This window comes from Oncorhynchus mykiss, chromosome 2 (assembly GCF_013265735.2).
Source record: "Oncorhynchus mykiss isolate Arlee chromosome 2, USDA_OmykA_1.1, whole genome shotgun sequence".
In the NCBI taxonomy this organism is placed as follows: domain Eukaryota; kingdom Metazoa; phylum Chordata; class Actinopteri; order Salmoniformes; family Salmonidae; genus Oncorhynchus; species Oncorhynchus mykiss.
In genome coordinates this window covers 62,509,496-62,638,774 of record NC_048566.1, presented here as the reverse complement: position 1 = coordinate 62,638,774, position 129,279 = coordinate 62,509,496, and the positions used below count along the sequence as shown (strand labels likewise).

The 129,279-nt window shown below is 42.2% G+C and overlaps 2 long non-coding RNA genes across 6 annotated transcripts; both read right to left on the bottom strand.

Annotated features, from left to right (window-relative positions):
- Positions 1-19,937: 19,937 nt before the first annotated feature.
- Positions 19,938-76,592, bottom strand: LOC110493430. Of its 5 annotated transcripts, XR_005037458.1 has the most exons (8): positions 69,709-71,421; positions 69,432-69,487; positions 68,998-69,184; positions 50,285-50,305; positions 41,020-41,122; positions 29,285-29,375; positions 29,032-29,121; positions 19,938-22,330 (listed from the first exon to the last, which is right to left on the bottom strand). It is a non-coding gene; the product is annotated as an uncharacterized LOC110493430 (long non-coding RNA). The 5 variants fall into 5 exon arrangements; XR_005037456.1 differs by lacking the exons at positions 29,285-29,375; positions 69,709-71,421 and adding an exon at positions 76,134-76,592; XR_005037453.1 differs by lacking the exon at positions 29,285-29,375 and having other exon boundaries at positions 69,709-70,564.
- A 31,196-nt stretch (positions 76,593-107,788) lies between these two features.
- Positions 107,789-118,243, bottom strand: LOC118941151. Its single transcript, XR_005037452.1, has 2 exons — positions 118,160-118,243; positions 107,789-109,187 (listed from the first exon to the last, which is right to left on the bottom strand). It is a non-coding gene; the product is annotated as an uncharacterized LOC118941151 (long non-coding RNA).
- Positions 118,244-129,279: the final 11,036 nt, after the last annotated feature.

Below are 129,279 nucleotides of genomic sequence, written 5' to 3'. Positions count from 1 at the left end.
GTCAAATAGTTATTTTTGGCCACCTGTGAGAGTACATGTAATTCTGGTTAATCTATTCTGTTGTATTGTCAACACATGTTAAGGGTGAGCACTGACACTTTGGTAGCTTAATGAGGCATAAGTTGAGTTCCTCAAATGCCTATGCGTATCCCAACGTTGGAGTAGTTACAACTTTATATTATTTAAACAATGTTATTAATTGTATATTAAAAAGGTCATTCTTATTCCCATGTAAAATATATTTTTGAGTGACTAAAATATTACCCTTAATATTTGTTTTAGATAAAAATGCTACATTGTGTAGAAAAATTACTTTATCACTCATGTCTGACTACTAGGAAGTTTGAACAGACAGGCTGAGTGGGCATGGGAGCCTATATTCATGAGCTCCCCCTAACTGACAGCTCTTTGAAACACCTATGTCAAACAACTTGAATGTAGTGAGCAGCATTATTCTCTTATACTACTTTGGTGATACACAAAGCAACTCAAACATTGAAATTGCATCAATTATACATCTCCCATTTGCACATCGCTTGTAATGTAGTACACAACAGCACACATGCATGTGTTGACTTGGCAACTATATCAGAGTCTTGAAAGACCCCCCCCCCCCCCCCCCCCCTTTTGTTCCAAGACCCCCCCTTTTGCACCAGACACATATTAATAGTGAAACATATAAGTATATTTGCCATAGATTAAAATGGTAAACTTTGTAATTATATTTACTGACAGTTTACAGTCAAATGTTGGCACCAGTAGAGTAGCTATCTTGCTATATAAATCACGCCCTTCTGCAAACACGCCTTCTCCGATGTTGGTTACAAGGCATAATTTAGTTAAATTGGGTAGAAGAATATCACGTTACCCTCGGCGTATTAAAATGAGAAAGTTAGGGTGATGTTACCATGTGCCCTCCTGCTTCCTAAATCCAAATGGTTTGACACAGGGCAGGGGACCAGTAACTTCATGATCAAACATCTCTTTTCATTCTTTGAACTGGTTTAATCCAAGTATCATCAAAATTCAAGAAAACTATTATTTTGACTGTTCATGACCATTAAAATTTTGAAAGAGGAAAATATTGAAGAAAACTTAACATTTACCGTGTACAAAAATGACATGATGAACAGGAATGACATGTTCGCTCACGGGTGGTCAAAAATACCTATTTCAAAGAAACACCCCCAACACACCTCCTGAAAATAATCTATGGATCACATTAAAAAAAGACATCCAGTATGAAAGTGAATAAAAACTGATGGCTAAATTAACCCATGTTTGATTAATCCAAAGGTGTGACCTATTTGGGGCTTTGGCAACCCATGAGGATAAATGTCATTAATGTCCATCATTTTAAGTTTGTGCACCATAAGTTTGTATTTTTATTCAATTGTTTTGCACATCACACCTTCTGATCTAAATTGCAAACATAACATGATATGGTGGATGGTCTCCTCTCAGCTGATGGAGCTATCTCCATCCCTCTGGAAGGTGACCCCAAGCATCCTGGTGGTCTCTGTTTTTCTGTTCTACCTGATAATTCATTGCACACACCTAACTCAGTCCCTAATTAGAGGGAAAAAATAAAAACATTTAGCGGAATTTGGTTCAAGGTCCAAAGTTGAGTTTGTGGGCGTTTGGTATATGACGTACAGCAGCCACGTGGGAGTACTATCACTGACCTCCGGGTCTTGTGCTTCCAGGTGTGTCTGCTCGCTGCTCAGGTTGTCCTTCCTCTCCTCTGCAGATCCAACACCTGTCCCGGTTCCAGGTTTCCTCCAGATGTGACGCTTGGCATTCAGGTCAAAGAGTTCAATCTCAGTTTCATCAGACCAGAGAATATTGTTTCTCAAGGTCTGAGAGTCTTGAGGTACCTTTTGGCAAACACCAAGTGGGCTGTCAAGTGGCTTTAACTGAGGAGCGGCTTCAGTCTGAACAATCTACCCTAAAGGCCTGATTGGTGGAGTACTGCAGAGATGGTTGTCCTTCTGGAAGGTTCACGCATCTCCACAGAGGAACTCTGTCAGAGTGACCATCGGGTTCTTGGTATCCTCCCTGACCAATGCCCTTCTCCCCCGATTGCTTAGTTTGGCCGGGTGGCCAGGTATGGGAAGAGTCTTGGTGGTTTCAAACTTCTTCCATTTAAGAATGATGGAGGCCACTGCGTTCTTGGGGACCTTCAATGCTGCAGAAATGTTTTGGTACCCTTCCCCAGATTTGTGCCTCAACACAATCCTGTCTTGGAGCTCTACGGACAATTCCTTCGACCTCATGGTTTGGTTTTTGCTCTGACATGCACTGTCAAGTGAGGGACCTTATATAGACAGGCGTGTGCCTTTCCAAATCGAAAGAATTTACTACAGGTGGACTCCAATTAAGTTGTAGAAACAAGTCAAGAATGATCAATGGAGAAAGGATGCACCTGAGCTCAATTTCGAGTCTCATAGCAAAGAGCCTGAATAGTTATGTAAATAAGGTTGTCCTGTTTTTTATCTTTAATAAATGTGTAGAAAATGCATAAAAACCTGTTTTCGCTTTGTCATTATGGGGTGTTGTGTTTAGATTGTTTAGGGATTTCAAAAAATATCAATTTTAGAATAAGTCTGTAATGTAACAAAATGTGGAAAAGGGCAAGGGGTCTGAATACTTTTCTGAGGGTACTGTACATAGGCACTTAGGATACATTTACTTCAAAATGAATTACATTTTAAAGTTCAAATTAAATCCATAATTAATTTAAAATTCCAAAAAATAAACCATTCAAACAATACATAATCAATTTACATTAGATACATAAACAAAGGGTCATCCAATCAAACAAAAACAAAACAAAAGCAATACATATATATTTTTTAAAGTCAGCCAATCAGTCACTCCGTCCACAATGTGTCTGTGTCCTTGTGTTGTGGTAGGGGAAGGGATGTGGTCTGGGCTGGCAGTTGCTGAAAGGAATTGGCAGGTGTGGTTGGTCGGTGCTGTTTCCAGGGTTGGTGCTGGTGTTGTGGCTTGGACTGGGAAAACCTGGGTTGGTACTTCTCTTGGGACTGGGACTGGAGGCCAAGGGTTGGTGCTGGGGACCGGGAAGAAAAAAAACAGGAACCAGTAACTGGGTCTGCTCCAGGTGCTAGGTCAAGATTTGGGTCTGTAGAGAAGGGGAAGGACAACCTGAGCAGCGAGCAGACACACCTGGAAGCACAAGACCCATAGGTCAGTGATGGTACCCCCCTATCGCCTGCTCGCTCTGGGCATAGGTCTAGAGCTTTGGTCCTTCTTCCACGCCTCTTCTAGTGTGCCGATGAATGGTTCCTAGTCCTGGTCTGATTCTATGAGAGGAATAAATGCAGAGGGAGAAATGGATGGAGAGGGAGCAGGGGATGGGGGGGGGGGGGGGGGGGGGGGTGAAGGCAGTTCAGAGCGTCCAAGGGGTCTGGACTGAGGCTGGCTGGTTTGCTGTTGTGCGGGATCAGGGACAGGAGGGGCTAAAGGATGTGGCTCTGGGTCATTAAGCTTCAATGCCATACAACTCTCCTTCCGTGGCCTCCAATTGCTCTTAAATACAAGTAAAACTAAATGCATGCTCTTCAACCGATCGCTACCTGCACCTACCCGCCTGTCCAACATCACTACTCTGGACGGCTCTGACTTAGAATACGTGGACAACTACAAATACTTAGGTGTCTGGTTAGACTGTAAACTCTCCTTCCAGACCCATATCAAACATCTCCAATCCAAAGTTAAATCTAGAATTGGCTTCCTATTTCGCAACAAAGCATCCTTCACTCATGCTGCCAAACATACCCTTGTAAAACTGACCATCCTACCAATCCTCGACTTTGGCGATGTAATTTACAAAATAGCCTCCAATACCCTACTCAACAAATTGGATGCAGTCTATCACAGTGCAATCCATTTTGTCACCAAAGCCCCATATACTACCCACCATTGCGACCTGTACGCTCTCGTTGGCTGGCCCTCGCTTCATACTCGTCGCCAAACCCACTGGCTCCATGTCATCTACAAGATCCTGCTAGGTAAAGTCCCCCCTTATCTCAGCTCGCTGGTCACCATAGCATCTCCCACCTGTAGCACACGCTCCAGCAGGTATATCTCTCTAGTCACCCCCAAAACCAATTCTTTCTTTGGCCGCCTCTCTTTCCAGTTCTCTGCTGCCAATGACTGGAACGAACTACAAAAATCTCTGAAACTGGAAACACTTATCTCCCTCACTAGCTTTAAGCACCAACTGTCAGAGCAGCTCACAGATTACTGCACCTGTACATAGCCCACCTATAATTTAGCCCTATCAACTACCTCTTTCCCAACTGTATTTAATTAATTTATTTATTTTGCTCCTTTGCACCCCATTATTTTTATTTCTACTTTGCACATTCTTCCATTGCAAAACTACCATTCCAGTGTTTTACTTGCTATATTGTATTTACCTTGCCACCAAGGCCTTTTTTGCCTTTACCTCCCTTCTCACCTCATTTGCTCACATTGTATATAGACTTGTTTATACTTTATTATTGACTGTATGTTTGTTTTACTCCATGTGTAACTCTGTGTTGTTGTATCTGTCGAACTGCTTTGCTTTATCTTGGCCAGGTCGCAATTGTAAATGAGAACTTGTTCTCAACTTGCCTACCTGGTTAAATAAAGGTAAAATAAAATAAATAAATAAATAAATAAATACAATTAAGGAGCGGGGAGGAGTTAGGGGCAATAGGGCGCATAATAGGGAGGTCTGGGTCCGTTGGTGGTATGATGAGGGGTCTAGGAGGGGGAAGACGGTTCATCAAAGGGAACAAGGGGTTTGGCGGGTCGTGTTTGCTGGCGTCAAGGTTTGGGTTCTGGTGTGGTCTTCTGGTCTGGTCTCTTGTTGGTCTGTTGTTTGTCTGGTCTTTTCGATTTGGTCATTTTTGTCCAGTTTGGGTAGTTGTCATCTACGAACTGGAATTGTGTGGTGAGGGGGTCTTCCGGTTGTATGACCTCTCTCTGAGTTAAATGGGGCTGAATCTACGCACTTTCTGAATTTTGACCAAAAGTATTCTAGTAACTGGGGGGTCCTGAAACTGCCTTCAAATGATTTCTGTGGCGCTGGGGGTTTCACGGGGCAGTTCACGTCAGACGGCACAAAGCCCATTCCTCTCTGGAGAACTACCCTGCTGAATTCCAGGCGGGTCATGGTTTCTGGTCTGGTGGTTGTTGTTGCTGGTCCTGCTGTTCCCTGGCGTTTGACGGCTCCATCCTTGGCAGGCTCCTCGTTGGAGATTAGTGTCTGCCTCACTGCGTCGTAGTGGCTTATCAAAGTATGTATTTCAATACTTCTGAGTATTTTGTAATTTGTATTACACTGGGCTGAACTATAGTCCAATGTATTTGGTAACAATATATTTCCGGGAGCTGTAATTTGTATTTTCAAAATACAAAATACTTTCTATTCATTTTTTCATAGCAGATCACTATGGTCCCCTTTCACCTTGCATTGGTGTCAGAAGTCTGATAGCACTATGGTGTGATAAGAGCATTTGCTAAATTAACTAAACATAAATGTGTTTGTGAAAATGGACAATTGTAAAGCACGCTGAGTATTATTCCAGTAAGCTCCGCCCAAAACAAGGTTTAGTCTAGAAGGAATACATATTTTGTCAAAATTGACATTTCATAGCAGGTTTAGGATAATTAACGTAGCAGGTTAGGAGAATTAGGTTAAGTTGTATCCCATCTAGCCATGACCCCGAAACAAGGCCAATAACATAATGAATAAAAATGTAAATGCAACATGCAACAATTTCAAAGATTTTACTGAGATACAATTCATATAAGGAAATCATTCATTGTAAATAAATTCATCAGGCCCTAATCTATGGATTTCACATGACTTGGAATACAGATATGCATCTGTTGGTCACAGATACCTAAAACAAAAAAGGTAGGGGCGTGGATCATAAAACCAGTCAGTATCTGATGTGACCACCATTTGTCTCATGCAGCGCAACACACTCCTTCGCATAGAGTTGACCAGGCTGTTGATTGTGGCCTGTGGAATGTTGTCCAACTCCTCTTCAATGGCTGTGCGAAGTTGCTGCATATTGGCGGGAACTGGAGCATGCTGTTGTAGACGTTGATCCAGAGCATTCCAAACTTGCTTATTGGGTGACATATCTGGTGATTACGCAGCACATGCAAGAACTGGGACATTTTCAGCTTCCAGGAATTGTGTACAGATCTTTGTGACGTGGGGCTGTGCATTGTCATGCTGAAGCATGAGGAGATGGAGGCGGATGAATGTCACGACAACGGGCCTCAGGATCTCGTCATGGTATCTCTGTACAGTCAAATTGCCATAGATAAAATGAAATTGTGTTCCTTGTCTGTAGCTTATGCCTGCCCATACCATAACCCCACCACCACAGTGGGGCACTATGTTCACAACGTTGACATCAGCAAACCACTTGCCCACAAGACACACGTGGTCTGCGGTTGTGAGGTCGGTTGGACGTACTGACACATTTTATAAAATGACTTTGGAGACGGTTTACAATAAATTAACATTCAATTCTCTGGCAACAGCTCTGGTGGACATTCCTGCAGTCAGCATACCAATTGCGCGTTCCCTCAAAACTTTAGACATCTGTGGCATTGTGTTGTGTGACAAAATTGCACATTTTAAATTGACCTTTTATTGTCCCCAGCACAAGCTGCATCTGTGTAACGATAGTGTGGTTTAATCAGCTGCTTGATGTGCCACACCTGTAAGGTGGCTGGAGTAGCTTGGAAAATGAAAAATGCTCACTAACAGGAATGTAAACAAATTTGTGCACAACTTTTTAGAGAAGTACATTTTCTGTGCATATGGAACATTTTTGGCATATTTTATTTCAGCTCATGAAACATGGGACCAACACTACAAGTTGCGTTTATATTTTTGTCCAGTGTAATACCCTGTGTGCTTTGCAGTTCATTTTGGTATGTCCATTTTCACATAAACATTTACATATTGGTCATTTGGCAAACACGCTCATCCAGAGTGACTTACAGTCAGTGCATTCAACTAAAGCAGATTAACAACACTTATCACAGCCATAGCAAATAAAACGGTTCTGTAATCGTTACTGAGAATGTTGTTGCTGTTTGTGTCGTCTACTTGAAAATGTCCTTCAGTATTTTAAAATATTAAATACGTATTTAAATTAAATCAATTTCAAAGTACAATTATTTTCTAGATTATTTTGATACGTTGCTCTTTATTGTGTTTTGTAATTGTAATTTGGTAGTTTTGCCCATATCCTGATGAAAAGGTCATATCATTCTGTCCAAACAAAACAGGCATACCAGGGCAGGAGGACCTTGTCAATGAGAAGCTTGTATAAAATGTCAAAAACACTTAATTCTAAATCATTGTTTTCATGCAGCTTAAATTCTTCGGCCACGCTAATGTGAAAAATACGAAAACCAGTCCATATCATTGTGAGGAATGCCGAACGCATCATAGCGTGGAGTATTAAGTTACCCACAGTTCATATGATTTAGCAGAACATGCATTAAAACCTTGAGGAGAATGCAATAACATATGGATATTGCAATAATTGTTGCACTAAGTTCAACATTAGTGGACCATTTTTGTTTGTACAGGCCTGGCCAGGTGCTGAGTGTGCAACAACCCGTCCACTGATTACATTTCTCCTGCAGCCTGTTTCTTCATGTTCTGTCCCCAGTCTGGACTCCATCACACTGTGCCATTGGCAGAGTGCTGTGTGTTGCTCCATCAGACCCTGGCTGCTGGCCCAGATACCTTCCTCTTCTTCCCGTACCCTGGGGCCAGTTTGTACCCTCCAGACCCCTGTGCTCCAAATACTGTGCTCCACACTCGCGCATGCACACACACACACATACACGGCCCTGTGGCAAGCGGTAATCGACAGCTCTCTGCATTCCCTGGAGCGGCTCCAAGGCCCCAGCCATGGCACTGGAGGTTTTTCCCTGTGAAGAAAGGATCATTAAGAAGATAGGGCTCATTTCAACACTTTTTGAACATGTCTCAGAGGGGTTGTCAAAAAAAAAGAGTGTCCAGCCATCGGATTTACAGTCTCTCTGTCTGCACCTCTTTGTTTGGTTTCACAATCTGAATCTGGGAATGGACACAAAATGTTTCCCCACAGCTCCTTCATGGGGGATCAACCCATTGACTCCCATTTGAGACAAAATGGCATAACCATACAGATATACAATATAAACTCAGCAAAAAAAGAAACGTCCCTTTTTCAGGACCCCCGTTTTTCAAAGATAATTCGTAAAAGATCCAAATAACTTCACAGATCTTCATTGTAAAAGGTTTAAACTATCATTGTCTGAAAAATATAACTGCCTATCATTGTCTATCATTGTCTTCAAATATCATTGTCTGAACTACTGAACTACTACACTGAACAAAAATATAAATGCAACATGTACAGTGTTGGTCCCATGTTTCATTAGCTGAAATATATGCATTTTGAAATGGTTCATATGCACAAAAAATGTTAGTGAGCATTTCTCCTTTGCCGAGATAATTCATCCACCTGGAAGGTGTGGCATATCAAGAAGGGGGGGGGGGGGGGGGGGGGTGCTGAGGAGTATTTCTGTATGTAATTAAACCCTACTCGTTATGATTGGCTGGGCCTGCTTGTGCCTTCCAAGGCCCACCCATGGCTGCAACCCTACCCAGTCATGTGAAATCCATAGGTTAGGGCCTAACACAATTATTTAAATTGACTGATTGCCTCACATGAACTGTAACTCAGTAAAATCATAGAAATTGACATTTTTGTTCAGTATATAAAAACTATAAAAAAACAACAGCTTTGGTGCTATTTTAACATGGATGTTGTGAATTTTCAAATCTCTTAATACAAAACTCCAAATTGGTAACATTTGTAATGCAGCAAGTCTTACATTCAAAACCTTCTCTTGTGCATTCATTTTGTTTGGAAACATCTTTCATCACACGACCATTGATCCAAAATATTATGAAATGCCTTGAACAGCAAATGACACCTTTACAGGAAAGTATTCAGACCACTAGAAATCCTCACCAATCTACACACAATACCCCATAACGACAAAAGAAAACAGGTTTGAGACATTTTTGCAAGTTTATTAGAAATAAAATACTAAAATATCACATTTACATAAACATTCAGACCCTTTACTCAGTACTTTGTCGAAGCACCTTTGGCAGCGATTACAGCCTCTTCTTAGGTCTTAAGTCTTCTTAGGTATAACGCTACAAGCTTGGCACACCTGTATATGGGGAGTTTCTCCCATTCTCCTCTGCAGATCCTCTCAAGCTCTCTCAGGTTGGATGGGGAGTGTCGCTACACAGCTATTTTCAGGTCTCTCCAGATATGTTTGATCGGGTTCAAGTCCGGGCTCTGGCTGGGCCACTCCAGGACATTCAGAGACTTGTCCTGAAGCCTCTCTGGCATTTTCTTGGCTCTGTGCGTTAGGGTTGATGTCCTGTTGGAAGGTGAACCTTTGCCGCAATCTGAGGTCCTGAGCGCTCTGGAGCAGGTTTTCAGGAAGGATCTCTCTGTACTTTGCTCCGTTCATCTTTCCCTTGATCCTGAATTGTTTCCCAGGCCCTGCCGCTGAAAAACATCCTCACAGCATGATGCTGCCACCACCCTGCTTCACCATAGAGATGGTGTCCGGTTTCCTCCAGACATGAAGCTTAACATTCAGACCAAAGAGTTCTTGGTTTCATCAAACCAGAGAATCTTGTTTCTTATGGTGTGAGAGTCCTTTAGGTTCCTTTTGGCAAACTCCAAGTGGGCTGTCATGTGCCTTTTACTGAGGAGTGGCTTCTGTCTGGCCACTCTACCATAAACTCCTGAAGTGCTGCAGAGATAGGTGGTCCTTCTGGAAGGTTCTCCCATTTCCAAAGAGGAACTCTGGAGGTCTGTCAAAGTGACCATTGGGTTCTTGGTAACCTCCATGACCAAGGACCTTCTCACCCGATTCCTCAGTTTGGCCGGGCAGCCAGCTCGAAAATCAAATCAAATCAAATTTGATTTGTCACATGCGCCTTACCGTGAACTTTATTTGTAGACCTTATCGTGAACTTTATTTGTAGACCTTATCGTGAACTTCATTTGTAGACCTTATCGTGAACTTTATTTGTAGACCTTACCGTGAACTTTATTTGTAGACCTTACCGTGAACTTTATTTGTAGACCTTACCGTGAACTTTATTTGTAGACCTTACCGTGAAATACCAACTTACAAGTCCTTCTTGAACAGTGCAGTTCAAGAAGAGTTAAGAAAATATTCACAATTTTTTTTTATTTTTTTTTTTACACAATAACATAATTATAACGAGTCTATATACAGGGGGTATCGGTACCGAGTCAGTGTGCGAGGGTACAGGTTAGTTGAGGTCATTTGTACATGTAGGTACTGGTGAAGTGACAATGCATAGATAATAAACAGCGAGTAGCAGCAGTGTACAAAGAAATGGGGAGGGGGTCAATGTAATAGTCCGGTGGCCATTTGAGTAATTGTTCAGCAGTCTTATGGCTTGGGGGTAGAAGCTGTTAAGGAGCCTTTTGGTCCTAGACTTGGTACTCCTGTACCGCTTGCCGTGCGTTAGCTGAGAAAACAGTCTGACTTGGGTGACTGGAGTCTCTGACAATTTTATGGGCTTTCCTCTGACACAGCCTATTATATAGGTCCTGGATGGCAGGAAGCTTGGCCCCAGTGATGTACTGGGCCTTACGCACTACTCTCTGTAGCGCCTTACGGTCAGTTGCCCAGCAGTTGCCATACCAGGCGGTGATGCAACTGGTATGGATGCTCTCGGTGGTGCAGCTGTAGAACTTTTTGAGGATCCGGGGACCCATGCCAAATCATTTCAGTCTCCTGAGGGGGAAAAGTTTTGTTATGCCCTATTCACGACTGTCTTGGTGTGTTTGGACAATGATAGTTCGTTGGTGATGTGGACACCAAGGAACTTGGAACTCTCAACCTGCTCCACTACAGCCCCGTTGATGTTAATGGGGGGCCTGTTCAGTCCACCTTTTCCTGTAGTCCACAATCAGCTCCTTTGTCTTGCTCACATTGAGGTAGAGGTTGTTGTCCTGGCACCACACTGCCAGTTCTCTGACCTCCTCCCTATAGGGTGTCCCATCGTTGTCGGTGATCAGGCCTACCACTGTACCACAGCAAACCTAATGGTGGTGTTGGAGTCGTGTTTGGACATGCAGTCGTGGGTGAACAGGGAGTACAGGAAGGGACTAAGTACACACCCCTGAGGGGCCCCAGTATTGAGGATCAGCGTGGCAGACGTGTTGTTGCCTTACCACCTGGGGGTGGCCCGTCAGGAAGTCCAGGACTCTAGTAAGAGTCTTGGTGGTTTCAAACTTCTTCCATTTAAGAATGACGGAGGCCACTGTGTTCTTGGAGTCCTTCAATGCTGCAGACATTTTATGCTACCCTTCCCCAAATCTGTGCCTCGACACAATTCTGTCTCGGCTCTCTATGGACAATTCCTTCACCCTCATGTCTAGGTTTTGCTCTGACATGCACTGTCAACTGTGAGACCTTAAATAGACAGGTGTGCCTTTTAAATCATGTCCAATCAATTGAATGTACCACAGGTGGACTCCAATCAAGTTGTGAACCGGCTCAAGGATGATCAATGGAAACAGGATGCACCTGAGCAAATTTTCACATCTCATAGCAAAGGGTCTGAATAGTTATGTAAAAAAGGTATTTCTGTTTTTGTAATTTTGCAAACATTTCTAGAAAACAGTTTTTGCTTTGTCATTATGGGGTGTTGTATCTAGATTAATGAGGAACGTTTTTTGTTTAATCAATTTTAGAAAAAGGCTGTAACGTAAGAAAATATGGATAGTCAAGGGGTCTAAATACTTTCCGAATGCGCTGTAAACATGGCCGCACAGGTTCATGGCTCCTAAGAAACTTTGCAATGTAAAAGCATTTCGCTACATCCGCAATAACATCTGCTAAATATGTTTATACGACCAATACAATTTGATTTGACGATTTGAATTGATTGATTTATCACCAAAACACAACAAAATGATATCTTCTCAATTTAGTTGTTTTAACAACCAAATAGCAAAAATTGCAAGATACACGTTTCAAAATTGTCCTTTTGTCACGCCCTGACCTTAGTTATCTTTGTTTTCTTTATTATTTTGGTTAGGTCAGGGTGTGACGAGGGTGGTTTGTTTAGTTTTTGTATTGTCTAGGGGTCTTAGTATGTCTAGGGGTTGTTACATATCTAGGTGTTTATATGTCTATGGTTGCCTAGATTGGTTCCCAATCAGAGGCAGCTGTTTATCGTTGTCTCTGATTGGGGACCATATTTAGGTAGCCATATTCCTTGGGTATTTCAAGGGTTATTGTCTATGTGTAGTTGCATGTCAGCACTCATTATATATAGCTTCACGGTCGTTTTGTTAGTGTGTTTAGTGTTCTTCGTTTAATAAAGAAGAATGTATTCATATCACGCTGCGCCTTGGTCTCCTCGTTATGACGAACGTGACACCTTTGAATGTAATATGCTACAGTACTGCGAATTATAGTACATTACACTGTTCTGACATTAGGCAATATATACTTGCACTATCCATCAAAATGTACCCATAAAAAAAACATAATTTCTATCCCATGTGTGATCAAAGGTGTGATTGAAACATCTTTCACAATCATTGATGAAAAAATATATTGTTCAGATATAATTACTATACAAAGTCAAAAGTTATGACACACCTACTCATTCAAGGATTTTTCTTTATTTGTACTATTTTCTACATTGCAGAATAATAGTGAAGACATCAACACTATGAAATAACACATATGGAATCATGTAGTAACCAGAAAAGTGTTAAACAAATCAAAATCTATTTTATATTTGAAATTCTTCAAAGTAGTGGAATTTCTTTCCTTCTTAATGCGTTTGAGCCAATCAGTTGTGTTGTGACAAGGTAGGGGTGGTATACAGAAGATAGCCCTATTTGGTAAAAGACCAAGTCCATATTATGGCAAGAACAGCTCAAATAAGCAAAGAGCAATGACAGTACACTATTACATGAAGGTCAGTCAATCCGGAAAACTTTCGGAAACTTTCTTTTGAAGTTTCTTCAAGTGCAGTCTCAAAAACCATCAAGTGCTATGATAAAACTGGCTCTCATGAGTACGGCCACAGGAAACTAAGTCCTAGAGTTATCTCTGCTGCAGAGGATAAGTTTATTCGAGTTTGCAGCCCACGTAAATACTTCACAGACTTCAAGTAACAGACACATCTCAACATCAACTGTTCAGAGGAGACTGGTTGAATCAGGCCTTCATGGTCAAATTTCTGCAAAGAAACCACTACTAAAGGACACCTATAATAAGAAGAGACTTGCTTGGCCCAGGCAAGTCGTGGTTTCCATGGAAATTAGACCGGTGGAAATCTGCCCTTTGGTCTGATGAGTCCAAATTCGATTTTTGGTTCCAACCGCCGTGTCTTTGTGAGACGCAGAGTAGGTGAACGGATGATCTCTGCATGTGTTGTTCCCACCATGAAGCATTGAGGAGGTGTGGGGGTGCTTTGCTGGTGACACTGTTAGTGATTCATTTACAATTGAAGACACACTTAACCAGCATGGCTACCATGGTTTGCGCTTAGTGGGACTATCATTTGTTTTTCAACAGGACAATGACCCAACACACCTCCAGGTTGTGTAAGGGCTATTTAACCAAGAAGGAGAGTGATGTACAGTGATGCAGTGCTGCATCAGAATACCTGGCCTCCACAATCACCTGACCTCAACCCAATTAAGATAGTTTGGGATGACTTGGACTGCAGAGTGAAGGGTAAGCAGCCAACAAGTGCTCAGCATATGTGGGAACTCCTTGAAGAGTGTTGGAAAAGCTTTCCAGGTGTATTGTAATCAAATAAAATAAATTAATAAAATAAACAACTTTTAGTAGGCACAAGTTTACATCAAGCCTGTCTTGTGCATTTGGCCATAGGTTCTCATCGACACAGTAAATTACTTCATTGTTCATGCACCTGGGGAAAAACCTTTTGGCATGGCAAATCCATGCCTGAAGGAGGTTGGCATGCTCAAGGGGATGACAATCATACACCTTCCACCTGTATTGTAATAAAGTCTTTTACAGTATTGTATTGTATTTATGTACTTTAGTGGTCCTTTAGTGGCTCAGTTACTAAGCAGTTACTAAGCAGTTACTCAGTTACTAAGCACATGGCACTAACAACACTAGTGGTGGGTGCTATTGAAAATGGTATCCACGAGTTCATCTGACTCGGAGGAAGTAGCGAAGGGGCTTCATTGACAAAATTCTATAGTAGCCCTTTAAAAGATTCCTGTCATTTCACAGTACACTACAGGGTACTAGTTGCAGTGAAAGTAAAGTGACACAGGTGGGTTAAGGCGTTCTTTTTTCACAGGTGGGTTAAGGTGTTATTGCTGTAGAAGGACAGTGTATACTGCTGATTACTTGAGACTATACCTCCAGTGGGATTTGAACTCACAACCTCTTGACCTGAATTTCCTGCACTGCTGCCAGGTCTGGGTGAGTGGCAGAGATTGACCACAGATTTAATGGCAAGAATACAGTTCTGCACTTTGCTAAATGTTGCCCAGAATCAAGCCAATAATTATCTGATAACACCAATGTAATAATAGACACTTGATGTAAAGTGCGCATAAATGCTTTGAGGATTTGAATATTTTGGGCAGAAGTGCATTAATGTTTCAGACATGCCACCAGGTATATCTTTATTACTAAAGAGCATATATCCACATAATTTCAATATTAGGGTACCGTTAAGGTACAGTGTTTTTTTGGGGGTATTAAAAGGTCAAAGGTACACACGTAAGGCACCTTCAGAGGTACACATAGGACCCGCATGGTACTGGTCAGTTCTTTTTCGGGTACATATGCAGATAATCTAGCATAATGGTACATTTGTTGAGGTACAATCATCACTGGGCTTTGAAATGTAGGTTGGGCAATATACTGGTGGGGCTCATTACCATATTTGGGTGCATGGTCTAATATATGTGTGTTTGTGCAAAGCTTTATCATAAAGTTACTGGTCCCCTCCCCCATGTCAAACACTTGCTTAAGAGATGGGATTATTAAGGGGACAGGGTGACATCACCCTAACTCTAATTTTAATACACCAATGGTAACATGATAGTCTCTTACCTAATTTGAATAAGTACCGCCTTGTAACCAACATCAGAAGGAAATGTCTACAGAGAGCTAGCTACTCTCCTGGTGCCAAAATGTGACTGTTGCGTGTCAGCAAATGTATATTTAAAGTTTACACTATTCATCTATGGCAAAGATACTTATATGTTTCCCCTTTCATCTGTGTCTGGTGTTAGCTAGTTACTGGCTAGCTAGGTCTTCATCTGTGTCTGGTGTTAGCTAGTTACTGGCTAGCTAGGTCTTCATCTGTGTCTGGTGTTAGCTAGTTACTGACTAGCTAGGTCTTCATCTGTGTCTGGTGTTAGCTAGTTACTGGCTAGCTAGGTCTTCATCTGTGTCTGGTGTTAGCTAGTTACTGACTAGCTAGGTCTTCATCTGTGTCTGGTGTTAGCTAGTTACTGGCTAGTTAGGTCTTCATCTGTGTCTGGTGTTAGCTAGTTACTGACTAGCTAGGTCTTCATCTGTGTCTGGTGTTAGCTAGTTACTGGCTAGCTAGGTCTTCATCTGTGTCTGGTGTTAGCTAGTTACTGGCTAGCTAGGTCTTCATCTGTGTCTGGTGTTCGCTAGTTACTGGTTAGCTAGGTCTTCATCTGTGTCTGGTGTTAGCTAGTTACTGGCTAGCTAGGTCTTCAGCCAGCGTGAAACAAAAGGTGGAGGAGGGTACTTCAAAACTCTGACACAGTTGTCAGTGCTGCTGTGAACCGCATCATAAGAGGCTTGCCAAACGGGAAATGTATATAATTAATGCCATTTCAATGTTGCTTTGTGCATCACCAAATTTGCTTGAGATGATTTTACTGCAACACTGCTCACTGCATCCAAGTTTCTTTTCATAGGTGTTTCAAAGAGCTGTCAGTCAAGGCCAGCTCATGAATATAAACTCCCCGCCCACTCACCCTGTCTTTTCGAACTTCCTGGTAGTTAACGGTGAGAGAAAAATAGAAGTACATTTTCTCACATTTTGAGCCTTTCTTTATTCTATATATACACAAATATTATGGGTGATATTTTAGTAATTCAGAAGGCTATTTAACATGGGAATCAGGATTTCTGTTCAGAACCTTCAAGCATTCTTTGTGGTGAGCACACTTGGGACCCAGCCTCAACTGGACTCAACCTTGAGGTTCGCAGTAAACTGACCTTCTTGCCACACCATCAAGTCAGTGGGCGTGACATATCAGCTACAGTAAGTCACTGTGAATGTCACAATAACTACTTGCAGCAAGCTGATTATTGAAAAGTAAACTTCCCAGTGACCAACTGCCACTAGGTCGTTGAGAAATTCACAGTAAACTCATATCAGCAGAACTTTTGATTGCCACAAACTCAAGCTGTTGATAACTGAGGTGCTCAACCTTAATTAACTAACGGTTGCCACAAATACAACATATTTTAGACTATACCCCTAAATATGGCAATGAGCCCCTCCCCAATACATTGCCCCCACATACATTTTAAAGCGCAGTGAAAGTGAGGTAAACAATAAAAAGTCATTTTACAACAATAACGCCTTTATTCAACTGTAAACAAACTGTATTTTTACTGCAACTCAGTAGCAGGTAAATCACAGGTTTAAAAAAAAAAAAAAAATTACAGTGTGTGCCATAAGCACATCTAAAGCATCCTATAACTGTAGAACCTGTCATTGGTTCTACCTAGAACCAGAGGGTTCTTCAAACAGCAGCATGCTTATTTGTTCTAATCTTTTAACAACCTTTATCACACCCACAGATCCATTGGCATAGCCAGAAATACAGGTTGTTGGCACCGGAGAGGTTTAGTGTTCAAATCCCAAATGAGGTTGACTACCAAGTAATCAAAATTGGGCTGGTCTGCGAAACTTGACCCAACATTATCATATTTCCCAGCATACTGTATTGCAGTTAAATTCTCTTGAATTGTTTGTTTCAATATCTGTGTTTTTTTGCATGTACACTGATTTATTAATGAATGAATGTATCTTATGCTACACTAACACAAATAACTTACATTTTTCTAAACAAATCCAATCTGTTAGTTGACTTATTGCACCCATTACTGAAAGGATCTTTCTTGTTTAGATGGTTTAGTTACTCTCATCCAGTTCCTTTTCTAACCCTGGCAGTCATTCTGAATGCAGATTGCAGGAATCCACGCTGGCTGAATTTTTATAGGAATAACACGTCACTTTGCAAACTAGCGTAATGTTACTTTATATTGGTTTTGCTTTAGATTGTACTTTTCACCAATGTTCAAAACACAACGAAGGCTGGTCACCAGCGTAAACACAACGAAGGCTGGTCACCAGCGTAAACACAACGAAGGCTGGTCACCAGCGTAAACACAACGAAGGCTGGTCACCGCCGTAAACACAACGAAGGCTGGTCACCAGCGTAAACACAACGAAGGCTGGTCACCAGCGTAAACACAACGAAGGCTGGTCACCAGCGTAAACACAACGAAGGCTGGTCACCAGCGTAAACACAACGAAGGCTGGTCACCAGCGTAAACACAACGAAGGCTGGTCACCAGCGTAAACACAACGAAGGCTGGTCACCAGCGTAAACACAACGAAGGCTGGTCACCAGCGTAAACACAACGAAGGCTGGTCACCAGCGTAAACACAACGAAGGCTGGTCACCAGCGTAAACACAACGAAGGCTGGTATGCCAGCATAACCAACTAGACCAGGGATGGGCAACTACAGCCTTTGAGGGCTTGATCGGTGTCACACTTTTGCCCCAGCCACAGCTAACACACCTGACTCCAATAATCAGTTAATCATGATCTTCAGTTTAGAATGCAATTTGTTTAATCAGCTGTGTTTGCCATGGATGGAGAAAAAGTGTGACACCAATCTGTCCCCCAAGGACTGGAGTTGCCCATCCCTGAGCTAGACCATGCTGGTCAGAACAGTTTTTACCAGCACTGACATGAATAGACCAGCATAGGCCAGTTTGAAATTTATGCTGGTCTATGCTGTTTTTGTTTTAGCAGGGACCGTACATCTCTGATGTCAATATCCAATTATTTTTTTTTACCTACTGTGAAGTAAAATCGCAATAGTCCTAATAGTATAGTATATACCATACTTTATATGTTTATACTTTACAAACATACATTGTTATTATGTAGTTCTCAAAATCTGTACTAGAAAAAAAAACAGTAAAGATCTATAGGTTTATCAAACGGTTAAGTGATTATAAATTGAGAGCAGTAGGATTAAGTAAAACGCATTTTATCAAATGAAAATAAAATGATATCAAAAAGTAATGCGAGCATTGCACTGTGAAAGGAAATGACTTGATATGAACGTGTACTGCAATGTGAAACACGTATTTCGAAATGATTACGCTTGGAGAAAAAGCGACTGTGATTTTGTGTGTCCTACTTAGTCAATTGAAAAGGTGCTTAGAGTTTTAAAACAACTGCCTTTTTGATGATCTGTTCAGAGTTTTGTTGTACAAAAAAATGTACCACATATCTGTGAAAATTGCACCAACGGGATTTTTTTAAGGCTCTGCAGAGTGAAATGGCCCTCTACCCCCACCTGCTGCTGAAATGCACACAGTGCATCAACATTCAATCAACTGAAATGTGTCAAACGTGTCGTATTTAACTGCAAAATAGAGAGTTCTGAGAACATCGCTTCTTAGCAGCTAGGGACAGCAGCAGTGTAGATATGTTTTTGCTTGATTGTTAAGTGGCTCTGGTCTTGTGCACAAGCAGGCACTAGATGGCGATCTAATCACCTTTATGAATTCGAAGCAGTCATTTCACTAAAGTGGAGTAGATCTTCAAACCAGTAAATTGTGTTTCAAGTATTAAAGTGGAATACAACTCATCCACATCATGCACATTATGTGACTACCTAATAGTGTGTTCATAATAGGGGATGGTAATATTTCAGATGGAGGTGTCTAGAGGACACTCATTTAAGTGAATGCCTTGAAAAGGACGCAAATGAAGACACAGTCACTGTAGGATTGATATGACCTCACCCCACAGGCAGTCACCACTTGAAATTAAAAATGTAGTCTAGATGCTAGGTGGAACAAGCTGGTGAGTGTCTCCCTGAGACAGAGTGAACAGAGCCATTGTGTCATGTGTCTTAGTATTCAGCTCACTCTCCTTTGTCACCAGGGCCAAGACTCACATCAATTCAATATGGTGGCCGGTCAGAGGACTGGTAAGAGGCGCAGGATCCATACTAATATAAGCTGCACTGAGGGTCTGAGAAACTACACATGCATACCAGTTGAAGACGGAGTACTGTATGCACGGGTATTTATAATCAATATAAATGGAAAATGTGGCTGATGTACATGTACCCAGGGCCAAATTCTTGGCGTGAGAGATTTAAAAAATCTGTATGGAGTGCAGTTGCATTGTCCTATTTGTTGAGGTAAATTATACTTAACTCGTATGCTTTTTTCCAGATACTGTATCAAGGAGCTGTGATGAGCTTTGCTGAAGCGGGCACCCAGTTCAATTTTTTTTACTGCACTGGGCTAAATCAGGGTCACAGTGATTCTTAGTAGTCTTAAACAAATCTACTTTGAAACACCAGACACACGTGGTTATGAGCTTAGTAAACGAAGGCACCTATACCATGTCAGACATAGACTTGATATTTATTTCATTTTGAGTTCACATCCCTATATATATATCACACAAGACTGAAATGGAACAAAACTGTTTGACATAGAAACACCACATTTGAGATGTTTAAAAAAGGTATAATCTTTATTAATCATGAAATAGATTAATAACATTCCACCCATGAGACCAAAGAAAGAGTTACAGCTATCTGCCTGTGAACTGCTCAAGGCCAGGCACCAAGGTAAAGGTCCCGGTGTGAACCTGAACCAGGCCTGGACCAGCCAGGGCAATAAATCTATCTGTCCTTGCTATGAGATACAGCAGACAGACTGCAGTCCTAGACAGTAAGGCACGTCTGAAACCCATATTGGCCCGATACTGACTGGCAAACACACTCCGTCTTCTCTCTATCTCTCTGCGTTGTTGGCTAGGACTAGGGAGCTAGAGTACTGTCTATCATCTGCTGAGGAGTTTCATATGATTCTTAAATCTAAACAGAGCAAAATGAAAGACCAAGTACAGACAGTTGACATTTATCAAAGAATACTTTTTTATTGCTTATTTGAATAAATACTATTTCAAAGTGATCAAATAACATGGTAGCTACATCGTAATACTAGATTGTCAGTAGACTTTACCTGAGACGCTGCAGTCACCTCTGTAGCTGATCAAAAGCTAGATGACCTCGTTCCAATGCTTGATTATCACGTGGTGCCAACAGCGCCCTCTGCAGTTGTCTGGTGTGGTGTTGCTGCCCTTCAGGGAAGGCAGTAAGTTGTATAGTTATCTCCTGATGGGGCAAAATCACTACCCTGAAACCACACAACCTACTACCTCACCCCGTGCGGACATCAGAGAGGCAGATCCCTTTCATGGGGCAAAATCACTACCCTGAAACCACACAACCTACTACCTCACCCCGTGCGGACATCAGAGAGGCAGATCCCTTTCATGGGGCAAAATCACTACCCTGAAACCACACAACCTACTACCTCACCCCGTGCGGACATCAGAGAGGCAGATCCCTTTCATGGGGCAAAATCACTACCCTGAAACCACACAACCTACTACCTCTCCCCGTGCGGACATCAGAGAGGCAGATCCCTTTCATGGGGCAAAATCACTACCCTGAAACCACACAACCTACTACCTCACCCTGTGCGAACATCAGAGAGGCAGATCCCTTTCATGGGGCAAAATCACTACCCTGAAACCACACAACCTACTACCTCACCCTGTGCGAACATCAGAGAGGCAGATCCCTTTCATGGGGCAAAATCACTACCCTGAAACCACACAACCTACTACCTCACCCTGTGAAGAACATCAGAGAGGCAGATCCCTTTCATGGGGCAAAATCACTACCCTGAAACCACACAACCTACTACCTCACCCTGTGCGAACATCAGAGAGGCAGATCACTTTCATGGGGCAAAATCACTACCCTGAAACCACACAACCTACTACCTCACCCTGTGCGAACATCAGAGAGGCAGATCACTTTCATGGGGCAAAATCACTACCCTGAAACCACACAACCTACTACCTCACCCTGTGCGAACATCAGAGAGGCAGATCACTTTCATGGGGCAAAATCACTACCCTGAAACCACACAACCTACTACCTCACCCTGTGCGAACATCAGAGAGGCAGATCACTTTCATGGGGCAAAATAATAAATACATCATACAAACAAAAGTATTGAAATGAACAAAGAGCCATACCAAAACAGAACCAAATGATGCATATGAATGACATTACAAGCATGTTATCATCTTGAATTGGTTCATAGTACATATTCCCATCGAGGTCCGGGTGGCGGGCGCGCTGCAGAGATGATGGATGATATTACAGCCACTTCAGGAAAGACAGTAAGTTGTATAGTTATCTGACAGGAAGGGTATGACCCTAAAACTATACAACCTACTACCTCACCCCAAAGGACCATCACAGACCCGGCGGCCTACACTGGTACTCCAGTACCTTAGTCCCAGTCAACCAGGTCAGGAAGACAACTTGTTTTCATTTTTTTGAAAAGGAGATGAGAGTTTGGATCCACTATTGTAATTTCTCGATTTATTTTTGGACAGGACAGATGTTAAGTCCAAATCAAATCAAATCAAATGTATTTATAAAGCCCTTCGTACATCAGCTGATATCTCAAAGTGCTGCACAGAAACCCAGCCTAAAACCCCAAACAGCAAGCAATGCAGGTGTAGAAGCACGGTGGGCTAGGAAAAACTCCCTAGAAAGGCCAAAACCTAGGAAGAAACCTAGAGAGGAACCAGGCTATGAGGGGTGGCCAGTCCTCTTCTGGCTGTGCCGGGTGGAGATTATAACAGAACATGGCCAAGATGTTCAAATGTTCATAAATGACCAGCATGGTCAAATAATAATAATCACAGGCAGAACAGTTGAAACTGGAGCAGCAGCACGGCCAGGTGGACTGCGGACAGCAAGGAGTCATCATGCCAGGTAGTCCTGAGGCATGGTCCTAGGGCTCAGGTCCTCCGAGAAAGAGAAAGAAATAGAGAATCAAGGAGAGAATTAGAGAGAGCACACTTAAATTCACACAGGACACCGGATAAGACAGGAGAAGTACTCCAGATTTAACAAACTGACACATAAACTACTGCAGTATAAATACTGGAGGCGGAGACAGGAGGGGTCAGGAGACACTGTGGAGAGACAGACAGAGATGGTTACTGAAAGTAGTTCGGGGCAAAGGCAGTCGGTCACCAAGGGGGCATGTGTGGTCCTGTACCAGAAGAAGACAGCTTCAACATACCTTAGAAGACACAGAACAATGGTTAGGATTGAAGCATAAACACACAATCACAGAGAGAGAGAGGGAGAGAGACAGAGAGACAGAGATAGAGAGAGAGACAGAGAGAGAGGGGGAGAGAGAGAGAGGGGGAGAGAGAGACAGAGATAGAGAGAGAGACAGAGCGAGAGAGAGTAGGAGAGAGAGAGAGACAGAGAGACAGAGTAGGAGTGAGAGAGAGAGAGAGAGAGAGAGAGAGAGAGTAGGAGAGAGAGAGACAGAGACAGAGAGTAGGAGTGAGAGAGAGAGACAGAGATAGAGAGAGAGTAGGAGAGAGAGAGACAGAGAGTAGGAGTGAGAGAGAGAGACAGAGAGAGACAGAGAGAGAGAGAGAGATTGAGAGAGAGGTAGAGAGAGAGCCAGAGCGAGAGAGAGAGAGAGAGGGGGGGGGGGGGACACTGGCCTATCGCTCCCTCCCTCCTCCTCCTCTCTCCATCAGTCTCTAAGCAGCTTGTCAGGTAGCAGCATCTGAAAGGACCTAAGAAGAAAAATCTATTACTTGTAGAAAGGGGAAAACTTAAACTTGATATTTGGCTTCTTACAAAATGTAAGAACAAGGTCATTGTAAATGAGTTTTTCCCTCAATCAAGTGCCCGGTGAAATGAAAATAAAATGAAATTGGTGTGTTGATGCAGAAGTATGCACCCAAGTACGCACATACATTCTCTGATTCACTTCACAGGGCCTGCTGTCAAGTCATTCAATCACATTGGATAGTGCTCCTCTGCTACTATATCCCCTAGGAGCAGGAGAGGACAGTGCAGAGAGTCTTGAGAGGCCCATTGTCGGCTCAGTAGTAAGGAGGATTCTGTTGCCTGCATTATTAAACATAGCTTTGCTTACTGTTCTGGTAAGTGGATCACTGGAGGCTTGGCTTCTAGGTACAAACACACACATGGACACACACACTTTAATACATGTTTACTGGAAAGGAGCGGTTTGGGTTCACAAGGTAAAAACACTTGACCTTAGCTTGCTGATTGGACACTATCTAATATGGCAGACGGCTGTAGAGTTATGATCCATAGTTGACACTATGCTGGTAAAGGAATTCCTTTGAACATGAACCAGCTGAGAACATCCAGTGAGACGCAAACACACACATATCCACACACACGCCCGCACTAGGGTTCAGATTTTCATACCATCATACCGTTTCTGTACCATACTGGTACAGAATATATATACCATATATACATATATACCATATATATAAGGTATTACCTAATGTGCAAACAAGGGGCGCTATTTTGTAAAAAAAAGAAACCTGCACAAAACTATTAAGGCAACAGGGCTCTTGATCCAGGAGAGGATTGAATGTCTCTGCTGTAACCAAGAAGCTTGATCCGGACATCTAACCACTTAGCAAGTTAGCAAACCAAATGCATAGCTAGAGGCCTGAGCTGGATATCATTTATTTGACACATCTTAGATTTCTTATAGTTATATAGTTAACCTTAACCAAACCAACCTTCCTGCCCTCCATACTGTACACAGTACCTCCCTACACACATGCACACACACACACACACCCTCTCCTCAAACGTACACCCCTCTCTGCATTCCCCCTGTCAGAGCTTCTGTAGACCGGTGTGTGTGTGTGTGTGTGTGTGTGTGTGTGTGTGTGTGTGTGTGTGTGTGTGTGTAGCCCAGAGAGGTAGCCAGGTGCAGACAGGAGGAATCCAGACAGACACGTCAGAGCGTTTAAAAAGGGAAGCATGGCTTCTTAGCCCCCTGGGTTAACGGAGGGAGCAGGCATGGACATCTATTCATACCAGGTTTAGAGAGGGAGACGCATAGCGCAGGGAGCAGGTTGGCAGACCAGGTCCAGTTACACATGGGGGTTTCTGGTCAAAGTCAGACAAGCTGACCTCCCTATAACCTCTGGTACTGATATGGGCCTCGAGAGGTGTCCTGGTGTGTACGCTGTGCATGAAGACTGTCTATGGAGTGATATTAAGCTGTGCATGTTGACTGTCTGTGGAGTGATATTCAGCTGTGCATGTTGACTGTCTATGGAGTGATATTCAGCTGTGCATGTTGACTGTCTATGGAGTGATATTCAGCTGTGCATGTTGACTGTCTATGGAGTGATATTCAGCTGTGCATGTTGACTGTCTATGGAGTGATATTCACCTGTGCATGTTGACTGTCTATGGAGTGATATTCACCTGTGCATGTTGACTGTCTATGGAGTGATATTCAGCTGTGCATGTTGACTGTCTATGGAGTGATATTCAGCTGTGCATGTTGACTGTCTATGGAGTGATATTCACCTGTGCATGTTGACTGTCTATGGAGTGATATTCACCTGTGCATGTTGACTGTCTATGGAGTGATATTCAGCTGTGCATGTTGACTGTCTATGGAGTGATATTCAGCTGTGCATGTTGACTGTCTATGGAGTGATATTCAGCTGTGCATGTTGACTGTCTATGGAGTGATATTCAGCTGTGCATGTTGACTGTCTATGGAGTGATATTCAGCTGTGCATGTTGACTGTCTATGGAGTGGTATTCAGCTGTGCATGTTGACTGTCTATGGAGTGATATTCAGCTGTGCATGTTGACTGTCTATGGAGTGATATTCAGCTGTGCATGTTGACTGTCTATGGAGTGATATTCAGCTGTGCATGTTGACTGTCTATGGAGTGATATTCAGCTGTGCATGTTGACTGTCTATGGAGTGATATTCAGCTGTGCATGTTGACTGTCTATGGAGTGATATTCAGCTGTGCATGTTGACTGTCTATGGAGTGATATTCACCTGTGCATGTTGACTGTCTATGGAGTGATATTCAGCTGTGCATGTTGACTGTCTATGGAGTGATATTCACCTGTGCATGTTGACTGTCTATGGAGTGATATTCACCTGTGCATGTGTGTCTGTCTGATTAGAAAATATCTTGTGATAATCTAGCACATAGCAAATCCTCGTTAACATGGCCTGTATGGAAGCAGCATTAATCAACATTAGCTGACCTAGCACCAACCTCATCTTTAGAGAAGAAAAATGGCCTCAGTCATCGCAGTGACAAGGCATGCAGCATTGGTCACCCGGAGCAGGGAGCTTTACCCACCAGCTGTTTCTCATCAGACAGACAGACAGACAGACAGACAGACAGACAGACAGACAGACAGACAGACAGACAGACAGACAGACAGACAGACAGACAGACAGACACACACACACACACACACACACACACACACACACACACACACACACACACACACACACACTCAACCCTAACCCTTATCCCAACCCTAAACCTAATGCCTAACCATAAACCTAACACCTAAAATAGCTTTTTTTACAAGTGGGGACAGGCTAAATGTCCCCACTTCTCTGAATTTTATAGTAAAACACACACACACACACACACACACACACACACACACACACACACACACACACACACACACACACACACACACACACACACACACACACACACACACACACACACACACACACACACACACACACACACACACACACGTGATAGAAATGTGATTTTCCCAATTCTATAGCACAGAGAAACATGGCATTTGGTCCTCTTTCAAAAATAATCCAGAAAGGCCAGCCATAACTGTAGCCTCCAGGCTCACTATTGTACAGGGACTGTGTGATCAGCAATATGACCCAAAATACTCTTCTGCCCACCTGCTTTATGGCTCCTGTTCTATTCACTCCTCAGGTCTTATCGCCCCTTTGTCCTTCGTCTCAGTAATGACCATAGTCCCACTAATACCCACGAGCCACCATGCTAACAGAAGCACTGATGGAGCCATACATCTTCCTGGTGACCCGGAGGGTCCATTAAGACAAATCAACAGTTCTGACACGTCCAACCCTCCACTCTGGCTGTCCCCCCTGCACCCCTCGATCTGACGGTACCCCAGCGCCTGGCCATCTGACGAGACTTGCGCCTGCCGCGTAGTGCCCTGCCTACACAGAGCTCCATCTGTCGTAGGGTCTATTAATAGAGGGTGGGACACATACCTCTCCTCTCCTCTGAACTGGCTGAGAGAGTGGGAGGACAGGGGGCTACAGTATAAACAGTAACTTTGATGAACAGGTTAGCAGCTAGGATGGTTAGCTACTGTACATTTAGCTAGGATACAGCTAGCTACTACTGTACAGTTAGTTATCTATTGTACTGTTAGCTACAAATAGCTAATGTTAACTATAGCCGACATACAGTTAGCTTACATACAGTTAGCTACAGTTAGCTGCTGTATTTTACCATTTGAGCCCTTGGCAGGATCAGGTCTGCCATGTAAACCACTGTTGTCAATGCTAGCTAGCTACTCAGGTTAAGTATCCTCATGAGTCACATGGGACAATCATAAAACCCATTGATAACGGGAGAATAGAAAGAGAGATCAGAGATCAAATAAATAGCTCACGAGTCCAACTCGATTGTTCCTCAGGCGTGTGAGTGTGCGAGAGTGTGAGTGTGTGCGTGGGTGAGTGTGTGTGTGCTTGTGGCAGTGTCAGTGAGTGTTAGTGTGAGATATGCGGCCATCTGCTTTGTGTGTAACCATAAACAAACGCAGGCCCACCAGAGGCCAGGCAACTTCACAGTATCATTTCCACAAGGTCCGGTCTAGACTGCAAGCACGGGGAAATGTATCCATGCTTGCATGTCTCTGGGTAGATGATTCACAGATAAGGTTATAACGGGAACGGTTATGCAATATCATTTATAATTCATCACCACAAATGCAATATGTAGGCTGTTCTGTGCCATACTGGAGCACATGGGCAGATTAGAGGAAGGATATTAAAGAGCGAGAGAGAGAGAGAGAGAGGGGGGGGGGAGAGAGAGAGAGAGAGAGAGAGAGAGAGAGAGAGAGAGAGAGAGAGAGAGAGAGAGAGAGAGAGAGAGAGAGAGAGAGAGAGAGAGGGGGGGGGGGGGGGGGGGGGGGAGAGAGAGAGAGAGAGAGAGAGGATGAAAGAACTGAGCTATGGGGGTGTTGACTGTCAGAACAGTGTTCTACAGCCTAACGTAGGCTTCTGTTGAGTCTATGTGGGTCTACTGGTAGCCTATAGGCTATAGGCTAAAAGGGGGCAATATTTGAGTTTGCTAACATTGCTAATAAAGGAATGATGCACAGTTAGCTTAGCATAGCTAAACACCATGGGTCTTTGAAGCCTTGTCCCTTGTCCATATAGCCGTGGTAGTATGGCCAGGCAGCATGGGATCTATACCCTATTATGTCTGTCTAATCGAATGCCTGGCATGCGCAGAATTCCAGAGCCGCGGGCAGTACTGGCTAAGGATTGGAGGCTTGGGGCTTAGCGTGGGTCTGAGGTTGGGGTCAGGGTTGGAGCTGGGGCTGGGGGCTTGGCTGAGGATGGGGCATGGGGCTGGAACTGGGGATGAGGTTGGAGCTAGGGCTGGGGAAATGGTAGGGGCATTGGATAGAGCTCGGGCGGCCCCGGCTCTTCTGCACCATAAGCAGGCCAGGCAGGTTGTGTTACGGGTCAGGCCAGGCACAGACTTGCTGGGGGAGTCGAGCCAGGGCGGGGCACGGAGGGGGCTGGGGTGGGGGGACGGGGTTTGTGCAGCTGCAGGCCTTGCCAGCATCACATTTTGGGCCAATGGAAAAACACAGTTTATGGCGTCTGCCCAAGGTCAGCTCTTTGAGAAGAGGAGCTGGGAAGGGTCCAGCGGTGCTGTCTTCAAGGCTGCTTTTGTATGTCAGTCAGTCAGTCAGTCAGTCAGTCAGTCAGTCAGTCAGTCGGCAACAATTAAACCTCCAAATAAGAAAAGAGCAGATTATGTATTCCTTCCTGTCACTGTACATTAACATACCTCTCTCCCCCCAATATCCTCTGGATACCTCCATCTAGCCTACCCCATCCCTTCACTTTTACTCTCTCTCTGGACAACTCCTCTCTCTCTCTCTCTCTCTCTCTCTCTCTCTCTCTCTCTCTCTCTCTCTCTCTCTTTCTCTCCTCTCATCCTGCTACCTGACTACTTTGGCAGAGACACACAAAATGGATGGGAGAGCTGCAGGGGGCTGGAGGGAGCTGAAGGCAGAGAGCGGACACCATTTTGTAACGGTTTCAGGCACAGAAGAGAGATAGCGGTGGTTGGCTAGACATAGAACTTTTTATGCCCCAATGGATTCTGAAGATTAGGTACGGTGTGGTGTGGTGTGTGTGTGTGTGTGTGTGTGTGTGTGTGTGTGTGTGTGTGTGTGTGTGTGTGTGTGTGTGTGTGTGTGTGTGTGTGTGTGTTTTAGCCACCTGCACTTGGTAATTGCTATTTCAAATTAAGATGAGGCAGTCATAAATACAAAACAAATCCAAATCTATACAATATGATATATTACAAATTGTATTATAAAATAGCTTACAATAAGTTACTTACTGCTAGGGCTGTCCGTCTGTCTGACCATGGGGTTCTCTGATTGGCCAAAAGTCCCGTGCCATCGGCCAAGGTCTGAGTCAGTCATGCAGCCTAGAGAGAGAGAGAGAGAGAGAGAGAGAGAGAGAGAGAGAGAGAGAGAGAGAGAGAGAGAGAGAGAGAGAGCAAGAGGGAGAGGGAGAGAAACAGCGAGAGTGAGGAAGAAGAGAGAGATAGATAGATCCAGTCTCTGTAGTCTGCTGACTAATGAGCTCACCCCATATTCTCCCCACAGTCTGACTTGGGCAAGGAAACTCATTAGTGGAGGATGTACCACACCACAATCTCTCTGCTCCCTCTGCTGAACACTGAACACACACACCAAAACATTAATCGGCACCAACAAAAATCCTAGCAACCACAACACCAACAACACAACAACCTTTTGCTCAACAAATGACCTATATCAAATGCCTTATAAGGCCTGGTGAAATAGCTCAGAGTGTAAGGTGGCTGCAAGGGTTGGAATCACAGATTATATATATTTTTTGTTTGAAATGTAGAAGTTACACTGATTGTGGTAGTGTATTAAGAAGGGAAGGGCAGCCAACATCGTTTAAATAAAGATTCAATAATGAGGAAGTGCTTCTTTCTTTACCTAGACACAGCGCTAATAATATTCCATATTACATAGACATGTACATTTAAATACTCGGACCAACACGGTATACAAAAGTTTCCAGGCTTGCCGCCGTAATGGAGACCGTTCTAACCATGAAGGTAAATTACCTGACAAAATCATGGGCCTCTTTTATTTTGCAGAGCGAAAGAAGAATTTAAACGTAAATGTACATTTTGTATTATCATGCTACATCTTTTCCCGTAAAAGTACAAGGATGTTGAACGTTGTCAAGAATGCAAAAAAAACGTGCCATTTGAATTTTGTCAAGTCAAGGACGCATGAAAATATATTGTCCTTTGGTCTAAGACCTTGTGGAACAGCTAGACTTTGAACAAGGAGGATTTGCTATCTCTCTCTGTAGCACAAGTTGACCTATGAACTCCTTAAAGGGAGTTTATGGAATGTTATGGAAAAACTGTTGACTTGTCTTAATGGATGGGGGGGGGGGGGGGGGCTTGTGTGTGTGTGTGTGTGTGTGTGTGCGTGTGTGCGTGTGTGTGTGTGTGTGTGTGTGTGTGTGCGTGCGTGCGTGCGTGTGTGTGTGTGTGTGTGTGTGTGTGTGCCTACAGATCTCCCATGTGATGGCGAGTGTGTGGAGGTGAAAAGGACGGAAGACGGGGGTAGTTAGTTATCGTCATTAGTCAATGCTCAACAAAGCACAGAGAGAAGGAGAGAAGTAAAGGGCTGTTCCTATTGGACTGGAGGAGAGGACCACCAATTACCAGCCTCCACTTAGCCGTGCTGCTGAAGGGTGATAATTCTGCACAAGGACATTAATTGCAGCTGCAGTATGTAGCCTTGCAGAGGCAGCCAGGGGTCTTTTATATATTGTTTCTAATGTTTGTAATTACAGTAGGGCAAGATGGCCCTATGCCCGTGCATGTTTATGGCCCTGCTGTGAGTAACCCGACTCCTGTGACGACGGAGCAGAGGCAGTGGAACTGTACTGTGTTGACAAGTCAAAAGGCTTGAAGAAGAAGGTGCAGACTGCAGAGGGCAGGGGACATACAGTCTCTGTGATGTGTGGGTGAACCAAGACACACTGTAGGATGGCATAGTAAAATGCAACCATTTGAGCTATAAAGGCTTTGCAAAGATGCCCAACTGTTAACAGCCAGCAACAAACTACTTTAATTGTATTCTCCAAGCTCCAAGTAAGAGTACTGTAGGTCCAAATATTCATTTTCTTGGCCTTGACAGTGTGAGGGTATTCACTTGTTCTACGACTACATGCATTTCCACAATAACCTTCACTTTAAATGTTTTGTTGTTGTTGCAATTAATGACGTAAATGTAACAATATCACCATCCAAGAAATGGTTACAACCATGTAATCAAGATATAACATGTTCAGATACATTCACTGACTAACAGTACTACATCTAACACACCACATGTGCAGATACATTCACTGACTAACAGTACTAAATCTAACACACCACATGTGCAGATACATTCACTGACTAACAGTACTAAATCTAACACACCACATGTGCAGATACATTCACTGACTAACAGTACTAAATCTAACACACCACATGTTCAGATACATTCACTGACTAACAGTACTAAATCTAACACACCACATTTTCAGATACATTCACTGACTAAAAGTACTAAATCTAACACACAACTAAAAGCTTAACAATCTCCTCCTACTGGCAGTCTTTAGTTTGAGAAAATGGTGGCGAGGAAAGGAGGGATTGGAGTGGATAAAATAGCAAGTGGGAGATTTCTGGATAAACCCTCTGACACTCTGCTCCAGTAGCCTACCTCTAACTTTACACTTCTGCAGTCTGCAATTTTTCTAGGACAAAATCGCCATGGCGACGACTGAGGCCAAAAAAGGGAGGGAATATATGAGTGCTGGAAGAAAAACTAGTAGAGGCTCTCAGCCCAAATGCTATCTGGAATATCACTCAGCCTGGCAGGTACATAAAACAAGTATCCTTCCAAATGATGCATACTCTACTAAGGGGCCCTTTGGACGTGGTACACTACCCATTACAAACTATCTAAAACTTGACTAACTAGTGCCTGGAACTAGCCCAAATGCAAGTTTATTTAGCTGGTGATTTGAGTCGCTCATTTGGTCTGCTGAGGTAAACTGATTGAGTGCAGGTCAAAGTTGAGACAAAAGGGCCTACATTGGGGAATCTAGCGTTAGAGGAGGAAAATCATCATCATCCCCCAAACTCTCCCCAGTCCAATATTATGTCATTATTACTATGCTCAGCGTCTCGGCGGAGCTCGTGTGGTTTCATGGATAAATCTCATGTGACGTGCCTGATGACATCCCGATAAACGCAGAGAGAATAAAATGGCCCCCAATCCTCAGTGGTCAGCGGCGTAATGGGCTAATGGCTTCCATGTGTGAGGAGAGGAGAGGAGAGGAGAGGAGAGGAGAGGAGAGGAGAGGAGAGGAGAGGAGAGGAGAGGAGAGGAGAGGAGAGGAGAGGAGAGGAGAGGAGAGGAGAGGAGAGGAGAGGAGAGGAGAGGAAGGCATGACTAGGGGGTCTGAGGGGAAACCTACACAGTATTTCTGCTTCTGCCCTCTCTGGCCCCATTGTATTGCATATAATCCTGCTTTACACAGAGACTAGAGGACCTGTAGTGTCCACTGTTACCCACTCTAGTCTTCTTTAGCCTCAGTGCTGTGAACCTGGAAAGCTAGACAACACAATCTATAACTGAGGCCAGCCTTAAACATGCCAAATTTAAGTTTATTCATTTACATGTGAGAGTATAATTGAACTCTAGAATTGTATGACAAATAAAATATAAAGGGTTCTGTAAACAAAAAAACAAACAAACAGCATTAGTTGTTTTTACATCTACACATACATTTATGAGCTCTAGGGCTGTCCCCGAAAAAAAAAATATTGGTAGACCGAATGTCGTCTGTTTTTTAACATGCATTTCTCCATATATAGACACACCCTATGTGTTTTAATAAAATCAACTAATTCCAGTTTGTCTGATGCTTTAAGCTTACGGTTTGATGCCTGAAGAGGGCGCCAGAGATCTAGATAACCAGAAGGGGGAAAAAAACACTTAACCTGACCCATCTTTTCTCCTCCCATTCCTGCTGACTTTCCCATATTCTGCCATTACTCTCCAGAAGTTGCCAGTAATAGGCTACAGTAGGAGTCAGCAACCTTTCTCATGTGGAATTCCAATTGATCTGACTATTTCTACTGATCTGTGTGCCAGTTATGGTTTTCGTATGCAAATGTTCATTTTAAAACATGTTTTATAATAAAGTCTTCATATCTCAAAATCAACATCATGTGGTTAATCATAATTATATCTAAATAAAAATGATACAAACCTAAAAAGTAACTTCTATTACCATTGCCAATATGTAAAAAATAGCCTAAATAAAGCCAACAAATAAAAACATTGCAGCCTGCAGGTAGAAAATATCCTGATAAAAATAAATATCCTATGAATCACATTGGCTACACATGGCCAGTCTGCAAGGAACTTGAAACATTGTGTCAACTATTAACTAAATGGGTCCGGTTTGAATCTTGCGCCCGCGAACTTGCAACATTGTATAAAATATTCTGGGCCCTCAGAGTTTCCCGCATCGGGACATTCACAGCTGTAGGCTACTTGCGCTTGGATAACAAGCAGTGGTTGACTTGGGCAGGAGCTCCCCGGAGCTGAGTACAGGCACCTCAAATGATCCACTGCTCGAGCTCCTGTTCCCCTTATAGAATATTAGCTCAGAAGTATTGTGGAGCTCCTGCACCTAAATATAAACAGTACCAGCGCCCAAAATTAGTACCGGAACCTTTTTCAGTTCAAGTCAAGCACTGATAAGAAGCCTATTTTATGACATTTCAGAGCATGACATTTTACCCTTTCACTCTGAGTAGTTATCGAAACAGAGAGAGCTGGAAAGATGTTTTAAATACACTGAGAAACTATTGTAATTCTCAATGCATGTGAAAACAGACTTTGTTTGTTTGCTGTTTGAGGTGAAGAAAACGTTACTTTGAGAAGCTCCACAGGTCATTAGTGGTGGTGCGTTAAGCCAACCAGAAGTACTACTAGCTCCCCAAATGGGCACATTTCTATCCCTACATTTGCTCGTAGCCCAGGTAGCCTATAGGAATATTTCTATGCGTGCGTGTCCTTACTCAACATTGCGTGTCCTTACTCAACATTGACAAACGCAAACAGTTCACACAATTAAGTTATGAAACGATGAATGTGCACATATTGGGAAAGAGCGCATTCTGGAGAGAGAAGTGCATTGTGCATCTGGGCGCGTGGTCAATCAGACTCCTGCATTGGCCATGCAGCATTTACGGTGATACGGCCTCAGCAGAAGTCAGGGCATTCATACTTCTTGCGCTTTGCTAAGCAGTGCAGAGCAGTTGTCAAGGAAGTGAGTTTGTGTTTATACAGGATGTACTGCCCCCCACCTACCGTTTTTTTTATCCATCTACACACAATACCCAATAATGAAAACACACCTGAGTCAATACTTTGTAGAAGCACCTTTGGCAGCGATTACAGCTATGAGTCTTTCTAGGCAAGTCTCTATGAGTTTTCCACACCTGGATTGTGCAATATTTACCAATTATTATTTTCAAAATTCTTCAAGCTCATTGCTAAAAAAAAATATTTTCAGGTCTTGCCATAGATTTCCAAGTAGATATAAGTCAAAACTGTAACTCAGCCACTCAGGAACATTCACTGTCTTCTTGGTAAGCAACTTCAGTGTAGATTTGGCCTTGTGTTTTAGGTTATTTTCCTGATGAAAGGTGAATTCCCAGATTCTGGTGGAAAGCAGACTGAACCAGGTTTTCCTCTAGGATTTTGCTTGTGCTTCGCTCCATTCTGTATCTTTTTATCCTTAATGGTGACAAGCATACGCATAACATGATGCAGCCACCACTATGCTTGAAAATATGGAGAGTAGTTCTCAGTGATGTGTTGTATTCGATTTGCCCCAAAACGTAACACTTTGAATTCAGGACATAAAGTTTATTTCTTTAGCAGTATTACTTTAGTGCCTCGTTGCAAACAGGATACGTGTTTTGGAATATTTTCATTCTGTACAGGCTTCCTTCTTTTCACTCTGTCAATTAGGTTAGTATTGTGGAGTAACTACAACTGTTTTAAAATAACCATTGGCCTCATGGTGAAATCCCTGAGCGGTTTCCTTCCTCTCCGGCAACTGAATTAGGAAGTACGCCTGTATCTTTGTAGTGACTGGGTGTATTGACACACCATCCAAAGTGTAATTAATAACTTCAAAGGGATATTCAATGTCTGTTTTTTTTTATTTTTATTATTATTTTTATTTTTTTACCCATATACCAATAGGTGCCCTTCTTTGTGAGGCATTGGAAAACAATTCCTGGTCTTTGTGGTTGAATCTGTGTTTGAAATTCACTGCATCGAATACCTTACAGATAATTGTATGTGTGGAGTACAGCGATGAGGTAGTCTTTCAAAAATAATTTGAAACCCTATTATTGCACACAGTCCATGCAACTAATTATGTGACTTGTTAAGATCATGTTTACTCCTGAACTTATTTAGGCTTGCCATAACAAAGGGGCTGAATACTTATTGACTCAGGACATTTCAGCTTTTCATTTGTAATTAATTCGTTTTAAAAAATGGTATTAACATATTTAGACTTTGACATTATGGGGTATTGTGTTTAGGCCAGTGACAAAACAATATCTCAATTGAATATATTTTAAATTCAGGCTGTAACACAACACAATGTGGAAAAAAGTCAGTGGGTGTGAATACCTTCTGAAGGCCCTGTACATATAGTTAAATACTGTCCTTCCCTTGTGACTTACGGGTCAGTACATGCAGGTCTAAGTACCAAGGTTGGTGCTCCTACCAACTAACTGTCATAATAGTAAGAGTTGAAAATTGGAATCCATTTAGCTAGTTGGGGCTTGTTGGAGCTGATCATGAACGAACAACAGTGTTGACTTATGCAATCTGTCAGCAATATAGAATCTGGCTAGCTGAAACTACAAGCTCAACATATTCCTATGCGGATGGGCATATAGGCTTGTATGTACAGTATAGGACTATCTCTTCTCAAAATAAATACAGTCTTAATACCTAGGCCTAAGTATCGTCACAAAACCTGCAAAGTAAAATACTGTAAACCTGCATCTTAAATTCAGTTGAGCAACTAGTCACATGGATGCAAAGGACTTTGACAAAGTTTTAAAATGCTTACAACAGCTAGCCAAAACCTAAATAGGGCTCTATCCAGCTCGGCATGTCTAACTTTTTATTTGATTTTACTAGCTCTGACTTTGCTAATAGGAAGAATGTACATTGAGGGAGAATGTACTTTCTATGACTGTGATATGTGGTTGTCCCCCCTAGCTATCTTAAGATAAACAAGATAAGAGAGTATGCTAAATGACTAAAATAAATCAAATGTAATGGTCAATATAATACATTGTTTCATATACGTAACTCAGAATGGGATGTCATTTTTTTTGGGGGGGGGGGTGGGGGGCTAACCTAATAGATACAGTGGATTACATAAGATAATATCATAGAAATAATTCAAGGCAAGATTGAAAATGCCTGACCTGTATTTAGGCCTACCGATCCGCTGATCAACCAGATGCAGGAAAACATGATTTAAAAAAACACACCGTGCACTAAATGTCATTAGGGATAACGGCTGGCCGAACCAGTTAAATCATTTCTAGCTTCCTAACTGGAGAAATTGAATTTCCGGTGGGCATTTTGGTTGTGATGATGTGCCACCATCCTCAGATCTGTGAGATCAGAGCAGAAAAATATTGGACGCAAATCACAATAATACTACATCTCTAATGAATAGAAATCGAATTATTCTACATGACAATTTCTCCATTTAACAAATGAAACAAAGCACCGGTTGTTCATGGTTATGTGGTGCTGGTGGGTGATTCATTTTCAGTATGAGTGGTGGTAAGAGGACATTGTGCCACATGAGTCAAACCACACAGAGCCTCAAAAGACCATTTGGGTAAAAATACACATCATATGCTGAAACCTAGTTACTGTAGAGAAAATGTAGGCCTATTGTAAGAACAGGGTTAAATCTATTTTCACTTTTTTTTCTCCCTTCGGCAACCATGGATCATCAATCCAATTCGTTCACGACAAACCTACTTTTCCGATAATACATGTTTCTCAATCATCAAAAAAGTGATGTGCTGAAATGAATTATGTTTCCCTTCGTCGTATGACATATGGATCACAATTGTACAGTAGGCCTATTCATTACATGAAGTATCGATGTACACATTGCACTACGCTTGCAATGCCAAACAAGATGCCAATCTCATTCCTCCACTAAAATCTATTGAATGAACTGAGAATGAATGGTTTTATGCTGACAACTAAATTGAGTATGAATTACAGACTATAGGCAACAAGGAACGATTACTGGCTGAAATGTGCGAGCCAATATGCAGTAGGCTCTCTTCCAAGCCCTGAGTTACTGCTAGAAATCTTTTTTTAAACAGATAAATATACACATTTGATGATAGACAAGATGAATTGTGATGACTATTAAGTATGAACATTATATTTGTCTAGAATTTACCGTGCGATGTGAATTGGGCTGATCACACTCGTTCTAACTATTCAGAAGAGAAACTCTGCCCAGATTAGTTTCATTCCAGTCCAAACTCATGAGATGAGCTAATATAGTATAACTAAGTCTCTAAACTGATAACACACTGTAATTATCAAAGATATTTATTACTGTAATAACCATGAATAAAGTAATATCACACACACACACACTCGCGCGCGCACACACACACACACACACACACACACACACACACACACACACACACACACACACACACACACACACACACACACACACACACACAATGACTCTATGGAACCTAGGACTCCCTGGAAAACAGTGGCAAGTGTTACTGAGTGGACTATCCTGGTTAAATAAATACAATTAAATGAATGACACACACACACACACACACACACACACACACACACACACACACACACACACACACACACACACACACACACAGACACACACACACACACACACCTAATTTATATCTCAAAATTCTGCGAAACAGCATTGACCAATTTAATTCCTCCAAATGTATAAAAATTATACACACAACATATTAACAAAAAGGGATAAGAATATACTGTACGTTTTACGGGATCAAATAGTCTTTGATGGTCATTGCACTCAGTACAGTCATTCATAAAAAATATATATATGTGTGTGCATTGTGTCATTATTAAGGTCGTTAACCACATTTTTTTTTTAAAAACAAGTTAATGCAGGATTTGGTGCAATTATTTGAAAATTCAGAATTTCTTCAGAAATCATTACAAGAATATTGACATCTTGATTTTGTCCAAAGTAACGGTAAGCAAAATCAGTTTAATTGATAAACACACGTTCTTTAACCTTAGAGTCAACTTGTTTGGACATCGCATTGTTGTTTTTCGCTGTATAGATATCATGTTCAGTGTATTCTGAACGCTTACAGACAATGCAATTAACCGTGATAAAGAAAATAGTGCACTGAAATGACAAAAAGTTTTTTCAATTACATACACACATTGACAAAATGTTGCATTTCCAATGAGGATCACGTCTACCGCCATTGTCTGTTTAAGTCAATTAGTTATTACATTTAAGCACCGCCGTACAGAGGAGCTCTCACTTTGCATTCGAGCAGCATACGTTTCTGCTGCATTGGACGGGCCAATGTGTTTGAATGACGGTAGACGACATGTTGCAGCATCAAATTGAACTTTACAGGACAGCGCATAAGACGCAACTCTTCTTTCAGAAAAAAAGAAGGAAATGGCTGCCCGCCACTACACTTTCAAAGCACCTTGCAACCAACCGTCAATCAGTAATCCCATTTATATACAAGTTTGAGAAAATAACTGTTTGCAAAGAAAATATAACACAGTGAGACCTATTACCTGTGTGATAATAATCGAAACCAACTATCGAAGTTGGGGCCTTTGAAAATAATTTGTCATATAGAAACCCGCAAACTACATCTACGCTTGGTTTCACTGCCAATACAGATATTATGTTGAAATGCTATGTCATCTATAGGACCAACCTCAATGGACAGGAAATGTCACTCACAAAGGGAACCCAGAGTAAATGCAAGGTCAAGTTCAAGTACAAATTGACGTTTGAGTTCAAACGCTCAAGTTCAAATTCACAGACTTGTCTATTTTAAGTTTCCTATTTGCAACACAATGAGTGGTCTGCTTACACACAGTTCACAGCTTACACACACAGTAATGAAATAAGGAACGATACAGTAATTGAACAACATTTATTCAATGACTAATTATTAGAAATGGACAGAAAATAATCATTTTGACATTTTCACTCATAGTATTGCGGCTTTCCACATTTTAACGATCTGTGTGTGTATATGTGTCTGCATGAGCGTTTGTGCGTGTGTGTGTGTGTGTGTTTGTTGTGTACAAGGGCACATTCGTATGCTGAGTCCACCGAAATATTTGTCTGTATTTGTGTGTACCTACTGTACAGTATAATGGACTTCAATTCACAGTACGTGAAGGGCTGTCCAGGAGCTATGCTTGGGCAGGTATAATGTTACAGAGAGAGAGAGAGAGAGAGAGAGAGAGAGAGAGAGAGAGAGAGAGAGAGAGAGAGAGAGAAAATACTGCAATTGCTTATGACCCTGCCATCTGCCCCTCCACATGCAACGGAGCTAACTACCCCTGGTAGACAGCCACCCCCGCCAAAAAGGCCTTAGGGGTGAGGTGGCGCACTCAACTGCCAGGCGAATTCATGTACTTTTGAAGATAAGCAAGTGGGCACATACAGTATATCCATGGGTAAATTAGGCCTACCTTTGTGACCATGAATTCCCCATGTATGTAATGGACTGAATGCAAACTACTAACACGCAGCCTCTCAGTAAAGGCCTCCCCGCCCATCCTTTGAAAAAGCGTGACAAATTGCTCAGAACCTCACAGATAGGCATTTCACATAATTGAGTGAAAAGCTTGTATACTCAGACTGATTGTCCATGAGACAATTAAGTGAAATATTCAATAGCATTTATAGTGATACAATTTAAGGGTATTGGGGAAAAGATGGTGATTGAGTGGTGATCTGCTGAAATAACATTTTGTGCCAGCAACACATAATATCTAGTCTGAATTATTATTACAGCTAGATAATTAGATTCTAATTTATTTTGTAGCAGCCAAATGCATAACAAAATCATAGCAGCCATATTATAATGAGAAGACACACTGAATATATTTGTATAAGTGTGAGTGTGTAAATTAGAAGTCTGATTTACTCATTTGCTTCAATATGAGTTTTTGTTAAGAAAAATGAGCAGAGTATAATTTATCAGACGGAAATATATGTGCATTGCAGGGACTTGACTTTTTACTAATTGTATTAAAATTGCATTCATATACTGAAAATGTAGGTACGTATAAAAAATGCTGTACGATGCTGCTGTATATATAAGGGGTATAATAGAGGAACAGGAGCTACGCGCACACACACACACACACACACACACACACACACACACACACACACACACACACACGCGCGCCTTCTCCTGTTGTTCCAAATAACCCATGCAAAATGTTAAAGAATCGTTTCAATATAAATCAAGACTTTGACAAACAACAAATACACCTGTAAATAGATCATAATTCCAACCCAGCCTTAATTGGCAGATGAGTCATTGGGAAAGATATCACTCCACACACATTGTCACCTAACCCAAAACCGCATCACTCACATGAAATATCTCTTCAAACGTGACCCCGCGATTACCACAAAATCAGATTAACTTGGCAGTAATCAATGGACCAAAACACCTCTGGTATTAAGAAAAACATATTTGCAATCTTATTAAATAACGGTGTTGTGTAGAGGTCACAGTATAATACTTTTTGAGTTTGAGTACTAATACATGGTAATTTGCCATGAAAAAAACGCTTTCATAACCGACATAAAGTAGTACCTTTGTGCAATGCACGACTATATGCAATGGATTCCGATTGCGGTTTTTGGTTCAGCACTTGCATCAAAATAAAAAATGTACTAAAGTGTATGAAGTACAATGAGTTTTATAAGCAAAGATGATACTAGACACAATTTAACACATGTACGCAATGAATACACTCGCTCGCACGCACGCACGCATGCACGCACACACACACACACACACACACACTTACACACACACACACACACACACACACACACACACACACACACACACACACATAAAGAAACAGGTATTACTTACAAATATTCTGCAGTAGAGGCGATTCCGAAACGTTCTGAATCCGGGGGTGAAATTCTGAGCAGCTTCTCTCTTCCTCTCTTTTTCCCCCGCTGGATCCACATCTCTGTTGAGGAGAACAGAAATCCATCAGCCTCTGTGTCCCATGCAGCTCTGGCAGGCAGAGAGGCACGCAGGCCCCCGTGACTCCCCAGGCAGTCCCCCTCGTAGCCCAGCCCAGCCTCAGCCCAGAGCCCCAGCCTGGGCTGCTGCTACCTCGCCTGGCTGCCGTAGGCTTGGCCCAGGCCTGGCGGGCCCTTCAACAAAAGGAGGCCATGAGGCTGTCTGGAAGGCTCCAGCTAAAACCCTCTGCTAGTTAACAAGTCTTTGAATGAGGAATGTTAGCAAACAGACAAACAGCATGTCTGATGCATGCAAATAGCACAACCAGTCCAGTCACAGCCTTGGCTGCCTACATGAATAATTCATCAGTCTGGAAAAAAGGAACCCCCCCCCTCCTCTCCTCTCTTCCCTCTCTCCGTCTTCCCAACTCGAATGCCTTCGCTACACGACAAAGTGTATTCAGACCTCCGTTCCCCAAGCTTTCTCAGCCTCTGAAATCAGTTTTAACACTTAACACAAGCATGCATCGGCGGCACGAAACGACATGCACGGTCACTTCTTATGTTTTCGCTGCAACATTTTTCCAAATTCAATCGCTGCATTTTTTTGTCATTGCCTTTTCCTGTCTTTTGTTTGGAATTGGCTCCTGTCCCAGAAAGAGCTCCAGCCCAGCACAGCACTCACTCCCCTGTTAGGAAAAAGAGCCAGCGAGAGAGAGAGAGAGAGAGAGAGAGAGAGAGAGAGAGAGAGAACGAGAGAACGAGAGAACGAGGGAGGGAGAGAGAGGGAGAGAAACAGCAAGAGTGAGGAAGAAGAGGGAGGTGCAGTATTTCCAGGCGAGAGAACTGATGGCGCTCACGAAGGGCACGTCTGTGAACACGCAGACGTACCACACGCTCAGAGACCGGACACGTTCTCCTGCTTGTCATCCACAGACAGTCACTAGAAGGAAGAGCGTGAAAAAGAGAGAGGGCCTTACCCAGTAGGAATGACGCCCGTACGAACACAGCTACAGGAGGAAGAAGGCTCATCACGTGGCGAGATACAAACACGACCAAACGGCGACAAAAAAAAGAAGACATCAAAAATAAACACCGCCAAAACTCTTTCAAAGACAAATATAAAACTCTGGGTATCAATGCAGATGAAAAAAATAACACCCAAAAAGAAGAAATAACACCAAGGTCCAAAGTGATGCAAAAATTGCCGCACAAAACTACGGAAAGGCCCCAAAAAAGCTACTTGTTGCCAGATTTTTGCAGAGCCGTTGTGTAGATATTTGGAGGCAGAGGGTTAAAATCCAGCAAGTAGTAAAAAAATAAAAAAATCTCCTCTATGGAAGGGCGGGCTGTGGGGAGGCCCTGACTGTAGAAATAGCAGCAAACCTTTGTTCTTTTTTTCTCCCCACAGAGCTCGAGTCTCCCCCCCCTGCGTGCGGCTGGAGCTGAGAACAGGGGAGCGAGCGATAGAAGAGACGAGGCAGCAAGCGCAGAGTGAAGGAGAGAAAAGCTCGACTGATGATGAAATAGGAGGTGCGGCGGAGCACGAGAGCCAGCCACTTTTTCATCACACGTCCAACACGGCAAGGAACTGTATATGCACTTGAGAGAGGGAGGGTGGGAGACGGAGACCAAGAGGGAGAGAGAGAGAGAGAGAAAGAGAGGGAGAGGGAGAGAGAGCGAGAGAGAGACGGGGGAGAGAGAGAGAGATAGAGAGAGAGAGAGAGAGAGAGAGAGAGAGACGGGGGAGAGTGGGAGGGCGGAAAGCAGTCGAGGGTGGGAGGGGGTAGAGGAGGAAGAATGACACAGAAATGCACTCCTCTGGCAGTGCGCAGACGCAGTGCACACAGTCACGCCATACTAGCACTCTCTGCACCCCGGCAATCAGCTACAGAAAAGAGCATTAAAAATAAGGAAACTAAAAAAAGAGAACGTACAAACACTCAGAGTGGACTGCCCTGCATAAGGACATTTGAAATATGCAACAGTTCTGAGAGCAGGTTAAATGATTAACCTTATCTGGTACAGTACAGTACAGTACTGCAGCTCTCCCTCTCGTCAAGCTGCAACAGTCTGTCTGGATCACATGCTACAGCCAGCCACGGCTCACAGACAGAAAGTATGAACTCTAGCATGCCACAGCAGCTAGCGTGAAAGCAGCATTGAGAAGACAAAGAGCAGATATGGAAAAATGGGAGCTACTTGAGTATAAAACTGTAGTGTAGCACGTGGCAGGGTAGAGAGCGGGGTTAGTAGAGTTACAGCACAGTAAGACGGTCCTCTTCCTGCCCTGGCACTGCTTCTCCGAGGGGCTAAACATCGCACGACCCTTACAGCGATCTTGGCAAGGAGTCAAAAGCCTGATAAGCGTTTTGGGTGAGACCTCACTGCTTTTCTGGAAGAAAAACAGCTGCTGTGATTACAACGTGATTGAGAATTCACAGAAAACACGAGGGGTTCTGATTTGTCCTGGCTAAAAAGGCACAGGATAGCTTGTCCAAATAGGAAAAGATTGTTGAGTATATTTGCTTCTAAACTATCCCTTACCCTGGAATCATCTAGAATCCTGCATTGTGGGGCGCTCCACCCGCCCTACACCCTGCCGTTTGCGCGTGCGCACACACACACACACACACACACACACACACACACACACACACACACTACAAAACAGCACGGCAGACCAGTCCTCCACCATCTTAGTACATTCCGATTATCATTTTGATTTTTGTTTTTTTTCTTCTATCTCTGTCTTTTCCATACTTCCTCTTTCCCTCCCTCTCTCTGTCCCACCACCTTCTCCACCGTGCGACCAGCGTTGGGCTTTTCCCATTTGTGGAAGATTACTATAACACTATTGTAAAACAACTTCCTGCCTCTTTTGGCTCTGGTTCCAAATAACGGCAAAGGCTGGGCTCACACGCTTGAACTTTTTCCCCCCTCTCTGTCCCGAAGTATCAGGAGCTCTAAATAGGAAAGAAAGAAAATGGGAAAACGGTCAAATCTCTGCACGTCTCCTGTTCTGGACTTATTTTGATGACTTATGTCTTTAATGCCAGATGAAAAGTATAGCAGGGGATTGCATGCCTAGCAGAGAAAAAAGGTGGGGGAAACTATTATTTTGCTTATTTTACTGTGTGTAGCTTTCTGTTGGGTTTGTGGATGACATTGAGCTGTTAGGTTAGCTCAGACGGGATGTTTTGGGCTCTCATCTCATCTGCAGAGTGGGTCTTTGAGGAGCACTTTCCTAACGCCACCACCCGTTCGTTCCTCGCTGGCTCCCTCGCTAGAACTGCACGGCAACAGACGACCGGTTCCTCCGCCCGCTTACTCCGAGGACTCTCCCCTCTCCTCTCCGCCTCGCTTCACAACAAGGTTCAATAAGACACAGGTGGCTACATTCAATGGACCTGCCGCTAGCAGGGACAAAAAAAACACTCTTTGTGTTTACTTACTGAAGAAATGGTCCAGCTGAGTTAGGGCGTTATTAGCAGTCTTTAAAGTCTTCTTTTTAAAAACGAGATACACTGGGTTGGATGTGTCTGCCTGAGCTACAGTAGATCCCTAGAACCCCATCCAAAGCAGTGTAGCCTCACGTCACATCTCGCCATGTGTTTTAGCCAATTGAAAAATCCACGTCTTTGGTTTCAAGCATATACATTGACACATACAGTCTGTGGCTACGGTAGATGTATATTAAGATTGTGTATTTGATTGTATGCCCTGTTCAGGTTCTGTAGAGGATGTAGGAGAGAAATGGACATGTAACTATGAATCTGTTTGAGATGTGGTTGGTTTGGAACTGTCTGCAGTTATCATTTAGCTTAGCGTGCACTTAAGAGTTTGCAACGAGTTCACTTGAGGATAGGGTTTTGGTTTTGGGTGGCCTGCCAATTTTCTACCACTGTGTGCCTCTACCTCGCTCCCCCTCTTCTCTACTTGGGTTGCATTTGTCTGTAATTAATCACATGCCGTTTTATTTCATCCTATGCCTTGTGTTTTACATGTGTAAATGACCCCAACCATGCTTTCTTTAAACACTTTTCAAATAATAAATTAAGGAATGTTAACATGGCAGGTTTTCATGGAGTTATTTTTCAACTAAGATATTTTTTAAGGAACGCAATCGTGCACAGGTGTGCATAAGAACTTTGGCAAACAATACGGCTATTAAAGAAATTATGTTCTAGTACAACAGAAAAAAATCTTGGAGGAAGAACAGGGAGGTAACTATTCCGTCTGTGGTGTTTGAAGGGATTGTTGAACCGTATTGTTAATAAATATGATATGCTATGCATCTTACTCAGTATTAACTTTAGATAATATCAACTTGAGATTAAAATGGTTGATGAAGGGAATATCAAACCTGTTAGTCGAAGCTATGTTCCTGGTTATGCTTTGCTATGCTACAAATCCACACAGTGAGAGGAGGGTGAAGGAGAACATGATCCCGAGTAGAACACTAACTAACGTGTCTGTTGTTTGTGGCTTGGCAATCAACGCGAGAATACAGATTCAGTCCCTCAGTCCCATCCAAGGAAATGTTCAACAAAATGGCGGAGCCGCCATGTCATTTGCAGGCTTCATACAGAATTGTAAAGCATTGTGATACATTCAAAACATAACTTTGCTTGATAAAATGTATTCAAATACTACACATTTGCAAAAAGCTAACCATAGCAACTCCAGGAAAAATCATCAAACATTTTGTCTCTGTCTAGTCTTTTAACTCTTAGTTGACAAGCTGTTTATATACATTTGTAATGAAGTATTTGGAATACAAACTCATAATTCAACATAAAATGTTAAAGGTCCAATGCAGTAATTTTTTATCTTAATATCAAATTATTTCTGGGTAACAATTAAGTACCTTACTGTGATTGTGATTGTGATCTATCACAAAACAATGAAAATAATATCCAATAACTGCATATGAAGATCCTGTACAGATAACTGCATTCGACAGATTTTAACCCAGTAGTATTTCACTAGTATATATGGTAAAAAGCTCTTGCAATATTTTTTCTAACTGGCCCGATAGAAGTATAACTTTAGATAGTACGCGTGTTTGATCTTATCATGATCAGCAAACTAACATGTAAGAAATCACATGTTATTTTGCCGTAAAATGAATTCCCGATTGTGCCAAATCTAGACTGTTGGATTCCATAATCGAGATCTCACTTCGAACCTTTCTCTTGAGTATGGGTAATTGTCAAATGCACACTGCTGAACACACAGGAAATAACATTTCAAATGAAAGTGTCGGCCAAGGGAAGTTCAAACTAAATGCAATAAAGAATCTATGCAAAAGTTATAATCATGGCATTCTCTGATTTATCTCATTGAAATGTTTTTTTCTTCTCTCTCACTCGTAAACTTTTTATGCTCCATCATTTTATACATAAGAGGAGTCACAGAGTAACAGTCACTGTACACCCATTTCTTCAAAACTGTCACACTTAACACTTGATATTCCATGTAGGTCACATGAAGGGAGTCAATAAATAATTAGGAGCCCGTTTGTTTTTCTTTAGTGTCTAGAAAAACAGGAAACAGAAAGGAAAGGAAGGCTGATGAATATGAAATTGCAGTGGGCAGTAACTCCCCATAGACAGACATGATCTACACTCCTTTACCCATTAGTCACCAACAGGAGTAAAAACCCAGATTTGTGACTGACTGTGCAGGATCAGAAACCGCAATGCCTCAGGATACCAGACGCACACAGTGACACATAACACAGAAACAATTGATATTTTAAAGGAAGCCATTTAGGAGGAGAACACCAAACCACAATGCCGGCTGGCCCTACGTACGCAGGGATGAAAGACTTGTTCTCCCTCTCTAGGAACAGGGGCCCGAGTGAGTCTATGAGGTGGTCTTGCTCCAGCCTCGCACGTGTCTAAACAACTTCTCTATTACACCAGAGACCTCTGAGGGCACTCCCCATAGAGCAGGGAACAAAGGCCATGACCCTGGGGTCAAAAGCGTTACACGGGAGGCCAGGCAGACCCATTGAGGGCCTAGTGCTGTTTGCTTTAAGAAGGTAAAGATTACTAACACATTAACTAATGCCGATTAGGGGGTTATCCCCTGAGGGACGTCACTCACAGGGTCTACACATCACGTGTTATTAACACCCCATGACCTCTGACCTCTGGCCTGTCACTTCAGGCAGCAGAGTGTGACCGCCACTCTCCCTTTCTGTCTATGTGTTTGGATAACACACAAAACGGACACACTAGAAGAGAGTGGAAGGGGTGGGTGCAACATTGCCTGGAAAAAATGAGCAATACGTGTTCTTCTCTATACAAACTTGAAAAAACAATCACTGCAATTACTGAGTATCAATTCTGAATTACAAATGTTTGTAATCATTTTTTTTGTAGTATTGCCATGAGAATTAAAATATGGGAAACTTTTGAACTTGAAATCGGGCATGTCCTTTCAAAAGTATTTATGATTAGCTAATGTGTGTCTGTGTGTGACGTGTCATTTCACAATCTTCATGAATCATTATACCCTATTCAACAATAGATTCAATAGAAGTAGTCCCTCAAAATGACCGGCCGTATTACTGCGCTGCAAGTGTTCCACAGCACATAAAATGGGGGCATTTAGATAAAGTTCTGATCACAAAATGGTGGACAGAAGACTTCCAGTGTTGATACCCTGGATAGAACTACCACGATATGATACACTCCTTCAACAGCCCATGCTTTTTTTTTCTTCACACATTCTGTCTTCAATTAACACGTATGTATTGAGTGGATGACAAATGAATTGTGTCTATGTGCACAAGTGAAAGTTGACTTAACCCTATATGTCCTGACAGAGTAAACTGACATATTCATTACAGATGTACAAGATACTAGACCGGGTCTCAGGGATGGCTAATTCTAAAGATCCCTTCCATCTTCACTGAATGAACTAAATCTAATTTTAGTTTTTTTTGTTGTTGCAATTTGCTTGTAGGAATATCATCTCCAAGGCCTCTCTAAAGCTGGATGAAATGGTGCCTCTCAAAAGGCTGATTTGAGGACCTTTTTTACTGAATAATATGTTTGTTTTCTATGATTTTGTTTTGCTTTCATGTATTGATATGAATATTGATGTGTATTGATGTGTATTGATGTGTATACATGGCTCATCTGTAAAATAGACTTTGGTCTCAGCATTACTCTCTGTCAAAATGAAGGCTTAAATACAAATTATTGAAACTAAATGGACATTGTTTCATTTCATTGGGCGTCCTTACTATGCAATCACTCATAATGTCATGATAACATTTTCTGCTGAAAAACAAATACAACATGTGAATATTATGGGTCTGAGTAAAATATGGTGATGTTTAAAAATTAGACGGGTATGTGCTTTACATGTTTACACTTGAATATCATACAACGTTAAAGAAAAGTGCAATTGTGAAATATTTCCCTTCACCGACACCCCTGAAGTGTAACTTTAAAAAATATATATTTTCACAACTAATTCAATGACTTCTGGATTTTTTTTTTTTTTTTTACAAACGAGGCATGAAGAACACTGTTACTAAATGATTTGATTTTGTATCACTAACATGAATGTGGTATTCTCATTTTGGGTTAACTGTTAGTCACATGTATTTTGTATTTCACAGTCCACACTAACATTATGAAAGTTTAGTATCCATATCTTTGAATTGAAAATTAGTGATAATGTCTTTCTAATGACAATACAATTTCGAATACATTTATAATGAAGGGCCAGAGGTAATTGGAAAAAATATCAATATAGTAATAATAAAATATGTTGTACTGACTCAATATCAAAATGCGTCACTTTTTACCACAAATAGCTTAGATTTACTATATGATTAATACGGAATGAAAACATAATTGTACATATATTGATTAGATAGTAATTGATATCACAAAAAAGGAGTGAATATCAATCGGGTAAGAAGAAATTACTCCTAACTTAAATTGGGCTATACAAAATAAACGGTTTAAATTTGCCAAGCACATTAACAATTCAAATCCGCTTCAATCATTGTGTAATAATAACACATTGTGGTTTATATATATATATTTTTTTTTTAAAAGCTAAATTGTAAATCATTATTTATTTGCCAGTCAACAAAAAGGCTGAGAATATTCCCATGATTGGAATTGCAAAAAGGATGAGAACAAATGATTTACACTTATTATATTGAACAGGGATTTTGAAAAACATTTTCAAAATGGCATATTTTCCAATAAAACATTTATTCAACGGAAAGAAGCTCCTTGTGCATCCTTCAGGCAAAGTAGGACTCATCTATTTTCATGCCAACCTGTTTCACATTTCCAATGCGCCTGCAAAGCAACGAGTAACACTCCTTTTTATTTAAATACAATATTTACAAGTACAAATAATCATTGGATTTATGAAAATGAACTGCACAGTACCATTCGATATGGTAAGCAAAGGCTGCAAATGATACGTGTTCACTTACTACTGCACAATGTATTAACATTTTATCAAAAACATTTAACACTTTAACTTCTACATCTTTATATCTGAATTTATTGATCTGTGAAATTCCAGCGAACCAATATGCTGGCAGTCATTAAGTAATGAGCTATGTGATAATCAAACCATGTATTGATGCTTTCTTTAGACAGAGATGCTTTTCATAAACTTGAAGTTTCCAATGAAAGGTCAAGGTCAAGGTATTTTGGAATAAAGTACAAGATTCAAGATTCATGAAGATTCATGATTCAATTTGAGCTTATAAATTGCTTTCATGCATAGAGTACTTCAGAGTTCAGTCATTCAAATACTTTCAACTATTTTACCATTGGTTTGCAGGGGAATATTCCAGATAAGTCATTTTTTGTTACATCTATAGCATATGTAAGTACTTACGCTATTACACAAATGAGTGATTGTCCTTTTATCATCCAACTTCCGTTGCATTTGGCTGGTTCTCGCTGTGTTTAGTCACTTCTGTACGCAAAAACTTTAATCAAAAGCTAATAGGGAGGGACTCTAATACATAACTTCACAACTTACATACATGTTATGTGAAATGAAACATAATAAACACACAAATAAACAGTGACCCGAATGTACAGTATATGGCCTTCAACATGTAAGAGCAAAGACAAATAGATATGATATTCCATCAGAGCTAAACTCACCTTGCTGTGCCTCACCGGATTCTGAGAAGACAATGAAAGAGAAAGGGAGAAAGAGGGAGAGAGGGAGGGAGGGAGAAAGAGAGAGAGAGAGAGAGAGAGAGAGAGGATTCTGCTTGAGAGCTTGCAAAACAAAATGGATCCCATCCGATATCAGATCTCAAAATGGACAACCTTCAGAAGCGGGAAACACCCAGGTTGTAGGGACGACTCCTTATGCGTTTTGTCCAGAAGAGATAAAGCTTTTGTCAAAATTGATTTTTCGTAGCAGGTTAGGAGAACTTACGCAGCAGGTCGGGAGAATTAACGTAGCAGGTTAGGAGAATTAGGTTAAGGTTAGGAAAGGGGTTAGCTAAAATGACAAAAGCTGTATACCATCTAGACATGACCCTCCTCATGGCCCTTCGGGAAGCCGATATTGTGTGGACAGTACAGTCTAAGTATAGCAACAACACCACTATAGCAAAGGTCAGAGCTCCTCAACATAAAAACGGCTATAACATATCAGGGGGTAGGTTCAAAGTGAATTTATCTTGACCTTGAGCAGAAAGGTTGACAGGAAATTCAAATTGAAAAATGACCTATGCAGCCTTTTCTAAATGAAGTTGCATGTTAAATTCTACAGTATTACACTGAAATGGATAGACATGAGTAAGGTCTTCACAATGAAGATCACATTGTTATTTTATCTGATTAAACGCTACTGATTTAAGCTCATGTGATTTGAAATATGCCTTTTGAATAACATCAAGGGACCATTATATTGGGCCTTGTTGCCCATTCTCAGCTAAATCGAAACATTTATCAGTGATCATCGTTGACATGACGCAACAACACACATAAAAATGCATTATTCAAAGACAATGCACACGCTTACAAAGAAAAATCAACTAACCTTAACTTACGGTAAAATACATAGATTGACCACCACTACAACCAGCCGGTATGTGTCTGGAACCATGGTCTCCTTTCCCTCCATGCTTGACCACCACTACAACCAGCCGGTATGTGTCTGGAACCATGGTCTCCTTTCCCTCCATGCTTGACCACCACTACAACCAGCCGATATGTGTCTGGAACCATGGTCTCCTACATCCCTGAGCTCCCCCTCTGAGGAGAGGTCTGCTAGCTGCTAGTACACCCTTCACACAGGCTACAGCCTGGGCCATTCGCTTTCATTATTCCCCTGTGCCAAGCTAAGAGCGGGCGAGCCTGGCATTAGAATGGTGCTGTGGGGGAAATTCTGCCCGCCACTACCGAGAACAAGGACCACTCTTTGCCATGTCACAGCACCTTTGCCGGGCATATGGACAGGGCCGAGAGGACTCCGAGAGGATTTCCCGGCAACCAGCCGAACCTTAGGCGCCCAATGACTGCTACTAGCACTCTCTCTCCCGCTTCTTTACACACTCTCCATGTGCTTTTTCTCTATTTCAGTCACACACACAAAAGCTTGTTTGCTGTCTCTGCTTCACAACACACACCTCTTAACACACATACACTCTGCATGCTCTTTCTCCATATCTTAACACACAGACTGTGCTTCCTGTCTACTTAGAACACTAACCAAACCTAAATCGCTCACTGTCTGGCAGATACATTGCCACTGTCTTAATCTGACGTGGCTTTATTATATGGGGGGGGGGGGGGGGGGGGGGGGTGGAACTAAGACTGTGGAACTAACACAGTGGAACTAACACAGTGGCACTAACACAGCATATGAAACTGTGTCGCAGCAGCAGGTCCAGTTAAGAGGTGCCGTTGCTGTTTCATTAATGTTTCTGTCAGCTGCTGGTCTAACAGTAGTCGCGATGCCACTGTGGCAGTGGGATGAATCACAGCAGTAACACTCCTCCAGTGTTAACAACACCTCCAGAATGAGCTCATTTCATTGAGGAGAAAATCACAGTTGAAATGGATCAGAATGAATTTGACATTTCATTTCTGTACCAGGCAAACACAGTAGATCCCAAAATGACTGTTGCAGGGCGGGTGCACAGACTTTTTGGGGGAGGCATGTGCTCAAACAAGAGGGCACACCCAAAAAAGTTCCCGCAACCGCTGTCACAGACTTGTTGAGCAATTATTACTTTCAATAGGTTCAATACACTGAGTGTACAAAACATTAGGAACAACCTTCCTAATACTGAGCCTCAATTCGTCAGGGCATGGACCCTACAAGGTGTCAGAAGCATTCCACATGTTGACTCCAATGCTTCCCACAGTTGTGTCAAGTTGGCTGGATGTCCTTTGGGTGGTGGACCATTCTTGATACACACGGGACACTGTTGACGGTGAAAAACCCAGCAGCGTTGCAGTTCTTGGCCTGGCACCTATTACCCTACCCTGTTCAAATTCACTTCAATGTTTTGTCTTGCCCATTCAACCAGTGAATGTAACCTACCATTCCTATTTCCAACTTAACTCCATTTGTTGCCACTATCATGTATTCTACCTGGCTGAACCTTTGATGAGGTCACTTCAGGTATGCAGCTGCTGCTCTACACTATCCCTAACTATAAACTGGGTGGTTTGAGCCCTGAATTCTGATTGGCTGAAAGCCATGGTATATCAGACCGTATACCACGGGTATGACAAAACATGAATTTTTACTGCTCCAATTATGTTTGTAACCAGTTTATAATAGCAATAATGCTCCTCGGGGGTTTGTGATATATGGCCAATATACCACGGCTAAGGGCTGCATCCAGGCACTCCGTGTTGCGTCGTGCGTAAGAACAGCCCTTAGCCGTGCTTAAATAAGCCACTAATGAGAGAAAATTGTGAGAAATGCTCTAGCCAAAGTCTGTTTGTTGTTGACCACTGTCAAACGAGAGACCTTGTTTTTTTTACCTTTATTTAACTAGGCAAGTCAGTTAAGAACAAATTCTTATTTTCAATGACGGCCTAGGAAGAGTGGGTTAACTGCCTGTTCAGGGGCAGAACAACAGATTTGTAACTTGACAGCTCGGGGATATGAACTTGCAACCTTTTGGTTACTAGTCCAACGCTCCAACCACTAGGCTACCCTGCCGCCCTAAAAGCTGACAGTGTTTTTATATACTTTTGTTTTATGTTGGATCCTGCGGCTCTGTTGGGCATAGTTGCTGTGAGCGCTGCTTCTGTCCCGGGATCCCTCCAGATTCCGCAGAGGGGGAGAAACACGGAACATGGCTCGGCGGTCTCAAATGGAGGTCGCTATTGAACATTTTCAATCTTTACTAACGACATGCCACTGGCTTTGAGTAAGGCTGGTGTGTCTGTGTATGCGGATGACTCAACACTATATACGTCAGCGACCACAGGGACTGAAATGACTGCAACACTTAACAAAGAACTGCAGTTAGTTTCAGAATGGGCAGCAAGGAATAAGTTAGTCCTAAATATTTCCAAAACTAAAAGCGTTGTATTTGGGACAAACCTCAACTACAAACCTCAACTACATCTCGTAATGAATAATGTGGAAATTGAGCAGGTTGAGGTGACTAAACCGCTTGGAGTAACCCTGGATTGTAAGCTGTCATGGTCAAAACATATTGATACACCAGTAGCTAAGATGGGGAGAAGTCTGTCCATAATAAAGCGCTACCCTGCCTTCTTAACAACACTATCAACAAGGCAGGTCCTACAGGCCCTGGTTTTGTCGCACCTGGACTACTGTTCAGTCGTGTGGTCAGGAGCCACAAAGAGCAACTTGGGAAAATTGCAGTTGGCTCAGAACAGGGCAGCCAGCCCGGCTGGCCCTTAAAAGTACACTGTGAGCTAACATTAATGACATGCATGTCAATCTCTCATGGTTCAAAGTGGAAGACAGATTGACTTCCTCATTACTTGTTTTTGTAAGAGGTGTTGATAAGCTGAAGTTACCGAGCTGTCTGTTTAAAATACTAGCACACAGCTCAGACACCCATGCACACCCCACAAGACAAGCCACCAGAGGTCTCTTCACAGTCCCCAAGTCCAGCACAGACTATGGGGGGCGCACAGTATTACATAGAGCCAGTACTACATTAAACTCTATTCCACATCAGGTAAATGATGCAAGCAGTAGAATCAGATTTTATAAACAGATTTAAAAAACACTTTATGGAACAGCGGGGACTGTGAAGAGACACAAACATAGGCACAGACACATGCATACACACACACATGATAACACACGCACTACACACACACGTACACATGGATTTTGTGTTGTAGATACGTGGTAGTGGAGTAGGGGCCTAAGGGCACACACTTAGTGTGTTCTGAAATATGTTATGAATGTATTGTAATGTTTTTAAAAATGCCAGTCCAGGTGTGACTGGCTTAAAAAAAAAAAATGTGTGTGTGTGTGTGTGGGGGCGAGTTATACCACCACCCAAAAGGGCACTTTGAAGTCTGGAAGGGAAAGGGGCATGTGCTCTGCAAAGGTAGAGCCCTATCTGTGCACATGCCTGTATCTGTGCTCTGCAAAGGTAGAGCCCTATCTGTGCACATGCCTGTATCTGTGCTCTGCAAAGGTAGAGCCCTATCTGTGCACATGCCTGTATCTGTGCTCTGCAAAGGTAGAGCCCTATCTGTGCACATGCCTGTATCTGTGCTCTGCAAAGGTAGGGCCCTATCTGTGCACATGCCTGTATCTGTGCTCTGCAAAGGTAGAGCCCTATCTGTGCACATGCCTGTGTCTGTGCTCTGCAAAGGTAGAGCCCTATCTGTGCACATGCCTGTATCTGTGCTCTGCAAAGGTAGAGCCCTATCTGTGCACATGCCTGTATCTGTGCTCTGCAAAGGTAGAGCCCTATCTGTGCACATGCCTGTATCTGTGCTCTGCAAAGGTAGAGCCCTATCTGTGCACATGCCTGTACGGTTGGATGAGTGAGGAAACTTGACAACGTGGCAATGTTTTGGTGAGCAACTCAACGAACGGATTGTTTGTTATTAACTACTGGGCTATTGCGTGACATCAAAGTACTTTTTTCTTTTTTTCTTGTGAAATAATATAATGGTCAATTAAAAAAGAGCATAACAGTCAGCATCACGGTTCAGCGGTGTACAATTTCTGTGCGGCAATCTGCATGGGTGTAAGTTACAAACATAAAAAAAAAAAATACATCAATTTAAACTAAACAGCAAAAAACATTTGAAGTCTCCATACCATATTTTACAGTATCGTCCCAAAAACTCTTAAGATAAACACGTCTGTAATTTTCAATCCCTGTAATTTGTCTCACACTATAAATTAACCCACTAGACATACACCCAGTGTGAACTAAACCACTCATACCCCGGCAGACCTGTCGGTCTGTATGTCTGCCATCTGTCTGTCTGTCTATCTGACTGTCTGTGACGGAAAGGAGATGACTCCTTGGTGTGGGTAGAGGTGTGGACAGGCTATCCCAGTCGGCTACATGGCAGCCCCTGACCTCTCACACCACACAGGGGTCAGGGAGGGGACATGGCACTGTTTGTACGGAAAACAGTTCCACTCCTGCATGGCACAGCTCCGGCACCAGCTGTGCAGTGACAGCAAGATGGGCTGGAGGAGCGTTCCAAAATCCACACTTATTTGGACAGAAAGCGAAGGCATCAGTGCAGTGTTTCGGAGGAACTGCTGAGGAGAGCATTTTTATGGCCCATGCACTTAACAGTGTGCGTGTGTCCCCACGGTCTCCTTACTTACACTCTCTACCCCTCCCCAACTGACTCTGACTCTTCCCCAACGGAATATCTATCTGTCATCATTCACTGCCAAAATGGCAGATATCCATTGGATTCAATTCTTGAGAAATCCAGCTCATTGGACTCAGGAAACTGCAGGAAAGCACCTTTGCTGAATGGCCATGTTTACATCAAGTATAGGACCAAATGAAATATGCAGTATTACATACATTCAATGTTTTTAAAGCAGGTGCCGGAGATCAAAACATATACGCTCAGTAAAATGTAAAGAGAGACTCCAATGCTCCAATGTACTTTGACGATTTGAATCCTTAGGTCTTTATCAGGTCAGATCCACGTCGAGACCTGTTCAATAAAGAACATTGGAGCATAGAGTGCAGACGGCAGAGGCTCATAGTGGCACTAACTCTCTTCCTTTCTGACAGGCTCATACCAATTTGCTGTTTCTTCAGCTCTCACAACTACAGGACAGGAGGGTGAAAAGATAGACGGCTCCACAACGACAGTGTGAAAACCAGCAGCTCTCAGATAGTCTGCAATCCCAAGTGTGCCTTTTGCCACAGTAATGGGGGTGATAACTGGGCATGGTACCAAACACTAATGCCCATTCAGTTCACTTAAATGTCAGAGACGGGAAAGGAGGAGAGACAAAAACTAGAGCGCATTCATATTTCAGGACAGCAGATGCTGTAGTTCACTGTGACTTACTGTGAGTGCTGCACACAACAAGGGCCAAGGAGAGACAGAGAGAGTGTGAGATATAGAGAGATAAACTGAGAGATAGGGAGAGTGAGAGAGCAAGAGAGAAAGAGGGGGGAGCGAGAGAGCAAAACTTGAAATGTACATAGCGAGAAATTGAGACTTGACTAGCATCTCGAAAATAAAAACTTGAAAATCACTTAACAGTAATAAGGGAGGTATAGCTCACTTATGCATCTCTTTATTTTTTTAAAAGTGAGTGTTTAATCATTTCTGCTGCAGACGTAACTCTGGCAGGGAGGGAGTGGGGTTGGGGGGCTGGGGACGATTGGGAGTGGAGTTGGTTGACGGAGAGAGAGATTGGTATTTTTTTCCAGGGGGTGAAAGGCGGACGGTCATGTGTGCAGAGCCCATGACAAAAGGCTCTTTTATGTGCAGCGTATGCAGATAGAGGAGGCTCCTTTGTGTACAGATGGAGATCCCATGCCTGAGTCTGCCCGCGGCGAAGGGAGGGAGGAGGAGAAAGGGAGTGAGAGAGGGAGGGGTGGGTCTGGCATCGAGTGCCATCATGTGCCGGCCAGGGATAGGAAGGGAACGAGGTGGTGTAGTAAAGATGACCTGGGTTACCCTGTCCTCATGCCCCAGCCAAGTTCAGATAATGACTGGGGTTAATAGCTAAAGGCAGTGTTATATTCGAGACCACCTAAAGCCAGACCGATTCAAGACCAAGACCAGAGTGAATTGCATTATTCAGACATTTGGAACCACAAAAATACATAATCATAACACTTAAAACTATATAAATATACATACACAAATAAGACTCAGAAATATAAAAAAGAAGTAACTAAGACAAATATAAACAAATTGTAGTATATAAATACAAATAAAATATATAATCAAATTATTACACTATTCCCCTATTGCTAACAACAAACACACAAATAAAACTAAATTGCACAAATCCTACTTCACACAAATACACAAATAGAATAACACAGTTATAAAGAAGAGAACCTGATTATTACTTCAAACAATAAACACACAAACACTAATTGCATTAGTTCTGTACAAAGTTAGAGGTGCACTATTTGATAGATTCCCCCGCTCCCCCTACCCCAGGCTTCCAGTGGGGAGATCTGAGGTCAACCTACCTCCGCCCCCTCCCCATATTGTACTTCTGAGTGGGAGACCTTCCCAGGCAGTAGCCTGCCTAGCTCAGAAACAAGAATCAGGGCGCCCACTCTGACAAGGTTAATTGACACACAGTCCTACACGGTGAAATTATATCACTGATGTGACGGGAAAATGAGCAATAGAAAACCGATCGCGCAAATGTCACCATTTGGAATATACAGTGGGGCAAAAAAGTATTTAGTCAGCCACCAATTGTGCAAGTTCTCCCACTTAAAAATATGAGAGAGGCCTGCATGACAGACAAAATGGGGGAAAAATTCCAGAAAATCACATTGTAGGATTTTTTTATGAATTTATTTGCATATTATGGTGGAAAATAAGTATTTGGTCAATAACAAAAGTTTATCTCAATACTTTGTTATATACCCTTTGTTGGCAATGACAGAGGTCAAACGTTTTCTGTAAGTCTTCACAAGGTTTTCACACACTGTTGCTGGTATTTTGGCCCATTCCTCCATGCAGATCTCCTCTAGAGCAGTGATGCTTTGGGGCTGTTGCTGGGCAACACGGACTTTCAACTCCCTCCAAAGATTTTCTATGGGGTTGAGATCTGGAGACTGGCTAGGCCACTCCAGGACCTTGAAATGCTTCTTACGAAGCCACTCCTTTGTTGCCCGGGCGGTGTGTTTGGGCTCATTGTCATGCTGAAAGACCCAGCCATGTTTCATCTTCAATGCCCTTGCTGATGGAAGGAGGTTTTCACTCAAAATCTCACGATACATGGCCCCATTCATTCTTTCCTTTACACGGATCAGTCGTCCTGGTCCCTTTGCAGAAAAACAGCCCCAAAGCATGATGTTTCCACCCCCATGCTTCACAGTAGGTGTGGTGTTCTTTGGATGCAACTCAGCATTCTTTGTCCTCCAAACACGACGGGTTGAGTTTTTACCAAAAAGGTATATTTTGGTTTCATCTGACCATATGACATTCTCCCAATATTCTTCTGGATCATCCAAATGCTCTCTAGCAAACTTCAGACGGGCCTGGACATGTACTGGCTTAAGCAGGGGGACACGTCTGGCACTGCAGGATTTGAGTCCCTGGTGGCGTAGTGTGTTACTGATGGTAGGCTTTGTTACTTTGGTCCCAGCTCTCTGCAGGTCATTCACTAGGTCCCCCCGTGTCGTTCTGGGATTTTTGCTCACCGTTCTTGTGATCATTTTGACCCCACGGGGTGAGATCTTGCGTGGAGCCCCAGATCGAGGGAGATTATCAGTGGTCTTGTATGTCTTCCATTTCCTAATAATTGCTCCCACAGTTGATTTCTTCAAACCAAGCTGCTTACCTATTGCAGATTCAGTCTTCCCAGCCTGGTGCAGGTCTACAATTTTGTTTCTGGTGTCCTTTGACAGCTCTTTGGTCTTGGCCATAGTGGAGTTTGGAGTGTGACTGTTGTTTGAGGTTGTGGACAGGTGTCTTTTATACTGATAACAAGTTCAAACAGGTGCCATTAATACAGGTAACGAGTGGAGGACAGAGGAGCCTCTTAAAGAAGAAGTTACAGGTCTGTGAGAGCCAGAAATCTTGCTTGTTTGTAGGTGACCAAATACTTATTTTCCACCATAATTTGCAAATAAATTCATAAAAAATCCTACAATGTGATTTTCTGGATTTTTTTTCTCTCATTTTGTCTGTCATAGTTGAAGTGTAGCTATGATGAAAATTACAGGCCTCTCATCTTTTTAAGTGGGAGAACTTGCACAATTGGTGGCTGACTAAATATGTTTTTGCCCCACTGTAAGTGCTGACAACAAACTGGCTCCCTATTTAAAAAGAACATGGAGAACAAGCTATGAAGGAAAAATACCTATGATGAAAATTACAGGCCTCTCTCATCTTTTTAAGTGGGAGACCTTACACAATTGGTGGCTGACTAAATACTTTTTTGCCCCACTGTATATTTCCATGACTGATCCAAACTGGGTTTCTCATGGCTCTCTCTTGATCCTCTGCAGCAGACATATGGTGAGCAATATGTTTGGAACGTCGAATCGCAATAAAATCACAGTATTGTATCGCAATACACATAATCGTGAGAATCGAGAGGACCCTGGTAATTCCCAGCCCTAGCTCCCACTGTCACACTGTCTGCTGAGAAGACGTCACATCGTCCTTGTCAGCATCATCCACCAACTGATGAACACACACACACACGCACACACTGGCGACGAACACGCCGCACAGTACAGCACAGTACAGCACAGTGCAGCGTACAGCACAGTGCTGGAGACAGACACACCCCTATCCTGTCAACACACCATGTGAAACAGAGCACACTGCACTGCAGCAGACAGAAGAAGTACAACACACCAGCACACCCAAACAAACATATCAACCCTTGTGTATGAGGTTCCGGCCACGCTCAAAAAAGTTCTCAGAGACTGGCATCCCCATGCGCACATGCGACACGCACTTGCACGCACGCACACACACATGCATGCACATGCACTCACACACTAGCAACACACAATAGGGAGCCCATAGAGCTTGGCAAATTAAAGGGATTAGTTGTGTTTGTCTGAGTGCTGTCTTGGTTTGCTGGCCTGGCACCAGCCTCCCTCACCCACCATGTCCAGCCTGTCTGTGGTCTGTCTGTCTGTCTGTCTGTCAGCCAACAGGGCAGGAATGGAAGGCTGGCACACCGCACACCTCTCTCTCCACTAACTGATCCCCAGCTGGCACCCTGGATGCCAACAAAAGTATTTCAGACCCTTAGCTCTATATAATCAACAGAGCGAGAGAGAGACAGAGAGAGATGGAAGGAGGGAGAGAGAGAGAGATGGAGAGAAAGATGGAGGGAGAGAGAGAGTGAAGGAGAGAGAGAGAGAGACAGAGAGAGAGGGAAGGAGGGAGAGAGAGACAGAGAGAGAGGGAAGGAGGGAGAGAGAGAGAGATGGAGAGAAAGATGGAGGGAGAAAGAGAGTGAGGGAGGGAGAGAGAGACAGAGAGAGAGGGAAGGAGGGAGAGAGAGAGAGAGAGGGGGAAGGAGGGAGAGAGAGAGAGATGGAGAGAAAGATGGAGGGAGAAAGAGAGTGAGGAGGGAGAGAGAGACAGAGAGAGAGGGAAGGAGGGAGAGAGAGGCAGAGAGAGAGGAGGGAGAGAGAGAGATGGAGAGAAATATGGTTGGAGAGAGTGAGGGAGGGAGAGAGAGACAGAGAGAGAGGGAAGGAGGGAGAGAGAGGGAGAGAGAGAGAGAGAGATGGAGAGAAAGATGGAGGGAGAGAGAGAGAGTGAGGGAGGGAGGGAAGGAGGGAGAGAGAGAGAGAGAGGGGGAAGGAGGGAGAGAGAGAGAGAGAGAGAGAGAGGGAGAGAGAGAAAGATGGAGGGAGAGAGAGAGTGAGGGAGGGAGAGAAAGATGGAGGGAGAGAGAGGAGAAAAACACTCTCCTTGGCATGTGTGATTTTTCTAGCCTGCCTCAATTGACCTGTAAACCTTTGTGACAAATGCAAATAGCCCTGACTTGCTCACACAAAATACTGAAGGCTATTCAAATGAGCTTGCGCACACAATAGCAGTCTGCCTAGTCTCAGAACAGGGTGAATATACGGTCTAGGGCTGAATGGCACAATGTGTGAGAGCCAAACGAGGGGACGCTGAAGAGACTCAGAGAGAGAGAGAGCCTTACCAGGCTGCCACAGAGGTGCCAGTCTCTATTTTCAGCCTCCTCTCTCTTCTGCTCCCATCATTACACACACAGCCTTTTAATGGACCAGCCACACCTCTATGACAGACAGATGAAGGCCCTTAAGAATGGCGAGACAGAACTATATAGCTACTGGGTAGCAAAACCTGTTGTGGGACTTTCAAAGATTTTAAAATACAAAACTGATTTTAAAATATAATACTGTGTAGTGAATTGTATGTGGAATCTGAAGATCTGTAGATTGTGTTTAAAATAACTTGTGTTTCATCACAACCTGTGTTGGAAGTTCCAACTTCCAGTGTTGATAGGATACATTATTCAATTGAATTAGGACTATTATTACATTATTAATCTTTATTGTGCACATTTGAATAACGTGTGTAACAATTGAATAACATTATGTTACATAGTTTGCTGTTTGTGTATTTTTATACGAACATTAGATTTAAGAACAAATTCAAAATGAATTGTGATTTAAATCTTCCTCCTAGCTACATGCTACATCACTGCCCAATGTAAATTACTCGTGCAAATCTTTCATCTTGTGCATCTTCAGGTATAAATGTTGTCAGTCCTATGTAACAACGTGCTAGATTGCACCTTCCTATGTAATTTTGATGGGGAAAGGAATGTGTAAAATGTATTTCATTCAATTCGGGCTGTGGTAAAGGCAGAATAGTAAAAATGTCCCTATCAATCATATTCTCCATCAAAAGAAGTAAACCAAAGTTCTACATGTTGTTTCTTCTGGTAAGTACTGTACAGTCCCATGTCTCTCTCCATGCTTCAGGAATGCTTAGGAGCACACTCAGCCTTTAGCCATCTTTCTCTCTTTTTCTCTTTTGTTGCTCCTCTCATTTCCACTCTCAGTTTCAGCCTTAGCAAGAGTTTCAGCTGAAACTTTGCAGGCAATTTGTCTGGCAGCCAAACTTCCCAGCATGCATTGCGCAGGCCTGGCTTTGTCCCTGTGTTAACTGTTAAATTGCTCGACTCGACTCAGCACGTGACGGAACCTTTCTTTTTACCCTCTAATACAGTTCTACAGTACCTACTAGACAGACACGCAATAATCACACAAAATAAATGTATTTCCTGGCACATACTGTATCATCACTGTCTGATGAAAACCTCAATTTCTGCCAATTTTCTAATATTTTACATTTATTGAAAGCAGTAACTCATCTCAATGTACTTTCATGACTCTATCTATTTAAAAAAAATCAAAATAGCTTCTGAAATATCATAATTGTATGTTAATTAATGTAAAATACATTATTTTTCTCCATTTCTGTATATAATAAATAATACAAATAGTCTACTGAGCCACAGCATATGGTATACTAACAAAATTATGACATTTTATGATTTTATACTAATACATATGCTCAGAGAAAGAGATTTTGTTTAACAAGTAATAAAATCAAATCTCAAGATAAGGGTCACACTTATGGGCACCCGTGTTTTCAATACTCTAGCACCCTCCCCTTGCGAGGATAACAACACTGAGCCTTTTTCTGAAATGTTTTCTGAGATTGGAGAACACATTGGGAGGGATCTTAGACCGTTCCTCCACATAGAATCTTTCCATATATTTTGTCTGCCCTTATGGACTGTCCTCTTCAATTCAAACCACGGTACTTCAATGGGGTTCAAAGTCCGGAGACCGAGATGGCTATTGCAAAATGTTGATTTTGATGTAAATTAACCATTTATTTGTGGGCATAGCACAGGTTCCAATCCAAGTGCCAACTCTGTTTATCAAAACCTTGGTGGTGCTGTGGTCGGAATAAATTAAAATAGAGCTCTGTGAAAACCCAGGTGTGGAATGTAATTCACAATATTTTACTTTGAAAAGCATAATTGACCTTAATTCAATTAAAACAGTCATGGTCCCCTGGATGTTTTTGTCTAGTTGCGGTGACAAAACTGTACATCTACAAGTAGTTACTGTATTTTTATAGCTAGATTCAGTTGTTAAGGGACAGACAATAATTAGTTGGGACTGAACCTCCCTTGGGATTTGAACTCATAACCTCTGCACTTGACATAATGGAGATGGTCAAGAACACATTTCTGGACTTTGCCGTAAAGATTAAATAAATATAATGAACAAAAATATAAACACAACATGTAAAGTGTTGGTCCCATGTTCAATATTTCATGAGCAGAAATAAAAGATCTCAGATATCATCCATTAGCACCAAAAAATGTATTTATCTCAAATTTTGTGCACAAATTCGTTTACATCCCTGTTAGTGAGCTTATCTCTTTGCCAAGATAATTCATCCACCTGATCAGTGTGGCATATCAAGAAGCTGATTAAAGGGCATGATCATTACACGGGTGTGCTGGGGACAATAAAAGGCCACTCTAGAATTTGCAGTTTTGTCACACAACACAATGCCAAAGATGTCTCACGTTTTGAGGGAGTGTGCAAATACCATGCTGGAGGGTGCTGAGGAGTATTTATGTCTGTAATAAAGCCCTTTTGTGGGGAAAATCTGATTCTGATTGGATGGGCCAGGCCAATGGTTCTCGAACTCATAACCTCTTGGTCGCTAGCAAACTCAAATGTCTAGGTACTGTACAGTGCAGCTACACCACCAGATATGTGAGTGTGAAAAAGATATGGCCACAGACGTATAGGCAATAATGCATTTCTGCATTTTGCTAAAAGATGCCCAGAATCAAGTAGATAATTGTCATGAAGCTGGTTGAGAGAATGCCAAGAGTATGCAAAGCTGTCATCAAAGCAAAGGGTGGCTACTTTGAAGAAAATATATTTTGATTTGTTTAACATGTTTTGGGTTACTACATTTTTCCATATGTGTTATTTCATAGTTTTGATGTCTTTACTATTATTCTACAATGTAGAAAATAGTCCAACTTGAATGAGTACGTGTGTCCAAACTTTTGACCTGTATTGTACATGTTGGTTCTTTTGCTCAAGAACCCGATGGTCACTCTGACAGAGCTCCAGAGTTCCTCTGTGGAGATGGGAGAACCTTCCAGAAGCACAACCATCTCTGCAACACTCCACCATTCAGGCCTTTATGGTAGAGTGGCCAGATGGAAGTCACTCCTCAGTAAAAAGCACATGACAGCCCGCTTGGAGTTTGCCAAAAGGCACCTAAAGGACTCTGAGACCATGAGAAACAAGATTCTCTGGTCTGATGAAACCAAGATTGAACTCTTCGACTTGAATGTGTCGCATCTAGAGGAAACCTGGCACCATCCCTACGAGGAAGCATGGTAGTGGCAGCATCATGCTGTGGGGATGTTTTCAGTGGCAGAGACTGGGAGACTAGTCAGGAGTGAGGGAAAGATGAACGGAGAAAAGTACAAAGAGATCCTTGATGAAAACCTGCTCCAGAGCGCTCAGGACCTCAGACTGGGCGAAGGTTCACCTTCCAACCTGACAACAACCCTAAGCACACAGCCAAGACAACGCAGGAGTGGCTTTGGGACAAGTCTCTGAATGTCCTTGAGTGGCCCAGCCAGAGCCTGGACTGGAACCAGATCAAACATCTCTGGAGAGACCTGAAAATAGCTGTGCTCCCCATGCTCCCCATCCAACCTGACAGAGCTTGAGGGGATCTGCAGAGAAGAACGGGAGAAACTCCCCAAATACAGGTGTGCCAAGCTTGTGGCGTCACACCCAAGAAGACTCGAGGCTGTAATCGCTGCCAAAGGTGCTTCAACAAAGTACAGAGGAAAGGGTCTGAGTACTTATTTAATTGTGATATTTACGTTTTTTTTAATAGATTTGCTAACATTTTTAAAACCTGTTTTTGCTTTGTCAGTATGGGGTATTGTGTGTATATTGATGAGGGGAAAAAAACATTTTAGAATAAGGCTCTAATGTAACAAAATGTGGAAAAGGTCAAGGGGTTTGAATACTTTCCGAATGCACTGTATCTCCTAGATATAGGACATACACTTCAGAACAAACTTTCTTAAGATTATTTTCTGGGACTGTTGTTCGACTGAGAGGGCTGTCTCGCTTCTAGTCCTTAGGAAAACTTTGCAGAGCGATGTCAATTTACCAGCCCTACGACCAGGAATACGACTTTCCCGAAGCGGATCCTTTGTCCGAATCACCCAGGGCATTTGAACTGATTCCAGAGGTTGACCCAAAACAACACACCACCAACCACAGTGGCTCGCACACCACCCACCACTTCCGAGTACATTACTCGCTAACGTCCAGTCTCTAGATAACAAGGTAGATGAAATTAGGGCAAGGGTTGCGTTCCAGAGAGACATCAGGGATTGTAACATACATTGTTTATGGAAACATGGTTTTCGGAGTCGGTACAGCCATCTGGATTCTTTGTGCGTCGCGCCGACAGGAATAAACATCTCTCCGGGAAGAAGAAGGGCAGGGGTGTATGTTTCATTATTAACGTCTCATGGTGTAATTGTAACAACATACAGGAACTCAAGTCCTTTTGTTCACCTGACCTAGAATTCCTAACAATCAAATGCCGACCGAATTATCTCCCAAGGGAATGCTCCTCGGTTATTGTCACAGCCGTGTATATCCTCCCTCAAGCCGATACCACGACGGCCCTCAAGGTACTTCACTGGACTTTATGCAAACTGGAAACCATATATCCTGAGGCTGCATTTGTTGTAGCTGGGGATTTTAACAAAGCAAATTTGAGAACAAGGCTACCTAAATTTTATCAGCATATTGACTGCAGCACTCGCGCTGGTTAAACACTGGACCAATGATACTTCCGCGATGCATACAAGGCCCTCCCCTGGCATCCTTTCGGCAAATCTGACCACGGCTCCAATTTGCTAATCCCTTCCTATAGGTAGAAACTCAAACAGGGTGTACCAGTGCTAAGGGCTATTCCACGCTGGTCTGACCAATCAGAATCCACGCTTCAAGATTGTTCACACGGACTGGGAAATGTTCTGCGTAGGCTCAGAGAATAATATCGAAGCATACGCTGATTCGGTGACTTGAGTTTATAAGGAAGTGTATTGGAGATGTTGTACCTACTGTGACTATTAAAACCTACCCTAACCAGAAACTGTGGATAGATGGCAGCATTTGTACAAAACTGAAAGCGCGAACCACCGCATTTAACCATGAAAAGGTGACTGAGAATGTGGCCGAACACAAACAATGTAGTAATTCCCGCCGCAAGACAATCAAACAAGCAAAATGTGGAGTGGAGTCGCAATTCTACAGCTCAGGGTGGCAGGGTCTACAGACAATCACGGACTACAAAAGGAAAACCAGCCACGTCACGGACACCGACGTCTTGCTTCCAGACAAACTAAACACCTTCTTTGCACGCTTTGAGGATAATACAGCGCCACCGAAGCGGCCCGCTACCAAGGACTGTGGGCTCTCCTTCTCTGTGGCCGACGTGAATAAGACATTTAAACGTGTTAACGCTCGCAAGGCTGCCGGCCCAGATGGCATCCCTAGCCACGTCCTCAGAGCATGTGCAGACCATCTCTCCCTATCCCAGTCTGCTGTCCACACATGCTTCAAGATCAAATTAAATCAAATCAAATCAAAGTTTATTTGTCACGTGCGCAGAATACTACAGGTGTAGACCTTACAGTGAAATGCTTACCTACAGGCTCTAACCAACAGTGGAATTTAAAAAAAAGAAGGTATTAGGTGAACAATAGGTAAGTAAAGAAATAAAGACAACAGTACAATGACTGTGAAAAATAACAGTAGCGAGGCTATATACAGTAGCGAGGCTATAACAGTAGTGAGGCTACATACAGGCACCAGTTAGTCGGGCTGATTGAGGCAGTATTTACATGAATGTATAGTTAAAGTGACTATGTATATATGATAAACAGAGACTACCAGTACCGTAAAAGAGGGGTTGGCGGGTGGTGGGACACAATGCAGATAGTCCGGGAAGCCAATGTGTGGGGGCACCAGTTGGTCGGGCTAATTCAGGTAGTATGCACATTAATGTATAGTTAAAGTGACTATGCATATATGATAAACTGAGATGACCACCATTGTTCCTGTACCCAAGAAGGCAAAGGTAACTGAACTAATTGACAATCGCCCGGTTGCTCTCACTTCTGTCATCATGAGTGCTTTGAGAGACTAGTCAAGGATCATATCACCTCCACCTTACATGTCACCCTAGAGTAGGGCTGGGCAATTCCAGTCCTCGAGGGCCTGATTGGTATCACAGTTTTTCCCCAGCCCCAGCTAACACACCTGACTCCAATAATCACCTAATCATGATCTTCAGTTTAGAATGCAATTTCAATAATCAGCTGTGTTTTCTAGGGATGGAGAAAAAGTGTGACACCAATCTGTCCCCTGAGGACTGGAGCAGTCCACCACCGCCCTAGACCCACTTCAATTTGCTTATCGCTCCAATAGGTCCACAGACGATGCAACCGCCATCACACTGAACACTGCCTTATCCCATTTGGACAAGAGGAATACCTATGTAAGAATGCTGTTCATTGACTATAGCTCAGCATTCAACACCATAGTACCCTCCAAGCTCATCATTAAGCTTGAGGCTCTGGATCTCAACCCCACCCTGTGCCATTGGGTCCTGGACTTCCTGATGGGCCGCCTACAGGCGGTGAATGTAGGAAACAACACCTCCACTTCGCTGATCCTCAACACTGGGGCCCCACAAGGGTGCGTGCTCTGCCCCCTCCTGTACTCCCTGTTCACCCATAACTGCGTGGTCATGCATGACTCCAACTCAATCATCAAAATTGCAGACAACACAACAGTAGTGGGCTTTATTACCAACAACAACGAGACAGCCTAGAGGGAGGAGGTGAAGGCACTCGGATTGCGGTGTCAGGAAAACAACCTCTCACTTAAAGTCAACAAAACAAAGGAGATTATTGTGGACTTCAGGAAACAGCAGAGGGACCCCTCCCCACCCCCCACCCTATCCACATTGACGGGACAGCAGTGGAGAAGGTGTTAAATGTGTTTGTCCAACTTTCCTGTTGTTTTTCTGTTAACATTTGTATGGTCATTTATTTGACTTAATGGGATACTTTGGGATTTTGGCAATCTACTTCCCCAGAGTCAGATGAACTCATGTATACCATTTTTATGTCTCTATGTCCAATATGAAGGAAGTTAGAGGTAGTTCTGATTGCGAATCTATGGGTATCTGCTAGCATGCTAGTTAACAAGGTCCTTCAAAATGAACGCAGAGACATAAAAATGGTATCCACAAGTTCATCTGACTCATTGCCAAAATCCCAAAGTATCTCTTTCAGGTTCATAGGTCAAATCAGTGGTCATGGTTGTAATGCAAAAAAATAAAGGTGAAATCAGTTACTGACACAGACATTGTGGCATAGCAGCAAGATCAGAATGCTGTGAACCAAGAGGTTGTGAGTTCAAATCTTAGGAAAGGTCATGTTGAATAAAAATGACTGTATAAATAAACATATACAATGTACGTAAATTGAAAACGTTGTATATTAAAAGCACTGTGTGTGTATCATAATAATACATATATGTTTGCAGGGCATTTACCTGTGAAAATCCACATGTGAAATATCATCACGTCATGTGTTCCAAAAACACATGATTTCTCATGTGCAAAACATGTGGAAATGTCACGTGAAATCAGATGATTTTCCACATGTGAAATCATGTGGTTTTTCTGCAAAGGCTCTGTCTGCTTGCAGCATCTGGTGGACACCTGCAACAGTGCAAGTCACTGGAGAGAGAGAGAGAGAGAGAGAAAGAAAGAAAGAAAGAGAGGCTAATGTGTTTGGATATGGCTGGTTTTGATATGTGCATAGGAGGCAAGTTCAGTACTTCATTCAGAGGGAGCTGGTTTGGCCAGCTCAGTATTTCGTTCAGAGAGAGAGAAAACTGGTTCTAGAGCCATCTGATGTTTATGAGGGCACATTATGAGACAGCACTGAGAATCTCTGTGAACATTCTTCTTATTAATCTTTTACCTGTATTGCTGCATTCAAGTCCATTTCATCTGGACTTCTTGCCACCCTCTGTAACACTGAAAAACAAAAACACACATCGTGAAATACAGTATCTAACCACAGCACAAAGGTCTTTGAACACAACAGTCAACGCTAACAATCCATTGGACGTAATACAACAGCGCAAAGAGACAAGATATTTTCCCTTCACAACAAAGCAAAATGCTCCATACTGCGGGCCAGTTCATTATGCAATAGCAAACCAAAGAAGCGCTTTCAAATGGTATCAGATACTCACGCGCTCTTTCATTTAACAAGGCTAACAGCTCCAAGTGAACCCGATCACAAAGGGAGAGACGCTCACTGACACCACAGCAATTAGGCCGTACAGCTAATCTTACAGGGCACTTAGGACATCTTTAACAGCCGTCAGGGCACCAGGGTTGATGTGTCCTGGTCTCTCCTGGCCCGTGGGGCAGCAGGGTGGCTGTTTTATGGCCGTGAGGGTGCAGGGTTGATTGTTAACACAGGGAAAGTGATCCCTGGAGTCAGGCCACTAAATCTGCTCCGTCCATGTAACCATGGCAGCAGACAGGTAGTGTCTGGGTCACAGGGCAAACATTGCCAGCCTCGAGCGGTCTGCCGTCGGTTAATAAAACTCTAGCTCAGTGTGAACGAGGGCGCAGAAGCACACACACAAACAGACACAGCATGTGCACACACGCACACCCGTCTCGGGTGACTGGTGCCAGCTGACCTGAGGACAAACATTAATATACAGGGGAACAGGCTTCCATTAATCAACGACAGCTGATTCATAAGGTTAGATGCCCATTTGAGGTCATAGACTCTATGTATTACTACGTGTATATTCCATGTTTTACAACATGCACATATCCAGCATGTGTTTGTCCCTGGTTCATTTGGGAAGATCATGACAAGAAATAAGTGGAACAGTGGAATGGAACGTTGGTTGACAACATGAGAGCTGTGATGCCAGACAATGACACAGCTACAGTTTTTTTTTTTTTAAATGACAGTGTTATCTGGAAGTAATAGATCACATTATACAAAGCAAATAGGTTTTCCTCCTCTTTGCATGCTAAGTATTCTTCAGTGTGCTGGACTGAGCCCTGGTCTGTCTGTCTGCCCCACGAGAGACAGACATACGCCCGTGATTGTCTCTGCCCTTCTCTCCCCTCGCCTCGCCTCGCCACTCTGTCTTCAGTTGCTATGAGACAGGCCGGCTCAAGCCAAGGCCTCCGCAATTCATTATTAAAAGGAACAAAAGCCAAAGCAGTGGACAAAGCCGTCCCGACCAACCCAAACCAGCTCCCACTTAACACACACATCACACTTCACTGTGCTCTCTGACTGACTGACTGACTGACTGACATACAAATGGACAGTTCAAGGCCTTTACTTGTCTCCTTTTGAAGATAAATATGCCCAGTAATATACAGAAACACATCTCATAAATGACCACTACGAGAAGTCAATAGAGGGAGAATTCTGCACTTATTTCAATAACCTCTAACAGGCCTCCTATGGATATCACTTTGTCTCTTGCTGCTTAGAAGCCAGCACCTTTTCACCTCAGCTGGTTTTACTTCCTTATTACTTCTTTATAACACAGTATAAATGACACGGCTGTTTTAGATCACCCAATTTCATTCATAATCCAGAGTCTGTTCCCTACGTGATATTACTTTAAGAAAACGAACAAATGTAATATATTTTAGCTCTAACACAGCACAGTAAGACTGAACAGCAAATCTACCATTTATTTTTACAAAATCACCTGTATTTCTGGCTTCTATCCTCCTCACACCAGTTCTGTCTGGCGCCAAATGTAATTAAAAAAAACACACACATCTGAATTTGCATCTGTTTCTGTCCAAAGGAAGTGAGGCAAGCTAATGAAAAGCCTCCCTCCTCCTCCTCCAGGTCTCCAGACCTGCTCACTCACATGACAATCACTGTCTATGAAATGCCAGCAGAGAGGCAATCAGTCATTGTAATTAGTCTACTTGCCATCCCTGTTGTGTCATAATTCAGACTGGGCTGGAAGGCTGGGGCTGGAGGCTGGGGCTGGAGGCTGGGGCTGGAGGCTGGAGCTGGAGGCTGGGGCTAGAGGCTGGCTGGGAGACATAGTGAGACACTAAAGACCCAGCTGTTGCTGACTGGGTCCACCACTGCCTCATCTAAACCCCAACACAGGCCACTCCCTCTCTCCCCTTTCTCTCTCTCTCCTTTCTTCAGTCTTCTCCCTGGTCTCTTCTCCTCTCTCAGGGGGGGAGACAGCAAAATGATTTGTGTGGTGGGAGAGGGGACTGACTCCCTCTCCCTTTCTCTCCCCTCCCTCCCTCCCTCCCTCCCTCCCTCCCTCCCTCCCTCCCTCCCTCCCTCCCTCCCTCCCTCCCATACCCTTCTTACATTTTCTTTTTCTTCTTCACTGCACTGCAGACATTTGTTTTCCAAACTGCTTGAGTGATAAGTGCATGAGCAGCCGATAAACTCAAGGTTCTTTCTGAAATCAAAGGCAACATCTTTAGTGTGGAAATTCACTTACCAAAAATAAAGATCTGAACCAAAACCCGCACCACGTATTAAACATGTTATGTCCATTTTACCAACATTTAAATCCTTTAAAAAAAGGGGTGTTCTTCAAACTGCCTCTTAAACGCCAACTGACTAATTCTCCCTGGGCGCTGGATGGATGCAGACTCGGAGAACCAGCTCAGTTCCCCTTGGAATTCAGAGATAAACAGGAAGCTATGGCAGCATTCTACTGAGATTTATTTTATTTGCTTAAAGGACGTGGTTTGCCTGCTGTATCTTTAAAGGACCTGAAGTTTTCTTGGCAGTAAAACGAAGATCTGTGAGTTCAGCCAAAATAGACAATAAAGTAGAATGGAGAAACATGCCAAATTGCTGGGGCAATTCAGTCCAGAGACTCATTTTTCCAAAATGATTCACACTGGAAAGAAAAGCATTTCCCTGTCCTCAGATGAACTTAGTGTGCTCTCACTACCCCCTCTCTCCCTTTCTCTCCCTCCCTCTCTCTCCCTCTCTCTGCCGGCTCATACAAGGAAACGTTGAGGGCGGGAGGGAGAGCGGGAGGGAGGGAGAGTGTATGCAGGCACACACACACACACACACACACAGACACAGAGGAAAGCCTTCACTGCAGATTATTTGCTCGCTGCAGAATTAGGTCATGCACATAAAGGCCTGAAACACAGACACACAGATAAACATGCACTACTTTGAAAGGCCATTTTCAAAGTCATCGGAAAATCACATGGAAACCTAGCAAGAAAAGCACACACAGTAAAAACCATGCCAACGTAACGCGAACAGCCATTTCTAAGCACCCAGTACTGTCAGTAAAGTAACTAGTCATACTGTATGTGCTGAGCTTTGACTTTTCACATGTATTTGACTTGGACATTACACAACACAGAGACAGATGACTTTAGGAGAGGAGAGTGGGCTACACAGAGGATGTGCCCCACCAGTCAGCTATGGTCAATAGTCTGAGTCTGGTCTACGGGTTAGTCTGGCAACGCACATCATTCACCAGCTCTCTGTCTGTCTGTCTGTCTGTCTGTCTGTCTGTCTGTCTGTCTGTCTGTCTGTCTGTCTGTCTGTCTGTCTGTCTGTCCCTGTTCTCCACTGAAGGATGACAGTCAATAATCAATTGTAGCAGGGTCAACGACCCCGAAAGCCGCATCACACTTGTAATTTCCTAGGTGAGCCAAGGCAGCAACAGCAATGCAAATAGTTTGAATGTGACTTACTGGAAATGATGTGACATGGCTATGAAAGTTAAATACCAAAGCAGAAATACATATCTCAATATCTCACACACCAAGTTATTTACATTAGTCAGCCATCAACTCAATGACATTCAGTGACTGATAAGTGTTTGGTAGCACGTGGGAGAGTACAGCCTCAGTCGATGAGTGAGTTCAACGTTAATGAGAGCGTACTGCAATGCCGGCTAATACTTGCAATTATATGACGAGTCCAACTCTTTATGCAAAAGGCAAATGAATACTACAGCCATCAACTTTCTGACCTACAGTCATAGGAAGCCACCAAGCAATCTCAGCTCTGCACTGTTACAATTGGCAGTACATATTAGTCAGCTTTTGTGCTGACACACATTATCTAGGTGTGGCAGGCTCTCAGGCCACTGACATACTGCTAGTAAAAGTCATGTCAAATCTCAGGAACTATCAATTGAAAATAAGAATCTGCCAGAGCTTTTCCCAAAGCTAAATGAGGATCCTGAGAAGAGTGCATGTATGTATGTATGTGCATGTGTAAAATGTATGTGTATGTGTAAGATGTATGTGTAAAAATTGACAGTTTAGATTAGATTGTTTCCCTTTGCGATGTGTGTGTGTGTTTGTTAATATTGCTATTATTATGTCTTGGCGGCCAGCAATATTCTCTGGACAGAAATCCCAATGCGGCTTCCCTCCCCTTCCCAAACTCGCCACGGCCTTGCTGGAAGGAGGTAACAGGGGAGAACAAGTCATTCGTACACAGACCAGAAGTTTACTGTTACACTCCCCTATGTATTTATTTGGACAGCGAAGCTACAACTCTGTACTCCAGCATTTTGGATTTGAGATCAAATGTTTTATATGAGGCGACAGTACAGAGTGTTACCTTTTCTGAAAGGGTGTAGTGTTTTCGTACGTATGTGTTTTACCATTTATAAATAAATGCACTTTATGTTTCTAGGCCCTCCATTTGAAGGTGTCATAAGTATTTGGACAAATTCACTAATAGTGCACACTTCTACAGTAATGTGGACGCTAACATGATTATGGATTATCATGAATGAATCGTGAATAATTATGAGTGAGAAAGTTGCAGAGGCATAAATGTCCCAAAAACATGCTAACCTCTCACCATTCCCAAATAACACGGGAGGCTAGCATTTTGGGGAGGGGGGATGTGACATTTACGTCTCCCTTCATTATTCTTGATTCATTCATGATTATCCGCAGTAATAGTAGCATCCACATTAATGTAGAAGTGTTCCGAAACATATTCTATTCTTATTTAGTTTAAAAGTGACTCCAAAATGACAACACATGATTTACCATTCATTTCTATTGGGCACAAAATAATCTGAAACACAACTGAAACAAATTGCAAATGCATCCTAAAAGGTTTGTAGTCACGAGCTTGATGTGGCCATTGCGTGCCAGGAACACGGGACCAAATAGGTTCTATCGCGAGTGGCGCAACGATCTAAGGCTCTGCATCCAGCCTGTATCACAACCGGCCGTGATTGGGAGTCCCATAGGGCGGCGCACAATTGACCCAGCGTCATCCGGGTTTGGCCGGGGTAGGCCATCATGGTAAATAAGAATTTGTTCTTAACTGACTTGCCTAGTAAAATAAAGGTTAAATAAAAAAAGACTAACCTTGTGACTAAATGTAATACACTATAAGTGAATTTGTCCCAATACTTATGACACCTTCAAATGGTAAATGGTAAAACAGATATGTGTGAAAATACCCTCAAATAAAAGGTGATCTTCTGTATTGTCGCCTCATATGAAACATCCAAAATGCTGGAGTATAGAGCCAAATGACAGGTTTTAGCTTCACTGTCCAAATAAATACATAGGGGAGTGTATGTGTTAAGGCTTTCTTAGAAAGAGGTCTGGCTGTGTGATTGTAGGAAACATGCCCTATATTTTAAGATTATTCCACATCTACCAATGCACACCTGGCCATATGTGACACTGTTATATGACACGTTTCTATCCCATCTTAAAGGCCCTCTCTAGTTTGACAAAGGTACACCATGTATACCTGTACTGTATATAAAACCTGTATACTGTACTTCAGTCAGAGGAATGGTCAAGGCCAAAGTTGCAGGCTCTTCAGGCGTTCTAGTTTGTCATATGAGCTTCATTCAATGAACTACTAAGTACATGTAATAAACGCATAACTACAGTAGCCTTGAACATTCTCAATGCACGCCTCAGACTTTTGAGCACACAGCATACAGCTACCTCGGGATATTGTGTTTGGTTACACAACATACACTGTACTACTGACTGTTTACACCATGAACTACCAGAGAAAGAAGGAGCACCATGAAGATTCCCAATGTTGCCATATTCTTTTCCTCTAGGCCTAATATACTAAGGAAATTAGTCAGGGAAACACAAACATGTAAATGTAAACAATTATAAGCTACATTAACTGCATATTTTTCAATACAAATGGCTAAAATTGTAAACAGTCCGAATCGTGGACAGTCAGAATCATGGACACTAATAATTAAGCAAGGCATCAACAACTAAAGAATCACAGTCGAATGTATAATTGTAAAGTATAGGATATTTTCAACAAGAGGCTATTCTCATAGTGCAATACATTATAATAGGCTGGCCTACATTACAATGTAACTGACTTGCCTAGTTAAATAAAGGTTAAATAAAAATAAAAAAACATTATTTTAAATAAGGAGAGAAGGCTATTCCACCTCAATCATATTTAAACATTTGGGTTCAGCACCAAAGATATAGGCCTACGTATTGCAACACTGTATTTCCTACATATTGCAACACTGTATTAAAAAAAAAAAACATATACATAAAACAATGTATAAACCTTAGGCTATGTCAATAGCAAACATGCAGAAAGTATATCAGTGTCCAATGGCAAGGGAAACACAAAACTTACAATTTGTCCGTTGTTGTTTTCAGGTCTCCCATCTGACTTCCACGTGTAAATAGACCTGAATTAAAACCCAATAAAACATTTCAAGCACACCATTTTACGTGTATTTTGTGTGATTTTTCGCGCGTGTAAGAGAGCACTGTACAGAAAGGAAACCGACGCCGACTAACGACGACCGACGATATAGAACCTTTCAAGAGGACGGGGTTTTAATCCCGGGGAAAGCTTCTCATCTGTGTTTTTACCCCCCCATCCCGATTCGTGTTCACTAGCGTGATAGCCACGAGCTGTGCATCATGCACCGGCTGGCGAAACGGAACCATAGGCTGAAACTGCGGTAGTCACTGCACACAGTCACACATAATAATACAAAAGTAACGTTTGAACATCACTAGGCGACCAATGGAGAGGTGTGATAGCCTATCTGAGCAGGATCATGTCCGGTTCTCGGAATGATAAAGGACAGTTATGCATTACATATTTTGAGCCATAGAAATAGAGTAGGCTGACAGAAACCCCCAGTAGACAAACGTTGACGTCAAGTGCATTGTGTGTGCTGAATGAAAGGTGAAACATGTTTTCTGTATGTCGAAAATACATGTCTATACGTCTTTTACGGAAGTCGAAAATACGTGTTTTCAGGACATTGAAATAAGGTGCATTTAAGGTGCTTAGTGAAAGGTGAAAATACGTGTTTCCCCGGATGTTGAAAATACGTAATTTACAGACGTTGAAAATATGTATTTTTCAGTCATTGATTGTATGGCCAAATTTCAACCAATCAATTTCAAAAGCTTTAAAACTAGCACCAATTATGTTTAAAGGAGGCCAACCAACCGCTTTAACCAACAGAGCACATTAATCACAATAAAATTCTCAGAAATGGTTACAGATTTTTTTGCTTGCTATGACTGTGATAAATTCTTGTTTATCTAACTTAGCTGATTGCACTGACTCGGCATAGAGCGTCTGCTGAATGACCAAAATGTAAATGTTAAAACAAACACTTGTAAAGCATGCTGGGTATTAGTTTAATGAGCTCCACCCCCAAACAAGTACACATTTGGTGGTGAGGACTAGATCCAAAGCTCACAAGTTTGAACATCACAGCACGGCACGGCACGGTTTAATTCATCAGAGCACAGTAGAGCACTCTATGGTAAAAGACAGTAGCGTTTTATTCATAAGAGTTCAGTAGAGTAAAGTACAGTAAAGTACAGTATAGTTTAATTCAGTAGAGTACAGTACAGTTTAGTATAGTACAGTATAGTACATTTGAGTAAGGTAGGGGACAATACAGTACACTATACTTTATTTTCTTTACTTTACTATACTGTGCTCTACTATACTCTACTCTACTGAATAAAATGCTACTGTCCTATATCATACCATACTGTACAGTATTCTACTGTACTCTACTCAGTGGTGTAAAGTACTTAAGTAAAAATACTTTAAAGTACTACTTAAGTCGTTTTTGGGGGGTATTTGTACTATACTTTACTGTTTATACTTTTGACTACTTTTACTTCACTACATTCCTAAAGAAAATAATGTACTCTTTACTCCACATATTTTCCCTAGCACACAAAAGTACTTGTTACATTTTGAATGCTTAGCAGGACAGGAAAATTATCCAATTCACACACTAATCAAGAGAACATCCCAGTCATCCCTACTGCCTCTCATCTGGGGGACTCACTAAACACATGTTTCATTAGTAAATGATGTCTGAGTGTTGGAGCATACCCCTAGCTATCCGTAAATAAATCAAAAGAAGAAAAAGATGCTGTCTGGTTTGCTTAATATAAGGTTTTTTTTATGATTTACACGGGTATGAAAAATTTTGTGATATTATATATTCTGAAATTGAAAAAAATGGGTATTAAGAATTACCCTCCAAGTCCAGGAAAATTTACAAGCTGAACAAGCATTATTGGAATGATGAATTAAGGGATCTATGGTCAGTAATGCACAAGGCTGAGTACTTATTTTTACAGTGTAAAGATAGGAATACAAGAGTGTAGGAAGGAACTTAAGAAAAAACTGCATGTTTGATAAAAGACTGTGCCTATTGAAACGGAGATATCAGAGAGGGCAGTTATTACACCTTGAGGAGATACAGACAAGAAATCCGCAACAGTTTTGGAGCCAAATAAACAAGTTAGGACCAAAACGACATTCCAATGGAAGTCAGGGAAGAGCAGGGGTTGGCTGAACTCTGATATTACACAGGTACTTAAGGAGTGGGAGAAGGGGTTTGCTAGTTTGTTCTCAGGTAATGAAAATGTGACATATTTTGAGAAATAATTTTATATAGACATATGTTCCCTAAGAACTAAAATGGTAAACACAATGTTAGAACCCTCTTATATGTGTAACCCGTACTTAAATGAGGAGCTGTCTGTGGCAGAAGTTAACAAGGTGATTGACTCTGCAAAAAATGGGAAATCATTTGATATTGATGAACTGCCTAATGAGGTTTAAAAATCCCCTAAATTAAATTGATGTCCTATATGATTTGCTCCAAATGTGTTTTGAGTACAGTATACAGCCATTCACTTGGTATAAGTCTATAGTGAATCCCATTCCCAAATCTTCAAAAAATTACCCAAGAGTGCCATTGAACTATAGAGGCATAAGTTTATTAAGTACGGTATATAAATTATATCCATCCATCCTCAACAATAGGCTAATTACAATTTCATTACACCAAAACATTCTGGTGGAAGAATAAAATGTTTTTCATAAATCCAGAGCCTGTATAGATCATATCTTCTCGGTCTGTACAATAATCAGAAATAGATTACACAAAGAGAAGCCTACTTTTGTATGTTTCATTGATTTCCAGAAAGTTTTTGATTTTGTAAATTTAGTCTTTTAGCCTATATTTTGTTGACAGGGTTTGATGGGAAATTTTATCAAGCAATCCACTCTTTACAAAGTGCTTGTGTGCGTGTTAATGAATATCGTACAGATTGGTTTCCCACACCCTCGGGTGTAAAACAAGGAGACGCCCTATCACAGACTTTGTTGGCTTTGTTTATAAATGATTTGGCAAAAGAAATGAAACAGTTAAATATTGGAGTAAGATATGATGATGAAATGCTAAGGATCCTTTTACATGCTGATGATGTTATTTTGAATGCAGAAACTGAACAAGACCTGCAGAACATGTGCAATCAATTGGTGTAAAAGATGGAGACTCATGATCAACCAGACAAAAACACGGATAATGACTTTTAGAAAACCAGCTACTAAGAGAAGTGTTTATTCCGTTTTGTTTTGGTGAAGACATTCTTGAGTTTACTAGCATTTATAAATATTTGGGTCTTTTTGTTGATGAACATATTACCTTTCTATATGCAACATCTGCCCTGGCCGATTCAGCAAGTAGAGCTCTTGGGGGAGTTATAGGACAAACTAAAACACTCAAAGATACTGGTTATGCTACATATTCCAAACTGTATCAGACGTGTGTGTGTCCTGTTCTGGACGACTCAGCAGGAGTGTGGGGTGCTAAGAGGTGGGGTGCTAAGAGGTGTTTTAAAAACGAACATGTTCATAACATATCAGTATGTTACTTTTAGGTGTCCACAAGTTTGCACCTATACTTGCAATAAATGGGGATGTGGGCTGGGATCCCTGTGAGGTGAGATGGAAGGTGTGTATGGTGACACTTTGGAATAAACTGTTGGATTTGCCGACTGCCAGAATAGCCAGTAAAGTTTTCCAATGGGATCTATCCAAACGGGGAAGACTGGGCAACTGAAATGTCTGACCTTTTACAACAGTCTGACTATGAACATCTGTATGAAAACCAAATTAAGGGATACGTAGATATGATTAAAAAACAACTGCTGATGCAATCTGAAGAATACAAATGGATGGAGGAGATGAATCATAAACCACAATTGAGAACCTTTTGTTTGATTAAGGGTTTTAATTTGTGTGTGAGATGTATATTAGGTATAACCTACCTAAAAATAAGAGATCGCTATGTGCGCATGTAAGATCAGGGATATTGCCTCTGCGTATTGAAACAGGTAAGATCAGGGATATTGCCTCTGTGTATTGAAACAGGTAAGATCAAGGATATTGCCTCTACGTATTGAAACAGGTAAGATCAGGGATATTGCCTCTGCGTATTGAAACAGGTAAGAGCAGGGATATTGCCTCTGCGTATTGAAACAGGTAAGATCAGGGATATTGCCTCTGCGTATTGAAACAGGTAAGATCAGGGATTTTGCCTCTGCATATTGAAACAGGTAAGATCAGGGATATTGCCTATGTGTATTGAAACAGGTAAGATCAGGGATATTGCCTGCATATTGAAACAGGTAAGATCAGGGATATTGCCTATGTGTATTGAAACAGGTAGGATCAGGGATATTGCCTCTGCGTATTGAAACAGGTAAGATCAGGGATATTGTCTCTGCGTATTGAAACAGGTAAGATCAGGGATATTGCCTCTGCATATTGAAACAGGTCAGATCAGGGATATTGCCTCTGCATATTGAAACAGGTAAGATCAGGGATATTGCCTCTGCGTATTGAAAGAGATCAGATCAGGGATATTGTCTCTGCATATTTAAAAACGTAAGATCAGGGATATTGTCTCTGTGTATTGAAACAGGTCAGATCAGGGATACCGTCTCTGTGTATTGAAACAGGTCACATCAGGGAAATTATATCTGTGTATTGAAACAGGTCAGATCAGGGATACCGTCTCTGTGTATTGAAACAGGTCAGTTCAGGGATATTGTCTCTGTGTATTAAAACAGGTCAGATCAGGGATACCGTCTCTGTGTATTGAAACAGGTCACATCAGGGAAATTGTATCTGTGTATTGAAACAGGTCAGATCAGGGATATTGCCTCTGCATATTGAAACAGGTAAGATCAGGGATATTGCCTCTGCGTATTGAAAGAGATCAGATCAGGGATATTGTCTCTGCATATTTAAAAACGTAAGATCAGGGATATTGTCTCTGTGTATTGAAACAGGTCAGATCAGGGATACCGTCTCTGTGTATTGAAACAGGTCACACCAGGGAAATTATATCTGTGTATTGAAACAGGTCAGATCAGGGATACCGTCTCTGTGTATTGAAACAGGTCAGTTCAGGGATATTGTCTCTGTGTATTAAAACAGGTCAGATCAGGGATACCGTCTCTGTGTATTGAAACAGGTCACATCAGGGAAATTGTATCTGTGTATTGAAACAGGTCAGATCAGGGATACCGTCTCTGTGTATTGAAACAGGTCAGTTCAGGGATATTGTCTCTGTGTATTAAAACAGGTCAGATCAGGGATACCGTCTCTGTGTATTGAAACAGGTCAGATCAGGGAAATTGTATCTGTGTATTGAAACAGGTCAGATCGGGGATATTGTCACTGTGTATTGAAACAGGTCAGATCAGGGATACCGTCTCTGTGTATTGAAACAGGTCAGATCAGGGATATTGTCTCTGCGTATTGAAACAGGTCAGATCAGGGATATTGTTACTGCGTATTGAAACAGGTCGGTATTGTGGTGAAATAGAAGAGGAAAGACAATGTAACTATTGTGACCTCTAAGAAATGGAGAATGAAACAAATTGTATCCTCTATTGCCCTTTCTACCTCGATATACACTTGCTCTTATTCCAGAAAGCACACCAGATATACCCTGGCATTATGTAGCTGAGTGACGAGGAGAAATGTAAATGTTTTTTTGTCCATTGTGTATTTCCGTTTGCGGAATATTTACATAAAGCATGGAATAAAAGAAAAAGGGCTACCTATAATGAAATTGTACAAATATTTAGCTTCTATGTGGTTGATGGTGTGTGTATATATGTTGTGTAACCATTTCTGTTATAGGCTGATCAGTAAACAGTAAAACTGTTGGTTCCCTCAAGGTCTAGACTATTTGCTTTGTCCTTGCTCTCTTCTTTTTAAAATAGGCTATTGCATATGAAACTATACACATATGAAATATTGTATGTGCATATAGCTTTTCCCATGTATTTTGTTTTGTTTAGGCTATTCCCGTAGGCCTAAATCCTGTCTCTCAAAATGTGGTTAATTACAATGACCATACGATTATTTAGTAAATATAAATGAATTATTAGACAAATTGAAACATTTATAAACTAACCCATTACAATTAAGGCCTATGCATGATTCTTTTTATATCACTGACCCCTTTCCCTTTCAACACAGACCTGTTTTAGGGACAATGCTGTCATACCATTCGTATGTTAAATTAAAGCACAATTTTAATTTACATGTGCCCAGAAACTCTTTAGTGAATAATGTGACGTGGTTTGTTGTTTTATTTTATTTTCACCTTGAAATGCATCTCCTGTAAGAAATATGCTCTATAAATAAAGTTTGATTTATTGATTGTTGAGTGGGAAGGCTTTAAAACATATTTGTGAAGGTATGAATCCAAAACTGTTGCAGTTGCTGACTCATTTTCCTGGAAGAACTATGTTGACCAGGACTACTGACAAGAGACCTGAGATTTGATGAGATTTTCTAGATAATTGATTGTTAGTTTTTGAATGAGCAACTTCTTGTTTGGGCAGCAGGTAGCTTAGCGGTTAGAGCGTTGGGCCAGTAACCGGAACGTCAGTGATTTAAATACCAAAGCCAACAATGTGGAAAATCAGTTGATGTGCCCCCGAGCAAGGATATTAGCCATCATTTGCTCCAGGAGTGCCAAACTACTATGGCTGACCCTTTGAAACAAAATACTTCACTGCACCTATCCACTGTATGCGAAAATAAAACGTTGTTATTATTATTGTGCAAATTTGTGTCTTTAGTTGCAGTTCTATGGATACTATCTATACTTATACAGTCCCATTCAAAAGTTTGGACACACCTACTCATTCCAGGGTCTTTCTTTCTTTTTTACTCTTTTCTACATTGTAGAATAATAGTGAAGACATAAAAACGATGAAATAACACATATGGAATAATGTAGTAACCAAAAAAGTGTTAAACAAATCAAAACATATTTTATATTTGAGATTTTTCAAAGTAGCCAACCTTTTCCTTGATGACAGCTTTGCACACGCTTGGCATTCTCTCAACCTGCTTCATGAGATAGTCACCTAGAATGCATTTCAATTAACAGGTGTGCCTTCTTAATGCGTTTGAGCCATTCAGTTGTGTTGTGACAAGGTAGGAGTGGTATACTATTTGGTCCATATTATGAAAATAACTGTTTAAATGATCAAAGAGAAACGACAGGCCATCATTACTTTAAGACATGAAGGTCAGTCAATGTGGAAAATTTCAAGAACTTTTAAAGTTTCTTCGAGTGCAGGTGCAAAAACCATCAAGCGCTTTGATGAAATCATGAGGACCACCACAAGAAAGGAAGACCCAGAGTTACCTCTGCTGCAGAGGATAAGCTCATTAGAATTAACTGCACCTCAGATTGCGGTTCAATTAAATGCTTCACAGAGTTCAAGTAACAGACACATCTCAACATCAACTGTTCAGAGGACACAGCGTGAATCAGACCTTGGTCAAATTGCTGAAAAGAAACTACTATTAAAGGACACCAATAAGAATAAGAGACTTGCTTCGGCCAAGAAACAAGAGCACTGAACATTAGACCGGTGGAAATCTGTCCTTTTGTCTGATGAGTCCAAATTTGAGACTTTTGGTTCCAACCACCGTGTCTTTGTGAGACATCGAGTAAGTGAACGGATGATCTCCGCATGTGTGGTTCCCACTGTGAAGCATGGAGGAGGAGGTGTGTTGGTGTGGGGGTGCTTTTCTGGTTGACACTGTCAGTGATAAATTGGAATTCAAGGCACACTTAACCAGCATGGCTACTACAGCATTCTGCAGCGATACACTATCCCATCTGGTTTGTGGGACTAACATTTTTTTCAAAAGGACAATGACCCAACACACCTCTAGACTGTGTAAGGGCTATTTGACCAAGAAGGTTAGTGATGGAGTGCTGCATCAGATGACCTGGCCTCTACAATCACCCGAGCTCAACACAATTGTGATGGTTTGGGATGAGTTGCCAAGAATGTGCAAAGCTGTCATCAAGGCAACGGGTGGATACTTCAAAGAATCTCAAATATAAAATATTTGTTTTATTTGTTTAACACTTTTTTGGCTACTACGTGATTCCATATGTGTTATTTCATACTTTTGATGTCTTCACTATTGTTTTACAATGAAGAAAATAGTTTTAAAAACAAAAAACGCTGGAATGAGTAGGTTTGTCCAAACTTTTGACTCTTGTATATTGTATATTGTCTGCAATGTCTGTTTTAATGTTTTTAAATGTATGTACATTGTAAAGTATTTTTGTCTGTAATGTCTTTTTCGTTATGTATCGGACCCCAGGAAGACAGGCTGTCACCATTGTCGTCGGCTAATGGGGATCCTAATGAAATAAAATCAAGCAATTCGATTTATTAAATGTCAAACTTAACCAATTATTACTTTAACTGACAGGCCAAGCTGATGCAAATGTGTTACAGATATGTTTATAGAGGCACAAATAGAGTACATTCATTTCAAGAACGCCTAAAGTCTACATACAACCGTTGGAAATGCTGCAAATCTTTCATGAAATGTGGAATGAAACATTTTCTACAGACATTTTACAATATCTTGATCCATGACTACACAATAAGCCACAGTAGTATTTCAGTGACTATAGTTATGATTGTTGGTGTGTACACTGTAACTAGTACAGTGATTTTAAGCTACATTATGGCCAAATGTATTTAATCTATCATGGTTACAAGTTTGTCAATATCCACTCAGATTTTTTAGGACATGCACCTTAAATGAATTTATATGAACTATTTTACTATTATTGAACTATTATACTATTATTGAACTATTATACTATTATTGAACTATTATACTATTATTGAACTATTATACTATTATTGAACTATTATACTATTATTGAACTATTATACTATTATTGAACTATTATACTATTATTGAACTATTATACTATTATTGAACTATTATACTATTATTGAACTATTATACTATTATTGAACTATTATACTATTATTGAACTATTATACTATTATTGAACTATTATACTATTATTGAACTATTATACTATTATTGAACTATTATACTATTATTGAACTATTATACTTCTTGTTTTAAAAGGTTTCTACTATTGACAAGATACCTATTTGTTGTTTGTTTCAATATTCTATTTTCAGTAGCCATATTGATTTACTTAAAACAATTCTGGCAAGGTGCAATTCAAACATTGTACAATCAATGACAAATGGGGGGGGGGGGGGGGGGGGGGGGTCTCTTCAGTGTCCACGGGGAGCTCAGAGGAAGGAATGACGAGTCACACAGATATTTCTCAGCTTGCCTACAGTAACCTACACCTGTAGTACTGCATGAGCAGCCTCGTTTAAACCAACCAGGGGCCCGAAAAACAGGAAATGCAGGCCCTAGCAGACTTTTCCTGCAGGAGGATAAGTTCAAGGCTGCTTCTGAAATGGTACTACTTTAGTGAACAATATAGGACATAGGAGGTCATTTCGTGCAACTTCCCCCGTTGTTTACCACCAAAAATGTTCCCCCCTTGTACAACACCAGACATGTTTTCCTCCCATGCAGAGTAAATGTAAGTCCACTCAAGCTGCTTCATCATTCTGGCCGTAGTACTAACATGCCCAGCCACTTTAAACTCACCGACTCATGTTTTGCACTTAAATACATTATAATTTTGATCCTATCGCAGGACAAGACACACAACAACCCCGTTGACCGTAGCAGTGACATCGAGAGACAAGATTTAATGAGATTACCAAGGCAGAGTGTGACAGTCTGTTGGTGACGTCTTTTATCAGATTCCGCATTCAGGCAGCCATTCAGCCCCCTGGTCATGTGACGAGATCACTGAGGTTAGGAGAGGGGGATTACTTGGCGGGCCAGGGTGATCGGGTTCGCCCAGCCTGGGACTCAGGGCAGAGTTACGTGCTCTGTATAAAGAAAGATTGTAAGGACTTACAGAGCTAGAGGTTCTGAAAGGAACACACTGTCTCTCTGTGTTTGTCATGAAATACTAATACATGGGAATCAACCGTTCACATCGCTTTTGGATCATTCCAATGTCGCAATTCCTGACGCTCTTGTAAAATCCTTTGTTGATAGCTATGCTTTTTCTTAGAACTGCATGAATGTGTCTTAATGTGTCTTAAGTTAGTCAGGTTGTTGTTGATGTGCTCAGGGTGGGTGCAACAGCCCTGTGGTGGTGTGACCGGGATGAAACACTGGGGCGTCTCGTCATCACTGGTCAGGATTAAGAGGGTCTCCCAGACCTAAAGCCCTATAGCCGTAGTCTTAGCCGATGCTGCATGTTATCCAGGAACAGATGTGGTGGGAGAAAGCATGGATTTACGGAGTGCTGACACAGGCTCCACAGGGAAAGTCTACTTTGGAAGCTCCACAAGGCTTTGCTTTGCCCCACCATGCGCCCGCCCACCCCACAGCCGCTCCGGCTCCCTGCTTCCAATACAGCCATGGAGCCATCCGGAAGAATAAAGACAACTGTGGAGCGTCTTGTCAAACCAAGGCACTGCTGTCAACAGGACATGCTGTTGCATATTCAGGAGATTCCAGCTGTACATCAATACGTCTGCCTGAATGTCAGTTTATTTCCGTGTTAAGCCTTGTAGTCAACGTTGCAGGAGCGAATGAACGCCAAGTACAGAACAAAATGAAAGGGGATGGAGATCAAGAGTTTACGCCTTGTTGATTTCCTTGACGTTGAAATAGAAATAAACGTGAATTTAGACCTAATACATATTTGTTATGGTTGAATACAAAGCCTGTTTTTCTAATGCATGGACACATGCTTCCCCTAGCCCCACTTGCTGTGCAGCTCTAACTATAGACAATGAGCTTCTTATACTGCCTAATCAACAGGTCAGACAACACGCTTACATACCAAAATGCAAAACCACTAGATATTTAGTTTAAGGATTACAACTTGCTGGCTCAGAGTTCTTACCTGCTATTCATGTCACTCATGTGAACACCAACTCTGGGAAGTGGTGAGGTCTATTTTCAACTGTGGTGAGATGTTTGCCTTAATTACCGCTTGACCCGAGACTGTCTGGAGGCTCTATACACAAGTCACATTAAGCCATACTTATTTGTAAAGTTCTCCATGGCTTCCCCTTGTTGAGGAGATTATTGACAGGGCCACAAGTACAAAGTTACCGCTCTCTATTGAGTTTGGGCTCTCTGTCTGCTGCTTACTACTAACCAGTATAAGTGATGAAGGCTGAAATTGTGTTTCTTTAGTAACTCTGACATTTGCGTGAATTGCACGTTGATGGGAATGGTTTCTGCATACAACAGGTTGAATAGCAAGCATCCCCATGTGGGGTTTCACCTGAAGAATCTATCCGCAATAACTGTCCCATATCATGTCATATGCTAGTCTGTTAACTGGGAGATAGCATCTTATGGAAAACACGCTCATTACACTCCCAGCAGGGTCCCCTACATGGGGCTTCACCCCTGTCAATGACAGATGCATGAATGACTCAATATGTGTCTGGATTTGTCAACCTGCAAAGGCTTAAGCAAGAACCAGGGAGACAATAGGCAACTTGAGGGGAAAGCTGCGTAGCCATGCAGTCTAAACAAAATCTTATTGTTCCTGTTTTCCATAGCTGGGGGAGTGGGGGCAGACATTCCCTCCCCGAACCCTCCCTAATACACTCCTTCTCTGTCCCAGTGTCCCCACTGCCTCCCCAGTCTCCACAATATGCTCCCCCAGCTCAAAGACTCCCTCTCCGCCCTCTCCCTCCCTAGTCCTCTGTGTCCACGCTATGCTCCCCACAGCCTTCTCTTCCCTTTCCCTCCCTCCCCAGTTTCTCTCCGCGCTACGGTCTGCCAGCTCTGAGGCAGTTACCAGACTGGTAATTAAACAGTGCCTCCTCTCAGTGTCTGTGTCTGTGTCTCCGTGGGGGGAGTCCCTCTCTGTAATGCACCCTATTATCTGCTGGTGGAGGTACTACCCTGCCATAATCTTCAATTAGTTAAATTCACGGCAGGCATGTTGGGTGGACCTGCCACTATCTTTCCCACGGCTCCTCATTTTCAATGCTTTATTGAATCCACCAATCACATTTCATCACAAAGGGCTCAACAATTTCAAGGGTCATTGAGACAAGGACACTCAAGGGAACAAAAAAAGCACCATTCTCCAGACAGCTAGGCTGCCCATAACCGCCGAAACAGAGCAGTACCCACATGAAAAAATACTATTGTATACTACTATGGTATAAATACTATAGTTTTCTCTGTAGTGTTTTTTGCAGACTTTACTGTAGTATTCACTGTAGTGTTTTTGCAGACTTTACTGAAATATTCAGTACAGTGTTCATGTTTTATTATAATTTTATTGAAAAGTGGTGTCAGAGTTTTGATTGACGCTACTCCCCCTTTTGTTTCATGCTGGCTGAAGACCTAGCTAGCCAGTAACTAGCTAACACCAGGCACAGATGAAGACCTAGCTAGCCAGTAACTAGCTAACACCAGACACAGATGAAGACCTAGCTAGCCAGTAACTAGCTAACATCAGACACATATGAAAGAGGAAACATATAAGTGTCTTTGTCAAAGATGAAGAGGGTAAACTTTTAATTAATTCTAGTCACATTAGCGCACGTTAGCGTTAAAAAAAGTGTAGTGTTTTTGTGGACTGAAGTGTTTTTGCAGACATTGCTGTAGTATTTACTACATTATTTCTTTGGCGGATAATACTGCAGTATTAACTATATTATTCTACATCATACTACAACATTCTATAGGAAGTACTGCACATGATCGAGGGGTGCTACAGTGTGTGGTATAGTATTCTACTGTATACTACAGTTTACAATCAAATTATATAGTAAGTACTGTAGTATTCTATAGTAAACTGTAGTATTTTTTCATGTGGGTGCCTAGCCAGCTGCCTTGCTCTGGTCTTAGGCAGGCCTGCAATCTGGAGGCCTTGTACAGTAAGCTTACGTACGTGACCGAGACTGCCAAATAACAGTGCCACCTACCTTCCTCTGTATCCCAGGCTGTCTAGGCATGATATGAGGGGCTGGTTTTGAGGAGCTTGTCTGCAAAAGCAAACAGTCGAGTGAGCAGCCCACTTCCAAAATCACCACCTCCTTCTGGCCTCCCCCCAAAACAACAATATCTTGCTTATTCGGCAACACAAGAAAATCATCTACACATCATCTACATCAAACCAGGCTCCTCTGACAAGAGACTGTACGTGTATGTGCGCTGTTGGTGAGACAACCTGACTCACCTCAGTAGCTACCAGGTCGGCAAGGTGGTCATACCTTGCAATGCACAGGTCTTTGTATGAACGGCAACCATTAACAAGATGTGCAACAGACTCCATTACATTTAACCTGGGGTGTAAAAATACCGAACGGATCATGGTTCGCAGGGTACTACAGTGCTAGGTTGTATCTTGTTGGTAGAACCAGCAGCCTTGCCATTCAATACACACAAACACACTCTCTTCATCAGCGGAGTACTTTTTCTGGTACCAGATACTCCCCTGGATTTGGCCAACAGGCCTCTAGGCTTAACTATACTCCATCACTTACTGAATTGATCAGTCTCAGAGTTTCACGTTTCAAGTTTTAATGTCACATGCACAAGGTACAGTGAAATGCCTTTAGGCTGTACTCTATTAGGCTATATAATACAGCATGAAGCTCAATATGGATGAAATTCATAGAGTTTTGCTGATGAAGATGTTTTTTAACATGTCATACTTTAGGCTGTATGCCCCTTCATACATCAGTTGATTATTATATGGTTTTCATCTTATTACTGTAAATTGTATGGTAACATTGGCTTGCAGTCATGCACTCCACTATAATTCTGCAGGCCTCGGAATGCCCAGAAATCCTTTAACTTGGTGATATTAATAATCAGTCTTTCAGCAGGGCTCTCGTGTTCTAGGAGTTTGAATGTTAAAAGGAAGTTGCTTCTGGATTGAATAAGTGGCAGTGTTTGGAAAGGAACACAATCTTTCGCTGCACCTCTTCACACAGCTATAAACCTGGCCTGGGTTAATATGGGAGAGCTCTGGGTTTGATGTGTCACTCAGAACGATCTAATGCCGACAGATTGTTTCCCAGTGAGGGAATACAGTGTTTCTGTCACTGCTGAACAAACACATGACCTGGATCTCCAAATCCTTCATATCAAAGGCTGTGTCCCAAATGGCACCATATTCCGTATATAGTGCACTACTTTTGACCAGAGCCCTATTCCCTATATAGTGCACTACTTTTGACCAGAGCCCTATTCCCTATATAGTGCACTCCTTTTGACAAGGGCACTCGTTTTTTTTATCCTTCTGAAATTGTAGGACTTTGTCAAATCTGCATTTGGCATGATTTCTGTGTTAATACGAAGGTTAGAAAAATGATCTAAACGTTGTATATGTGAACACAATAGTAAACTTTGCGATAAAAGCACAACATTTGGCACAGAGGTAGATGTATGGACGCTGAAAATGTATGGAGCCATCTCAGATTTGGCCTCTGGGGGTTGTGGCAGCCACCATAACAAAAAAATGATAAATACATATTTAGCTTACAGTCAACATATCTACACCAAGTCAAGAGTCTCATCTTTTAGATGCAATTAGATCGGAGTTGATAGCCCATAGCGTTCCAAAGTTAGAACTAAAAGTCTGACGGCACCAGCTCCCATGCCAGCGGCCATCTTAGGTCCTACTGGTATGTCAGATTAGCTCAAATCGGCAATTTCTCAGCCTCCGAGTATCACAGAAGCGCAACACTTTGAATGAATAATGGATAAATAAATGTTCATAACGAGTGTCTGTGGATAAACATATAAATATCTGTTCAAAACATGACAAACGTGCAAAATCGTATATTATAGTGCATTCGGAAAAGTATACAGAACACTTTACTTTTTCCACATTTTGTTACATTACAACCTTATTCTAAAATGTATTAAATCGTTTTTTCCCCTTCAATCTACACAAAATACCCCATAATGACAAAGCAAAAACAGTTTTTTTTTGACATTTTTGCAAATTTATTAAGAATAAAAAATTGAAATACTGTATTTGCATAACTATTCAGACCTTTTACACAGTACTTTGTTGAAGCACCTTTGGCAGCGATTACAGCCTCGAGTCTTCTTGGGTATGACGCTACAAGCTTGGCACACCTGCATTTGGAGAGTTTCTCCCATTCTTCTCTGCAGATCCTCTCAAGCTGTCAGGTTGGATGGGGAGTGTCGCAGCACAGCTATTTTCAGGAGGAAAAAAAGGATTTAATAAATTTTAGAACAAGGCTATAACATAACAAAATGTGGAAAAAGTCAAGGGGTCTGAATAATTTTCGAATGCACTGTACCGTATGCTTATTTTTTTATGGAATTTAAACCATTTACTTGAGTTACAAAAGGTTAATAAAATAAAAAGTGTAACTGATTTACTCTGAAATCATTACCAAATTTGGGGCAGAAATGACTTGTATGTTTAAAAGAGGTCATTTCAAGAGTTTTTTTCCACATGAGACGTAAGTGGGACAACAGCTTGGACTGTGTCCTCATATAAGTTCACTGGTTCATATACTCTAATTAAATCACTTGATGTGATTTTGGATCCTCGAAAAGGAGCTATCTTAGAAGATCTATGTCCTCATTAAAGGTCACTGTTACAGATGCATGAGACTGAAGGATGGACAGGCAGAAAGCAGCTTAGGAAGATTATCATATTGCAGGTTAAAGTACAGATGCATAGATGACTGAGACAAAACAACAGCTTGGACTGTGACCTCACATAGATTCACATTCAATTATAGTAATGTGCCAGCTGGTGACTTGGCCACTTCTGTCACAAGCCTGGTGACTGTGCCCTTGTAAAAAGTCATGTTTAGTTTATGTATAAGACAGACCAAAGGAAACAGACAGCAGCCTAGGCACTGTGTCATAACTTTGTTGGCACAACGAGTGCACCGGGTCCTCACACAGGTTCATCAAGTTCAATAATTACATCTCAACCTGCCTATATAGCTGCTATAGGGTAAGCTGCTATTGTGCCAACAACGTTATGACACAGTGTAAGCTAGTGGTTGAGCCCTAAGGTGTACAGTGGCTCAGATTACATTATCATAATTATCATAGATAAAATACGTCACATAAGCTACAGGCAGAGTTTCGCATAGATGAGTCATCTATTCTTCTCTGGTGGGGTTATCTCAGGTGAAGAAGAGATAATGCAGGCACACAGGGAGGGACCTTATCCAATGATGTGGCAGTGGCAGTGGCAGAACCTGGCCCCGTATGCCGTGGGTGGCTACATTAGCGCTCAGGCTGACAACATGGGTTGATACACAGCCAAAAGCCAGGACATTCAGACAAGTCAGAGGACTGTCCACTATATCAGTGGTTCGCAACTAGGGGTACTGACCCCTGGGGGTGCTTGGACTATCCAAAGGGGCTACTTGAGAAGACTCATGAGACCATAGGCCTACTGGTAAAATGCACATGAGGGGGTACTTCAGGGGTACTCTGGGAAGAGCAAGATTCAGTTTGTGGTCCAGTAACCAAAAAAGGTTGGGAATCACTGCTCTACATCAGGTTAAAAAAAAAATTAAAAAAAATAATTCAGTGTTTTCCTGGGACCCAAGCACATCAAAACATGCCTGCTTTTGGGGCCCTAAGTGAGATTTGGTTTCTAGACTAAGTTAACAATCAAAAGATTGTTAGCTGACACAACTAATTGAGTAACTGTCAGTAAGAGAAGAGGAAAAACTGCTGATGTACAACCACATTTTGAAATTGCACCTTGTGTTCTACTATTCTAAATCAATGAGAATGACAGATCTATAACTCACATTTCTATGTGAGTTTTGTTGGGTTGCCCAAACAGTTACATATTGCAGCCTTAAAGGTGCTCAGTAGGGCAGATACTGTGTGTGACTATGAAAGCCAAGTCTTGTATCTCGGTCATCTGCGGTGCTGCTCGTGGCAACTGAACAAAATTCACATAGAAATGTGCGCTACAGATCCATCATTCATATGTTCTATGTGTGCTATTTCTATGCTTCCCATTCTTCAGTTCAGTTTTGTGTCTTTTACTTTCATTTTTGAACACCAGCTTCAAAGAGTTGAAAATACAACATTTTTGGTTCTGGAAAACATCTTCCACAACGGTTTAGATGGTACAATGATTCTCTACACCACGCTTGCTTGTTTTCTCAGATCAACTGAAATTAGGCAAACTATTAGAATTTTAGCAACGAGGAAATGGCAGAGCGGTTTCTGCACAGTGCATCTTTAAGAAAGGCTGCTCTATATCCTTATTATCTGCTTCCTGTGACCTATTTTAAGGATAACTCCATAGGCTCTTACACATCAGACCGAATGTGGACCTAGCGTTTGTTTGCTGAGGGATCATCCGCTGTAGATGTCTGACTGCAGACATTTTTCACATGGTTCTACAAGTAAAATCGGTGGGCACTCGGTTTGCAAATTACTTTCTGCGGCACTAAGTACTCTCGGCCAGCAAACACTACTGGTGTGTCTGAGCCCTAACAGTGAGCTCCCATAGGCTGCTGCCAACTGTCTCTCCTAGTTGTCTCTGCTCTCTCTTGTTTGTTACCCCTAACTACACAACACAACGACAGGCTTAGGCTGGTTGGCAGATGTGTCTTAACAAGATATCAAGCCCCAGTAATACAGTCAAATGAGCTCACAGACACTCTGGGTCATCACGGGACTCCACGGACTCGCTCACCCCTGGAAGTAGCAGCTCAGGGAAATCAGACAATTTGCAAGTTCTTTGCAGGTAAACAAATCATGAAAAATAAACTGGAACCTCAGTTTTACTAGGCCTTCACCATAGCTATAACTCTGTTGTTTCAACACTTGAAAACTCACAGTGGTAGAAAAGAGTATTGAGGAGAATCATAAACAAGACCCCAATAAAAGTTAGACAGAAAGCAAATATGTATCACTTCATTCTAGACTTGGCTTGCACGTGCTAGAGGGAACTCTGTCTGTAATGTGTGTATACACGTGTATAAATGTACGCGTGCGTCTGCGTGCATGTGCACGTGTGTCTGGTATGGTGTTGTTCATCCTGAACAACCTTGATCTCTTGTTTCCAGTGGCATTTCCGCCTCGTCCCCGTGTGAGACTCAGTCCTAGGCTAGCTCAGATCTGCTCCACTCCAGGGTATCTTCCAAGCATCAGACCCGAGATCTGCAGAGCCTTTAGGCTCCCAGCCTGGTTGCAGTCGTTGCACAACACTTTGTGTGTCATTTGTCATACCCTGTCATAAGCTGTCAAAGACGCCTGTTACAAATGTCTAGCATTCTGTTTACCGAACCGATTCGTTGGCTTGGTGGTTTGACTGAGTTATCATATTTCATTTGAGTTGAATTGATTGTTCGTGTTAACTCCCTATTGAGGATGCACTGTGTTATAACTCACAGGCAGGAGGACATTTCAATGTCTAAGTTGAAGTGATATAACAGATCGATGTCGTTTTATCCTTGCCTGTACTTACAATAAAAACCCTGCTTATGAAACTCACAGGCAAGACAATGGTGTAATGAATGGTTATGCTAAGCCTGCTGTGGATTTGTAACTGGGCTGAACAACACTCTCCCTCCCTACAGTAAATGACCTCTCTGAACTTACAGTATTGAGCCAGACACACCCATGGGTACACAATAGCATTACTGTATGTCCCATACACTCCCTCTTTGCACCCTGTGATGACATACGTGCATTGTACAAGTGCAGAACCAGAACACTCACTTCCTTTGTGCTGCAGACACTCACGGGTCCAGCAAGGTCAGAGAAATTTTGAGAGCTTCAAAACATTTCATCGTGTCAACAGAATCATAGCCATCCACTGTGTGTTCATGAAGAAAATTAGTTTTTCCCAAAAAGATGGCTGTGACTACTACTGGTTTATGATTCTGTAGGTATGCTAATTATAAACAACAACGTAAAACTCATATTTCCATATTACTTCCAACTTTTGTTGTACGAATTTGGCTAATAATACTATTTATATTAGATCATCAAGATACAGCTATGAATCTTTCTCTAACATTCTCAATACCCAAAGAAATACCCAGGGCACCCATCTCACACTTTAATTGTTGCATTTCCACACAAGTAGACTGTTGTAGACTGCTGAGTAAACTGCTCATTGGCCAGCTCATCCTCCTCATGAGGATGACATAATCCTTTATGAGGAAATAGCAGGCATTTTTGAAACGATGTGTTTGAAATAAAAGTTTGAGGCGGGTTTTTTTTTACTGTTTTTTTTTCTCTCAAAATGTATGCTTTGGTCACAAATATGAGCATAGGATAAGTCAACAACACTATTTGGGTATGAGTTAATATAATATTAACTTTAAAAATTTTCACTGGACAGTTGCTTTAAGAGAGCATTCCCTCCCTCCCTCCCTCCCTCCCTCCCTCCCTCCCTCCCTCCCTCCCTCCCTCCCTCCCTCCCTCCCTCCCTCCCCCCCCCCCCCCTCCCTCCCTCCCTCATTCTCTGTAGATCACACATCTGCCCTGCTGAGCTGGGCCCTTGCATCAGCGACAGAACTCAGTCTCCCCCAATGACAGAGACAGGAAGGACAAAGGGGTGGAGTAAGATGGTGTGCTATATCAGCAGAGCAGGCTCTGAGAGAAGGGGCACTGACCGAAAAAAAGTTTCACAGAGCAAAAACTTGAGGGGAAGTAGACAATAAAAATAAAAAAATGTATACCAGGCACAGACGGCACATCGAGATGCAGAAACGGTATACCTGCTGTGTCTTTGTAATGCTGTTTTCCCTATGGGTCTCTGAACAATTCAAAGGTTATATCCAGATCACCCAAGCTTTCATCTCAGAAGTACTCCATTCAAGACAACTAAATGGGTTATGACTGAATACATGTTGAAAGGGTTTGATCTCACACTGCATGTTGGAATGCTAGATCTGAACAAAGGATGGAACACATCATTCAAACCTGCCAAATGTACAGTTGTTTTGAGCTGAGCTTCCAGCTGGCCCATATGATTAAAAGTAAGATCAAGTGGCTGGGCTAACACATTTGCTGAAAGTGATGTGGTTGACTAGGTTATGGCTCTGCTGAAAGGTGCCAAAACTAGATTGCGAGCGAGAGGAATTTGATTATGCCGGGGTAGTGGAGTGTGCACATGCAGTATAGTTTTTGGGGTCATCAAAATTCTGCTTGCATGTTGAGAGAAAGCGCAGTCAGACCTCATTTATTGCAATCATTCAAAACCTTATGTCAAGACACCCTCTGTACACTCAGAAAAAAGGGTTCCAAAACGGTTCTCCGGCTGTCCCCATAGGAGAACTCTTTTGGTTCCAGGTAGAACCCTTTTGGGTTCCACGTAGAACTATCTGTGGAAAGGCTTCTAGATGGAACCTAAAAGGGTTCTACCTGGAACAGAAAGGGGTTCTTCAAAGGGTTCTCATATGGGGACAGCCTAAAAACCTTCTTAGGTTCTAGATAGCACCTTTTTGTCTAAGAGTGTACTACCAGTATTGTTTCATGTCTGGCTGACAATTCATTTCAGCTATTTAGGGGTGGCAGGGTAGCCTAGTCGTTAGAGCGTTGGACTAGTAACCGAAAGGTTGCAAGTTCAAATCCCTGAGCTGACATGGTACAAATCTGTCATTCTGCCCCTGAACAGGCAGAATGACACCACTCTTCCTAGGTGTCATTGAAAATAAGAATTTGTTCTTAACTGACTTGCCTAGTTAAATAAAAAAAAGTATTTCTTCCCCTCTAGTGACTCCCCATCCCGCATGCGGGAGCGTAATCATTGCCTGACACTAATTAGCGTAACACAACGGACATAAATATCCCTAGAATATTCCAAATCACAAATGTTAATCACCCTGTCATCTCAGATTGTCAAAATATGCTTTACAGCCAAAGCTAGACAAGCATTTGTGTAAGTTTATCGATAGCCTAGCATAGCATTTTGTCCAGCTAGCAGCAGGTAACTTGGTCACGGAAATCAGAAAAGCAATCAAATTAAATAGTTTACCTTTGATGAGCTTCGGATGTTTTCACTCACGAGACTCCCAGTTAGATAGCACATGTTCCTTTTTTCCAAAAAATAGTATATTTGTAGGCGAAATAGCTCCGTTTGTTCTTCACGTTTGGCTGAGAAATAAAGGTAAAATAAATAAAAAAAGTATTTCTTCTTAACAGTGGGGCTTCATTTCCTTCCAACTGATTGTGCTAGAAATTCCCTCATGCAGCAGAGAAGGAAAGGATAATGAATTATACAGTGTACGTGTATTGCATGATTTCAATCAAAGATATAAGAGGAGACAACCTAGCCTTTTCAATCCGGTACAGAATAATCTAAGATAGTTGATTTCCTCCAGAGTGAAACAGACCCTTTGGTCCGGTCTATCAATAATAACATGTGATAGCCAACACATTAGCATACTTCACCTTATAATGGATTCTGTCTTCATGCAGTGTGTGCAGCGTCAATCTTTGATCATTTTAAAGTCTTTGAACCCTTATCGAGGTTAGGAACCCAATCTGCACAGTGGGAATGGTGAATGGTGTGGGTGTCCCAAGCACGCATTGTTCTCATCACAGTGGAAGGATGCATTGGAGGAGATGTGTTTTCTGAACCCCAAGGGGTGGATGCAATCAAGAGAACCCCTCTCTTGCTCACACACATGCGCAGACACACACATGCATGTAGGCATGGATCACACAAACATGCATGCACAGTGTGTTGAAACGCGCACCCACAAACACACAAACGCACGCACGCACACGCACACACACACACACACACACACACACACACACACACACACACACACACACACACACACACACACACACACACACACACACACACACACACACACACACACACTCCTTTAGCTAGCAATCCAAACCATGGCCTTGGCTGTAGTCAGGAAGCACTAATGAAGTTATTAATGATATGCATGTGTGCTGCGGTGCCGTGCAAGCCCTGGCTCCATGCCGTGCAAGCCCCAGGCAGATGGTAGCTCCTACTCAGCTTTGGTTAGTGGTGATTAAAGAGCGACTGAATAAAAAAAAGTATCTGGCTGTAGTCATAGTAGTGAGCAATGTTCCCTCTAAACTGCACGCGCTCGCCCCAAGACTGCCGCATAGAAAAATAAGCCCACAGAGAGAAGCACGAGATTGAACTTCACTCATCTTTCTAGAGCAGTGATCACGAACCGGTCGATAGCCAAACAGTAAAGAACCGAAAGATAAAGCCTTGGGTTCGTATTTTTTTTAATTAATTTCGGGCTGTTGTCAGGAGGTGCACCCGATTCAGTTGCACTGCATGCCGGGTAGGCGAACTGTTGCCATTTTGAAACATTTCATGTGTCTGAAGGTACAAACTCAGCCTTCCCGGCGGGCCCAAAGAGCAAATCAAGTGCACTAAAGGTCTACCGCTGGCCAATCGGATGGCTCAGATGAACGTGTCTGCAGTAAGGTAGCACACATAAAATAAAGCTACAGCCGTTTATACGGTGAGATTTAAAAACGTTTAAAACCATGGCTAGATAGAAACTGTCATGTATGTTCATGTACTTACCTGGAGTGCCTGAGGGTGGCGCTATTACAAATTACTACGTGTGATCATCTGTACTTGCACTTGACATCTGATAAACGTTGCTCTTCCACCCGCATCCCTGCCTCAGGGTGCTAATATATTACATGGTGTCAGAAGTTTAAAAGTTATACAAGGAAATCGCAATAATCGCAACATCTGCACGTGCAAGTGATGCGAGCCAGAGCTTGCTGAAAATGCTTCATGATGAAGTCGAGGTACCCGTTCACAAGGTGCATAAGTAAAAGAAAACACAGCACCGGCAGAGAGACATATACACTGTACAGCTAGTAAAAGAGAGGCCGCAGGGAGAATGCTCACGTTGTGGGTACAAACATGAACCAAAAAAAGTGTCCAGCATACGGTCAGATATGCAAAGCATGTCACAGAAAAAAATCATGACGCTAAAACGCACACAGAGAGGAAATCTTAGGATTTGGGCATTGACGGGGAGATGACAGCAGGAAATGAGGACATTGGGACAATTGGAATGAAACAGAACAAAGTACAATGTGTAGATCAGCTAGTGGATGTCAATGAGAAAAATACAGAGGAAGAGCAGTGGACAGAAACACTGAAAATAATCGACCACAAATGTACTGTTGAACTGGATACAGGAGTCTGTGAGAAACTTGAAAATGCGGGAAGTGAACGTGACGGGCGATTCCATGTGAAAATCCAACTGCAAGCTAGTGACATATTCTGGCCACCAGATGGAGCCAAAAGGCAAAACGGCGCTTGAATGTCAATTTAAAGATAAATAGTTTTAACTGGAATGTCAAGGGATAGAACAAGATGCACCTGCAATACTTGGAAGATCAGCTTGTCTGCAAATTGGGCTTAATAGAGAAAACATTCAGAGTTCTGGGTTCGCGCCCAGGCTCTGTCGTAACCGGCCGCGACCGGGAGGTCCGTGGGGCGACGCACAATTGGCCTAGCGTCGTCCGGGTTAGGGAGGGCTTGGTCGGTAGGGATGTCCTTGTCTCATCGCGCACCAGCGACTCCTGTGGTGGGCCGGGCGCAGTGCGCGCTAACCAAGGTTGCCAGGTGCACGGTGTATCCTCCGACACATTGGTGCGACTGGCTTCCGGGTTGGAGGCGCGCTGTGTTAAGAAGCAGTACGGCTGGTTGGGTTGTGTATCGGAGGACGCATGACTTTCAACCTTCGTCTCTCCCGAGCCCGTAAGGGAGTTGTAGCGATGAGACAAGATAGTAGCTACTACAACAATTGGATACCACGAAATTGGGGAGAAAAAGGGGTAAAAATTCAAAAATTCAACAAAAAAAATACAAAAAAAATAGAGAAAACATTCAAGCTCGAACACAGGACAGAGACTGACATTTTGAGTGAATATGAAGATCCAAGGATTCTGGCAAATCCGACTGGATGAAAAGGGACTGCCGTTCGGTATCTCGTCCGCTACAGAGGCGTTCCAGTGTAGCCTCGCCCAGCCTTTGGAAGGTCTGGAAGGTGTCGTTAACATCATGGATGACATTCCTGTCTGGGGTGATGACACAGAGCAGCATGACCGGGGACTGAGACAGCTACTAGAGAGACTGAGAAGCATCAACTTGAAACTGAATAAGGACAAGTGCAAAATCAGAATGACAGCAATTCGCTACATTGGACATGTTTTACGCAAAGAAGGCCTGAAACCAGATTCCAAAAAAGGTCAGATCGATACAAGAAATGCCAGAGCTAGAGGACGAAGCAGCGCTTCAGAGGTTCATGGGAATGTTGCAATATCTCACAAAGTTCCTCCCAAATATCTCAGATGTCTGCGCACCACTGAGACAACAGCTGAAACGAGAAGTTCAGTGGCACTGGGAGTCAGAGCTTCAAAAGCTTGAAAACTCTTGTCAGCAATGCACCAGTGTTAAAGTACTACGATGTAAAAAAATAAAAATATAAAATAACAGGGACTATCTGTGGGTGCAAGCTCAGAAGGCTTGGGAACTGTGATCCTGCAAGATGGTCAGCCAATCGCATATGGGTTAAGATTCCTCACAGACTATCAAAAGAGATCGAAAAAGATCTACTGGCGATTAGTGTAATGACTGCAAGAAGTTTCATCAATGCCTGTATGGAAAACTGATCCTGGTGGAGTCAGACCACAAGCCCTTGGAAACTTTCTTCAAGAAGTCGCTCCAGAAAGCACCAGCCAGACTGTAGAGCATGCTGATGAGACTACAGAGATACAGTTCACATGTGACATACAAACCAGGAAAGGTGAAGCACATCACTGAGCGAGCGTGCCTGAAGGAGCAGAGAGAGAAATTGCTGGATGGTGAGATTGATGTAAACCACATCGCTCATCATCGTCCTGGTTTCCGAAGAGAAACTGCAGCAATTCAAAACAGCAACAGCAGAAGATGAAGAGTTAAGACTGTTCACAGAAACAGTTAAGAAATTATGGCCATAAACGTGAGGGAAAGTTGCAAAGCAAATACAGCACTACTGGACCTTCAGAAAGGACTTGACATACTCGGATGGACTGCTGTTCAAAAGTTAAAAACGTGTCATTCCTCAGAAAATGAGAGATGAAATTATGGGGAAAAAATCAATAAAGCACACAAATGTAAGGAACGAACAAGTGATGTTCTGTTCTGGCCAGGCATGCCTAAACATACTGAATATGTTGTAACAAAATGTGCAGTCTGCAACACACACAAAAATAATCATGTCTCATCCAGTCCCAGAGAGAGCTTGGACCAAAATTGGAGTGGACCTCTTCCATTACAGAGACAAAGAATATCTTCTATGCGTGGATTACTTCTTAAAATACCCAGAAATCTCCAAGCTCAGTAGGACAACAAGTAAACACATCATTACAGCACTAAAGTCATGAGGCATATTCGCAAGGCATGGGGTACCCGTCGTTTTGTGCTCCGACAATGTAAGACCGTTGGTGAGTCAAGAAATTTCAGAGTTCTCTACCAGCTGGGAATTCAAACATTTGAATTCACCAACTGTCTTCACTGCCAAACGGCCAAGCTGAGAGAGCAGTTCAGACTGTGAAGAACCAGTTGAAAAAAAGCACAAGACAGCAACGGAGATCCTACATACCTCTCCTTCAGTACAGAAACACACCCCTGGATGAAGTAGGTCTCTCACCTGCACAACTACTAATGGCAAGAAGGCTGAAGACAAAGATTCTGACATCAAAGAGATTGTTTGGTTGGCCTGTTGTCGGACATCTGGCAGTCTCTATGGGAGTGCCAGAGTGTTCAATTCTCGGGCCGACTCTCTTCTCTGTATACATCAATGATGTCGCTCTTGCTGCTGGTGATTCTCTGATCCACCTCTACGCAGATGACACCATTCTGTATACCTCTGGCCCTTCCTTGGACACTGTGTTAACTAACCTCCAGGCGAGCTTAAATGCCATACAACTCTCCTTCCGTGGCCTCCAACTGCTCTTAAATGCAAGTAAAACTAAATGCATACTATTCAACCGATCGCTGCCCACACCTGCCCGCCCGTCCAGCATCACTACTCTGGACCGTTCTGACTTAGAATATGTGGACAACTACAAATACCTAGGTGTCTGGTTAGACTGTAAACTCTCCTTCCAGACACACATTAAGCATCTCCAATCCAAATTAAATCTAGAATCAGCTTCCTATTTCACAACAAAGCATCCTTCACTCATGCTGCCATACATACCCTCGTAAAGCTGACCATCCTACCCATCGTCGACTTTGACGATGTCATTTACAAATAGCCTCCAACACTCTACTCAACAAATTGGATGCAGTCTATCACAGTGCCATCCGTGTTGTCACCAAAGCCCCTTATACTACCCACCACTGCGACCTGTACGCTCTCGTTGGCTGGCCCTCGCTTCATACTCGCCAAAAAATCCACTGGCTCCAGGTCATCTACAAGTCTCTGCCAGGTAAAGCCCCGCCTTATCTCAGCTCGCTGGTCACCATAGCAGCACCCACCCTTAGCATGCGCTCCAGCAGGTAATATCTCACTGGTCACCCCCAAAGCCAATTCTTCCTTTGGCCGCCTTTCCTTCCAGTTCTCTGCTGCCAATGACTGGAACGAACTGCAAAAACCTCCCTCACTAGCTTTAAGCACCAGCTGTCAGAGCAGCTCTCAGATCACTGCACCTGTACATAGCCCATCTGTAAATTGCCCATCCGACTCCCTCATCCCCATACTGTATTTATTTATTCATCTTGCTCCTTTGCACCCCAGTATCTCTACTTGCACATTCATCTTCTGCACATCTATCACTCCAGTGTTTTAATTGCTGTATTGTAGTTACTTCACCACCATGGCTTATTTATTGCCTTTACCTCCCTTATCCAACCTCATTTGCACTCACTGTATATAGACTTTTTTCTACTGTATTATTGACTGTATGTTTGTTTATTCCATGTGTAACTCTGCATTGTTGTATGTGTCGAACTGCTTTGCTTTATCTTGGCCAGGTCGCAGTTGTAAATGAGAACTTGTTCTCAACTAGCCTACCTGGTTAAATAAAGATTAAATAAAAAATAAATAAAGAATAAATTGTTAGGAGCCGTTTTACAAGCAGACAACAGAGACAGAAAACTAATTTGACCAAGGCACACGTAAGCTTTTGGTCATGAAGGAAGGAGAACGAGTCAGGATCAGATAAGATAGCAAATGGCAACCAGCAATTGTACCTGAAAAACACGACCAACCAAGGTCATACGTAGTACAAACACCAAACAAGAGAGAATCTACAGAAGGAACCGGAGACTCCTGTTAAAAACACACGAAACAACACACCCAGAGAGACACCATAATGGACTTACCTTATCCTGTGGAAAGAGAACCTGAAACAAGTGTTAGCCTGGAAGAAAACTACTCACTAGTGGGTTCTCCATCACCAACAACACGAAAACAAAACAGTGGAAAGCAACAATGTAGACACTGACACACCAGTGAAATCAACTCGCTATGATTTCGCTATCAGAATGCCAAAATGCTACCAGTACTGAAAAGACTATATTGAAAAGACTGTTAAAAAAAATAATAATAATAACATTGAAAATACATTAACAATAACAATGTGATGACAACTTTGATATCTTAGGTTATGTTGAAAAAATATTATTGTTTTGCATATTGTTTCAATGTGAAACACTGAGTTGAAAGAAAGAACATTAAATACTAAAAAAAGAAGGGAAATGTCATGTATGTACATGTACTTCCCTGGAGGGCATGAGGGTGGCGCTGTTACTAATTACTCCTCGTGATCATCTGTACTTCCACTTGACCCATGACATCTGATGTTGCAACCACATCCCTGCCTCAGTGTGCTAATACCTGTATATTACAGAAACCGTCAACGAATACAGCAAAGAGACGCTGTTCTTATGAGCGAGTTCAAGTTTAAGTTCTTACTCAGCGCTGTCAACACTTTAATAAGCCCTAAAATGCATGTCCTTCTCATTTCCACTCAGCGCCCCACTCAAGCAGTGCAGGAGTCATGAATGAGTAGGGAAGTGTATCAACTCGACAGGCTTGCGTTGTTATTATTATTAGCCGCTTGAGTCTTTTTAAATATCGAGGGATATTTGACTTTCTCTGTTCATAGGAGTAATAACATGAATTTGTGCATGAGGCAGATGCTTCTTGAGTTTTGCCATCAGTAGGAGGATAGGGATACTTTCTGGTCAGTGTCAGTGGAGGAATGGAAGAGCGGAGGGATGTTGAGAGGCGGACCCCTCAGTCTGCTGCTCTTTTCCCTCCACTGAGACTGGCCATCAGATGCAGGCATATGAAAATAAAAAGCTAATTATTTAAGTGTATGCTCACTCAGCTGTGCTTCACAAGTAATACAACAACAGATCTACTACCTGTGTAATCATGTAGCCTACCTCGTTTAATTTTTTTTTTTTTTTTACAAAAATAGCCCGAACAACATTGCTTTGACAGGGCAATTCAATAAATATGAGGTGATAATGTATTGGACCTATAGCTTACAAACCTCATTGCTACAGTACTGTTTTTCATTGGTTAATATCGCATAGGCCTACACTTTTTAAGTCACGTTAATAAAAAATCTGAGCAGTAGATCTCGGCTTGCATTTTGACTATTGACTCAAAGGTTGGTGACCACTGTTCTAAAGTTTTCCCTGTTAACACTATTAATGTTTCCCTTTACTGTGGCAATTGTGATTGAATCAACACAATATTAGTCACTTTCAATGCAACATACCGAAACAAAACAAAGTATGCAAGAGATGTTGAATACATTGGATAGGATTCTATTGCATTGACACGCACTACGCAGCCCGTACTGTACATAGACCAGTGCAGCATAAACAATCAAAGCTGCAGTAAACCTATATAAAAATAGATCATTGCCATATATGGATCTGTGATATTTACCTTGAACTGGACTCTGTTTACAGCATGAGCGGTCGTGAGTAGATTGTTTTAGGATCAAAGCAAGAGCTGCATGTGCACATTTTGTTAAAATACATTGCTATTTAGTGAGCTATTAGCCCAGTTATAGATCATTTGTAGTCAGCAATAGGGGAGTGATTGCTTCTTACAAGAGCTCAAAATGTGTACATTTAGATTTCTTTTGTCTTGTGTTGTATTTTGAGACAGGCTTGAATAAGCTAAGTAGCCAATAGGCAGAGAGTAGCATCATTTGTGATTCTCTGTAATAATTTATTTTGTAAAGTGGTTTCTTGCAACAACATTTTCAGTCACCTCCTCATCTGAAGAACAAGTGGATGAACAAGTTAATGTATTTGACTGTTTTTGATGGTAGGACACTCTGGTAGGCCTACAATACAACCAAATAGCCACAGTAGCCTACATGGCCACTGTTGAAACTGTAACTTAAAGCAGGTACAGCCTCAGTGTTCACAGCCAACGCACGCTGGAAGTTGCACAGAATTTTCACAATGTTCAAGTTTGCGTTCAGCAGACCTTCAGAGGGAAAAGTATGCATGTAAGTAGCTAGTTAGGAACTGCCCCTGTTGACGGTTCCTAACTAGCCCCAGAGATCTATCCAAAGTCAGCTCCAACTCTGCCACGGTTGCACACCGGCCCGGCTGAAGGTAATTGGAGAAAGAAGTTGGCTACTTCCAGACACAAACTGTAGTTAGGCTGTTTCAGGTTATCTAGAAGGGTGAATGACTGTAACTGTATACTGTTTTGGCAGAGTGAATGTACAAACACTTCCCACATGCAAGCACACACACACATAGGAGACACCCACATCAAAACACGCCTTCGCGACCCAAATCTCGTTCTTAGTTGCATTTCCTAGTGAGGAACGACTGAAACCGAGGCTAAATCTGTAAGTTTAGACCCACTTTAACAGTGAGACAGAAAGAGATGGAAGGGGGAATCAAAGTACCCAGTCAGGGGGAGAGAGGAGTTGAGGGTGGGGGGAGATGAGGCTTTCACCAGACTTTGTGTTATGCAACACCAGGTCTGCATCCCAAATGGCACCCATTCTCTTAATAGTGAACTACTTTTGTCCAGGGCCCATAACACTATAGGGAATAGTCTGCCATTTGGCGCACACAACAGCAGTCTCAGAGAAAGGTCTCAACGACCAACTGAGAAAATACTGGGGTTGATATACAGTTTTAAATATTAAAAAAAAACAAATCCAGATACTCTGTGAGCCTGAGGACAAGGGAAGGTAGTGCTTACTATAAATTAGTGATAAATGATCACATGCAGACAGTGAGTTCAACCCAACCCTCCACATGTTGCCTGACTGTAGCAAATAAGAATAAGAATATGGAACATATGTGCTCTTAACCAGTGTCTTTAGTGTACAGTAAGCATATGCTATGATAATAATTGACACAGACAATGTCAAAAGTCAACAGAACCACCACCCACCCCACCCACCTATTCACACTTCATAGAAATTAAGCCCCAGTTATTAAGGCGAGTTAGCCGTCGATGTGGCGTGAAAACGCCTCGATAATGGCGCGAGGCGTTCCTACTAAGACCGCTGCAATTAAGATGGCGGAGTGACTGGAGGACGGTTGTACCTCCAGCTCAGATCCACTCCACTGTTGGGGGCGTTTGAATCAGGACCTCCTGCTCAACTTACTGTGAATACTTAGGGTATAGCACCCTCAGGTGGGCATTGTTAATAAAACTTCATATGAATTCAAGGCGTTAAATCAAATCTTGTGCTGAAAATAAGTTGCATTGTAAAATCTAATGGATCTTGTCTTCCATTGTGTGTGTGTGTGTGTGTGTGTGTGTGTGTGTGTGTGTGTGTGTGTGTATGTGTGTGTGTGTGTGAGCAGGCGTGTGTGTGTGTGTGTGTGTGTGTGTGTGTGTGTGTGTGTGTGTGTGTGTGTGTGTGTGTGTGTGTGTGTGAGCAGGCGTGTATGTGTGTGTGTGTGTGTGTGTGTGTGTGTGTGTGTGTGTGTGTGTGTGTGTGTGTGAATCCTGTATGATCTGCCGTTTGAATTTCCTGCAAAGGTTTATCCACTTGGCTTCTCAAAATAGAACAAATGCAAAATCATCCCACCTATAGCACATAATACACATCACCTTTCTTCATCTGTGGTGATATTACTGGCTAGGCATACAGCGTTCTCCCTGAATAAATGTTGGACCATTTTAGTCCATTTGAGATCTGTTCGCCCTACTCTGTCTTCATCTACGGGGAGGCTTCTTCTTTACTTCCGTTTCTCTCTGACGACCTGGTTTTCTCTTTCGAGCCATTACTCAACAAGCAGACTGACTGATCTCTCAATGCAATGGTGGAGGACATTCCATGGGTGATGAAGACAGCTCGAATGGAAAATATTTGACTATGGCAGTGGGCGTGTGTGTTACTATGGCGTTACAGAAGCGCGCATTCACCAACATACAGTAATGGCCAGCTACTCAAACATTCGAACAGAAAAATGGCAACAAAATACAAGAGGTTAAATATCGAAACATATAGTGTACAACACATTGCTTTAAGACTTCGCTGTATTGAACCACACAGACATGATGAGATATATATTATTTTATCATGCATAGAATGACAATGTGCATGAAAGGCAGGTCTGAATATCATGCAAGACTGCCAGGGTTAGACCCACCACCCGCTAGCTTCAATATATCCCTCAAATGATTAAATCTCTTGGTTAAGAAATTATTCATCTGTCCAACAACACTCGGCGCCAGATCTGTGTACGTTTGGGAGCCATTACAGCCATGTTTTCAGTAAAACATGATAAAATAAATACTAGTTTATTGCCCTGTTCTGTTCTGTTCTGTTCTGTTCAATACTATATAAAAGAGAACCTCATTGTCCACAGACAGTCCTATTTGCAACTTCCTGTGAGCTTTGTGTCCATGTACATCACTGCCAACGACTCAGCGCTAGCTACAAATTCCATTGGATTCCAGTAAGTAACATTTGACAGCTTTCCTGGGCTTAACGGGAAATCACTCAATGGGACCCAAGATTATAACCTCTGTAAACCGCTGGTCAATGGAAAAGTCTTAATCCACTCATAGCCAACCACTCCCTGGTGTAACATTGACTTCGCCAGATACGGAGGTGGCCGATTTGACCATAAAGCAAATAAATTCAGTGAAGAAGAAATAAATTCCCAGGGACACAGTGTTTGGAGCCACTGCATGCTATTTCTAGCCTCTCTTCACAACAGTCACTTCAGCATTTATATGTGCATCTGTATTTATTTATTCACAGCAACAGAGGCTAAATGAGGTATTATCTAAACTAACCGTTTCTTAGACAGTGTGTCACAAGGTAAGCTGTGTTTTGTATATCGCCGTCTGGTTTTAATAGGTTACTGAGGGCCTCAGTATACGAACTATACTAACTATCGGGCTATAGGGCTTGTAAGTAAGCATTTCACTGTAACCTGTTGTATTCGGCGTGTGTGACAAATCACATTTGATTTGATTTGTTGCCGAGTTATGCTTGCTATACTAATTATTGATCCCAGCTTGTTTTACAGTGTAAAAAGAAGGCCTCAAGAGGGCCTCTGGAATGAAGTCATTGCAACTTATTCCACATAAACATATCACACTGTATAATCACTGGCTCCCCAGTGAGTCTCTCTAGACAGGCCTCATGCATGCAGGACCTGACGGTGGTCTGTTTTACACTTAAGTGTGGCCTCTGAGTAATTGTTTAACTACAGACCAAACTGTCTTCTTAATTGTCAAAGAAAACACATGTATTGAACTCATGCACCACAGCAACATAAAACGAAATAGATGCCTTTCATGTCAAACAGCTCCAGTTTATAGCTGAGTTACGCGGTGACTGAAAATGTCATTGTCATCTCTGTGGCAGCTGAGGTAATGGCTTCAGTGTAGACTTGAAAATGGCTCCCTCTCCGAGTCCGTCTCCATCTGTTGTCACCTCGGCCACACACTGGAGAGAAACAAGATGGAGACAGCAGACTGAGCGACACAGATGAAAATAAGAAACAAAATAGCCAAGGAGGAGGGGAGAGGAGAAAATAATCGTCACCGCAACCACAGACAAACTCCAACAACAGAACCCAAATGTGTCCTTTGACCTTCAGTCACCAAAACCCCCAGCAGGCTTTCTGCTTGCAGTTCCACTAGACTTCAGCCTCTCAGTGGGGAATCTGGGTCGCCCATAGTGACTGTCACTCTTCTGTCACTGCGGAAACTGAGGATGGAAAATCCTCAGTCTCACATGGCTGAGGAAAAGCCAGGGGGCAAATAGACAGACAGACAGGAGGACAGACAGACAAACCACAAGCACTAAACTGTCTTGAGTTGAAATAACAGTCATTTCTGTGAGGAAAGCTCAATGTGACGCTCCATTACTGAAACACAACAAAGCAGCCTTTTCATCAACTCGCAAACACTGGGAGAGGAACTTGGGGTTCACCACGGACCATCTACAAGACAGGGGTTGAAATAGGGTGTGTGTTGAGTACAAATGGTAGCTAGAAGACATTGAGAACTTTTTGTGTCTTTTTTAAAGTCATGTCCTAACATTTAACAACAAATCCCGTGAAAAAGGTTCAACATTCATTCTACTGTAGAGGTTGAAATCCTTCCCTGACTTGACTGGGATATTGTCAGGTTGCTATTGCGAGGTCCCAGACAAACAAGCAGTCAGTGTGTAATATATCCCTCTAAACATTCCTTTGTGTGTGAAGCCCTGTGGAGGCAGAAGCACTCTCCTGGACTGCAGACAGACACAACAAAGGCACCTGTGTTTGACATACAGCACCATACCAAACCTGAGGCCAGAGAGAACACACACACTAGGTCACACTAGAACTAAAGAAGGCTAGGACATCCACCTCACGTATAATACTGTAGGTCAGAAGCACAATAGCACAACTCAGATACTGCAGTGTAAAATATTTTATATCAATATTTTTACAGTCAATTACTGGCAGCACAGAAGGCTTTATTGAAACACAAATTTACAGCACCTGACAACAGCAACATGTTGTATTTCAAGAATTTACAGTGCATTACCGGAAACGCAGTAGATTGGAAACCGTTGCAGATTTACAGTGCAGGCAGCTAGTGCCAACGATGGGCAGTATTTCTGTGACATGCGTTTGATAAAGGTATTTCAATAGTTTATATACTTATTATGACATTTGTACTTAATTTGTCTTAATTGCAACTCAAGTATGGCATAACAGTTTATTTTGAATACAGTAATTCAAATACATGTTTTTATAGTATAGCAGTAAATTTACAACTATAACAACATTCTCGGTAACAGAAATCATATTTTTGCTTGCTATGAGTGAAATGTTCTCGTTTATCTGCCATAGTTGAATTCACTCTGGATAAGAGTGACTGCTAAATGACCAAAACGTAAATGTAAACATGAACACTTGCAAAGCACACTGCTGGGTATAAATCTAATTACCACCCCCAAAGAAGCCAAACTTGATCAAAATACTAATAGTTTGAGGGCGGAGCTCATAAGAATTATACCCAGCAGTGTGCTTTGTAAGTGTTCATTTTTACATTGACGTTTTGGTCATTTAGCAGACGCTCTTGTCCAGAGCGACTTAGCTAAGGTTGATTAAAATAACGCATATCACAGTCATAGCAAGTAAAACGTTCCTGTAACCGTTCTTCAAGGTGTTTTGTATTTGAGTCAGAGTCTTTACCCGACAAGTTCGTGTTAGTTATCCTGTTTGTGGCGTTTGTGGCGAATCAGGTGCAACGTTTATGGTCGTAGAAGTGTGTAGGAGGGAGATTTCAAGATGTGGGAACTGCGCAGGAGGGCATGGGATAGAGGATTTTGTCATTTCGGTGAATAAAGTTGTGTGTGTCAACTGTAGGGGGTGCACATTTTGCTGGGGATGGGAAGTGTCCGGTGCGAGACAGAGAGGTTGAGGTGGCCAGAGTCAGAGTAGTGTAAAAGGTGTTGTATACTGAGGCAGTGAAGAAAGTAGAGGGCGAGTCAAGGGTGAAGGATTCTGAATAGTAGATATGTACCAGCACAGAGGGATAGGCCAATGAGTGGTATATGCTTCAGTAAGATTGGCTTCTTAGCGTTCATAGGAATGGCTATCAACAGTACCGCAGAAATGGAATGTAAATAACAGAAAATAGATGTTGTGGTGGCAGCTGCAGAGAAGTATTTTTTGGGGTACGAGATTTGACATCAGAAGAGTTGCAGAGTGTGTTGAGTGGTAGTGTCCTGTCCTCTCAGGCCATTGTCGATGGGTTTTAATGAGTATTGGTAGGGAACTTAAAATCTATGTATATTTGAACTTAATTATATTTTTGCATCCCAAAGTGTACTAGATCTGTACTATAGTTCAGTTGGGGTCGATAATGCAACATATTGGAGGCCAAACGCAGTTAAAACTCACAGAAGAAGATGCCCATCCTTGGCAAGTGCCAAGTAAATTACTGTAATATTCACAGTAACTTGTCACCATCTTCCTGTAATTTACTGTAATATCAGAACAACGATACAGTACAATACTGTAAAATTATCCAACTATACTCTTAGAAAGTAAATGTTCTTGATGTTACGTTTGATGCCTGTATCACTTTATCAGAAGCACATGCTGAATGACGTCTGAAGGTTACGCTGCGCACGTGCTAGGGAGTGTTGGATGTCATCTATAATAAATGGCTGCTCTAAATTCTTTTGACCAGCAGGTGCCACTAGTGTACACAGTGTTGATCAAAGCCTTGCGTAATGAACCTATTTTCGAAACAATTGGCTGTAAAGCGTCAATGCTTCAGGACGCTTCGTTTCCCACTAGGAAATGCTACTGTAATCATATTTTTATTTTACTGTAATTACATGGGATTGGTGCATGCAGGTTGGCTGTTGGTTATCTGTATTTTAGAGCATATGTATGATTACTTTTGTTTTAACCACTTGCACTTCTAGAGGCCTGAACAAAGGCTTTCAAACTGGCTCTAATTACAGGGTAAAACACTCAACCAGTAACAGCTTAAGACTTGCTGCCACTAATCTGATCCCTATACACATTGAATTGTTAGGGCACGACTGCCACATACAGTTTAAGTAGGAAGGTTACATACACCTTAGCCAAATACATTTAAACTCAGTTTCTCACAATTCCCTGTCTTAGGTGAGTTAGGATCACCACTTTATTTTAAGAATGTGAAATGTCAGAATAATAGTATAGAGAATGATTTATTTCAGCTTGTATTTCCTTCATCACATTCCCAGTGGGTCAGAAGTTTACATATACTCAATTAGAATGTGGTAGCAGTGCCTTTAAATTGTTTAACTTGGGTCAAACGTTTTTGATTGCCTTCCACAAGCTTCCCACATTTAGTTGGGTGAAGTTTGGTCCATTCCTCCTGACAGAGCTTGTGTAACTGAGTCAGGTTTGTGGGCCTCCTTGCTTGCACACGCTTTTTCAGTTCTGCCCACAAATTTTCTACAGGATTGAGGTCAGGGCTTTGTGATGGTCACTACAATAGCTTGACTTTGTTGTCCTTAAGCCATTTTGCCACAACTTGGGGTCATTGTCCATTTGGATGACCCATTGTGACCAGGCTTTAACATCCTGACTCATGTCTTGAGATGTTGCTTCAATATATCCACATAAGTTTCCATCCTTGCAAGCCTCCCCCCTTTTCCTCCAAACGTAACGACGGTCATTATGGCCAAACAGTTCTATTTCTGTTTCATCAGACCAGAGGACATTTCTCCAAAAAGTAGAGTCTTTGTCCCCGTGTGCAGTTGCAAACTGTAGTCTGGCTTTTTTTATGGCGGTTTTGGAGCAATGGCTTCTTCCTTGCTGAGCGGCCCTTCGGGTTATGTCGATATAGTACTCATTTTACTGTGGACATAGATACTTTTGTACCTGTTTCTTCCAGCATCTTCACAAGGTCCTTTGCTGTTCTGGCATTGATTTGCACTTTTCGCACCAAAGTATGTTCATCTCTAGGAGACAGAACACGTATCCTTCCCTGAGCGGTATGACGGCTACATGGTCACATGTTGTGTATACTTGCATACTATTGTTTGTACAGATGAACGTGGTACTTTCAGGCGTTTGGAAATCTCTCCCAATGATGAATCAGACTTGTGGAGGTCTACAATATTTTTTTCTCAATTCTTGGTTAATTTCTTTTGAGTTTCCCATGATGTCAAGCAAAGAGGCACTGAGTTTGAAGGTAGGCCTTGAAATACATCCACAGGTACACCTCCAATTGACTCAAATTATGTCAATTAGCCTATCAGAAGCTTCTAAAGCCATGACATAATTTTCTGGAATTTTCCAAGCTGTTTGAAGGCACAGTCAACTTAGTGTATGTACATTTCTGACCCACTGGAATTGTGATACAGTGAAATAATGTCTGTAAACAAATGTTGGAAAAATTACTTGTGTCATGCACAAAGTAGATGTCCTAAACGACTTGACAAAACTATAGTTTGTTAACAATAAATTTGTAAAGTGTTTGAAAAATTAGTTTTAATGACTCCAACCTAAGTGTATGTAAACTCCCGACTTCAACTATTTCTGTTCAATTGGTACAGCATTCCCACTAATGGGTGCAACAAAAATATAGCTACTTAAAAGGCGAAACACACCAAAAGTATGTGGACACCTGCTCGTTGAACATCTCATTCCAAAATCATGGGCATTAATATGGAGTTGTTCTCCCCTATGCTGCTATAACAGCCTACACTCTTCTGGGAAGGCTTTCCACTAAATGTTGGAACATCGCTGTGGGGACTTGCTTCCATTCAGCCATTAGTGCATTAGCATTAGAGCATTAGTGAGGTCGGGCATTGATGTTGGGCGATTAGGCATGGCTCGCAGTCGGCGTTCCAATTCATCTCAAAGGTGTTCAATGGGGTTGAAGTCTGGGCTCTGTGCAGGCCAGTCAAGTTCTTCCACACTGATCTCAACAAACTATTTCTGTATGGGCCTCGCTTTGTGCACCGGGGAATGCTGAAAGAGTCAAGGGCCTTCCCCAAACTGTTGCCACAAAGTTGGAAGCACAGAATCGTCTGGAATGTAATTGTATGCTGTAGCATTAAGATTTCCCTTCACTGGATCTAAGGGACCTCGCCGAAACATGAAAAACAACCCCAGACCATTATTCCTCCTCCAAACTTTACAGTTGGCACAATGCATTTGGGCAGGTTAGCGTTGTCCTGGCATGCACCAAATCCAGATTCATCTATCGGACTGCCAGATGGTGAAGTGTGATTCATCACTCCAGAGAACGTGTTTCCACTGCTCCAGAGTCCAATGGTGGTGAGCTTAACACCACTCCAGCTGACACTTGGCATTGCGCATGGTGTTCTCAGGCTTGTGTGCGGCTGCTCGGCCATGGAAACCCATTTCATGAAGCTCCCGATGAACAGTCCTTGTGCTTCCAGGGGCAGTTTGGAACTCAGTAGTGAGTGTTACAACCGAGGACAGACCATTTTTACGCTGTTCTGTGAGCTTGTGTGGCCTACCACTTTGTGGCTGAGCCTTTGTTACTCCTAAACGTTTCCACTTCCCAATATCAGCACTTACAGTAGACCGGAGCCGCTCTAGCAGGGCAGACATTTCATGAACTGACTTGTTGGAAAGGTGTCATCCTATGACGGTGCCACGTTGAAAGTAACTGAGCTTTCAGTAGTAAGCCTTCAGTAAGGCCATTCTACTGCCAATTTTTGTCTATGGAGATTGCATGGCTGTGTGCTCGATTTTATACAACTGTCAGCAACAGGTGTGGCTGAAATAGCCAAATCCACTAATTTGAAGGGGTGTCCACATAGTTTTGTATATATAGTGTATGTTAATGAGCCAGTGAATCCTCCCACAATTGTTTTCCACATTGCACCATCATTTACAGAATGGTGCAGTACATATACAGCAAAACAGCAATACAGTACTGTATTGTAATACAATTACAGTATTTACTAGAAGTGAATTTGTAATTATATATTACAGCATACGAATGAATATTTTGTATTTTATATCACTTGTAGAGGCCTAAACAAAGGCTTCCAAACTGGCAGTGACTAAAGGGCAAAACAGAACAGAACAACAAGGCTAAACACTCAACCATTAAAGTTTAAGACTTGCTACCACTCTGATCAGTCCACAATAAATTGCTAGGGAATTACCATCACATTTCAGTTAACTTGGTACAGCGCTCTCACTAACAGGTGCAACAAATATAACCTCTTGCGAGGCACGCCTCAAAATATGTTCCTGAGATGGAAATAACAAAACCATGCACCCACTAGCGTTCCAAAAGACTTTTGGCGCTGCCAAAATATGGTACGGCACTGTATTCTGTGGGGTGGTAGTGAATTACAGTGAATTACTGGCAAGACAGTAGCCAGTAAATTATTGTATAGTTACAAGAAAAGATTTTCAGAAAAATAAAAATACAGTACTGTGTTTTGTGGGGTACAGCATTCTCACTAACAGCCTCTTACGAGGCACTTCTCCAAATATTTTAATGAGCTAGAGTTCCCCCCCCGCCCACAGCAGTGTAGTGGAATGCCATTGAGCCCCCATAATGCATTGCTCTTTACAATACTGTACTGTAATATGGAATTACAGTAGATAACTGTAAATGTGTTGCTGTAAATTAACAGCAATTTGTTACAGTGTGTTGTGTAGACTGCTGTGATGTACAGCACAGTATATTCAAACTATGTGTTTAAGCATAGGAACAGCAGTTTTGTCTGCCCATGTGACCTGACCATGAAAACTTTTGTTGGCTCTGTGTTGGCTATAACCTTTGCCCTGTAGCAATAGTATACTGTAGCATAAAAGCTAGCAAATGGTTTTGAAGTAAACTTGTTCAACAAATTGTCGACTATGTATGTAGTGTACTGCGCATGACCCTTGAGCTTTGAGAATGGCATGGGCTTAGAAGTCAGGAAAAACTGGCTGTACTTTCTCAATCATGCAGTAATACGTTAGTCCAATAGAAGGCTCCCTCTCTTGCTGCGTTGCCAAGCCATCACTGGGCGTGAGGCAATAACAGAGGACCTGCCGGCCCCGATATCAACGTTATGATTATATAAATGAAAGTACCTTGTCGCAATGCCAAGAAAGAAAACCACAATCTTATTGCTAAACATATCAGCCCATCCCATATTGGAATAAGATCCTTAAAAACACCCAAGTACAATGTTAAAGATAAACCGTGAGAATCAATTAAGGACAGGGTAGATGTTACAGTAAGAGAGTGAGACGTAGGGGAAAGAGATGCAAACCGTATGCTGAAACAAGCTGAAAAGTAATATAATTTATTTGACCTAGCGCTGTACATATCTCTCTTCTGCAGAGCACCCAAGACATACTCAGCATGCTCATATGGTGTGAGAAAGTGCTTGGAATACCAACACATTGTCAATAGATGACACAGAACGTTGAGAGAACATATTCGGTACATTACTAGGATTCCGATTGATTTCTCAATGAACTGAGGCTCTTGTTTTTCAAGTAACTCTGCTCTTAGGCTTTCTCTCTCTCGCCGCAGTGTGTGTTAGCAACAAAAGCCAGGCTTTGAGTATGGTTGAATGAGCTGGGGATGGAAACATTGTCTGTTTGAACTGGAACGCGGAGCAAACACAGACGGTACAAACACAGACGGTATGGTGTGAGAGAGAGTGGAGAGGAGGTGACCCACTCACACAGCAAACACCCCCAGCTGTTCAGAGGGAGTGGAGCGGGGGGGGGTGCGGGTGTGTGTGTGTGCGTCGAGAGGTCCATCCGTAATTGCGGCCATTTGATAAATGCGTAACTATTGCCCAGGGAATGACAAAGAGTTCAAAGTTAGTACTGTGACCCATCTGGCAAAATCACCTGAAATAAATCAATACCAACAAAGCAACACATTAATATTACTTGGATGACAGTCGGTTTGTTTCATTGACATTACTTTACTGGATAGCCTTAAGACTTGCAACGGTGACACAACTATGGAAATCAGCACAATCTATTAAATGTAGGTTATTATTGTCTATCTCTGTCATTCCTTCTACAAGTATTTGAAAATAAGACTAAAATGAATTATATAAGGCTGGGGGAGGGTAGGATTGGGGGGGGGGGGGATTAATCAGGGTTTAAATGCTAATTTGTAGTGACTTTCCAGAAAAGGATAGAGATAAATTGTTAACTTACAAATGGGCAAAGGTACAAGGATAAGGGGGGCCTTGCAGAGGGGCACTTACTCTGATAGTCCATCAGTCTGAGGGCCATTCATACAGTACTGAATGCCAGTGTGACTTAATGTGGATATATTAAATTAAACAACCATTTTGAACTCTTTCTCTGCTACTGTATGATTCATTTCCTAGTATTTTTATACCGCTGCTCTACATACTTTTTGGTTTGAAACTTAACGTGATATTTTCAACTTAAAATACAGTTATTATACTGTAATAATAACCCGCAAAATACACAGTTAACTTTGAAAAAAACAACATGTTAAGTAGGTATTAAAGTTCAAACTGAAAGGAATCAATCTCTGCTCTACACAATTATCAAAAATGTAACATCATCATGGCTGCCTCTCTCCTGCATGAAGTTGACACATGCAATACATACCTTCTTGACTTAAGATGCTATCATTTCATCAGAGATCATATATGATAACTCAGATGTATTCACGCTATGACAGATCATCTATCCATGAACTCTATCAGCTTGGAGAACTGAGATGTATTCAAGCTATGCCAGAACTAGCCAGCGTTAGCTTGTTAGATATATCCTGACACAGCTAAAAATGACTAAACTGTAAATGTAAAGCTAACAAGCTACTAGCCAGGAGAAAGCGTATGGTTGCTCATGTTCGTTCTATATCAAAGTTTATTCACATCCATAAACTTTTTAACTTAAACTGACTTTGTTGTTGCAAAAACAATTACTTTACCCGGTGCGGTGAGTAATGAAGGTGGTGCTGCACAGTGCTTTTTCTCTCATTCACACACTGCCACACTGCTTGTAGAGTGAGAACAAAGCAGTCAGTGGGGACTGAGGAAGTGACACAAGTTCCAGCAACAGAGGCTTTTTCAAAATAAAAGTCCCTCGACAAATCTGGGGAATCATTTTTCTAAATTAAACTCTTGCCTATTATTATTATTATTAATTTTGGATAATTATTAATTTGACCTGCTTCTAACATTGGGGGGGGGGGGGGACTTGTGTCTCCCCCCTGTCTCCCTAGGGCTCCTACGCCCTTGCCTCTGGACATAAATAAAATATGTATAATGCTCGTAAAATGTTATTACATGTCATTTTACTTCACTAAATTACATTTATTTGTCTGTTCTAAAACTTTCTCTCATATACAGTGAGTTATTAACATAGAACAGAGATGCATTGGTCGTATTTTCTCAACTGCACATAATACCCTGGCCCTTAAAGACATAAGCCACGTCTGTCAGATTTTTTTGTGAATGTAAATTCTTCAGTTCCATTTGCAGACCAGCAAATGAATGCGGTTTCAGTTTTTGGGTAAGTGCAATCATTTTTTGTTTTGTTTTTTGACTGATGAACTCACATATGACTACAGTTAGTGATTTCTGCCCGTGCCCGCTATTAGACGAACTGGACCTTGTCCATAGGCAGCATATGAAAACAAGAGTAACTAAAGCTGAATGCAGTCATTTGTCTACCGCACATCCCAAAACACAACACACATGCTCCTTTATGGACGTCCTCATTCCATCAGACAATCCCTGTCCACAAATGTGGCGATGGCCTCTTGTCCATCTGATCTCAATTGAAACATCTGCATACAAATGGTTTCTCTAACTATTGCAGAGGCCCTGCGAGCAGAGATAGGAGACTTCTCTCCCTGGAATGAATTGGAGTATTGATACATAATGACGGGATCTAAGGGGCTTAAGAGAGGCACATTATATCCGGATGCGGCGGGCGCTCACATATTCAACATGGCTGGGAGACGATGATTAAGTGGAGGTCTGGTATGCTGCAGGGAGTGGGACTCATGCAGTACTTAATAGGGCCAAAGTGTTTGTTGAGTCTATTAACTCAGTGCTTTGGGGAGGACACGTCACACAATGGACTCCCAGATAGGATCATAAGTCATCAACTGACTGTTTTCCCCTGTAATCACTATGACTAGTCGGGGTAATGTGGGATGTGACCAGTCCATCACTAGAGAGTAGGGTGTCCAATCAAAGTGCATCTTTTACCAAATTTCAGGGCTGCAAGTAGCCTAGTGGATAGAGTGTTGGCCTAGTAACCAAAAGGTTGCAAGGTCAAATCCCTAAGCTGACAAGGTAAAACATATTTGGTTCTACCCCTGATCAAGACTGTTCCTAGGCCATCATTGAAACTAAGAATTTGTTCTTAACTAACTTGCCAAGTAATTTTTTTTTAAATTGACCAATGGGTAAAATAATATGTTAATTGTGTAGATAAACCTCTACGAAAACCAATGGTCCAAACCTTATGTCTCTATCATAATTTGTTCAAAATGTATTGGAGTTTACCCTTGTAGGACTGCCAGAATTAAGGTAACTAAATCAATGGAGGCCAGAGAAAAAAAGTGGTAAAAAATTAAGAAAATTGCATAACAGCTGGGCTGAAACTTCTTAGGGATTGGCTTCTCGTCAACGGGACATTTGTAAATCATGCAGTGCCGTGTGTCATGATCGCAGATTTTAGAGAAACAACAAATGTCGGTACATATAAGTGTCTTATATCGGCTGAAAGATTAAATTCTTGTTCATATAACTGCACTGTCTAATTTACAATAGCTATTACTGCGAATAAAATGGCATGCTATTGTTTGAGGAGAGATCCTAACAACAAAACACTTTTTTCTCCACGATGGTTTGATGAATGTGAAATGTGTATTTACATTCTGAAATATTGCTCTGATTTATCATCCAAAGGGTCCCAGAGATAACATGAAGTGTCATTTTGTTAGATAGAGTCCTTTTTCATATACTAAAAAGGTCCATATAGCATGCATGATCGATTTTGTATTTCCACTTGTTCAATTTGCAAAGAAAGGAATCTGTGAGAATCTAACCCTAAACGTTGTTTCAACCAACCAAATCACGTTCGTATTTATTCCCTCAGAGATCCTAGACTGTAACCAGACTTCACTATATCATTAGGAGTGTAGTATGTCTTATAGGACACCAAATTTGGTAAGTCAAAGTCCAAGTATACAGATTTGACGATATTCTTGCAGAAAAATACAATATAAATGTAAATGTCTCCTTCACGATTTTCCCAAATGTACCTGGGCGACTTCACACTAAGTGTCATGTAGTTTGCTCATACTTCAAGTTATCTTTCTGAAACTTAGCAAATATACTGCTGCCATTTTGTGGACACCATCGGAATTACAACCAGAGTGATGGCTAGATTTGGGACCTTTCTGTTGCATTTCAAATATGGTGGTAAAAATATTGTATTATTTTCTACCAGATCTATTGTGTTATATTCTCCTACATTCAACTCACATTTCCACAAACTTCAAAGTGTTTTCGTTCAAATGATACCAAGAATATGCATATCCTTGCTTCAGGGTCTGAGCTACAGGCAGTTAGATTTGGGTATGTCATTTTTGGAAAAAATCCATACTGGCTATAGGCTACAGACTACAGGCTACAGGCTCACGTTCGCATTGAACTCGCAATCTTTCTTATCAAAACCGCAGGACATAAAACAATAAAGAGGTAAGATGGATTCTGAGACATGACATAGTTTACTATATGCTTGTCACGCCCTGACCTTAGAGATCCTTTAAATTCTCTATTTGGTAGGTCAGGCTGTGACTAGGGTGGGAAATCTATGTTTATATTTCTTTGTTGGCCGAGCATGGTTCCCAATCAGAGGCAGCTGTCTATCGTTGTCTCTGATTGGGGATCATACTTAGGCAGCCCTTTTTCCCACCTTCTGTTGTGGGATCTTGTCTTTGGTTGTTGCATGTGTTTGCACTCCTAGCTTTACGTTCGTTGAGTTGTTTATTGTTTTTGGTGGAACATTAATAATTAAAAGGAACTGATTGCATACCAAGTCTTTTACATTTCATTCAGCTTCCGTCATGCTATTTTCGGTCACAACTTGCAGACTTGTTAACGTGTTGATGTGTTTTTTGTTGCCAACCTTTACTACCTGACAACTTTACGGTTTTTACTTTTTAATTACCATTTATATTTTTGTTTTTTCCCCTCACTCAACTTTTTTTCATTCAACTTTTTCACTCCGGATGCTTTATTTGGACATGGTTCGTCAGGACCTCCAACAGCCGAAGCTAAGTAGTAACATTAACATGATGCCTTCTAATTGCAGTCGCTGTACTCATAATATACAGGAGAATGATCGCCTTACGGCAAGGATAGCTGTGCTACAAGCCCAGCTTCAGACGCAATCATTAGGCAAGGGTAATTTCAGTGTAGGAAAGGGTGAAACAGTGTCTGTGCCACCAGTAAGTACAGATAGTAAAGTTAATATAAATCCCCTCGCACGGTCCCGTAGCCGGACAACTTTCTCACGGTTTCTGTAGGAATGCCCAACCGGTGTCGCTCATTCAGCCGACAGAAACTTTCAACCGGTTTTCCCCACTAAGCAATGAGTCGGAGTCAGAGGCCGAGCCTTCTCTTGTCTCTACTCCTTCCATTACTGGGTCTGAGACGTCAAAGCTTCCCACCATTAGCTCTGACAAATTCAAAACTCTAGTCATTGGCGACTGCATTACCAGCATTATTAGCCTTAAAACAAATCATCCAGCAATCATACACTGTTTACCAGGGGGCAGGGCTACCGACGTTAAGGCTAATCTGAAGATGGTGCTGGCTAAAGCTAAAACTGGCAAGTGTAGAGAGTATAGAGATATTGTTATCCACGTCGGTACCAACGATGTTAGAATGAAACAGTCAGAGGTCACCAAGCGCAACATAGCTTCAGCGTGTAAATCAACTAGAAAGATGTGTCGGCATCGAGTAACTGTCTCTGGCCCCCTCCCAGTTAGGGGGAGTGATGAGCTCTACAGCAGAGTCTCACAACTCAATCGCTGGTGGAAAACTGTTTTCTGCCCCTCCCAAAAGATAGAATTTGTAGATAATTGGCCCTCTTTCTGGGACTCACCCACAAACAGGACCAAGCCTGACCTGCTGAGGAGTGACGGACTCCATCCTAGCTGGAGGGGTGCTCTCATCTTATCTACCAACATAGACAGGGCTCTAACTCCTCTAGCTCCACAATGAAATAGGGTGCAGGCCAGGCAGCAGGCTGTTAGCCAGCCTGCCAGCTTAGTGGAGTCTGCCACTGGCACAGTCAGTGTAGTCAGCTCAGCTATCCCCATTGAGACCGTGTCTGTGCCTCGGCCTAGGTTGGGCAAAACTAAACATGGCGGTGTTCGCCTTAGCAATCTCACTAGGATAAAGACCTCCTCCATTCCTGTCATTATTGAAAGAGATCGTGATACCTCACATCTCAAAATAGGGCTACTTAATGTTAGATCCCTTACTTCAAAGGCAATTATAGTCAATGAACTAATCACTGATCATAATCTTGATGTGATTGGCCTGACTGAAACATGGCTTAAGCCTGATGAATTTACTGTGTTAAATGAGGCCTCACCTCCTGGCTACACTAGTGACCATATCTCCCGTGCATCCCGCAAAGGCGGAGGTGTTGCTAACATTTACGATAGCCAATTTCAATTTACAAAATAAAAATGACGTTTTCATCTTTTGAGCTTCTAGTCATAAATCTATGCAGCCTACTCAATCACTTTTTATTGCTACTGTTTACAGGCCTCCTGGGCCATATACAGCGTTCCTCAGAAAATAAAAAAAACTATCGGCCTATATCGAATCTTCCATTCCTCTCAAAAATTTTAGAAAAGGCAGTTGTGCAACAACTCACTGCCTTCCTGAAGACAAACAATGTATACGAAATCCTTCAGTCTGGTTTTAGATCCCATCATAGCACTGAGACTGCACTTGTGAAGGTGGTAAATGACCTTTTAATGGCATCAGACCGAGGCTCTGCATCTGTCCTCGTGCTCCTAGACCTTAGTGCTGCTTTTGATACCATCGATCACCACATTCTTTTGGAGAGATTGGAAACCCAACACAGACCTCTTGGGGATGTCATTCGAAAACATAATGTTAACTTTCACTGCTTTGCGGATGACACACAGCTGTACATTTCAATGAAACATGGTGAAGCCCCAAAATTGCCCTCACTAGAAACCTGTGTTTCAGACATAAGGAAGTGGATGGCTGCAAACTTTCTACTTTTAAACTCGGACAAAACAGAGATGCTTGTTCTAGGTCCCAAGAAACAAACAATTAATCTTAATGGTTGTACAGTCGTCTCAAATGAAACTGTGAAGGACCTCGGCGTTATTCTGGACCCTGATCTCTCTTTTGACGAACATATCAAGACTGTTTCAAGGACAGCTTTTTTCCATCTACGTAACATTGCAAAAATCAGAAACTTTCTGTCCAAAAATGATGCAGAAAAATTAATCCATGCTTTTTTTTACTTCTAGGTTAGACTACTGCAATGCTCTACTTTCCGGCTACCTGGATAAAGCACTAAATAAACTTCAGTTAGTACTAAATATGGCTGCTAGAATCCTGACTAGAACCAAAAAAAAAATATCATATTACTCCAGTGCTAGCCTCCCTACACTGGCTTCCTGTCAAGGCAAGGGCTGATTTCAAGGTTTTACTGCTAACCTACAAAGCATTACATTGCTCCTACCTATCTCTCTGATTTGGTCCTGCCGTACATACCTACACGTACGCTACAGTCACAAGACACAGGCCTCTTAATTGTCCCTAGAATTTCTAAGCAAACAGCTGGAGGCAGGGCTTTCTCCTATAGAGCTCCATTTTTATGGAATGGTCTGCCTACCCATGTGAGAGATGTAGGTCTCACCCTTTACGTCTTTACTGAAGACTCATCTCTTCAGTGGGTCATATGATTGAGTGTAGTCTGGCCCAGGAGTGTGAAGGTGAACGAAAAGGCTCTGGAGCAACGAACCGCCCTTGCTGTCTCTGCCTGGCCGGTTCCCCTCTTTCCACTGTGATTCTCTGCCTCTAACCCTATTACAGGGGCTGAGTCACTGGCTTACTGGGGCTCTCTCATACCGTCCCTGGGAGGGGTGCGTCACTTGAGTGGGTTGAGTCACCTGTCTGGGTTGCCCCCCCCCCCCCCCCTGCTCTCTCTAATTCTCTCTTTCTCTCTTTATTTCTCTCTCTCTCGAGGGACCTGAGCACTAGGACCATGCCTCAGGATTACCTGGAATGACGACTCCTTGCAGTCCCCAGTCCACCTGGCTGTGCTGCTGCTCCAGTTTCAACTGTTCTGCCTGTGATTATTATTATTTGACCATGCTGGTCATTTATGAACATTTGAACATCTTGGCCATGTTCTGTTATAGTCTCCACCCGGCACAGCCAGAAGAGGACTGGCCAGCCCTCATAACCTGGTTCCTCTCTAGGTTTCTTCCTAGGTTTTGGCCTTTCTAGGGAGTTTTTCCTAGTCACCGTGCTTCTACACCTGCATTGCTTGCTGTTTGGGGTTTTAGGCTGGGTTCCTGTACAGCACTTTGAGATATCAGCTGATGTACGACGGGCTATATAAATAAATTTGATTTAATTTTATTTGAATTTAGCTTTTTGCGACCCACAGACTACAAAATGTTAATGTTAATGTTAATACAGTACCAGTCAAAAGTTTGGACACACCTACTCATTCAAGGGTTTTTCATCAGTTTTACAATTTTCTACATTGTATAATAATAGTGAAGACATGAAAACTACGACATAACACATATGGAATACTTTAGGAACCAAAAAAGTGTTAAACAAATCAACATCTATTTTATATTTGAGATTCTTCAAAGTAGCCACTCTGCACACTCTCAACCAGCTTCAACTTAAATGCTTTTCCAACAATCTTGAAAGAGTTGTGATGAGCACTTTTTGGCTGCTTTTCCTTCACTCTGCAGTCCGACTCATCCCAAACATTCTCAATTGGGTTGAGGTCGGGTTTTGTGGAGGAGGGGAGTGATGCAGCACTCCATCACTCCCCTTCTTGGTAAAATAGCCCTTGCACAGCCTGGAGGTGTGTTGGGTCATTGTACTGTTGAAAAACAAATTATAGTCCCACTAAGTGAAAACCAGATGGGATGGTGTAGCACTGCAGAATGCTGTGTTAGCCATGCTGGTTAAGTGTGCATTGAATTCTAAATAAATTGCAGACAGTGTCACCAGCAAACGACCCCCACACCATCACACCTCCTCCTCCATGCTTCACGGTGGGAGCCACACATGGAGCGATCATCCGTTCAACTACTCTGCATCTCAGAAAGACATGGCTGTTGGAACCAAAAATATCAAAACTGGGTCTCATCAAACCAAAGGACAGATTTCCACTGGTCTGATGTCCATTGTTTGTGTTTCTTGGCCCTAGCAAGTCTCTTCTTATTATTGTTGTCCTTTAGTAGTGGTTTCGTTGCAGCAATTCGACCATGAAGGCCTGATTCACGCAGACTTCTCTGAACAGTTGATGTTGAGATGTGTCTGTTACTTGAACTCTGTGAGGTGCAATCTGAGGTGCAGTTAATTGCCGATTTCTGAGGCTGGAAACTCTGATGAACTTATCCTCTGCAGCAGAGGTCACTCTGGGTCTTCCTTTGCAGGTGGCTGCCCTCATGAGAGCAAGTTCTATCCTAGTACTTGATGGCTTTTGCGACTGCACAAACTATCCAAGTTCTTGAAATCTTCCGTATTGACTGACCTTCACATCTTAAAATAGTTATCTTTTCTTATTTGAGCTGTTTTTGCCATAAAGTGGACTTGGTCTTTACCAAATATGTCTATCTTCTGTATACCACCCCTTCCTTGTCAACTGATTGGTTCAAACGCATTAAGAAGGAACTGTATATTATGAGACACCTGCACCACTAAGTCAACAGAGCGTGGTGCTTATTATCGGATGTATTAGGTTATGTTCATGACAGGGGCGCAACTTTGGTTTTCAAAGTGGTGGGGACATGATATATATATATTTTTATCCAGTCAGATAAACACTCCAAACAGCCTACCCGACCGCTCGGAGGCATCCGCATGGTCCTAAAGCACACCATTGCCGCATTTTTTTATCACATTCCGATGATAAAACTGGGGAAGACAAAAATGCAATGTCCCCCCCGTCCCCAGTGAAAGTTGCACCCCTGGTTAATGATATGTTAGAGATAGACCTCACTGAATGAAGTGAAATGTCATAACCAAAGCGCCTTTTCACCCACTCTTGGCAGAGTGGGTGGACACCAGTGGAGACTACTGAAGGGAGGATGGCTCATAATAATGGCTGGAATGGAGTCAATGGAATGGTATCAACCACATGGATACCACGTGTTTGATGTATTTGAAATAATTCCTTTGACTCCATTCCAGCCATTACTGTGAACCGTCCTCCCCTCATCAGCCTCCACTGGTGGACATCCTATACAGAGTCACCACTCTACATACGAGGCCTTCAGTTAAATATTGGGACCATTCTGTTATACTGAGTTGAGAAATCTCTGGTCACTCACCTCAGAAGAGAAACTCTTGATGTGACCTGACCAGGAAGAACAAGCGTTTTCTCCAAATCAGGTCATTTGTTCTCAAAAAACGTCTGAGCCTACTCAACACACTGCGCACCATGACCAGGACAGAGTAGTAGTCACCCATCCTAATATCATCTCAGACAGAGAGAGCTCCTCTCCAGCTTGAAACCGAACGCTTTTTTTCCTCTAAGCCACCAGACCATTTCTTGTGAATGTGCTCTTGAAAAAAGGGCTTTGGCTTTGAGTCCCAGACTGTCAGTTCTGGGTAAATCGATCCGGGTCTCTCTGCACTGTCTCTGAGATCGGCTGATCAGAAAAACACACTTGAAAGGTTGGCAAGGGGCTCCGGTGAGAAGTGAGCCATATTTAAAATAGCAACATCGCAGATTAGCGTTTGAAGGTTTAACATGAGCAAAAACACCACTGACTTTAGATTTTTTTTATTAATCTTTATCCAAGCGCTCGATGTGGCATTCGGCTCTGGCAAGCCACGGTGAACCTCAGAAAACCTGCTTTCCATCGAGAGGGCATGATTGAGCATTTCAGCTTGCACTAATCAGCCAGTGGAGTTAGCCGGTCCGCATGTGGACACAGTCTGGCATATCTACACACGCCCAGTCAGGCCCCTTCCTCTCAGGACCCAAAATATAAGTGGGCATGTTGGGGAATTAATCAGGCCGCACTCCACTGCACACCCCCATACGGGCATCCACAGCTGTGCCCGACCAGAAAAGGAGGAGTTCAATCACGTCTGTCTGGTTAGGAGGAGTAGAGGACCTGTTGGGGCAGTTTTTGACATTTGACCTTTGAATTGTGAAAATTCCTCACTGTGTGATGTACGAGGTGATGTTGTCTGCCAGGGTCATCCAGGTCACGCACTCTCTCGCCTATTCTGTCTCTGTCCCTTTCTATCCCTGTCTCCCTCTTTCCCTCTCTCTCCCATTCTGTCTATGTCCCTTTCTATCCCTGTCTCCCTCTTTCCCTCTCTCTCCCATTCTATCTCTGTCCCTTTCTATCCCTGTCTCCCTCTTTCCCTCTCTCTCCCATTCTGTCTCTGTCCCTTTCTATCCCTGTCTCCCTCTTTCCCTCTCTCTCCTCTCTCTGATGTGATCCATGTCCTGGTCTCAGTCTCTTCTCTCTCAGGGATAGGAAGACCCCTTTTCATCCAGACCTTCTCCGTGCCAAACGAAATCTTCCCTGGGCTAATTGAGGGAAGTGTTAAAATCTGGAGGCAGACAGAGTGTGGAGCTGATGGAGCCCGGGCCATCAGGGAGCAGCATAATAGCCGGTTGGTTCCCCCTCCTGCCTGTGTCTGCCTGGGGCCTTGTGTAGATGTGGCGGACCCAGCCCCAGACGCCGCTCCATGGTTTGGCATGCTGCTGCATTCATCCATTTCAGTGCATTGCTGCAGCCGCTTTCCAGCTGACAGGGCTCCCACACAAACATATGGATGCCTGGTGGGTTTTCTTATTTAGTTGTCGGTCAAGAGTACTTAATAATATTCAAGAAGACAGTACGACATATCATCTGACATCTGCCAAAATACAGACCAATATTTTTTTTCACTTTCCTTCTACCCTCCTGCAGTTTTAGAAGATCGTAAATTTAAAGAAGCAGATACAATTGTGCAATCTTCAAACTTGTTTTGCTTCACATTGGAAAGCAATGCTGGATAGAGGAGAAAACTGTAGAGATAGCAGAACCTTTCACGGGACAGCCTTTGTAATTTAGTAACGCAATATAAATGGGCCAAAACGGTCCATACAATTTAGTGTATTGTATGTGCAACACAATGTTTGTGATTGGGTCAAATAGTGACTCTATCTACAAGTCAGAGGAAGTGGTCAAAAAGAATAATCAAAACCAAATAGGTCCAGGGGTTTTCCTGATTACGTAGTTGGGACCCAAGGTTTTGTGGTCAGGAAAAACTCCTGGCCCTACATATGTTATGCACTGTAAATATGTAACTAATTTGAACATCATCAATATCTAAATGTTCTTGACTGTCTGCAACTGTCATGACTGTCTTAATTAACTTTCACATGAACTACAGTCACACGAATATCACCACAGTTTTCCCTTTTAAACCACTGGGTGCGTTGTGTTATGTGGCATATGACGTGGCTAGATTGATGAGTCCTCCCTGTTCCAAATGCTCTGTGTGTGTGTGTGTGTCTGTGTGTGTGTGTGTGTGTGTGTGTGTGTGTGTGTGCGCGTGTGACATGTCTGCAATGACAGTCGCGGGTGACAAATTGTGTCCATGCTGGTCTTTGATGATCGGGCTTAATAAAAATCGCTCCTTTGAACATTTTAATTAAACTAAACAGGACCATCCCCACCCAGCCTTTACCAAGAGTAACATTTGAAGAGAGAGAAATAAGTCCATCTTTTACAGGAATACATCAAATACGTGTCTTTTTCATGTCACCCTGGGT